We start from the raw sequence: 121896 nt of genomic DNA on the forward strand, positions 1-121896 counted from the left end.
GCATTTGTACATTTATACACCTATATTTTCATATACTTATAAATATGTATGTATACATATGTTTATACTTTGTATTTTGCCAAAGTATTCAAACCAAACCATATGCTTATATATATACACATGTATGTTTACACACATCAATACTGAACTTTATAGATATTAAATGCATTTTAATATATATACACAAGCACATGCACAGAGCAGATACTGTGGGGCATTTTGATTTAGTGTTCGTATTAAGCACAAAATTTTGTTAATTAAATTCTCTTTACTAAGTTCCATGCCTATAAGACATCTGGGGAAAATGAAACCAGTAAACAGCTTAATAATAAGTAAAAGCAAATTCCTGAATGTTAAGACTTTACCTAAAACACATTTCAAAGATTTGCTGAATGAGTTAAAGAGCAATTAGGATTAGGCCCTAAGCTTCTTTAGAGACTGTTTTGTATAGCTAAAGTTATTGCATATTTACCAACTATTTTAAGCCTTATCAAAATATACTGGAAGAGACCTACTATTTTTTTCTATCAGTTCATAATATACAAATCACATACCTTCATTTTGTGAAAACTTATCAAATGTCTAAGAACAAGTTCAGCTCCCTTATTGAAACTGCCAACACCGGTGATATCCCCTTTAAGACAACAGGTGGCAGAAAGTTCATTATCTACAGTAATTTCTCTTGTACGAATTTACTTGCACAGTCGGAGTTTGGGTTAGTGTTAGGCTTAGGGTATTTGATTTTGAAAATAAGTTTGTGTGAATGGTTCTCTTTGGGATTGTCCAACTTCCTTCCACTTCCTTCTCAATTGCCCCCCTTGCAGCAGCAGGACATCCTGTATTTTAGGAATTCCAGTTTGTTATCTCAGCAGCTTTAAAAGCATTGTCTGAGTCAGGAGTTTTCTTTCATGTCTTAAGTGTCTGGAATGTAGCTGGCATCTAACCTTACACATGTGTGTACTCTCAGATCTGTCTTTCTCAAGTTGATGTTACTCAACATAAAAGTAGTAGGCATGAAAAAGCCAAATAGGACACTGCCCCTGACAAGCAGAGTGTCCAAAATACTCTGAGTTATTCTTTTTCCTGGTAGTAGCTCTAGAGTATATTTTCTCTCACTTCTCAAAATTCTCTAATGTAGATCCTCATTTTGCTAAAACCAAAGCCGAAAAAACTGTTTCAAGTATCCTGTGCATAGACATAGGCATGTGTATGAAAATATATTTACATAGAGGATTTTAATTTCATGTTTTTCCTCTTACTTCATAATTTGTTCTCCAGGGTTGGCTCTGTCAACAGTAACACTATGGGCTTCATTGCCTTGTTGTGGTCTTTTATCCTAAAGTCTGAAGACCTGTCTTAGATGTTATTTAAAGGCTGGCTCCAGATTTCTGACAGAGCTCACATACCACACAAAGGTTTGTCAATCCAGTGCTATTATATTCAGTTTGGTCCAGAAGTATTGCCCCCAGATTGCATGCTGGGGAATCACAGCACTTCCACCTCAGGCACCATTTCCTCACACTAAATTGCTCTGGATATACAAGATTGTCCCTGTCTGAAAAGTTTGCCCCAGATACCCACAGTGGGCTAACTGCTATCAGTATAGGCTGACAGGCTTGTGCCGAAATGAACTTGGAACTGAGGCTAAAAGTGGAAATAGGAGAGACACTGCTTGGCAATGCCAATTTTTTTTGTCTTTAAATATGTTTTCAGAGGACCATACATCTTCCATGTTTCATAAAGGCATTATATTTGTGTATTGAGACTACAGCAGGAATGTTTCCAGGAATAGGTCACTGGACCAGGAACCAGTACTTGAGGGACTTTTGGCTCTGCTATAGGGTCACTTTACCATCTTAGGCAAGTTGCTGAAACACTTCATGCCCTATTACACTACTATGTGGCATGACAGTGTATTGAAACATACATTATATTGCACTTCTGTCAATCAAGAACTTCTGAAAAATAGTTACTGTTGTGTAAGTTGGCACCTTACCTGACTCCTCATAAACCATTCTGTTGAAACAAAACCCTAAGAAAAAGGTTAATAGGGATGGTATTTGCACACACACCTCAATAAAGATGGAGATTACTTAAACAAAAAAACCCACATACTTCATAGTACACCAAGTAGAGTGTATTATACTAATAATTTTTCATGTCCTTTGACATCATATGGTTCGCTATGGTGTTAATCACGCCATAAAGTCAGGTTGACAAAAAAGTACATGGCTCAGAGTTCACAATAAAAAGTAAATTTTAGGATGCCAAGAAATTCCTGCTAATGTTATTTTTGGAAGTGGTGAGCCCTGCTTGAGCTCAGTGGGTGCTTGTGTGTCAAGATACATTTTCGGTTCATTTGGTTTGCCACAGTCCATCATGGTCTTGCTTTGCAAGATAGCCCAAAAGTCATGTAAAACTGAAAAACATCAGATAATCACAAAGACATTTCTGCTTGTGTCCTCTCAAATCAGAGATGAGGTATGACAGCCAAAACAAACCACAAACTACAGACTTCCACTGAAGCACACTGAGCCCCATGAACCATCAACGTTCACAGCTAAACAGATTCAAGATGACACAGTCATTTGAATAATGAAAGCGGAGCCTTCAGCAACAATACCACGTGCTAGGGCGCAAGATTAGAATCATACCTGTTCTTGAAAACTGATCCCTAAACTAGATACCTGGAGTCTACCTCCTGTAAAGGTACTAAAATACTTGTTCTGGGATATAACCTTCTGTGGATACACTTATTCTGGAATAAGAGAGCTCAGAATCTGTGGGAAGGGCACAGGAAGACAGGCAGGACAAAGGTTCTACTGAGATAAAAAGTAATATAGGATATAAAATATTGACATGTGTTGTCTTTGACAAATTTTAGGCATTACTGAACTCTATCCATGACTTTTGGAAGTACTGGATATCTGTGATCCCCATACACCAATCCACTGAAAATCAGATTCCATTTAGGGATCCTAGATACATTACAAGGCACCAATTAGTGATCATTCCCATGAGAAAACAGATTAGAGATGGAACTATGCTCTTTTCTGCATTTCATTTCACTTGCAAAGAGTCATCTATAGTGATATGTATCACACTAGGATGGGTGTTTTAGTCCCTGCATTTTTGTCTTCATACCTATGTTTGTAACAGTTTAGGGATTTCCTCGAGTGGGGAGATGGGTTTCTTTCCTCTTTACAGGGTGCTTTGTTTGAGGCATTTGTGGGAAATTAAACCATGATAGTAGTTCCAGTTATTGGCTCTCCTCCGTAGTTCCCCACACTATTCAGTTGAAACTCTGCTGCCACCCTGAACAGGCACATCTCCCCATACCAATGATCCACACAGCAGACCCCACACCCTTCCCATGACTGCTATATCTGTGTCACATCCAAATGCAGAGCTGCTGAAATTCAGGTAATAATTGCCAGCAATTTTCCTTGCAGTTCTTTATTTTGGAGTAAATATTGCATTTACTTACATAGCCCCAAAATGCAACTGCTCTAGTTACTTTCTGCATAATCTCCCATCCATGTAGCACAATGAAAAAATGAGAGGAAAATAGAAGATTAGAGCAAGCATTTTTACAACACAAAACTGCCTTATTTAGAGAGGTCTATCCTAATATAGCTCTGGTGCTTTGGAGTCGTAAGCATGGGGATATGCAGTCTGAGACAGCAGGAGGAAATAAGAGTTCATGTGTTAAAATGCAAAGGTTTTGAAAAGGAAACATGTGGCATTCGTGATAGACTTGCCTATGAGGAACAAAGATGTTGTCCCTCTCCACTGCCCTGACAGACCAAATGCTGCTGCAAGTGTGTTTGATCACAGCCATGTAAACCAGGCACTGTAAGGTTGCAATCTATCTTGCTGAATATTATCAGTCTTTCCTAATAAATTATCAAAATATGTTGGCTTTTAATAAGAATGTCTGGTTAGGAGGGATGCTTTGGAACTGAATCAAGCACTAGTACATGGGGATCAGAGTGACTAAAGCAAACAGAAGGGCAGCAGAATAGTTTGTCCACTAGTACATTAAAGACAAAACACTAGTTTACAAACAGTGAGATAAGATTTGTTCATTGTGATGCCTCCTGTGCATAGCATTGAGGAACATGCAGTTCTCTACAATTTACATAGTAGTTTTCCTCAAGGATACAGCTAAAGTGGCATTTAGTTTTGACTCTAAGCTACAAGCTAAGTCTCCACTGCTTTACTTGTAATGTCTTGGGTTTATGTTATCAGTGTAGTCAAGTCTCAGCGTATTTAAAAGAAACCAGATCACATTTTCCTTGTGCTCACATGCACTATGCCCTGATCACCTACCTAAAACTGTAATTTTCTACAGATTTTGCCAGCTTTGACTGCAACTGCCTCACTGGTGATTCAATGTTCTCCACTGCCATCAAATGGCAGAGTACTTCCTTGCTCTGGGTGTATTTCATCGAGTTCACTAAAAACACTAAAACCTTTCAGATAAATGACTCTAAAGGGTAAGAACAGAATCCCAAGGGCACAGCCCTCTGTACCCATTTGCCTCCAGAACAACAGCCCAATTAGGCTCCAGACCCTTGTGCATGCATCCAAAAACTCTCCTGGAGGATCCAGACTTTCTGGGCCATTCCAAAAATCTCAACACATAATTTTGTCAGGAAAAAATGAAGCACAAATCATTTCTTCTGTTATCAGAGCATCTCTGTCCAACCTCCTATTCAAAGCAGCTTCAGCACTGAATTCAGACAAAGTTTCTCAGGCCTTTTCAAGTTTCAGGAAACCTACAAGACTGACTGCACTTATTCCACTGCATCACTATGCTCACAGTGACTTCTTTTCTCACACCAAACTCCAAATTCAATTTACATCCAGTCTTTTGTTTTCTTCCCATGTACCTCAATAGAAGTCTGAGTCTATTTTCTGCTGTTGGGTTTTCCCCTGCTCCCATCTTCCCTTCTCTCCAGGCCAAGCCAGTCCTGGATGCTCAGACTTTCTCTACAGGGTCACTATTCCAACCCCCAAGGAGCTTGACAGCCTCTGATATAATTCATTCTTTCCTGTACTGGGGGGACCCAAAACTAGATTAGTAATAAGGTGCTTAACAGCATAGTAATATCTGCTATCATACTCAAACATGGCAAACACTATAACTGCTTACAAGCAAGAATATCACCAAGAATGTCTCGTTACATCATCATCAGGTCTGCATTTCTTTTTATTTCATCTTCACAACTTCTTTTTTAAATTTAATTTCATTGCAACTGAGTTATATTAAAGATTTTAAACACTTCACCATCAATGAAAAAGGGTCAAAATTGAAGTGTCTTACCTGGATATTTCTTGATACTTAATGGAGGATGGCTCAAGACTCCATTGTGCTTCAGTTTATGCAGAGTTTTAGATCAACATAAGGGGACTACAGGCTGCCTGTTAAATGTTATCATTTTTGACCTAGTTGTATTTTCACATCTTCCTGTTCTAAGTGACTCTAAAAGGTGATGGTCGACAGCAATTCAGGCCAAGTACCACTATTGTTTTAGAAGCATCTTCTGTTCATTGCACTTGATGGAATCCAGTCTGTGAATGCTCTCAAAATATGTACAAATTTAATCAAACTGTTGATCAACAGCTTTAAAAGAAATATTGGCTTTGTGTTTGTGACTTGGTCATAAAAACATTGTTCAGTGACAAATATTCTAAAAGTCCCATAAAGAACAATCCCCCAGTGTAAATCAAAGAGGGTAAACCTTGCAAAGCAATATCACTGATGTCTATTACCCCGAGATGACTGATTAGCTGCTTACCCCAACCCCATCTAAGTGCCAATCTATGGTATCCAATACAAGAACATTTGTTTCTAAAAATAGCAAGAAAATAAGCTGGCCAGACAAAACCTGACACAATTGTCCTAATAACATATCACATCTGAATTAGAAATTTCTTTAAAAATAATAGATAAAAAGGAACTCATTAGCAACATCCGTGGCTCCTATTAGGCAAAAAAAAATGCAAGGAACATGCATCACAATTCAGAATTTGATTGGTAAGTAGGAGCAAAACAACAGTGGGTGTTGCAGACATTAAATGTTGTCTGTACTAACATGACATTAAAAATCAGAATGCTTAGCATTGTCAGGTTAAGACTCTGACAGGTAGTTCTATAGATAGTTCATAGTATTAACCTATACATGTTGGGAAGGAAGGACTATGGAAGCATTTGAGAATAGTTTAATGTCCAAATAATTTTGATCCTGGATTATATATCATAGTTGTGCATATTGTCATTTCCCCTCTGTTCTATCACAACAGGACCTTGTAAATATATGCTTAATGGAAGCAAAAAACCCAAACCAAAATATATAATATAGCAATTGAAAATAATAGGCAAAAAGCTTTTTTTGGAAATTTGAACTCGGTCAATAACTTATTACTAGGCATATGTTTCTATTTCTGAGGCTGAGTCTCAGATGGAAAAAAAGTTACTTCACTTTGTCACTGAAAGCAAATCTGACATGGAGAGTAATCTCTTTCATTTTATGGGTATGTATCAAACGCAATAAAAATGTTTCTGAGCACACACTCCCAAAATTTTGTACTAAATTTTTAAGCCAAAATTGAACCAAAAAGATTTGAGACATACTGGTGATATAAATTTCTCACTTATTTTTTTTAAATTAGAAGCAGGGGTAGAAATCATATCATCAGGATAAAAATCACTTTCAACATTTTCAGGAAAGAGTGAGATGAAAATGTTGCCATCTAATGACAAGCTTAGGATACCTGTTTTTCAGATTAATTTTGTTGACTTCTCAAAGTGAAGGAATTGCTGAAAAAGAGAATAATCTTTTTAGAGCATGAAATCTTCAGTCATGAAGTTGTGAAAACTTCAGTTAGGTGCTTTCAGCCCAGGCTGGTCCTTCACAATGATAAGATCTGACAGGGCAATTTAGTGTAGAAATACACCAGTTCGGTGCTACCATATAGTCAACTGTGAATAAATCACTGGAATTTATATTTATGCTTAAAATTATACTAAAGTAATTTCCTTAGTAAAACCACAATAAAAACAGTATTAGCAGTGAGCACGAAAAAAGCAGTTCCCCTTTTAAATTTTTATTTTGCCTTCGACAGGATTTTTATCTAAATGCCTTTATCATTCATTCAGAGTGTACAGCACTTTACCAGCTCCAGATGTTAAAATGCTCTCATAGATTTTATTAAAATAACTTTGTTAAGCATTCCTAATACAGTATAACGCTAGTAATGCCTAATCATAGGTGATAGCTTGAATCATAAATGCTTTCCTAAACATGTTAGAATTGGTTTTTAGCATTGGATGTTCTGGTCTGATAAGACACTCCTGCACCAAGGCCATCAGTGAAAATTAGCAATTGGCAAGAAAATTACTGTACAAGAAATTGCACTGGGTTTTTCTCCCCACACTGTCATTATGCCTTTGTGAACTCTACAAAAACAGATTGCAGTGAAAATTCACAAGTAGGAGAGACTGAACAGCAGGAAAATATTTTCCAGAATTAACTGGAAGTATTTTAAATGCTGAGAAATTTGATACTTAAGAGTAATGGCCTAAAAAGAACTCTTCTTGTCAATCTTGTATTTCAAAACATGTTCAGCTGATATTCCATGCAAGCCACACTTGAAATCATTGAACGTATCCTTTGCAAGGGATGCAATCCCTGCCAACCTGAGCTGTGGCACTCAACTTGCCCCACTTTGTTTTTATTAATAAGATACATGTAAAACTATTTAAATATAGGATAAAGGAGAACAAATGCTGGTGGGCTAAGAATGAAAGTTTGGAGGATTGCTTCTTTTTTTAACCAAAACCACTTCGGGTCTGTTACTTTCAAACAATGAAACCCAATATCCCAGAAGAGTTCTGAGACATTCTGCATGTGCCTCATGGAGCACTAGAAAGTGATGCCAACCCCACCTTGAAGAGATTTATGGTGTTGCTTATTTATTTTTTTCAACCTTCTTGGGAGTTCGGTTTCATACCCATTTTCTGTCTCACTGTACAAGACATACTGGCTGCTCAGGACATCTGTACTAAGATACAGTTTTGAATTAAACTAGTGATACAAAATATAAAACATCTTTAATTTTAAATGGCCAAAATAAACCCTTTCTTCCTTGTTTTCTTTCTTAGAAGGGATGCACAGTGTACTTACTTTGCGTGCTGACAGGTTTTTGGCTGCTTGTAAATCCTGAAAATATTGATCAGTTAAAAATATTCGGATGCTTGCATCCCTCAATTCTGCTTACTCCAGCCTTTCTTCCTGGTCAGCTAAGAGAGCACCAGCAATTTTGTTATAATGATAAATGACCCTCCTAGACAGGTCACTCTTTTTTACCTAAAGCCACAATTTGCTCCTTCCTTTAGGTCACAACCTGATTTTTCAGGGTGACAGATTTATTACTTTCTTTGTGTGCTAAAAAACAAATCACCAACAATTGCTCAAAATACAGTCCTGTCACAATAACTTTGAGCACTTCCCAGGCAGAATGATGCAACAGAAGAGGATTTTTTCCTGTTTTCAGAGCATCAAAATCACTTGTACGTTTACCGCAGCTGCTGTGAAGAGCCATTTGGCTCATTTCATTATACACAACATGTCCAGGCTACTCCCCAAAGAATAAAATATTAAAATCATTATTAAAAACATTATTTCATAATATGATATGTCACTTATTTTAATAAGTGAGGGTGATGAAAGAGTAGTTGGTCTGACTGTGAAGAAGAGACTTTTGGGTGGAAGTAGTAAAACAATATTTGCCAGAAAACAAGGGAACTTTATGGGCACCTCTATCACATTCCAAATATCTAGGCCACTGGGGGAATTCAGGACTACTCCCCAGTAAAATCTGTATTTTTGGTTTTCTCATGTGTCTCCAGGAATACTCTTTTCCAACAGCTTTGGATAATACAGTGGTCTTAGGCTGCTGGTTCCATGCAATGTCAAAGAAACCAAGACCTCTTTTGGATATGAGTAAAACCCAAATCCTCAGTTCCCAAAGCCTTGGTCCATGAAAATCTCAATTTGACTAAAATAAGGCAGGAGAGAAGTACTAAAGCAGAACCACACGAGCTTTGGTGCCTGCTTCCCACATCCCACGCTAAGGGACACCACACTGACCTTCCATGGGCACAGCTGGCAACTCAAGGACACAGTCATGAGCAGCCCAAGTCCAGAGATGCCAGACTAGGGTCAATATCTGCCAACATGTAAGATAGAGACATTCAGAATTCAACCCAGTCAAGTGTAAAATTGACCACTGTTCTCTGTGTACAGTGTATCCAACACAAGTAACAGCTTTTAATTTCTTATCTTCACCCTCAAAGTATTAAGTTTTGCAATGTTAACTATTAGGGTGGGGATGTATTTTGTAGGAATAGAGGTGCTTGCTTTGTGAAAAAAAAAGGCATTAAAACATTCTGCAAATATCAACAGTTATAAAAATATTCAAGTCATTTAAAAATACATAATTTGGCACAGCTGAAATTCTATAGTGCTGCAGCTGAGCTTCTGCCCTATAACCCTCACACTGGTAAAACTCCTACTGAGCTCAAGGTGTTTTCCCACATAAAGATGAGGGATGACAATCTGCACAGGCACATTTTATAGTCTGTAAACTCCCAAGGCTGGTCTATTCAAACTTCTTGTTTTACACAGAGTTTCAGATCCTGATTAGTTCAGGTTTTTACCTCATAACAATATACTTTTTACTGAGCTATTGTCCTTACACTATGCAATGCCTGTAATATTCTGCCATTAAACATACACAGGGTAAACATATACTGCTGGTTAATGCATAATTTAATAGACCAACTTTTGATAACCTATGTGCGGTACTGTAGAGTTCATAAGGCAGCAGACACAAGCACAAGGAAATGAATGAAGCAGAACTATTTCATTTAGAAACCAGCACATCCATTTGAGTAACTGCCAAATAAGGTCATTGGAGTGAATAGCACAGCTAAAACTTGTATAAAAAGGTACTCTGATGGAACAAGTAATAAAAGGAGGAAAGCAAGCACTGAGAAGTCCAGAGCTAAAGCAATTAAGCAAGACTGAGAAACAAAAGCTTCTTGGACTAAAAGACCTGCTTCTGTGTGTCAATTCAAAGTCATTAGGAGTCCAAATAGACCAAGCTAGAGAAAGCCCCGATTTTCAGTGGATAACTAACATTGTCTCAGTCTTTTGGGTACGAATTGAGACTTTCTGATTCTGTACAGTTTTTTCTATCTCCCTTTGTTTGACACACACATGGGGATCCCAAGGTGTCTCAAGAGATCTCAATATAATGCTCACTTTGTTTTACTACTTACTTTAAATGTAGATGTTTGCAAACATGATCCTTTCCTTGCCACTCAGCAACACATTGGTGTTTCCGTCCTCCTGAGCTTTACCTTACACATAGTTTGCAATAAATACAAGCACCATGTAGCTGCTTCTAAGGAATTTCAATTGCCCTCCAGCTGCAAACTTGTACATGCATATGGCTGCCTCCAGCTGGCAACCCTCCATTGCAGAAGAGCCACATAATCAACACAAGTTATTTCCCTTTCTCCCTGATTGGCCTAATGAGTTTCTTATCTCTGAGGTGTCATATATATATATATATGCATATATATACATACATATATAAATACACACATACATAAAGTCAAACAATCCTAAAACAGACAAAACTTCTGCTAACTTTCAGTGTGGGTTCTGTGTAGAATGATCATGGGCTTCAGATACAAATTCTCCAAAACGGATCTCCCCATCAAGCTGGCAACACACACAGACTTGTACTCTTTATGGGAAAATGCAGCCTGAAAAAGGCTGCTTATCTTTACTGATATGTAATGAAGACTATTTTCTCTATGATGCTTTCTGCATTGTCAAAAGAAATTACTACCTTTTCAAGCCTATCCTCTTAAAGGGTTGGTGATCATTAGCCAACTTTATTCTGTTTACTGAGATAAGGTTTACAGCTGTGATACAAGACAAAATTCTGTCAAGACAGCTCACACTAACCTTTCAGCACAGAAAGTATCAAGATACTAAAAGATGCTGTCCTATCCTGATAGCTGCTGCAGAATAAAGACTGACTTAAGGCAGGGTTGAGAGACTGACTAAACAAACAAAAAGTGACAGAATTGTGCTCTGTTGTGTCAGTTCTTTTACACTGGGTCACAGAATACTCTTCTTGGCAGACAACTATTTTGCAAGCTATAGCAAGACATGAAATTAAAACTGCTGCTCTAGTTTAACCTGTCTTGCCCATATTTGTACAGGTCACATTCTGTGACTAAATTTCTTTTAATTTCTTCTCACATGTCTGAAAACCATCAAAAAATGGTCAGTTTACTAAACTTCAGATTTTTCCCTTCATTCCCATCAAGCCAACACTTGAACACCTATACAAAGTGCTTTAAACTGCTAAGTAAGCAAACCTTCCCACCTAGAGTCACCAGAAGGAGTAAAATCTGAGGATTTGCAAGCTAGTTTGAACACACAACTGAAGGGAGCTACTCACCAGAGTTGTTCACAAGCATCTCAATAGCTCATCTGCCAGGCCCTCTCATGATTATGAGCCGGAACGTGCCCATTAAACTCAGAGCAAAATAAAAATCATACTGTTGTACCAATACAGTGGGAAATGGTAAATTTCCTCGCACGGGTGCCAGCCAGCACAGCTGCTAGAACAAAAGTTAATGTTCAGAACAAAATCACCGTGCTCTGACCTCATTCGGAACAAAGCTGTTTCCGAGTCAAAGGGATAGACAGAAAAATAGAAGAGTAGCCATGGGGGCCTGCCCTGCTCCTACCTTTGCTCTGGGTGAAGCAAAACTGTGCCTGCCAATCCATATGAAAGAAATTAATGCCACTAAACATATGAGTGAACTTGAAAATGCATTTTTCTCAGCTAAACTCATTTCTGTAGAATTTCAGGAGTAACTATTGTAAGCAGAAATAACCTCTAGGAATTGCCTCTACACTGGGGCTTTCACCAGTTTAACGAGCTTAAATGGAAACTTTGGGAAACACAGGCATGGAGAAAGGTGCAACTACAGAAACTTAGAGGAAAAAAACATTCCCTTGACATTTTTTGCATTTTTGTTTTCTCACAATAAGCTTTCCCCAATATTTCTGGGGTTTCACTTTGACTCTAATTGAGGCCAGTTCCTTGTAAGGATGACTTTGTGACTCTTTGCCTTTAGGAATCCAAGAAGGACAAGGAAGTCTCTTGTTAAAGAAGTCTGGCAATTAAAACCATGGGCTTCCCTCCCTAATTTGTCTTGTGCATCAGTAAATTGTTGACAGTCTTGTTCATTGCTTCCCTTCCTAGCATAAAGTTTTTAGTAATTTAATTAAATGTTTACCGAGCTGGTTGCAATCTTCAAATCAAGGACCAAAGATCTCAGCTAACAACTCTTGAGCTCAGGGTTGACGAGGATTTGTCTCAGTTTACATGTTTCAACCAAAAATCAGCATTAGTGACAAGACAGGTACAGTTCTACTTACCTCATCTGGACTACATTGAAATAAGGACCATATACACAAATACCATACACTTCTAGAGCATGTTTATAACTGCATGTTTTGGTGCACCTTAAGTACAGCAAGCAGTCTTGCATTTCTGAAACAGTGTCTCAAATCAATATGAGGGATTTTCACTCAGGTTCTGGTTTGATTGTATGCACAGGGTTACCCAATGCTTATTTCACAGCTGTAATTATACCTTACAACAGCTCAGGTGCAGCCAGTGAGCCACAGACAAGTGCACCTCTGAATATCAGCTGCTACTTTCAGCTAAAGCCACGTATTTCTGGCCCTGTCAATCACCAGCACCCAGCAGGACACACACTGATTGCACAAGACACCTGCACATGCCCTGTGGAGCCAGAATGGTGAAATCCCAGCAGAGAGAAAAAGAGATAACCACCAAATGGAAACAGTAGCAGATTTAAATGCCTGCCTGCATAGGATGAGGCAGTTTATCAGGGAAGACAGAGATTTTGGCAGCACATCCCAGAACATACCGCTTCCCACCCCCGCATTCCCCCAGTTTAACTTTTCATGCCTACCTTTTAAGGACCTCAGTCAAAGATCACTGATGTCAATAAACTTAGAAACACAGAATCCCTTTTCCATGAAGGATCAAATCACACCGGATATTGAACCATCACATGTTTGCTATTGCCTTTGTGCACACATGAGGCACTTACCATGGAACAGCCCTTACAGTTGCTTATTCCTGAGGTGATGTAGTCATGTATATCAGAAATCAGAGTTTTGATTTTTATTAAATGGTCTAAAATTCAAGCTCTGCACACAGAACTCAAGTTCCTGAGATGCAGCCCAACTAAATAAAGCTAAACCACACAGCTCTTTCTCTATTTAAAGCATTATTCTGGCAGTGGGTCCTTTCACTTGGACTCATTCTAGCTGTCACTGTCTCCTCACAAGTTATTTGAGAGCTGGTTTCCCTTCTCCCAGGCAGCATTAGCAGCCAATATTTACCCCTCTTCAGTGTAACCCTCTTAGCCTGTTCTTGCTGCAGCGTCTATGGACGTACATAATACAGCAAACAAGCCTCATTGAAATAACTAAACAGATAAAACTCAAGTTATTTACAGAACAAAACTGCTAAGAAAGGCTTTTCTATACCTTGAATGTTGTTTAGACCGTAATATGATGTTAGCTTTTATTCCTGGGCCTTTGAACTCCTTCCCACCCTGCACATCAGATCAATAAGCACTAAAAAACTTCATATTGGGTATCCCCCTTTTTCATTTTTACCTTCTTAAATCTCCGGTTCTCATCTCTTGGCAAAATCCATTTAAACAGGGCTCAAAAGTTAATGGTTAAACTTGTTGTTTGTAGTCCCATTAATATAGGTCAAGCAGCACAATAGTTACAACTGCTGAGGGGGAAGGTACATAAAGACACAGTAAGCAGTTCAGGACCTTATTACAACATGTCTATCAAATGCAGAGTTACAAACAATGTGCCTGATTCATCAAAAAGATAACTTCTGCTGACAGTACACGCTGTTCCCTGGAGTGTCTTACACATGGTTCAAAAATTAAAATTGAAAATGTAAACTACACAGACACATTCTTGCAAATGTGAGTATGTTTCAGCACAGTGAGCACTTCTATGCAAAACAGCAGATATAGGTGGTGGGAGGAATTCAGCCCTCATTTGCATCATCCAGTACTATAGAAATCAGCAAAAGCTACGACTTTACTCTGCATTTTCTTTCATGTAACCAAGGGAAGAATTTGTCCCACAAGGCCCAAGGACACACATTTTTCAATGGGATGCACATGCATAATGCCTACAAGAGGGATTACTTTATGCTTTATTCAAGAATATTCAAAAGGACAGACCTCTACTTCTCAAAAAGTTAGTATTTCAGGAATACTGACAGGAACTACTTTTTAAAAACTAATGGCACCTTAAAGTTTCACAACATGGATTACTTATCCTCAGCATCAGTCATTCACTGTCTGCCAGTTCAAACAGACATCACTCCTGATTTGGCTCCCAAGATTCCTGGCCAAAGTTCCCAAACTAAATTCCCGGATACTCTGGTGGAGCAAAAGCAGAAAGAATAACTAGGTCTAAAGACTGACAGATTTTACCGTGTGTCACTGAGACACCTTCCTCTTCTCAGTGATTTGTATCACAACAGCATGTAGAGGTATCAATCTAGTTTGCAACAGGAAGTTCGTTGCTCCCAGCAAAACCAAGCATGATTAAGTTGATTTTCTGGTCAAGCATTCAGAAAGTACAAACAGCATTTCAAACAGTTTCTTATTTTTAAACTGAAATATTTCTAATGAACAGAGTGAGGGAAAAGGATTTTAAAAAATTCTGTTCATGCCCAAAATCTAGCAACTGTAATTCCAAGAGGACCAGTTTGACTATTGTTAATCTGGAGTGGAGCAATGAAATTAAATTTAAGCAGGATAATTTACTACATATAAAACATAGAGAACTGATACAAGACAAGCAGAAGTCATTGCATATTAAAGTTATGATGTGCCTTATATTTTCTTTCAGACTTTTGTGTTTTCCATTGGTAAAAATTGAAGACAGTTTTCTTCCATTTATCTCAATGACAGAATACTTTGCATTTCTGTGGTACCTGTTATCTCTTATTTCAATGTGCTTTATGAACCTTGGACTAGATCTTCAAGTGTGAATCACCATAGCACAGTAGTGACTTCAACAAAACTCTTTTGAATCCTGCTACTTGAGCACTGACTAACTGATATTGCACAGCCCTATACACAAAGAAGGGATGTGTAACAATAACATAACATTAAAACAGGAGATCTCAGGCCTAATGCTACCAGTATTGTATGAGATAAAAACATCCACTGGAATTGTAATTTTTAAATGCTGCTTAAAGATCAGCAAAAGTATTCTAACAACTTTGTGTATATTATACACTGTTATACATAACTCATCTTGCGCATTTTCCAGTAAAATAAATCAAGTCACAGTTAAAAATGAACTTCTGGCACTTTTCAAATTAGCTCCAGGGCATTTATGTATACTATATAATAAAGACAGATCAACCAACTACTCTGTCTTCTCATTATACTTATGCTGGTAGGGCAGCCCAGGTCATAAGATGGTTTTCTTTAACACAAATACCAGTATGATAAAGGGATTTTTATACATTCACCTGGACATCTTTTCTATTCTGTATTATTGGTTATCTCTAATACACTGCACTTCCCCCTGGGATGGGATGTGCTCCACTTTAGCACAGATGTGTAGGAAACCCTGCTACAGAATAGTTCCTCCCTATTAACAGGTCCAAATTCTTTTAGTATAGAAGTTGCTTATATTGATGAAAACACAACTGCCTTGCACTATTGTTTTTCCAGAACATCAATAAAGACTTGATTGAATTCATTTGGTAACTATAAAACAGGAGAAATAAAGTAATGCAAGGCAAAGAAAAAAGTCCACAGAAAAGTTAAAAATAAGAAACATGAGAGTCCAGAGAATATGATGTAATTGCCTGTAAAGACCCACATGACATGGCAGGAGTAAGGCTGCTTCCTTACGTACTCAAGGGATCTCTCTCCCCACTCCTCCAGGAAGCACAAGGCAATTGTGCCCTACTGATGTTCATATTTCCTACAGAAGAAGGAAGGAGCGTTGTCTTCTCTCACCCACCACCTCTTCACCATAAGTAGATATCTGCTGAATTTCAGCTAATATTATTTCATTCCATTTAAAATGGGGAAATAAGAAACTTATCAATTCAGAAGAAACTAAGCTAAACCAAGGCTATTAGCCTCTCTAAAATGTTGCTCTGATTACAAAAATCTGTATTAGATTTCAGTGAATTTCCCCTTCAGTTATAATAACTCTCCTGTTTAAATGCCGGTTTAGGATGGATACAACTAAAGCTGGTGATGTTATAGCAACATCAGGTTGGTAAATGTTGATAAATCAGTACAATTCCACATCCAGATTCCATTATGTTAGCTGAGATAACAATTCACTGCAGCCCTAATTTAACACTACATCCTTTTAAAACTGGTGCAAAATTCTTAAAAGCAGTAAGCTCTAATAAAACACAGTTCCTCATTAGTGAATACATGTACCCACTTATACAGTTGGATGGTCCTGGAAATATGACACTTGCTGTGAAGAAATGCAGACTGTACTAGTGGGGCCTTATCCAAAGCATGTACACACTGTGTAGGAAGGGTACCAGGCAGGGTCCATCTCTAAGTTATACACTTAATTAAGCTTATTGCTTTTGGGTGGCATGCTTGAAACTTGATAAACTATTTCAAAGCTACAAATAGCAAGCTCTCCTTTACAACACTTCAGTAACATGGTAGGACAATAGTGCCTTTGTGCTTTGGAGTGACTTTAGGACTGAATCATATCATCCCAGTGATTCAAAATTTTCTAAATGGCTTCTCAGAACAATGGTATTAAAGCAATTGAGGCTTAAGAAGTACAAAGTGCCATACACTGCAGACAGCTTTCAACATTGTGAGCAATGAAATCAAACAAGATAAAGTAAGAATCACCTCCTTCACTTCAGTTTGTCTGCTTTAAAGATGGCTCTTTTTGCCTTCCAGAAGCAGAAAGCTGCAGGCTTTCAGTTTCATCCCATGAAATTCTGCCAGATCTCCATTTCCCTGTGCATGCTGAGGTCTTTCATGGAAGACTGCATTTTCCTGGAGGTTCCATTTTAACACATTTAACTGATATTTTCTAGTCAGCTCATCTCAAAAATGGTTTGGTAGGATTAAAAAAAAATTAGCAGTGGTAATTCTGGGATGGTTAGATTTTGCTCAGGTTGGTCAAACTGCAATATACTGAGGTGGGATGATAGTTGGTTTTTATGGAACTCAGCCCAATAGACCACTTCCAGATATGATAAGTGTGTGTTCACTTTTGAAGTTATCAACAGAGTTACCTCCCATGTATGAGGCAGCTACACATACTGACATGGTTGTTTGAGTGTGAAGCCTTTCTCAACAATCTTTTGAAACAGGGTCAGGATTAGTTTCAAATCTCTTAAGAATCCATTATATAGCCCCAGAGCCAAAGCTTTCTAGCATTTGCTATTGTGTTTGGGGGGTTTGGTTGGTGTTTTCGTTTGTGGTTGCTGGGTCCTTTTAAACAGGACAGGACTTCTTTGCAAAATCCCTGAGGCTGCAGCTTCACAAACTGCTCTGCTCAAAGAAAGCTCCCTGCTTTCACATAGGCCAGAGCAGAAATGGGATCCCAACAGCCCTCAGCACCCAGAGTAGTCAGAGGGACTTGAGAACTGAAACAACGTTGTGGATTCCAACTTTCCAGGAGAACAAAACCACCGGGAATGAAATTCCATACTGCAATTGAGGCAAACGCCATCAAAGGAGGTGGGAAAATACAGTATAAATTCAAAGATTGAAAGCAATCTTTGTTTTTCCAAAGACTACAGTGCAAGAGCATAGCCTTAGGCTACCAGTGCTGCCTGCTATCTTAGTTTTGCATTTACAGAATATTTACTGTATTATTTTTATATATAATCATTTCTAGTAACAGCAGCAGTGCTATTACTGCAAGCAGCAAAAAAAGTCCAACCTAGGAACATCTTCGACATCTGTATTTCAGAAAGTTCTAATTGCAAGTGCCAAGATAAGATTTCAGACATATGTGGGAAGCAGCAAGTGGAAATCTGTCCACAATGAGAGACAGGGAAAGACCAGGCAAGGAGAAAAAAAATGAGATCTAAAGCCAAAAGGGAGGGGGAATAAAATCAGACAGCAATGGAATGAGAAACAAAAGATTAAAATGTTTGTGTTTGAAGTAACAACGTGTGCTTTTATTCATATTGTGGAAACATTGTAAGCTAAATCAATTTCAGTTGAATTCTGCTGTTTTTTTCAGTCTGCTGATACTACAGGACAAACGATACAACCATTTAGCTTGACTTCCAGCCAAAATCCTGAGTCTGTTGCAAAACTAAAAAAATTTTCCAAACTTTTAAAATTTTATAGTGCCAGTGACTTGCCTAAAACAGTTCTGATCAAGATAAATTATAAAAGGATTCCAGTTCATTATTTCTTTTATAAAGAAAATTATAGAGCTGGTTGAAATCTCCACCAAATGAAGTCAGTGTCTCTCTTTTTTGCCTGAACACTGATCCTGAGTCAGAAAGAACTTCCACTCCATTCTATCATTATTCTGTCACTCAGTGTTTACCATCTCTCTCAGTGTGCTTTGGGTAAATAATTGATAAACATTTATTTATTTTAAGCTTAACAGATATTTGCTCCAAGACGGAAAACCATCACAAACATGTATATATCTTATATTTTGTGAAATTTTGATGCCTTAATGAGAGAATCCTTTACAACTTCTTGAGATACCAGGTAAGGGTCCAGGGAAGGCAAGTGGACTTCTTTCACAGCCAAACAGGACTTTCTACATTAGCATCCTACCCCCACTATCAGATTCAGAACTTGCCACACTGTTAATATGAAATGAAAAATCAATAGCTATTGTTCAGCCACGACCTCCCATCAACTGATGCACAAGTGTCAAACATGGCAGCGAGTTAATGGTAAAACAAAGCACAGTCTTTCAAAAGCATACTTGAGCTGCACCTTACACATGGCCTGGCCCTCACTTGTACTTACCTGATCAGGTGCTCTGTCCTCTCTTGAGACACTGGCAAGCAGAAAGGGCTATGCATCCACAGAGAAACTTTTCATAAGATTTCATAAGCAGGATCTTGTGCAGTCAGGAGTGCCCCATCCAAGCTTGGCCAATTAGAAAGAGCACAGTCTTCTTAACTGCCCTTCACTGTAAGAACACAGGCTGGGTGGGGAACTCGCTGGCAGAGCACAGTCCTACAGCAGAGGAGCCAGCCAAGCAGAGTAGTGCCAAATCCTACCCATGCTCTAGTGGTCTTTAGGTGAAAGCAATAAAATCATCCAAGGTTTGAAATCAAGCCAAAAAATCCAAAGAATAATTTGAGAACAGGTCCCCATCCAGCAAAGTCCAAGGAAGGGGCCTGTTACCAGCTGGAGCTTTAATGAGCAAATGGCCAGTGGGCTGGGGCATGAAGGGGCTCAGGTGAAACTGGTTAGGGTCATTAAGGCCTGTTAGTGGCCTGGGGCCCTGACAAGGGTTCTCTTTTTCATCATCCTACTCTCCTTTATTAAATGTCCTACTGGGTATTTGTATGTTTGTAATACAGCATTGTCCAGAGGTCATGATGAGGTCTCCATCTTAACTGTTGTCTGGACTGCTGAAAAGCATTTCAGTCTAATGGGAGGGGCAGAAGTACCCAGATGCCTTAGTCTAAGACAAAGAACTTGGTCCAAGCATTATACAAACAGAATATCTGAACAGGAGTTAAAGATTTGCATGCCATTGCAAACACATTAAGTGTCTAATTTAAAGCTGGTCCCTAAAAGTCAGGACTCCTCAGAAGTCCCAGGTGCTATTGCTTTTCCCAGAAATACAAGTACTCTTGTAATCCACATTTTTCACTATGATCTAACCACATGAAATAAGTATACTGTCTAACAAACTGTGGCACATGGTACAAAAGGATATCAAAATATTAATTAATGTTATACTAATCTATTATTGATATAACTGCACTAGGGAGACCATGTTCTTGAAGGAATTAAGTATTTCTCACATCTTAAGTATTTCTCAGATCTTAAGCCTACTTAGTCTGTTTTTTAAGGACTGCAATATTTAGCAAGAGTGGTGCTGGTGCATACAGTACTTGGAAGACAATGAAAACACTGCGTTTCTTCAGTGCTATATATGCTCCTGAAATATATCCATTTAACTGAATATATACAGCCTTTTATTCATAGTGGGTTTTGTTGTTCAGATTTTGGCATATGCCTCCAGAAACCAACCACCTTAAATTTTAAATTGCCAAGAGAAAGACTAGTGTTCTGTTTAATTATTAGTGCCATAAACCAGAACAATATTTACCTGCCTTTCACAGAACTTAGGAAAATCTACTTATCTCTCCTGTCAGGTGCTACATTTCTCACAGTTATTAATAAAATTATCAGAAATCCTTATTTCTGAATGACCTTTACCCCACTTTTGTCTTCTGTTCAGTGTCCCTTCCAACGAAGTCAGCTTGGAATTTGGAACAAATTCTTCACTTCCTCAGAAAGAAGGAGGAGCACTCTTCTGCACCAGATGTGACCCACCACTTGAACACTAAGCCTTGATTTCTCCTCCCTCCAGCTCGAATGTGGCCATCGGGTGTGTGTTACCTGAGGTTCTGCTGTTCAGCAGCCTTGACATCCTTCTATTCCTGGTTCAATAAATGAGTTTCAGTAGGGAGACCCACTCTACTTGGACCTGAAATGCCCCTCTGAACTGCTTTCTTTTGCCAGTCTTTCCCCTTCAATCAGCAGTCACCTCGCACTTGCTTCATGGTCTCAAGCAAAGCTGCTCCACGTGCGCAGCTTCCTTCTGGAGTAGAAAGTAATCAGAAACTCAAGAGAACTCAGAGGACCCTTCAGAATTTAGGTTCCCAAGGTGAGACTTGGTATTTCCATCCTGTCTCATGCTAAGGTTTTGGGAGGGTTTGGGGTTGGGAGAATGGGGATGGGAACAGTCATCCCTGCACATACATGCATATCTTGAAAAAAACCCAGATCGTCCAGATACTAAGTTCAGAAGGCTTTAAGGTCCACTTAAAATCCAAATTAAACCTGTTTCTCACCTCTTCCTTCTCTCCTCCTTACAAAGTAACAAGTTCCTGATATTTTATAAGTCTCGTTCTATGAAGAAACAGTTGTCTGCTCCAGAGTGCTGTGTGAGATGATGGATGAGTTCACAACACCTGTTACTGATATATACATGGAATTAATTTCCCTCTGCCTGTTTCACAGAAATCTGTTCTTTTCTCACAAAGTCAAACACTCCGCTCCTATTTCTAGAAAATATCTCCTAGATAAGCTTTGGAAAGGTCCATAAGTATTTAATAACATTTCTCTTTGTATGCCAGTAAGTTAGATTAGGGAAGAAAAGAAGTCAAACAAGAAACTAAAATTGAAGCTACTTACACAGTAGACAGGCAGGCAGATAAAACTCTGCTAGACTGCTGTCCTCACACCATGCAAGACTTTTATTTCTTTGATGGAGAGGGCTAGCACTAAGTCTGGGTCCCATCAAAGCTCAAGCTATTCCTTCAGTTATGGTTAAAAGAGGACTTTTGTGATCCATAACTGTATGTTTCCATCGGCACAGAACTCAGTTTTCCCGGAGGTTACCTGAGTGCTCATTTAATCTAAAATAATGTGTTACAAATGTCTGCCATTGCCTCCTTGTATAGACATTAATTTATTAACAGAAATATTCACTGAAATAATTTTTGTAAGTAATTATTAAGGAAAAGTCATAGAAAGCAATTTTGTAATTCCTACAATACATTACTCATCTCCAAATATGGTTTATATTAAATTGTATTCATCCAAACAGAGAAGAGAAACATGAGAGACTAATATATTTTGATTAATGTAATCAAGGAAAACAGTCCATATTTTGACACCCGCAAAGAAGGCGCCAGAGTTCCTCACCAGAGTTCTGCTCACCAGAGTTCCATTTCAATATGCTGAAAACCCCAAGTAAAGGGGTAGTGTATGCTGAAATGTATTTTAACAACATTCCATTTACTGAGGTGATAAATAGAATTTGTAAAATATATACAAATAAGAAAACAAAACTAACAAGACATTTAATAGTGGAGTCATACCAGAAGGCCAAACAGAAATTGAGAATCAACTAAAGAAAATAATACATGAGACCTTCAATTTCAGTACTGTGATAATGAATTCATCAAAAAACCCCAAAGTTAAAGATTACCAGATAGATCAGATTCTCATTATTTCCTTTACCAAGCTGTGGGAAAAAAGACATAAAACTGTATTTTAATGCTTTGGTTTTGCACCTTTGAAATAATACAAAATTCATGAAGGTGGAGAAAATACACTGAAGCATTCAAAAGAATTTTAAATGTCCGTGATAGATCAGGAGGAATATTGGAATGACTGAAATGAAGAAAAGTTTTAAAAGAGTGATTTCTAGATCAAAGAACAGAGTTAAACCAACTACCTTCAGGACCATGCCAGGATTGATGCCACTTTTGGCCAGAACTTTCAGCAGAATGAGGATCACTTCCCTCATTTGATGTGTGCTGTGCTGAACACAAACCTTTTCTGAGATGTGTGGCTAATAAAAACAACAATAGGTTGAGATAGCATAGAAAGACAACAAGTAACCTACTGAACACAGATAAGCAATATCAAAAAAGTTACAGGAACATTACAAAATTGTAACTGACATCACTAAACTTACACCGAGATATACGAGCTAGGGTTTAAAATCCTTTGAAAAGGTCACCATTAATTCATCAGTCTATTTGCAGAGCTTGTTTGTTAACATACTTACAGTCCCAAAGGAAATGCCACTTGTGGAAATGCCCACAAGAGAAGAAACTTCTTCTAACTCCGTTATTGTGGTAAATGGTTGCAAAATAATTTGATGTGCAAGAGTGAAAGGAGGGATTGTTGCCAAGGTTTTGAAATCAGGTACAGTTTCTTTGAGGGACAAACAAGGGACAATTTCATCATGCAAGAACTGGCTAAACAAAAAAGTCACTAAAAGTTTATCAATTATCTTCCTGAAAGACCTGAGACAGAAAAGCAGGTTTGAAATAACAAAATTATCTTTCAAAAGCCTTGTTTCACCTGGTCAGGATGAAAACAAGGGAAGGGGGAAAAAAAAAGGGGGCGCGGGGGGGGCGGGGGGGGGGGGGGTGGAGGAGGAGGTAATGTGGGGAGAAGTACCAAAAAACACAGATACCAGATGAGTCTATGATGCTGCAGCCACAGGAAAAGCTGATCCCAGTGAGGTCAGTGGCTGCCTTACCAGGGACTTACACATGAAAAGCTACAGTTCAAAATTCCTGATCAAGCAAAGTATTTAGCCATAAACTCAGGTACTGAGTTTCAGTGGTACAACTCACATGCCTCGTTATTCACAGCCCTATGCATTTGTTTCAGTTGGGGTCCTAATGTATCACTGCTACACACATGGAGCTGCTGGGTTATAGGCTGATATGGGTTGTCCTGGAGTTTCCCTGGGAGTTTCTTTTCCCCTGCTGGACTAGGTATAAAGAAAGGCAAAGAAAGTCTGTCTGGCTGTGCACCTGGCATACATTCCTTTAGACATGGAGACAAAGTATCAGAAAGGAGAAAAATAGAATATTTTTCAGTGACCCTGACATCTGATACTGATGCAAAAAAAAGAAAGGAATTCCAGTGTTAGAAGCCAAAAGCATGAAGTTTCTTTATATTTCCAATGATTTAATATCTCTCTCCCCCACATATGGCAGACTCCTTTGTAGAGGCTCTTGAAGAAGGGCCAACAGTGCTCCAGCAATGTCTCTGATGACACAGTGGAAAGTTTCTAACCACAGTATCATTTGCAGCATTTCTCATTTATTTTATCCCCAGTCCCCAAAGACATACCTTTTCTGATGGAATAACTGTTTCTTTTCCTTTTTTATGAATAGGATTGAAAATCTATTTAGTGACCAAATTAATTAAAATACACACTGAGTCCAATTATTTAGGTTTATATTAAATCTGTTGTAAAAGCTGGCTTTCAGCTTTCACTCAGTCTAAACAGATAAAATATATCAGTGACACTGAAAAAACACTCTTAGCACGTGTTTAACCAGATCTGTAAATTAATATTTTCCTGTAATAAATATGAAGATGAGAATTTGGGAAACCAGGCCTTCCCTCTACAGCCTGTCATCCTTAGTAGCAGGGACTCGAGTAGGGCAGTACTGTGCAGACCAAGTGATAATTTAGGGTTTCTCGCTGTAAGGCCCAATCACTGCATATCAACCCCATTTTCATACCAGCTCTCGAGCTCTCACCCCAGCTGAGAGAAGCAGGACAGTTTGAGCATGAACTAACCTGTCTGCCACTGTATCACCAAAGTCTAACCATCATGCCAAAGTATATAAAAAAGCATGTGCTGCTTTACAGCCCTCTGCAAATTTAAAGAGAAAAAAACTCCCACTGACTTCAAGAGGCTTCAGATCTAGCCCACAGTGGAATAGCTTCACTCTGGTTTTCAAGACTTGAAATATCAAATATCATCTGATTATTCAGGCTTGAGTCTGATCTCACAAAGTGCACACGGACTTAATCTGTTGGGCCAGAGCTGCGAAGGCTGTCGGTGGCACAGTGCACTCAGGCTGCTGTAAATGCAGCACAGCGTCACCCTGGGACCTGGCACGTCCCTGCCTTTCCTCTGCTGGGGGTGAAAGCAGAACCCGATCCACTCCCAGCTGAGCAGTTATCTGCACAGCTGCCTACCTTTGTAAAAATTATTTAAAGGAAAACACTTGACAGCTATTTGACATGCTGTGAATAGGTGTTGTACCTTGCAGCCTCAGAGGTGAGCGCAATATTGTCCACACATCATAATCCTGGGATATCAATGTTTAACCATGCTGTAGGGCTCTTTACTGAGAAGGCAGTGTATGCTTTCAACTAAATGGCTACAGCCTGGAGCTGGTCTCTCGCCTGAGAACTGGGGCAATAAAACGGTTTTGTCTGACAAACCATTAGCAGAGATTTGCTAGTGCTGTTAGTCAAAACGTAGAATCCCCCATGCATTCAGAAGCCTCCCTTAAGGAATTAACGCTCGATTGTTTTGCCATCCAAAGAATGTTTACAGAAGCCAAAACAACCATGCTTGCTGTCCACTGTGCAAAGAGGTGATGACATCAAGAAGACAGGTCACAAGTCTGAGTTTATAGTCATTACACTTGTGTTGGTATGGCTTCTCATCCACTCAGTATGATCTTATGACCCTACAACTTTACAACCCTCCACTCTCTGGGCTTCATAGCACCTCTCCACTCCAGGTTAATCATTTCTCTGCCATTATCTGCCAACAGTTCTTATCTCTTTTGCTGTCACTTTATAACAGGGTCTCTTATCAAGCTGTACAAAATCACGTGATGATGCCAAACCTATCACAAGTTCCAATTCTTCTGATTAGACACTATCATGAAATGGGATACATGGTTTACAGCAGGTCACTAATGCTGGAAAAAGTACAGAGTCCACTGAAAGACATGCTTGTTACTTTCTGAATTCTTGGATATTTTTTTTGTTGTTGTTCATCACGCTGACTTTCACTGAAGGCTATTATAGCCTGGGTCTCAAGGCCAGAAAAGTTTACAGGCTGCACCTCTTCTGCACTCAATGCTGTACACCTTGCACCCAAGGGTACAGTATATTTACACCTAATAATGTCTTCTGGTTCCCACACAGCCATCATACAGGAATCTATAAAGCATGGACTTACATCAGTTGGTAAGTAACAGTTTTCTAACTGTTTTGAAGACTCTGCATAAATATATTAGACTTGTGGCTGTCCAAATCATAAAAATCACTACAATTGGACAAGTCAAAACTGATTAATTTGCACATGTATTTAGGTGAGATAGAGTTTTTACAATACAATGTAAAAATGCAAGAAAATAGACGATGATTCATTGAATAACAATTTTCACTAGAGACAGCACCATTAGCAAATATATAATTGGATAATTAACAGTATCTTTATCTATTACAATTGATAATAACTGTGAAATTGTGTGTGTGCATGTATAAACCTTTTTTAAAATTAGATTTAAATAGCTTCTGGTCCGATTATTCTTGTTGAAGAAAACCTCGGGAATTTTTTGTGTCTTTTTCTGTAATGCTGTAGTTTCTGTCAAATTCAGATTCTTTATTATAGCTAAAAATGAAGATATACCATCACTCAGTGTAGGTGGGCTGGATAATAAAAGTCAATTGAGACGTCAGGGCAGCAAAGGAGGGAATACTTTTAGTAACATATGGAAACAGCACCCACTTCCCCTCTGAAAGTCATTGCTGGTTTGCAGGCACAAGGGGCATCGCACAGCCAGCTGTCCTGGGCTGTCCTGGGTTGTCCTGGACTGTGGGGGATGTGCCCAAGCCCCAGCAGGTGCACCTCCCCACCACCTTCCTGCCCTTCTCTTCACATTCCCTATCTCAGGCCATTCTGTCTCTCATCACACACCTGAAGTGAGGTGTCTTTCACTTGCAGGGGTAAGAGCATCCCCTGCACCTCAGCCTGTGTCCAGGCTGGGACTGGGATCAAGTAGGACTGGAGAAGGCTTACCAATGGAAACCTCTCCTTCATGGAGCAAAAGTACTGCAAATTGAACAGCTGGAGTTTTGCAAGGTTCCTGGCAAGGATGAAAGAAGAGATCTTTGGCCCTCATGCAGAACCAGGGCATGCTCTCTTCCTCTTGCCCCAAAGTGCGTCATCACATGGAAGGCAAGGAGCTCGCCCTCATACTGGGTGTGATATGGGCACCTTGCCATCAAAGGAGGCTTTGGGACCGTGGGGAAGGAGAGTGCAGCAACAGCTGCAGGAAATAACCTCAAACATAGCTGATCTTTATCTTTTGGGTGGAGCTTCTGCTTCTCCCGGGAAAGGGCTCCCACCTCACCTTGGATTCATCTGCGTTCCAGGCAGCTGCCCAGACAGCCTGTTCAACTGCTCTAAACCTCCCACACAATAACCGTGCCCAACACTCTAGCAAGATTCACTGGGCTGCAAATGTATGACTGGAGAACTAATGTCCCATGGACCACACCACCAGGCCCATAACCACTTCCCTGCTGGACAACTGTGCCTGGTGGGAGTCCCACTCTGGGATGGGCTACTAGTGTCTCTTCTCAGAGGGAGTCTTGTGGTCCCTCTGGCAGTGTTGTCAGGGTATCCCATCCACAAAAAACAAGGGCACAGGACTGTCCAGGGCTGTTGGATATGACTGTGATCAGAGTCAGATCGTGCTTGGGCAAGGAGGGAAGATCCTAGTAAAGCTACAGACAATTCAAAGCCAAAGCCCCTCTGATGCTTCTCTACAGGTGCTCCTCTGCACAGCTCTACCCTCAGAAACATATGGAAAAGGTGTCAAGTCCAGCTTCCCTGCCAGCCTTGGCTCTCCTGGGCCTTGCTTTAACTGTTGCTCTTTCTGGCTGCCTGGGAGGGACTCTCTGGTTCCCACTCCTCAGCCTTCAGTATGGGATAGCAAAATAATGATCCATCTCATGTATCTGAAGAGTGGTCACTAAGGCAAGGTTACAACCCAAGGGAAAGGGAAAACAAGACATTTATCTGTGATATTTGGACCAACGAGTTGTCATTTTCATGGTTCCAGAGGCAGATTTGTGTTTCCTGAATCATGTTGATGTGGAGTAGCAGAGACTCTTGTCACCATACCTCCAATGTGCACTGGTACGTGTGTTGTGACACAAATATACTAGGACAGATCACAATGCATGGCCCAGAAAAAGCAGGTCCAAATCTTGTGAAACTCTCCAAAGTCCTGTGTGGTCTGAGTCAGGGCGAGGATTCTGCTCAGCCAGAGCCCATGACGTCATCCCTAAAAAGCACATCTAACCCAGCCTTCTAAACTGATCACCATGTACCTGTAAGGGTTAAATATAATCAGCGGCATCCTGCAGGCCTCTGCTTGGAGGTGGGAAACCAAATAGCAAGAAGGGATTCTGTTCTTATTTGCACTGGAGAGTAATTCTTTAGGAGAAAAAGCTGTCCTTCTGGGATATAAGTACAATCAGCAGCAGAGTGCTCTTAAGAGTAAATCGCGTTCCTGGCTCTTCAATTTTGTCCAGTCCCTCTGAGCATCTCCTTCAGTTTTCCCTTTCTAACCAAGGCAGAGCAGGTGGGCTTGTGAGGGACTATTACAGCCTCTACAGTCCTCACCCCAGCAGCCCCTCTGGCCAGGTACACTTGCTGCTTCCCACCACAGAAGCTGATAGTTGCTCTTGTCAGGGAGCACTTGCTTTGCAGGATGCACCCAGTGCATTCACTCATCTTGGGATAAGTTAGTTTTTGTTATAAATCAGTGACATGTCACAAAAAGTGACCTTACTTCCTCCTTTCAAGGAGAGCCTCACCCAGCTCCCATGAGTGCAAATCAGACTTCATTGACAGAAATAGCAGTGATTCTCTCCCTTGGAGAGCAAACACAACCAGCCTGGGGCTGGAGTGTGAGTGGGCACTACCAGTTGCTGACACCTACTTTTAGGTTTACAGTCATATGGTCAAAGAGGCAGCGAGAATTCACAAAATCTTAGTAGTACATCCTATCGTTCAGATGGTGTACATCATAGGGACTTGTAAACATTTTTATGGAAGTGATAGGATTTTTTTCTTCTTCTACCAGATTCTGAGGCAATACAAAGATGCTTGACTGGTTTTATTTTTCCTCTAATTAGCCCCTTGTCTTAGTGTCAGCAGGGACACTATGCAATTTTTATAAGCATTAGCTATGATTATTTAACAGAAATAACTCTTTCATTAACCAGGAAAAAAATGTCATATGAGAGGAAAAATAATCTACTTGTAGTTTCCAACTGTGAAATTTTTCAGCTTGTAGAATACTTAGTGCTATCTTAATTCTAATGTATATCCTTAGGCAGTTAACAGTATTATAATTAGGGCTCATAAGTTTGGCAAAGTTTGGTTTTATGTTTAGTAGTAGTAGTATTTTCATATGATTAACAAAGACATCAAATACCATCCTTAAACGTCTGGATTAGGATTTATGGCAGCAATTTTGCAGGCAAAGTTTCCACAGAAGTGAACAGTTTGGGCTGTGGGAGCACTACATGATATAGTGTAGGTTATATATATATAGAGAGAGAGATATAGATATATTTATAGATATAGATATAGATATATATCAGTTAACTTTTGCTGTTAGTCTTTACTTTTACACATTGTGTTCCCACTTTTCCTGTGATTATACTGCAAACTACCTACAAAAGGAATAGTATTTACATATACATCAGATTTTTTCCAGCTAGTCTGATTTTAAATACCAAAATACATGAGGCAAAGTAACAATGATGATGCCTCTAATCTCCAGAGGGAAACCTCCAATACCGACAAAATGCCTCCAGCCACTTGTCCATGTGTGTGGAAAATTTAAAGGTCAGCTCTCTCTTATATAGGGTGAAAGGCAAGAATTGCAGCAGGAGTTGTGTTAGGCTGTACTGTAGAGCAATCCGCTAAAACATCTCATGCCAGTTATTAATGTCTAGAGTTTACTCAAATATTACAGGAGTGCATTATATACATTACATAGATATGCAATATATATATAGTAATATATATTAATACATTCTTACGTACAATGAACAGACATGCATATGTACACAATCCTTACCAAGATTTCTCAGTGCAAACTATGTCTGATTTATCTTCTGGTGGCTTGTTTTATGATTTTACACTTTTGTTTGGACAAATCTTATGAGGTATATACATATACATATGTATATATATACATATATATATATATATATATATATATATTCGCTCAAACTATTTTCATTATAAAGATCAGCTATTAAATTATTTTTAAATTAAGTTATCCAAGCTTCGAAACATGGTGGGAGAGAGGGAAGGTGGGGGGAAGATGCAGACCTAAAACATCTTTTTTTTCTACCAGCAGATCAAGGTCAGTTGCCTCAGCAAAAGAAATTTCATTTTTAAGGTGTCTGTGCAGGATAGAAATCAATTATCTCTTATGATACAGAGACTGGCACTCAGTCCTGACAGGAGCCTTGCCGTATATACAAATATATTTGGAGTTCTATTTCCAGTCCAAGCTCCAGCTTTTTTAGCTAGAGGTTCCAAAGTCGGCTCCCAAAAGGGCAGCACAGGCAGAAACAAAAGAACCTCGTCAGAAAAGTAATTATCAGTGCTGGGAAGGGACGGTGGGATTGCGACGGCGGAGGGGAGCGTCGGGATGGCCCGCGGCATCCCTCGGCCTGGCCCCGCGGCCGCCCCCGCCGGCAGCGCTGCCGCCCGCGGGGCACCGCACGGGCAGCGGCTCCGCTTCAGAGAGAGGGGGCCCTGCTGATGGATTCACCTCCTCGCCTGCGGTTAGCGGGGAAGCCGCCAGAACAGCAGGCTGGAGCGATGAGGGCGAGCGCCTTCCCCCGTCGCACCGTTAGCGGCAACAGGTCCAGGCAATGCGGGAGTAGAAGGCGTTTTCCCTCGAGAACTCATGTAATTTATGGCGGGAGGGGGGGCGGGAGGAAGGAATTTCTAGCAGAGCTCCTGCTTGCAAAACGAGATGTTTAAGTGTCGAGTGGAACAGACCACAGTTCGCTGCTGTTGGTATCGGTCGCGGGAAGCCCTCCTGACAGCTCTGGCCATGGCTCACCGGCTTCCCAAGGGCACCCGGGGAAGCCTTAGCCCTTCCACGCCCTGCAGTTTGTTCAGCGGGATCTCCGCCGGAAAGCTGCCTCTCAGCAGGCAGTGCGGCCGCCCCTGCCCACTCGCGTGCCGTCCTCGGGCGGGAGCGCACCCGCGCCGGGCGATGCGGCGGGGACGCGGCGCGGCCCCGCGCCCCGAGCCGGGCGGGACGGAGCAGACGGCGGCGGGAAGTGTTACGACACCTCACTGATGACTCACTTAGCAATAAAAGAAAGGCAATCACAGCGATGCTTTACCACCCACTTGGCCCTGCTCTCTCCTCGCTCCCGAGTCTCCTGTCATTCCACATCACGCTGCTGCCAGGTGTTCATAAGGCAGCAGTGCATTCCGGCGGGCACCGGGAGCTTGGCCGGGCTTGAAAAATAGCTTCTCGGTCAATAATTGACTGTTTGGAAATTACTCTTTATTGTCGGACTAGAGAGGAACGACATCCCCATAAGGCAACAGTGAATGATTAGCTGCAGAAAAGAGGCAACAGGCTTTGGAAATGATCCTCTGTGGCGTGCGTTTTACTACAAAAGTATTTCAGCCCAAAGCACTCACTTTGTTTCGCTGACGGTGGAACAAAAAGAAAGGAAATTAAAATTAAAAAAAACAAGGGAGGAAAGTATTTTTGTGTTTGTAGTGGGCTGAGTTTGTGAGGTAGGGATTTTTGTTCAGGTTTCTTTGGTTGGGGGAGGGTGGGGGGGATATTTTGTGGTTTGTTTTTTGTTTGGGGTTTGGGGGGTTTTTTTTCAGTTCTCTGGACGGGACAGTTTGTTTTCTAAAACCTTGAGTTGGAGGCACTAGCAGCCCCTATTCAATAAATCCCTAGGAATTAAATGCAATAGCGCCTCAGCAAAGTGATCAGAGGCAACCGCTGGCTACAGGGTTTGGAAAGTTTCGAGGTTCTCTCCCATCCGCACTGTAGGGGTGATCTGAGTGAGATAAGGAGCAGAGCGGGGAAGGCATGAGATGAAAAGGAGAAGAAAGGGAGAAGAGAGGGAAGAGGGAAAAGGAAGAGGGAGGAGGAGAGCAAAGCAGAGTAGAACAGAACCCGTATTGGACACACTCTTCCTGGTAAAAACAGTCTCGTAACGTTGGGCATGAGACGTGTGTGAAGTGAAGCAGCAAACTGGAATTATGAACTTTCCCAGCTGCAGACAGATTCCATGCCTGCCGCACGTTGCCTTCTCCGGGGCACTTCCCGGGGCCGCGCCCGCATGAGCCGTGGCCGCGCCGCTGAGTGCCCGTAGCTGTGCCAGTCTGTGCCCGAGGCTATGTCGCTGCGTCGGGAACAGGCTGCGCGGCGCTGACTCCCTCCCCGACCCTGGCTAAAGTCACTGTTTCCACTGAGGGATAGCTCAGAGCAGCTCTGGCCTGGCGGGCAAACGGGAATACTCAGCAGGAGAGAAAGGGGGACAGGATGCGGGTTTCTCTTCTTAAATACTTCCATTTAGGACTTTTTGATCGGTTTTGGATTCAGACTTCTGAGTAGAAGAGTTTCAGTCCTCTCTGTATTTAGTTATTTTATTTACTTCTGCGAAGTTTGTCTTGAACATTTACCACCCCTCATTCCCACACCCCTAAGGTTCACTTTCGCTAGTTTGCTGGGAAGATATACCAAACCTTCTCCGGGTCACTTCCCGACGTAAAGTGCGAAGGGAGCCTCCTATTTGTTTCTCATCGAGCAGACCCTCCAAGTTAGAAATGCCTCTGCTTAGGGAAAAAGACTTTGAAAACAAAGAGGTGGAAGAAGCTTTAGATTATTTAAAATTAGACTGTGGGGTTTTTTAATGTAAATGTACATACATTTAAATAAGGAAATATAAAATATTCCAGGTCTTGCTCCTTGTACTAATCAAGGCTGCTGGAGGCTCCCCGAGCCATCATCTTTTATAATTATAATTACACACGTCAATCAAGACCTTCAGGCAAAGTCAGAACAAGGCAGGCAAACTCAGGAGAGAAATAGCATTAAAAAAAAAGTTTGGAGAACTTAGTAAGGAATGGAGAAGAGATTAGAAGAAAGGGTAATTAAGGTTGCTCAAGGCAATCGTGAGAGCTAGAACTCCATGTTAAATTAAATGTAGCCACAAGAGACCAGGTATCATTTTTAATATATACTGCCCTAAACTGTTACTTCGGAGAAATGTGTATGTGTAATAACCACTCCAAAGTATTTTCATCCATAGCGGCAGCTCGCAGAGTGACTTTGCCATGTCCAGTTTGAACTCACTCCAAACCCCTCCCTGGCGGAATGACATTAAACCTACGATTAGGAGCGAAAAACCCGGAGACCGGTGTTAGGGCTGTGCCTTCGGGGGAGTTTTGTCCGAGGAGAGCAGCTCGGCCCGGGTCACCCGCCGGCGGAGGCAGTTGGCCGCACTGCCCACGGGGGCCGCAGCGCGCCTGGCCTCGGCTGCCCTCGGGCTGGTTTCTCCTGCCCTGTTCGAAAGCGAGGTTTCCTTCCCCTTTCCTTCCAAACGGGGATGCCTTCCCCGGAGCAGCACTAACGAGAGCAGCATCACAGAGCGCCCCGTCGGGGCGTCGCCAAGCGGCGTGACCCAGCCGGCGGCGAGCGGGAGGGAGGGAACTGGCTTCCCCGACGGAGCCCAGCAGGTCCGGAGTGTCCTGACAATCCGCTGTAAATGTGCCCATAGCTGTGCTCTGACAACGCTTCTGCGGGCAAGGGCTTCGAGGAGGCGTCGCTCCTCTGCGAGCCGCCTCCGGAGCGCTCTGGCCGCCCCTCGGGCCCAGACGGCCCGGCTGCAGGTTTGGAAGCCCGGAGGGCCTCGGCCCACCCGCGCCGCGGAGACCCCCGACCCCCGACCCCGCACGGCGAGGGCCCAGGGGAGCGCAGCGGAGCCGGAGCTATGCTGTGGACGCCGCCAGTGTTGAGCCGCCCGGGCTCAGCGCAAGGCGATGCTACACGGCGACACCTGCGAGAGGGATTGTTTGCGACTGATGTACCTGTGCCGAAAGAGGGTCTGAGCCCGAGGTACTTCTGCCTAAAACGGGGGCATTCGAGATGGTTTTCAGCCATTCCGTGCGAGCCATAGAGCTGTTCGCTCCCGCAGCTCATCATACTGATGTCCCTAAACTTATTCCCAGACCCCTGTTAGTGAAGGTATAACATGAGGTATAAGGTGTTGATACTGTTCACCCGCTCGCGCTCCTGCCCAAAGGGGAATGGGTAAAGGTGAGAATGGAAGGAGCCCGAGAGGTCCAAGCCTCTCTGCGCGTTGGGCTCTCCTCCGGTGATGCTGGTATTGTGTTGGCTCGGGATCTGCGCTGAATTAGCAAAGGTCTCGCAGCTACTGGATGCAAAAAGTTAAGAGCACAGCCGAATCCGCTCTTTGCGTGTGGTGCCCTTGTCCCACCGCGGGTTCACTCTGAAATCATCAACACTATTTAATAAGTTACAACAACGACTACTTTTTACAATCTCTCTCCCAGCCGATGGGAAATGGCATTTTCTGTTCTGGAGTCAGTTCCACGCCCCACTTTCCATCGGAAGCAATTCTCACCGTCAAATATTTTCAGCTCTTAATATACACAACGGAGATTAAAGTGCCAGTAGAGTACAGGCAGCCGAGGGCTCGGATGTGAGGTTCGGATGCTTTCCAAGGTGCAAATATCGCTCATCCCACACCGCCAAACCTATGCGCCGCAGTGGCAACGGCGCGGAGCCACCTGGACTCTCCCGGGCGAGGGAGAGGCGGGAAGGGCAACGGGGACGGGCAGACTCAGGGCCCGGCGAGCCGGGCGGTCGGTATCCCGTCGCCGTCGGGCTCTCACGCCGCGCCGCGCCGCGGAGCCGCTCGGCTTTTGCCTCTGAGGCACCCGCTTGCGAGAAACGAGTTCTTTGGGACAACTTGGAAATGAGTGCCGCTTGCTGCACTGTGAGCCGGGGAAGGGAGGCTCAAGCGATGGCTTTGCCAGAGCATTGGCTTTTGTGCAAACGATGCTATTGGCACTGACAGAATTCGCAAGAAGCTTAGGCGAGAGATACCCACAAAGGCTAAATAGGTAGAGCGAGCTCCAACGCTGCTCCTTCCCCCTTGTGTCAGATTCCAGGGCTGCGCGGCGGCAACGTGGCCGTAAGGGCGAGTGTTTCCACTGTGTCCCCCCACCTGCCCAGAGGGAAGGAGAGGGCCGGGGTATCCGCAGTCGCCGCTGGCCGGGCGGGGGCACTGCCCCGACGGCCCCATGGGAGCTTGAGTGTGGCTGCCCGCCGGCAGGGAGGCATGGCCGCGGAAGGGAGTGTAGGCGTAGTCCAGCTCAGCGGGGCTGGTGGCCCGTCGGGCTCCACTAAGGCGAGGAGGAGCGGTAGCAGCCCAGATCCTCACGCCGCAGCCTTGTTTAACCACCGGGCAGGGGTGACTGCACTGGGCCAGTGTGTGTGCGGTGCGTGTGTGTGCGCGAGGGGTGTTGCACATCCCGTCTCTGCCTTATTGGCTGCAGGGGCGGTGTCGGGGCCCCCCTTCACCGGAGACCCCGCGCCCTGCAGGCCCGGGGCTCCGGGAGCGCCTCCCCGCGGGCCCGGGGCTAGAGGTCCCGACTCGGCACCTCCGCACTTGTACCGGGGGGAAGAGGGGGAGGAGGAGGAGGAGAAGGAGGGAGGAAGGGAGGAGGGGGACGGGGGTGGGAACCCTGTCCAGCAGCACCAGCAGCGGCAGAGCGCTCCTGTGCAGTGCCGCTCCGCATGGATCGGGGCGCCGGGCTGCCGCCGTGCTGAGCCCCAGGCGGAGCTGCTGCCAGCTCCCGGGGTGCCTCCTTCTTTCACGGCACCCCCCAGTCTTCCTCCTCCTCCTCCCTTCTCCGCCTCCCGCCGCCTGCAGCCCGACTACCGCTCCGTGGCTCCCCGAAGCGCGGGCACCCGGCGGCGCTTCCCGGCGGCCGGGGCCGCTCGGTGCTCCCGCTGCAGCTGAGCAAGGACTGGCGTGGAGCAGAGGAAGGGAAGAGGAGGAAGAGGGGGAAGAAGCAGCGGCCGCCGAGCGCCTCTTACTCCAGCTATATCTGTGCTGCCGTGTCCAGGTGCTGTTGTCGCGGACGGACACGGAACTCCCAGCCCGGCCCGCAGCCGGTTTGTCATGCTGCCCAAAGTGGAAACGGAGGCCCTGGGACTCGCCCGGTCGAATGGGGAACAGGGGCAGATGCCAGAAAACATGCAAGGTAAGGGGATACAGGCACGGCACTACCCCTCCGCGCACGCTCGGCTTTCCTCGGCAAAGCGCCCCTTCGTCCTGCCAAAAAAGTTTGTGGCTGTTGCTTGCGAGTTCCCCCGCAGTCGTCGGCTTTGCGCCCCACAGAGCCCCTGCTTGCATAGGTCAGCTTTCAGGGTTACTCGAGCGGGCACCGGCGGTCGAGGCACCAGGGCCGAGACGACGGAAAGGCCCTGGTTAGAAGGTGCAACCGCTGCCAGGGAACCGTCAAGCATCTGGCCGGCGGTAGCCTTCCTTGGGGTGCAGACGTCCCGTCGGACACTTCCTGGCCCCGCTGCAGATGCAGGACTCTCGGTGTAATCCCCAGTCCGCGCAAAACTGCCTCGAAGTTTATGGCAAGGGGAATTACGCCGGGAAGTCGTGCCGAGCACCCCGAGTACCCCACACCGCTCTGGAGCGGGACCCTAGGGCTCTGTCCCGCGCGTGCGGCGCCCGCAGGTACAGCGCAGGTGGCAGTGGCGGTGTCGAGAAACTTCGCAACAGAGAGCCGCAACTCCGCGGAGGATTTGTGCCCTTAAGGAGTACCCAGGAAGGCAGATGCATGCCTGGGTTGGGATGGCGCTGGAAATGTCTCCCGGGGGGTGGCGGGCCGGGGCTGTTCCCGGTGCCCTGCGCCGGACCGGAGCGCTGTGCGGAGGGACGCGGCGCGGACGCCGCCGAGGGTCGGCTCCCTGTCTTGGAGCCGGCAGCCCGGTACGGGGTCAGTGCCCACTCCGCCCCGCGCGCCTCTCCCGGGGCACAGGCTCCCGTCCTGGCTGCTCTATGGACATGATCTCCTCCCGGGAGCCTGCTGGGAAGTAGGGGCGGGGTGTGCCAGGGACGAGGTGCTGGGGGCGACCAGCCCGGCTTTTTCCTCACCCGCGGACGAGACTCTGTGCAAAGGCACGGCGCTCGGAAAACCCCTGGTTTCCCACTTGGTGTTTCCTATTAGGAGGAGAACTTAGCCCCGGCGCCGGACCCTGGAGCCACGACAGCGGGAGCGGGGCGGGGGGAAGTGGGGGCCGGGCCCTCCTCCTCTGCTTGCGGCCGCCCCGTGTCCGGACCACGCCGCTGGCAGGCGGCGATTCCCGGCCATGCCGAGGTCGCTCAGTAAAGGTTTCTCCGGCAGTGCTCTGTCGGGATAACGCCCCCGCGCTTCCCCGAGCTCCCCTGAGCGCCGGAGCGCAGCTCCTTGCTTTGGCAAGGGGGCGCGCAGCGCCCAAACCCCCATCCGGGCGGCCGGTCCAGTGGCTTCGGACGGAGTCTGACCGCTCCGGTGCTCCCGAACTGTGGCAGCCGCAGGGTTAAAGACGAAGAGGGGACATCATAAGCAGTGCGGCGGCGATGCCCAGTGCCTCTCGCCTCACTCAGGAGCCTTCCGCTGCCGCGGTGCTTGCCGAGCGGGTCGGAGGTTTAGCAGCAGGGAAGGGAAAGGAAACCGGTCCCGCACTGAGCGGAAGGGTTTCATTTTGGGAATAACCAGAGCGGCTGACCGGGGCTCCTTGTTGGGGGCACCCCGGCTCCAGTGACCGCGCTCCGTGCCTTCATTCAGCGTGTTTTAGTCCCTCGTCCCCTCTTGACGGCTTCTCCCCTCCTTTTGCCCGAGCGGCATAAACTTCTGGCGGCCCCGGCGCGGAGGTTTCACGCCAGCCCCCGGGAGCGAGGCACTGCGGGTCTGCTGGTCCGGCAGACCTCGACCGCATACCCCGTCCCCATCCCTCGAGGACGGCGGTCGTGGTACGCTGTCTCTTTGCTGACACGTGGAAGGCTATAAAGCATTTCTCCCGTCGCCGCGGACCTGGGGGCGGAGGGCACAGAGCGCTGACCCAGCGGCGCGGGCAGGGTGGGCAGGAGAGCTGGCTCGGAGGGGTGGCAGTCGCCCTGAGACGACGGGTTTGGGTGGCGCGGAGCCAGTTTTAAGCTAGTTTTGCAAGTAACTCACTTGGATTTCACGCGGTGCAGAAGTGCTGGGTCTGTGAGATACAGGTTTAGTATAGGTAAATGCTTGCAGACTGATGTTGAAAGAAAACTTTAAAAAGAAACTAATTACTTTGAATATGCAAGCGACAACCTTTTCGTTCTGCTTTTTTAAAGCTTGCCTCTGATAATTTTGGGGTTTAAATTAATTCTTTCAATTTGTGATTCCATAAAGTAAGGACTAGGAATATTTACAAATATAAATATTTAGAACATAAAACTTAGAATTGATGGTTTCTGCTACACTTGCTAAGTACCATGCAGATTTGATGATGATGAAAAGTTGCATGTCTCCATGTATTTTTAAAAATAAAAGTTTTTATCCCGCTTTGTTAGTGGTGTGCTTAAGTGAGTTTTCTTTCCATCTGAGAACGGTTGCAAAAAATTTGATCTAGTAGTGTAAATTCTAATTGAATGTGCTATTTCTCCTTTCCCCAGTGTCTCAGTTTAAAATGGTGAATTACTCTTATGATGAAGACCTTGAGGAACTATGTCCAGTCTGTGGAGACAAAGTGTCTGGGTACCATTATGGACTTCTCACCTGTGAAAGCTGCAAGGTTCTGTACTAATTACTCCATACAAACATAAGTACAGCAAAAAATGTTTTAAATATAAGCAGAAAAATATAATTAAAGAAAACAGATGTGTAATAATTTGGGTTATTTCTGATATGTTTCTTATTACATTCACATAAAAGAATTAACCACCAAAAAGCTTCAGGATTTAGAAGTCTCTTTGAGAGAGACATCTGCACAAATGGAAACAACTTGGACTGGTTTGCATTGTAGTCTTGTCATGGTTTTGAGTATTTTGCTGTTGTCATGTAGTTCTAGATGAACTTTCATTCCTAACTGTCTTAAGTATTGGGTTTGGTTCATTTATATAAATTCAGAGTATTTCTTTTCCTAGAGGATAAAGTAAGAAAATTATCCTCAATACAGATCAGCTGTGCAAAATCTAATGCAGGCTTCTTAAAAAGTTTTTTTAATCCTTCAATATTGCAATGTATATTTCTGTGACTATAATGACTATGCACTTTTTTCATGCAAACTGTAACTGTCAGAGCTCACTTGACACACAAAGTCAAGTAACCAATTATTTGGTCAGATAGTTCATTAATTTTGAAAATAAAATATTAGTAAATGCAACTTATCATATGGAAAGATTAATATACCTGCATGGGTTTATTATACTATAAAGTCAAATTCATTATTAATTTATGGCATCAGATTTTCTATGTAATTTTTTTAAAAGTTTTTTACAGTTATTTAACTAGTGCACTGTAAAGGAAACTCCTTTGCCAGAACAATGCAATTTAAAACATTTAGTTGCATGGGGAAATTAACTTAGCCCATTATATTTTCACTAAAAAATAATCAATGAGAAGTGAACGATGAGCACTTATTATGCATCTAGTGTGCTCCACTGGGATGTACAGTAGCCAGAGGTACTCTGCGCTTCTGTTGTCTTTGCAACTGTGTCCCTATTTATTTCATGTAAAACTACTTTAAAAGAAAGGCTTTAATAATTCTGCTATGATTAAAGAATACAAAACCTGGTCAGTGTCACTATTTTGCCACCACTGTCAGAGGCACAGCCTCTTTGAAGCCTTACCAATCTTTGGCATAAGTCTATAAAACATACCACTAATACAAGAAACCTCCTCTGGAGTCTGGTGGTTTTCTCCTGGGTTCAGCTCACTAATTTAAAATAAATTATGTAACTTTATAAGTGTTTGAGTGGCATCTGAAAATTATGTTACAATGGTTTCCATAAAATGAAATGCTGAAACACACTATTCAAGCAAAGCAGGCTAATTTTTGTATCTATCACACAGGGATTCTTTAAGCGAACAGTCCAGAATAACAAAAGGTACACATGTATAGAAAATCAGAACTGCCAGATTGACAAAACACAACGAAAACGATGCCCTTACTGTCGATTTCAAAAGTGTCTAAGTGTTGGAATGAAACTGGAAGGTAAGAGCTATAGTCTTGCTGATATGTTCAACTATACTATAAAATCATAGGATCAGATGTTATTACATTCTATTTTATATTTTAAAAGTTACATATTAAACGTTTTGAAATTATAATAAAAAGTTACTTTGTATGCTCAGTGAAGCTGTTGCTTTATAAAAAACCTAATGAGTAAATGGTAAATCACTAGGAACCAGTCAAAACCATAATCCATTTTTTCATATACATTTCATATAGTTTAGTATTTCAGCATTTTAAAGTTTGTGAATTAATGGATCTAGATACAATATTTTTTGCAGCTTTTAAAAAATATTTACTTTAAACATAAAATATGTAAGAAGTGCCCAGATTATAAAAATATGATTCATTACTATGGTGATATGATTTTATTTGTATTTTATCTAGAGTTGGTGTTGTTTTTTAACATATATTCTTCTGAAAATCAGGCAGAAAACAAAGAAACAGATAAAATAAGGGTTTTTCTCACTCTGACTTGCCTTTGAGATTAAGGAACTAAATAATCTCTAATGTTGTGTCCTACATTTTTGTGATGCTACACCTGCAAGGCTATTCCAATTGAAAGAGAATAAGGCATTTTGAAGTACACTTTTTGACTTCATTTCACTTTCTCATCTACAGAGAACAATGAAAAGTGTACAATACCCTTTGAGATAACCAAATGCAAAAATATCAACTTCAATTTGTGAATCATGCATAGTTCATTCTAACTTTGATATATATAAAATATTAAAATTCAGTTTTCACAGCAGATGACATTTTCCCTTGACCAAGGACAAGCTCCTAAATTCCTTATTGTTACAACTGTACTGAAATGACATTCACCCTAGATGCCTAACCAGGAAAGAAATCAGACCAAGGAGGGAAACTGTAAACCATGAAGGGAACCATTGGCAAAGGAAAGCTGTTGATATAACTGGAGATAAACAGAAAAAACAGCCTCCTGCAGTTTAGTTGATTCAATAATGTTCTATTTACCCACAAGACTGAGCTAGCACGGACACACTGCACTAAACATCCTGAACCACTGCATATGCTTCCAAATTCAAATAGTACAATAATAGGAGATATTGAATCCTTTTGTCATTGTTAACATTAAGAATAAGGATAAAATACATTTATCTGATCCTGCTTTTAACTCCTCTCACTTGCTGACAATGATACAAGACCAAACTTTGTCTTGTGTGATTACATGCAGTTCACCTTAAATTTAAGTAGGGGTTATACAAAAGTACTTGCTAATGCAATTTAGCTCAGTTTTTCATTGTAGACTACCTGGGAGGATACTGGGTACACAGATTTAAAGGAATTAAATTTTAACAGGGATGTAATTAATTTCCTGCATTTTGTTCAAAGTCAAAATTCAACAGCAGTATTAGAAGCATCATTTTTCCCTGTAGTTTTAAAGACACTGTAAAAAATGTACTTTAGCTTCCTTATCCACACATCTGTACAACTTCTTTTCCCTTGCTTAGAAAATTGGAAGAGCACATGCTTCCATAATAAAAAATACTTGACACTTAAACTTCTATTTCCCTGATAGTGGTATACATAGCCGTAAAAGTCTAGTTCATAAACTATCGTGGACAAAAAAAAATCATTAAATGTTCAAGTCCTTATGATAAGGTACAGTATTATGCGTATCTAGCATTCATAATAAATTTTTAATGTCCTACTAATCCCTAAGATAAAAAGCTCAAGAACTTAACCTCCAGCAATCTCAGCAGTCTCAACATGTCACCAGGCTGTCAAACGTTCCTCTTTCAATGTAACTGCCGTTGGGCAAGGTGGGCTTGGTGAAAGCTCCTCACTAGTCCAGTACATATATAACATGGTGACAGACACTGCTGTGGCAGAGACCACCAGTATGACTCCCAAGGCAGCTGTTGAGTAGGATTTGTTTTAATTATTTCTAATTCCAGAGATATTATAAGCGAGAACAGTGTCAATAGTTTCTGTTTCACTTCCACCTTCCACGTGGAAGGCAGAAAGCTGACAGCTTTCTCTCTGTGCATTCCAACTGCAGCTAAATATTTCTGTAAAGCTGTTCAGCTAATGAAAAATCTCAGAGTTTTACGTCAACTTGAACAGAATTATCAGAAGGAAATATTTCCTTTTTGCCAAGAGAAATGTATGCCTTTTCATGGCTACTGAACATTTCACAATTTACGTTTCAGATGTTTTGCTGCAGTGGAAGGCAGTAATGGAATGATTATAATGAGACAATGTGGTTTGCTAGATATGTCTCAGACAGATTCTGGACATCAGCCCTTGGTCCTTAATGACAGAGTAGCTTGACCTAAAACAAATTCTACATTGAGATTTCTACATGATCCCAGAGCAGGTGTGAAATTCCTGTAGCCATCCACTGTGTTTGTGCCTGCTTCCTACTCAATGTACAGAGAAGTCCTTCTGTATTAGTAACATGTGCATGTGACATTTAAATTAATAGAAAAAAAGTGACATTTGTTAAGTTAAAATAAGTCTTTCTCTTTAGGAATAGAAGTGCAGCTTTGAATTTGGAAAAAGAAAAAAAAGGAGTTATATTTTTACTTTTCTGCTCTTTCCTAGTGTATGTTTCATTAAAGAATGTTTATTCTAAGATTTAATTATGATGTACTTGCTCCTCTCCCCTGGCAGCTGTGCGAGCGGATCGGATGCGTGGCGGTCGAAACAAGTTTGGACCAATGTACAAGAGAGACAGGGCACTGAAGCAGCAGAAGAAAGCTCTTATCCGAGCAAATGGACTCAAATTGGAAGCCATGACTCAGGTGATCCAAGCAATGCCAACTGACCTGACAATATCCTCTGCAATCCAGAACATCCATTCAGCCTCCAAAGGCCTACCTCTGAACCACACTGCCTTGCCTCCCACAGACTATGACAGAAGTCCATTTGTAACCTCTCCAATTAGTATGACAATGCCGCCCCACGGCAGTTTGCAAGGCTACCAAACCTATGGCCATTTTCCAAGCCGTGCTATCAAGTCCGAGTACCCTGACCCTTACACTAGTTCACCAGAGTCGATAATGGGCTACTCATACATGGATGGTTATCAAACAAGCTCACCAGCAAGTATTCCACATCTGATACTGGAACTCCTGAAATGTGAGCCAGATGAGCCACAAGTCCAAGCTAAAATCATGGCATATCTGCAGCAAGAGCAAGCCAACAGAAGCAAACACGAGAAGCTCAACACATTTGGGCTTATGTGTAAAATGGCTGACCAAACCCTCTTCTCCATTGTTGAGTGGGCTAGGAGTAGCATCTTTTTTAGAGAACTTAAGGTAGGTAACAGTCTTACATTATATTATCTTTCAGTCAAGAAAATACTATTTCTTACAATGTTGTTCTTCAAGCAGGAGAGCATGGTTAACATTTTCTCCCTCCCAAGCATCTCATTCTTTATTTATTTGGCTTGAAGTAGTCAGACTGTTAAAAGGAGAAACTTGTAGTTGTCTTCTACCTGAGTCTGTGATTAGCTATAGCAAAGAAATTCAATATTCATTTTGGCTTTTCTGTATTTCAGTATTTATCGTAACTGTTGTTAACATCCATAGGGCCTCACATAAATTTTCCTCCTTCCCTGCCAGCATCACTCATTGTATTCAGAGTTGTAAGCACACCTGTTACACCATTCCATGTTCATTTAGGTCATTATTCATTGCCTTATTTAACATATGGGGAAATGCCAGTTCGGTTCATCTCTGTTCACTTTATGTAAGTCCGTATTTGGAATATTCACTTTCTCAATGGGATACTATTTTATGCATTTCCATGTGTCTAATTAACCATGAAGGCTGAATCCTAAGCAGGATGTACACAGAGCAGGAAGCAAGGAGGAAAACATACCTTAAGGATTCCTTTTGGTTCTCCTCACCACTGATACATGGGGGATTCCTTTAGTCTAGGCTGTTACAATGATCTTTAGGCTCTTAGTTTTGTTGGAGCACCCAGTAAATCCTCATGCACAGCTTTCTGGTGACAGAAATCCCCCCCATTTACATTTCTCAGACTTACTGTTAAAGTAATTATGCGCTCTGTTGTGGTCAGGTCTGAAATTTTAAGGCAGACATCAAACAATAGATATGAACTACAATTTCTAACCACTTTCTTGATACATAAACTAGCTCTGGAAATAATAATCTTCTGTCTCAAAAAAAAACCCCTGAGAATGACGGTCTGAATTTCCTTATTATATTTCCAGTTACCATAACTCTGTCTACTACAGAGAGATGTTTCTGCCACAAGTATTTGCTGATGAAATCTGTAAAGTTTTGTGTCCACCCATAATTTCTGACTGCTGTTAAAATAACTCAGTATCCAAATACAACAATTACTGTAGAAGTTTGTGAGAACTGAATCTACACGAATCAAGAACGTGAAAGGGAGATCCCATTAAAGAGCTTGAGTCAGAAATCTTGCCACAGCATTTCTGTCATAACCATGGATGTGGACACATGAAATAAAGCCTGATTACATGAAAAGCAAGCTGTATAAGTTGTATAAGTTCCAGCTTCTCTCCAATTTTTTATGAGAATGGTTGCAGGAATCATTGAAAATGCAGTGTATATGATGAGAAAGAACATAGGAAATTCACTCAAGAGAGGAAAACCAAAATGCATTAAAGAGGAAAAGGCTGTCACGTATTTGCTATCTAAGCTGAACACAATTTTATAATAAGCTATAAGCCACGCTACCCATTTTAAACAATTCAAAAATTGAAATTGCAAACATAGTATTTTTCCAATACACTGTGTTCTAAATATCTGAGACCAGATCTTTCTATCCATACACTGGGTAGCACTTCAGTCCAGCGTAACAATGTTAAAAAATACTAAATCTTGCATATACCTTTCAGTATAAAAATTGGTAAGTTATGATCTACCCTAAAGTCCCATTTATGATTGAAGTAAGAACATGAAAATATATTCAAGCAATATTTATCTCTTATGGTTCCATAGCTTAATCTAGAGGTAGATTCTATAAGCATTCAAGATGCTGTGAATAGTTTACCAGCCCCATCCTGGAGGATAGTCTTCAACCAACATACGTTCACCAGTATGGACACAAAAGATGCAGAAATTGGTTTCATGAAAATGCTGACCAACTTCTCCTGGCTCTGGATGTCTACGTGCACTGCCATTTGCAGACAGACTTTTGGAAATACATATATTCTAAAAAGTTGTTACACAGATCCTTTGATTAGTGACTTTCACACATTTTCAGAAAGCATTGGTTTCATCTTAGTCTTTGTACCCTTTACATCTTAAAAGCACAGAGGTCAGACAGTTTCATACCTTCTAGCATATCCAGATTTTTTTTTTTTACTGGACAATATCAACAAAATTTCACAGTATTCCAGGACAATACCAACTCTCTTGGAAATTCATCCACATCCAAAATTCAGGAACCAGATTATACACAATGCTAAGAACCTCAAGCTTTACCATTTCAAAAAAAATGAGATGCTTAAAACATGTTTAGATCAGACTCTACATTTTTAACAGCACTGGGTAACACCATCTGTCTTTTCAGTCAAGAGGACAAGATCAGTATGAAACTAAGGGTTTCCAAACCTTTCCTGAAGGCAGCTCTCTTCTATCCATCTATGGTTTCAGGTCCTTCTGATTAAGGTAGCAAAAGCAGCTATTTCAAGTTGCTCCACAGAACATGAATACCTGTGAGAGAGGGTTAAAAAAAACCATGAAAAAGCACCTAAGAATATGACACAGAGATGTTAAATGCAGAAGGAAGAGGAGGCAATTGTGATGAAGGTGCAACTAGATTTACAGAACAGCTTTGTTCCCTGCCTATACGTAGCTGAGGAGCATTTGCTCAAAAAGATATTTTACTATTAGTTGTACCTGTCTAAACTTAGTATTGAGATATCTTTCAGATAACACAGGTCCATATCTCTTGGACTAAAATTTTAAATTGCTCAAATAATTAAACAATAGGAAAGTACTAATGTGGTTGGTATGAAATTCATCTTGACTTTGTCATGATGAGTAATGCCTTGCACAACTGGTTGTGAGTTACTAGACAGCATGTTTGCAATTATTTAGTGTATCTTTTCACTTCATTCTAAATTTTGTCTTACACACTAGCCTTCAATTAATATAAAAGAGCAATCATTTTCCTTTCTGCTAAATTTAGAGATTTGTAGTTGGAAGAATTCAGGAGGAGGATATGATAAAAAATGCTGTCTGAGCCTATCAGTGGTTTAGGCCAGAGATAATAACAAAAAACCTCAGCACTGAGCTACAGCTTTTAAGTTTTCTCTCCTTCTTCCCATTTGACTGACGATTTGATTTTTTTAAAGAGATCTCAAGGGAAAACAAATATGTTTTAAAACTGTATTTCCTGAAACTTCTGTCACTTTATGCTTATCATAATCTTCTCCCTTGTTGCTCTACAAATTGCCATCCCCTCTTTTGGCATATGTTCAACATTTAAGGATGTAAAAGGTAAAAATATTTACTGGATAGAACAACCTACAGCAGGCACTGCATTTGCATATAACCTGTGTATGTATTTAAGTATGTAATTTAAGGCTAAAAGTCATACTTGCTGAGAAGCAGATCCTCTCATCTTCACGTACAATATCAGAAATTAATGGAAAAATTAAAGAAGTAAACTAGTCTGGAATAATAATAATACCAGATTGAGATCCAAAGCAGCCAATTGTAATTCAGTAACTTGGAATTTAACACCTGCTAAAATTTCAAACATCCCTATCTTGCCAGTGAAGTCAGAATACTTTGTAAGTAGTAATTACATCATAAAATATGGGAGTTGACATCACATAATACTGTTTTACTTGTAATGAAAAATGTTTCTGTATGGTTCTTTATACACACATGAAATAAGAATACAGGGATAACCTCCCAATAGACTCATGATGATACCAATAGTAATAGTAAAGAAGGCCTTTGTTTGCTATTCTGCAGTTGTTGAAAGCTCAGTAAATATAAAAGTAAGATATATCCATCTTATCCTCAGCTAAGAAAACTCAGGAATGCCCTGGGGATGCTAGATTTGTAGCCAGCTGTCTTAGCCAGGTGAAAGGTCTTTGTACAAAGCTAAAAAGAAAATATTGCAAGAGTTCCTGGAGTCCAAAGGTTGCCTGGCCCCAAGAAAGGATGCAGACAGCTCCACTGGACTGGTCTTTCCTCATCAGTCCACATCAGGGAAAATTCAAAAACTGCTTCCAGAGCTAAGTATTCCTGAACCCATGAGAGAAATCAGGGCAGGAAAAATACAGGACCTGCATTGTAGGACAGTCCTCAGGACACTTTCTTCTGACTGAGGATCAGAATCCACTAAATGTTAATAGTTATAAAAAAGGCACTAAAAGACCAGTGACTCACAAAAAATACTGCCTTGACTTATTTGGCTATTTTAGTGAGGATGTCATAGGTCAAAGTACTACAGGAGCACAAACCCATTTAGTGAATGATTGCAGGAAGAGACGGAGTACTTCATGTTAAAGAAGCTCATCCTAGAACTATGCACTTAGTTTGCAAATTTAGGCCATTCATTGATGTCAGACTGTATCTGTCCCAGGTCAGATTTCTTGCTCCAAGTATAAATTTGCCCATGCTCACATTAGCTGTGGCCTTCAAAGAAATCATGGTTTAAGCACATACCTCAAAAGGACCCTGCCTATAGAACTTGTACTGTACGTGACAACACAGTGCAGCTCACAAATTAACAAAGGCCTAACTTTGTCTTACATATGTTCCCCATAAGCACAACTATATTATCAGAGTTTCAAATTATTTCTCAAAGAATTGCATATAGTGTGAATAGGATTAACAGAACACCTGGGTCTCTTAGTTTTTTCTGTAAAATCTATTCAGATAGATGTAGTAATGTAATACTTGATACGCCAACTTTAAATTCAAATTTAAGTCTCTATGTAGTTAAGTATCAAATGCATAGAAAACAAGGAATTACAGTACAGACATCCAGTTGTTACACAGAACTAGCACAGAATAGTTTTGGGGTTTGCTGAATTTTTGTTTTTTGAGAAAAAAAATCAGCACTGAAATACCTTAAAAGAGCTTCTTCGGGGTGATGAAATGTTGATATATTATTTAGACTTAAGTAATCAAGTGCAATTTGATAACTTTAAGTGCTTTTGGACTTTGTAATACGTGTTTATCAGGACAGGAAATGTAAGTTACATAGCTGATGAAATAAAATTTCTTCAGTGTTCTTTCAGTCTCAGGGAGCTGCCAGAAACTGAGGTTCAGGACTAGCCTTGATATTAGTAATCAGATTAGTTAATATGTTGTCATGCGTAGCTGTTGAGTTTTAGTCTGGATTCACTGTATCTGGATCTGAGAAAAGTATTTCTCAAACATTCAAATATGTAGAGGAATACACTTAGAAGAAAACTTCATTATGATCTGGGTTTTCTGTGAACAAAGGATATGACTAAATGCTGTATGCCATTGTAGGCCTGTCATTTTGTAGCCTTTTTAAATCGTTTGGTCAATGCTAAGCCTCTGGCACATTTTTTAGGCATAAAAAGAGAGATAACATTCTCCTATGCCCTTCTGTGTCCTATGTGGATACTTTAGTTTGACGCTGCCATGTGATTACTATCACCCCTGATAGCAGGAGATAGAGTTCAGTCACTCTGGGTTTAGTGATTTTTCTGTCTAATACACTGTTAAGCATCATGCTGAGATTAAGAACCATATTCCTTGTAGGTGTTCAGGTTTCCATGAATAGCCATGATGCAGTAACAAAGTTTTGTTATTTATTAGAGAAAATTTGAGCAAGTAACAATTCTAAAACCTGTCCAGTCCATAAGCAGAGATATAATAGGCTGTAGTATGGACGTGATTACACAGCTACAGCCACTCCTGCTACATGTACTGAAACAGACACTGAATTAATCAGAGTTTGAGGTATTTGTTACAGAAAACAGAAGTTTAACATTACACTTAATTGTTTTCATTCAAAGTGTAAGTTTCCAATTTGTTTGACAATTGCCAGCAGTGACATAGAAAGATTACTCAGGTGCATTAGCAAATGTGTATCACATTGCTGTGGGGCAAGATGAAAACACAGAGCTCTTTAGATCTTGCACGCTGTGAGTAGTCCAAAGTGATGTTAAATTAACTCCAACAATAACAGCTGTACCAGCTAAGAAACTAAACAGTGAAAGCTCAGCCATGTTAAGTCTGTTGTATTTTCAGACAATTTTAAACTGCTATTTTCTGCTACAGAGATCTGAACTTGTTCCCAAATGATGGAGAGCTTTGCACATTAAAAATTAAAAAATTCCAGTCTCTTGAAAAAATAATATATTTCACCTGATTTCACTTAGTAAAGTCACATTTTTATTGTCAGAATGACAGATCTTCACTTGCAAAGGCCTCCATTTTTTCCAAGCTTCTGCCACAAACCAAACCAACCAACCAAACAAAAAAACCCAAACAATAAAAAGGCAAGCCATTTTTCCATCTGCAAATTATGACATTTTGTACAACCAGGCAGTAAATCTTACTACAGGAAGAGAACTTGTTTCATTCAAATCCAGAGTTTTTGCATGATACCTGTATCATTCAGATCCAGCACTTGTGTAGATACTTGTATCATATTTCTGTTCTACGGAATGGTTTCCAGTTACAGTGAGAGTTTGCATCTGTAAATCTATCAAGGCTGTTCAGATTTAAGGATGTTCTTCTGTTAACCTGTAGCCCTCAGGATCACCTACAATAAGGATGAAATCCCAGCCATACTGAAGTCTCTTACAGACTTCCTACTAGCCCTGCTGAAGCCCTAGAATATAAATGATGTTCTTTGATATGTAGAGGCAAGCTACTCCAGATCAAGATCCAGATCATCTTTGTACACAGATCAGTGTGGAGGCAATAGCTCCAAAGTAATCTAGTCAGGAAGAGGGCTAAAAAATGCTGACAAATGACAAGAAAAGGAGAAGAAATTGTGATTAAAAATCTGAATATTCATAGCTTGATGAAGCACCAAACACATCCATATGAAAGCCCTGTAGAAGCACAACATTTGAACAAAATTAAGACCTTGGAGAGTGAGGAACTGTGTAGTTCCTCACCAGTGTTACTGGTGCTACCTGTAGTAGCACTGAAAATATGTTTTTCACAACACTCAGTCATCAGACTCATTATTGAGGAGAAGGCCTAAAACTGAGAGCTTCAAATTGTGCTGCAAATCGTTAAGATCACTCAGAACAGGTTGGACACACTATACAGCTATATAGGCACAAAAACATACTAAATGACTTAAATATTTTCCATTTCCAATTTTAAAGTTATTATAAAATGGAGTTTCAAATAGAGGCAATAAAATCAAGAGGCAGACTGCTCTTAAACATCTGTCTGGTATATCTCTGTACTTCCAATTGTTGGCCAGTATGCACTAACAAGTAGATTTTCATTCTAAAATAGAATAACCCACCTATTGCCAAGGAAGCATGTCATTTTATGCTATCCAAAAACCTAGTGCAAGAGGAAATAATATTTCAAAAATTAATTTAAACCTGAGCACAATTCAAGAAAAACCCAAATCAATTATAAACATTTGATTTGAACTCCATTATAGGCAATGTGAAGCCAGGGACCATTTCCAAAATCTGGCACTCAAATAAATGAGTGCAGTGCAGATCTTTTAGTAAAGTAACATATAACATAGCTCTGGGATCCTTCCCACTTCTACCACACTTGGCTGGAAAGAACAGTTAAAAGCAAGCTGGAGCACAACCACTATTTTGGGGGCAGCCTTTAACCATTCCCCGATTTATTTTTTTCTTCCTAAAAGAAGTCTCCTAATTATCAAGTCTGCAATTATTTCAGCTCTGAATAAAAAGCACAGTTTTTTTCACAGTTAATGTCAGCTAAATCAGAACACACCATCTTAACACATTACAAACTTGATTTGAAGCTTTTGGTCTCCCTGTGCCACAGAAACCACTGAGCACCACAACCAACCACCTCAGTCCCGCGGAGAGCCGGGGGCTGCCCCTCCACCCAAAGCAGGGCCAGCGCAGGGTGCCCCCAGGACTATCTCACCCCACCACCCTCACAGACCCTCGAGAGCCTGAAGGACAAGACAGGATTTGAAGGGATGAGGCAAGGGACGCACAGGCAGTAAGGGAGACTCGGAGAACTGGTTCTTGGTTAGAGCTTGGCTGGTGTCGTGGGTGGGGCCCGGGTGGGGCTGTGAGGGCTCGCAGGTGAGGGAGGGGTTGTGCACGGGGCACGAGCACACAACATGGGACAAACCCCGAAAAAAGTGTCACAGTCAGGGAACATGGCTCTGCTCTTCTCACACGTGCCTTCTCCAGACCCGAGGCTGAGTCTTGGCCGTGTGAAAGCGATCCGGGCTGGCAGCCCGACATGCCGTGCCAGGAGCTGCTCTGCCGCCCGCGGGTCCGCGCTCGAGCCCCTTCGGCGCGGGGCGGGCAGAGCAGGGCAGGGCGGGGCGGGGTGGGACGGGGCTGAGCTGGGCAGGGCAGGGCAGGGCAGGGCAGGGCAGGGCAGGGCAGGGCTGGGCAGGGCTGGGCAGGGCTGGGCTGGGCTGGGCTGAGCTCGGCAGGGCTGGGCAGGACAGGACAGGACAGGGTTGGGGTGTGTCGGGGTCCATACCCAGCCCTGGGCTCCAGACTTGCAGAGCTGACGGGCTCCAGCGGGCCTTCCTGGAAAGGGGCTGCTCCCTTCCCCGTGAGGAGTGGGCTCCCATGCCCTCCCATGCCCAGCCAGGCACTGCTCCCGTGGGAATGAAGTCTCTGCTCCGAGGTGCAGCCCTTACCTCAGCCCGTCCAGGTCTCAGTGGGTGGGAAGGGGAAAGTATTTCTGCTAAAGGCAAACCACAAGTTTTGCTTTAGCAGCTTCCCAAATCCAACAGCTTTCAGTAGAGCTGAAAGATATGCATCAAATTTTTCCCTAAAATGTTATTTGCCATTTTGAAATAGGAACCGAAAGTTGCAATTGGCATTACTACAGGCGTGTTTGTAGTACAACTATAGAAGAAATAAAAGGGCATATATAAGAAAGAATTAAGGAAAACTAAGAAAGATATAAAACAGTGCAGGTGGGAAATTGAAAATAAAATTTTGTCTAGACATCCTCAGTGTCTCTTTTTCACTTCTGTAGCTGATGTAAGTTCAGGTATAGGTAGTTAGGAAAACATCGGGGCAAACAAACACTTAGCACTGTGTCTTGGAAACAAAAAAAAAGGGATAGGATAAATTCATAAAATAAAATACAGAATAATCATATTATGGTGAAAAAAAGAAATTTCATTTTGTTTAATTCTGAAATTGTCTGTCATACCCATCACTTGGAGAGGGAAAGAAACTAAAATCTGTTTTCGGAAATTCAGAAATAGAAAAAACGCTTTTTACATCTAAATACAGCTCTTGCATTTGTTGAAAGAAAAGATACTTTGATATTTGTTGCTAAATAAAATCTTGGATCAAGTAAATTTAATTAAAAAATTAGTTAAGGCAACAATAAACACAGGAAATATACATGAATAAAGTGTTCCAAAAGTCAGGCAACTCTTTTAAGACTATAAATATCACCTAAGCAAGGCCACTATAATTAGCAAAGGTTGAACAAAAGAAGACATCCAGAAATAGATGGGGAGGGGGGGAGGTTGGGAGGGTGAAATGTCTTGGTTAACCTTATTTGAGTGTTCTTTCCATAGCATAGGAAATGGTTCCAGCTAGCTCATGAGTTCTGTTGGTATTAACTGACTTTTAAAAGGACATTTCCATGTTGTCTGTATGCCAAGGAAATTCTTTTACTGGCTTGTTTGATGAATACAGGAAACATCACCCTGACTAAGTGACACTGAATGTGACGAAGAATTGTATCTTTATTCTGGTGTTACAGTCAACACTGTCTGTTTGTTTCATCTGGATACCTTTTGGTATTTATTGGGGTATACTTATTGCAGTCTCACAGTTAGTCCTGAGTAATGAGCAAACACAAGGACTGGTGGTGCTGAGTCATAATCCCTCACCACTCAAGAAGCATCTTGCTGCATCCCTTGGGCAGCAGCTGATTAGTCTGAGGGATGATCCAGCACTTCAGGGGAGGTACAGCCAAAGCTCTCCAGTCACACACTAATCTACTTCATCCCTCTTCACGGTATGGGCAGAAAAGACTATCAATGCTGGCAATCTTCCTGGTCTCCAGGCTATGGCCAGAATTCCTTGTGAATGGAAATAAATGTATGCCTACAACTACTTACTCTTCTAAATAAAGAGATGAAGGAGTCAGTCTTTTTATAGTGAGAATTTTTTCTAAGTGAAGATCTTGAATACTGTTATTTCCATTTTCACTCACAGCATTTGCCAGTTTCCTCTTTGCTTCCATAAAGCTACCTATGTCAAGCATTGAAGTTTCATTCACTACATGTTATTTCTAAATGCGCTTTTTATTATCTGTTTTCTCCTTTCTCTTTCTTGAGACTTGTGCTGGTGCCATAGCTGCTACACAGGCAGCAGTAACTGCAATTATGTGGGGGTTTGAGCTCCACTGACCTACACCACAGAGATCTTCAGCAGTCAGTGGTGACAAGCCCTCAAGCTCCTTGTGTACCCTTTTCAGAAAAGGTGGAAATACCTTAGAAAATGTTCAGAGTGGATGGGTCACTTGCTATGTCTGCAGCTCAGTGAAAATCACAATAAAACCACAAAGATATTTAATCCTAAGTATTAACTTTCCCTCACGTAACAGCAAAAACATATAGAAAGAATAACAGGTAAATCACCCTAAGTTTCTGTTTATGCTCCCATTTGTTTGTGCAATGATTTTAGGGCAGTTAGAACTGTGGCAGAAGGTAGGGATGTAATAGAGGCTGCTGAGGGGCATGAGACCAAATTAGGTCGTGGTGTAAATCATCTCGTGTGCAAGTGGAAGCTAAAACTAATGTGTAGTTCACACCCAGGTCACCATGGTAGAAAATAGCTTTAGATTCCTCAATAAATACTGCTTTTTTGAATATTGGCTGTATTGCTAAGATTTTACCTAGACTTTCTGGGGTTTGAGCTAAATTGCTATAAGGAGTAGCACTGTCTTTCTGCTGCAGGTCATGGAAAACAATGGTCCTGGCTTATAAAACAGCAAATACACAACAACAATATTAGCAACAGTAGCAATAGTAATAACATCTTTAAGTAGAAATAAACACATGGCAATTACTTTACACTGTTTTGGACCCATCATTCAGAAGATAGGTGCAGGTGTGGTCAAGGACCATGCTATGTAGCTTCTGCTATCTCCTGAACTTTCATGAAGAGCATCCCAGTAGGAAGGTTTAGACCTCAAAGCAAGTGTTTACGTGACTAGCTCATTTGGTAATGTTGAACAGCATTTATTTTTAATTTGCATGCCGCTCCTTTAAGTCATACCCTTCTACTCTTCACTTCAGTGGGAGCTCCACATGTTTTGCCTTTGATTCCACTGCATGCTGACAACTCTAATTAGTGTTAACAAGAGGAGTTTCCATGGAGTTTCTTGTTCTCCCTGTTTCTCCATAGAAGAGTGCACAGATCAGGGGTTGGAGCTTTATCAAACTGGTACATGGTATCTATCAAGAATGTATCCTCGTTTCTTTTCTGTCCCTGCCAAAGTGGAACTTAACCTTTTTCTTCAGGAACAATGGTGGCATAACTATGAGAAAAATTACATTGATCATACTAATTAACTTCCCTCAGTTTTGAAAATATTGCTTAGTGTTGTCTTTGGTTTTTTAACAGGAATAATTTCAGCTAGTTAACACAGTCTTTCTCTATAATTTGCTATCGTAATAACTCAGTGCAATAAATGCAGGTTAGAACAGCTCAGTTTCTAGGGTTAGAACCTGCAGTTCATATGGAACCTGTCTGCTCTGTCTTATCAAAACCACTTTGATTTTCAGAGCTATTTTGTAGAGGGACACTACTACATATTGAGCAACACTGGTTCGTTTTTTGTAGTGCTGCTGGTTTTATTAAAATTAAACACCACTCCCTGCCAAACCCTCACCATCAAACCTTACATTTTGAGAAGAGAAATACTGTTCCATTTTGATATTTTAATCTCAGACCTTCATGCTTATATGTACAGACAGACACAATGAATGGGAGCCACTTTTCTCCTGCTTCATAAGAACTATTGCATTTGGCTTTCTGTGCTCACACAACCCTCCCTCCAATATTTCAAAAGACGCAGAACTTCCCAGCATGATGATAAAGTTTTCCTGTGTTCCAATAATAAAAGCTGAACGTACCAGTAATTTCCAGTTCCTCTGTGTCGGGCAGCCTGTGAAGACTAAATCAGAAGTACCCAACCTGCAATATCAGTGTGGGAGTCGGAAACAGATGTTCACTGGACAATACAATTTGTTGTCACTGTCGATACTATATGGCACTTTTCCCAACAGAAATTGTCTGTAGCTGAGAAGGAATGTAAGGAATGATTCATGCCCCAAATTATTATTATTTGTTAAATTACTGTTAAATGCTCTTTGTTTTGTTTTAAATATCTGAATCAGGGAGGCACAAGCACTCAAAAATACGATTAGCTGGGCTTGTAGCATCTGTGTACTATGTCAACCAATTAATTTAAGGCTTTTTCCCCCAAGGCAAGAAATTATGTTGTATTAAAACCAAGAGTCAAATTCTCTTCTTTAGAACCAGGATACTTTAATTTTATAAAATATTTGCTCAGTAGTTATTTAGACAAAAAGCACATGCCAGAAGGTAAATTAAATAATTTTGTGCATATCTGAGTGTGTATCTATGAAAATGAAAAATTATGATATTCATATAATAGTATTTTTATACATATAATAACATCTTACAGTAGTTTATGTCTTGGACATTCTAATAGGCCATTTGGGCATTCAGAACTGATCAAACACTCAAATGAGCAAAGTCTTCTATTAGCATATGATAGCAGCATATGATGCCTAGCCTTGATTTCCAAATTTCATGAATATTACAAAAGCAGAAGCAGTAGATCATGCTTACTGTAAAGGCAATGGATTGGGTTAGGTGCTTTTCAAATTAAATATTATTTTTTTCAAATATACATTAAAAATATATATGTGTATGTGTGTATATATATATATATATGTATGTGTGTATATATATGTATGTATGTATGAATATGAATGTATGTGTGTGTGTGTATAAAGGATGCATAAAGCCTATATGAAATCCAGCCTAAATACAAATTAATGTATTCAGTAGAAGTGTCAAAGAGAGCTCAAGATCTGACTGCCAGAAACGTTGGATATAGCACCTATATTTTACATGAAAAAGTAACACTGGGTATTTTCAAAAATGAAGACATTTGGGATTTGAGTAGGAGTTCACTGAAACCAGTGACAATCTCACATGTAGCTGCTGGCTGTTGTATCTCTGGCAGACTTTCTTCAGAGATATTAAAAAGAGGAAAAGGTGTTTAATCATATAGGCCAAAAAAAGAGCAAATTATTTTAGCACTGTAAAATCAAATACTTGTGTTATTTTTACAAATGTATGTGGTAACACTTCACACTAGTTTTTGTAATACATATTTTGCATTTACTATGTTTACTATTGAAGCATTCTGCAACAGAGTCGTTTACTGCTCTAGGTCAGGTTTAGGCAATGGGAAACATGAAATGATTTTCAGCTATGTTTTTCTTTCTAACTACTGGATGATTTAGCCCCAAGTCCTATCCATTGTTCAAGTTTTTTATGCTTTTCCATTTAGTGAATTTACATGTATTTCCGTAGTGGAACACTAAATGATTTTGGATAAGAACTTGAACACTGCAAAATTTTCCAAGTCAGCGTGTTACGAGAGGGAATGAAATAGTTGATGAGGTAACATTTAGCACACTTGTAAGCAGTGGGCTGAATTTGTATGTGTGTGTCTGTATATGTGCATTTTTATATACCTTCAAACTGAGTTTTCATCAACAAGGTGTGGGCAAGTGCCAAAGTGATTTAGGATTAGAATGGGATTTAGGGTGATGTAGCTACAGTTGTATTTTTCATTTCATCATCGTGCCAGGGATACTGTGACAGTTGTGGGTTTTCTTTAATTTATGAAATAGACAAAATTACATGTCCATACCAGACATACTGTTACGTCATGGGGAGTGAAAGAGAAGCACTGCATTAGGTCTTATTCTTTTGTCTGCACTCAGCAGAGAGTCTTGGATGTACAAAACAGCTGGGGAACTTCCTATGTAGCAAACAGCTTGAAAAATGAATTAAAGATTTTTTTAAAAAATCAGTCTGATTAGGCTTATTTCAAGTGACTGCTATTCTGGTTTCGTAGTATATCTCTCTGTAAAATATGAATCAATACAGAAGTGTGTTCTGGGTGCCTTACATCATTTGTAATACTGACTCTACTCTCATTTTTACCATCACGACAGAAGAATCCCAATAAATGTTTTAGACTTTGAAGACTTCTCATTGCAATACCAGAGACAGCGTGTGCTCATACAAAGTTTTAGTACTACTTATAATTTCAAAAATTACTGGATTAAAACAGACCCATTTGCAAAAGTGATTAATCCACTATTTTCAATCATGTTGCTTCTTATTTGTTAATTTTGATCTGCTGAACGGCATTTTACTGTCTCCCCTTGTCAAACTAATTACCTTTTCTGAAAAAGAGAGGCTTCAGAAGGAGGCAAATTTTGATGTTCAGGTTACATGAAAGATTTCCAAAGAGACGAGAGAAAACCAGATTTCTGAAATTGGCTGGAGCGTGTCCCGCCTGCCAGCGAGGAACGGGCAGCGCTCAGGAGAGAGGACAGCCCTGGGCAGGGCAGAGCACGGCTGTGTACACCAGAGTTAGTTTGAGCGCTCTGAATCTCATCTTTTGATCTTGGGCGATATTTTTCTCTGTTATGTCACAGAGGTCACCTGGCTCATGTGTGACAAACTGCCTGCATAAGTCACAGTGCCAGTGGCAGAGATTTGTAACCATGTCCCTGGTCCATTGCCTTTGAATTATTTCGCAGGCCCTCTGCTTTACATTTACACTCTGTTGGAAGATGAACAGGGGAAGGGAGTAAAATCAAGGGCAGGGTCTCATCCTGAAGGACAAGGGGAAACAGGTGGAAGGTTAATGGCCCTGGAGCGTATCCACAAGCCTCTCAGGCTTGATATATGGGCCTCAGGCCTAAAACGGGCATTGGCTTTCAAAGATATATTATTTCATTTGAGGAGAGACATTCTGGAGTTCCTGCATTTGTCTGCTGATAGATGATCCTCTGTCCACAATTGGTTATGGCGTGTGAGTTTTCCTTGGGCCTGCTCCCGTACATAAAAATTTTGCTGAGCTCTCCAACCTTTTGCATGCCTGTGAGAATGGGACGTGTGCGGGCCTTTTGGCAGGCGGCTGCATTTTTGTTACTGCTATTTTCGTAGTTCCTTTTGAAGCGCCAAGCAAGTGGGGGATGAAAGGCACTGCTGTTCATTCATACACGGCTGGGAAGGAGCAGCGTCGCGGGGGCGAGAATGGGGCAGAGGGAGATGTCAGGGAGCCACTGTGCATATGTGTGCCTGCAGCCCGGGCAGAAGTCATTCCTCAGCCTGCATGTTACACCAGCACACACCCACAGGGAGATAAAAACTGGGAAATTATTTGCATCATTTTTATGACCTCCCTTCTTTTATTATAATATAGTTCTGTTAGGGGTTTTACATGTGCTCCAGCTCATGGGAAAAAAATAATGATAGTAACTCCATATCTTAAATTTGCATTTACTGGGGCCCTCTCCAGACCATTTACTTCAAGCACCTCATGAGAATAAGATGCTACTGCCCACGTCTCAGGAAAGCACAAGGACCCAGAGCTGGTTGTGGTGAGGGCGATAGGTCTGCGATAGGACCTCACTGTGGGCAGCGCCCTGGTAGGACCCAGCCCCGCTCCATCTGTTGCGCCTGATGAGAAGAGGCACCTACATGCGCAGAGAAGCCTGGTGCAAGGGCCTCAGTTCAGAGGGAGAGCAAGTCCTGGACTCCCATGATACCTTCTGTCATTGCATAACTCTTGCAAATTGTGGGAAAATCTGTTTAAAAAGCAGAGTTGAACAAAAAACCCCAAACCTCTTAACATATGTTGTGGTGTAGCATAGCCTACATAACAGATTTTGTTATCTTGATTTTTACCTGATTGTAGTTACTGCTATAGGATTGTGTTTCTAAGACCTATTACTCCGTGACAGCATGATTTAAGGAAAGTAGGATGTGTATTATTACTATATAAAAAATATAAAGTATATTAATTTATATTTATTTCAGTTACAAATAACTATTCTGTTTCAGTAGATTGATTTTGCTTGAAAGAATTTGCATTTATTATACTTAAATATCTCCTAGTTCTATCTTTTTTAATTTTTCCTGTGCTTCTAAAAAGCAAAGTGCCATATACATGTCATAAGGGTCAACGCAGTATTTTCTGCTTGGGTTTTGCTACAATAACATTTGTACTTACATAAGCTTTAAAAGTATCATATTGGTACCATGTTGTTTGGGTAATTAGGAACTGCTTTTGCTGTTGCTGAACTCAGGCGGTAAACTTTCAGCACTCCACTGTGAGCAGGATCAGGCGTATTCTGCATTTCAGTCCGTTTCTGTAGAAAATGGGCTGGTGCAATGCAATTGTTCTTTCTTCGTTTAGTGTTCTGCAGAGTTTTAGTTAGACAAGCGAGTTAAAAACTTAGAGATATTTAGCATTTCCTGTAGCAGTAGGAAGGAAATCTGAGGACTTGTTAAAAGGAAAGATTTAGAAGCAGCAATTCTACAGAGAGAACTGAACAGAGTGTTAGCAGGCAGGAGGATCTGCTTTTCCACTTGTTGCTTTGATAACGGATAAAAGGCTGTCATGAACTGCAGGCTACCAGCTGGGAGCAGATAGAGTAATCCCAGCAGAGGGCTGGCCCCAAACTACACAGACATTCTTTTAAATCTTCGAGACCGTAGGAAAGTTGTTTTTCCCCTACGATTGTCATCATTACTTATGATGATGTTTTCCACTCCAGTTTAAAATGATCTAGTAAATCAACTTTACAATACTTTTCTGTTTGAAACATAAGCAAATATAAGCAAATATCACGTAGACAGAGATATTTCAGCTATTTCACTCAACTGTCTGAAGATTCCCAAAATAAATTCCAGAGAACTGGATCTGCCATCAAATACCACTGCTGTAAGAAATCTCTGTCATTTGATTGTAAAGGTATATTGTGCCCAACGTGCAGATAATCATCTGAACAATTTGTAACCTATGTCTTCCTTGCAATCAACACACTTGATAAATGAAATCTAGAGGCTGTGTTACTTGAAAGAGAATAGCAACAGAATGTCATGTGTTCAAAAACAAGCCCCAGTGACCCCTGCCCAGTACCAGCACAGGCAAACACAATGATCGACAGAGCCCCACAAACCCCTCTATGCACAGCCAGACCAATGTGCATCGTGCCACCAAGGTCGTGTTACCAACATGCTTAGACACAGGCAGGACTGGGCCAATAGCATTTCTTAGCATGTGTACAGATGCTTCACAAGCTGCGGCGTCTCAACCTGCATTATTGCAGAAAAAGAACAAAAACTACTTGAAGCCCTGATTGTCATTCTATACTGTTCATTTTATTGATATATGTAGGGGTCTAGCTTACTTTGTATTCTTACATGTAATTACCCATATGAAAAAACACCACTCATTAGTGTTCTGTTCCACTGACTTAATTATACCCCTTAATTAAATCTTGACTAACTGGGGGTCACTGCAGTGTCAGTGGGATTTGTCACTGTTTGTCAGCAGGTGTCTGGTCACATCTATTTCTGGTTTCCCTGTTGCTGTATGCTGTTTAAGAGCATGGTCTTTCCTAAATGCAATGGACAATTATGCATTACCTTACTGTGTTTTATTCCTTAAAGAAACATCAGTGAAGCTGTTCTGTAATACTAGCACTCTCCCAATCTTTATGTGCAGGAGGTGGGGAATGTAGCAAATATAAACCTTTTCAAAACGCAGTTCATTACCTCACTCATGCTCCTTTTCAAAGGCTTATTATTTCTGCACTCAAAAGACATGGTCTTATTAATTTATCAGATAATCTTTGTGTTCAACCAGCATAAAAATATCTTGCAAATATCAGTCCAGGGATACTCCTCCTTTTCCCTATCTCCTAAACATGAAATGAATTTGAAACACAACCAGCAAGAATCAGCTAAATCAATATTACATGCATAACCAATACTACCTGGCATGTGCTGCTATTGCTGTGCTGCTCTGAGTCAGAAGAGCGAGGCTCCCGATTCACTGTTCCCTGAATAATTCAGCTGGAGTTCTGCATGTGCAATAAGTGCATAATAGTGCCATTTCTGGCTATTTCAAATTTGCATCTTTGGGGTTTGTTATTTTTGAAAGTTACTTAGGGGAAATATAATTCCCCTGTTTACGCATATAATAGGCATCTAATGTTCATCTGAATAATTGATTAGGCAAGTCAGGCTTTCATAATTAGCTATTGGCTTTCCAGTATAAGCCCACAAAACACTTGTCAATCTACAGACATTTTTAATTTATTAATATATATGTTATCAAATGAACAGCTGTAGTTACCTAGAAAGCATTTATTATTTATTCTGCCGAGGCTGAGGAAGCATTTAGATTCCAGACATGTATTTTGAATCTATCGTAACTTTCCCAGAAGATTATTTTTTTGTTCTGAAAGTTTTCATAAATGTTCTCTGCCTGTAAGCACTTGCTTACAGTGGAAATTGGAAAGAGGGATTTTAAAAAAAAATAATCCATTCCTGGGTTACAGAGAAGTTAGTGACATATTTTGCTGACTATACAGTAATCTGTATTACTCATTTATACTGAGATACCTAAAAACCATCTAAATAGATGCCACTAGGAGATATCCCTAAGGCAGCCACAGACTCTGTGACCACAAAGATATATCTGTTGATAGTACACGTGTGACAGTGATATTGCAATCGAGTTTTGTAGCTATACAGTAAATTGAAGATAAATTGTACATATCATGAACTTCAGGAGCCACCTGAACTCTACCACTATTCCACTTTTGCTTCTGCATATTCCTGAGCAGTTTTCAAGTGGTTGTTTTTAAAGGGAAAAGACATCCTCCGTACTTCAGAAGTGCATTTTGAGCCCAATGGTATGAAGTTTATAAACCAAAATGTATGATTGTGAAATCCAGAGATTGTTCGATTCTTACTAGAATTATGCTAAAGACTGAACATCTGATAAAACAATAGGACTGGAATTTTTTTCATTTATTTTATTGGGAAACAAACTTTATGTTTCCATTGGGAGGCAGCATTTACTTCTAGCACTTCTTAATGTGAGACACTGAATTTTGAAAAGATAGCATTACTATTATTTATAGAAAAAGTGATATAGTGCTGTATATGCAATGTTTACTTTTCCTTGCCCCTGTTCAGAAGAATTACCTTCATTTTAGTGAAAACATACAAGCATCAGCCTCCCATCATTGAGATCAGGACAAGTGCTTTCTTGAATCAAAGTCCTTCTGATACCTGTATTGTTCAGTGTGTACTAAGTTCTGTGCTTTGTAAGTGGAAAGATACAAATATAATACTACAACTCTAAAACCCTTTAAGATCTAAACCACTTCTATTATAGAATAGCTTTTTAGGTGTTTTTTTTTTGAAAGAACATGATGTAAAAACCACAACATAGTGGTAGGAAAAAAGTATGCCCATTTTGGTGGCGTGATTTATTTAATTGTGGTTCACCACTACAAATTACGTGGTTTCACAGAATTCACACAAGTCCTTGAGCAATACTACAGCATCTTTTGTACCACAAGTATTATGTATATACTCCCAGTTTCTAATGGAAGGTAGAAAAAATACTAGAACCTTTCTCTTCAACAAGTTTGGTAACATACCTCCCTTTGAAAAATGTATCTCTAAGGATGTCACTATAAAGTCGCTCCTCCACAATGGATGTATCTTGTACTAATATAACATTCTGTTATCTATTTTTTAAATCCATTGCAAAATAATAAAAATTAAATGCTACATTGCAAAGAACACAACAGTGTCTGTGTAAGACTCAGAGCCATGTTTGCAACTGCTGGTTTAGTTTTCTATACAACATTTGTACAGTGTTAACATTTCAATCAATGTTATACTAATTTAAGGATTTTCTATTGGGATATTTTTAAGTATAGTTGTTTCTACCTGGAAAGCATTGATAATTCAGGCTGGTGTGCTAATTAAGGATTTGAACTGTGCGAGCATTGAAACATCCACATTCTCACTATTAACGTGCAAAGTTCTCAGTGGTTCCCGTGTCTGTTACTCTGAGTTCAGAATCATTTCCCAGTGGTATTGTATGGCTAGCTCAGTCCTTCCATTTAGATTTTGAAAGAGCATTGTTTTCAGAAAGTGTTTTACAACTACAAATGGATGTGTCTGCTAAACAGATTCATATTTGCATCATTAGACAGGTGATCTGATCACAAGGCGGAAGAGAGATCATATACATAAACAATGAATTAAAGCCCTGAATGGGATTGCTAAGGCTGTTTTTCTAGGTTACAGCTAAATGAGGGCCATTATGTGGGGTTTCAGATAAACGCACAAAGCTCTTATCTGTATAAACCTGATAGATCTGCCATTATTCTTAGTGACTAACAGAAGTTATATCATTCAGTTTCATTAAAAATGCATTAATCCTTTTTTAGTAAACTTTTCCTAATTCATTGATTCAATTATACAATGAACAATAAAAATGTTTGGAATAATAAAAATACAGTATTAAAAGTGTGTTATATACATAAATATTTCATTGCAATGAAATTCTTCAGGGTTAAAAATATTAACAATATTAATATCATGCTCTGAGACAAGAAAGTGTACTTTTTTCAGCATCTCTGAAATTATATATCAAAAGGATGAGTGTCTAAAATGAGAGGCCCAAAGTGGTTGCTTACAGTATTACTTGTGGTCACTTTATGTACAGTCTTCCTGTACAGTTGGTGACACTTACCAGCACAGGGTGATTGAGGGACAGGAGAGTATTATAGAGTGTATGCACGTATTGCTCGTAAATATTGTGAAGCCACTCTCCTCTGAGCGGATCGATTCTCCCCAAAGTCACTATCCTCCGAAACATCCTAAATGAAAACAGACTGACTCTCAGGGTTGAACCTTGAATTAATGCAAGTATTGGGAACATTTTGTTTGGTGTAGGCACGCTCAGAGCATGGCAGCACTCTGAGCAACTTTCACAGCAGTGGCAGCTCCCACTTCAGCCAGCTAAATAATTCAGACCATCAGGACTCCAATACAGGTCTCGACCTGGCAGTTCACCCAAGACTTTAATTGACTTTGACACAGCTAGTACTTTTTATCATTTTGTATTTGGTTTTATCTATTAATTTTTGTGTCAGGAGAGCAAACTATCATTTGGTTGTAGTGTCCTGTTCTCTCAAACGCCACCAACCAGGCATGGCTGAGCAGGTGTCAGTGCAACACGATTGACATTGTTGGCTCCTGTGAAAGTCTGGTGTGATTTCTGCAAGCATGCCAAGGCTAGAGGAGCGGAAAGCTCTTCATATTTTCATTAGTCATCCCTTCACAGATTTACTTTTAATTCTTTCAGCAAAGCAGATTATTAAAAGCAATGACCTGAGGTCTTCATTCAGATATCAGACTTGCAATCCTGTATAATGTGCGCCGCAGGGCAGAGGTCACACTGACGAGTCTGTTAATGTAGTCACTCTGGGATAAGATCAATCTCCATACTTCACCATATTGATCTAATAGCTCATTGGCACTTCCCTCTTTGAATTGATTAGCTCATGTGTGAAAAGAGATTGATGGGTTTGTGACCCTGAGGAGTCTGTTAGGGGCACACCCATGGCAGGGGAAGTGCATGTTTTCACTGCTTCATTTGGGTGGCTCATTATCTGGACGCCTCATGGGGAATAAGGGTCATAACGTTGTTTGATGAATTATTTACAAGAAAATATCAGGTTTTTGCTTCATTTGATGCTCAACCTGTACTGAGTCCATTTTAAACAGAGGATGAAATAATACACATAAATGGCTAAGTGTACCAAATATTTGTGTAAAGGGAAATACGACATATAAGTGACCTTAAAAAGCAATTTTACTAATATAAGGTGATCATAATAGATATGAGGGTAGGAATAGACTTCATGGGTCAACTAGTCCATTCCCCTTATGCAATGACAGAATATTGATGATATCTAGAAATTAATTACATTTTAATTGCATATTCTGGATAAGTACTTACAGTGAATCTAGTTCAGACATCTCAGGGAACTTCATATGCACATTGCACTGTGGAAAGAGGCAATTTGCACGCAACATGTGAGCTAAAAAATAAACTATGCACATTCCTCAATTGTTAAAAGTAACCAAAAACCCCCAAGATTCAACTCCATTTGTCAAATAGTCATATATTTGCAAAATGCATATATTTGATACAGTAGATGGGATTTTGGTGCAGTGTGTGCTCATGCAAGAGAAAATATAAAAGGAGCTGTCGCAAGAAGCTGAATTTAGAAGTTGGCTTATGTTAGAGCATACTTAAAAAATGTTTGTGTTATCAGAGCCTTTACAGATATAAAGCAATAAAGCTAAGAACAGGCTCCTTGAAGCCTTTTGTTGAAACTCAGGCATTTTTGTATTTCTGTCTGCATATGAATTGTAGAATCAGTCTGAAAGACATTCATAATGAGAGTATTGTATACCTCCAAGCTTAGGATACTGTATAACACCGTACCTAGGATGGTGTTACTTATGAAGTCAGGTTATATGATTATGCCATAGTGTAAAAAATATTGAGAAAATATTCTCATGGTGTTGCTAAGCTGATGCATATATTTATGTAAGGAGACAGTGAGCTTCTCTAATATCTTGTTGTATTATTTAACTGGACATTCAGGGTTTATTTTGCAGCCTGGCAGTTTAAATTGAAAGACTGATAATTTTATTTATGGAGAAGTGTCCATGTATGCTCCATGCAGTCAAGCAACCCTTTCCTACTGTTTGATTTATGGTAACATAAACAGATACTGCTTAAGACAGTAATAGTCAGTCCCTTCCCTAAAGACCTTATACTCTAAAAGAAACAGACCCTCAGGCAGATTACTTTAAAAAAAAAAGAGTCTAAGAGATAATTCAATCCATTACCTGTCGTGACATGATGCTGAATATTTGTATAATCTTGCATTCATTTATACTTTTAAATCATCCAGGCTGTTATATGTACAAGGAAAACTGTCCTGATACAGACTTATGTAGCCATATTTTAAACAGAAAAACTTATTAGAGGCAGAGTCATGATGCACTTTCCTTTGGTAGGACTGGGATAAATCTGGGATTAATCAGTAAATCTTCTTACATTTGGGTGTCAAAGTAATCTTTTAGTCATATTAAATCTTCAATAATAAAATTCATAATAAACTTAATTACAAACCAAAGTAACTAGTACTTAGACATAGATTAATAGTAGGTTGCCAGACACTAACATAAGCAATGTTAAAAATGGATTTTTTTTAAGCAAACGTTGCCATTTTATTGCAAGCTCTTGCCCACTGACCAAGCCTCTGCCAGTCTGATTGAAACAGCTCCTACAGCTGTGGTCTGTGGTGCACTCCTGGGTGAATGGGAAGTAATTAGAGCAACCTGATTTTGTTGTTCATCATCCCTGCTGTCATTCAGAAATGAGCTAAGAAAAACCAAATTAATTAGATGTACATACTCTCTTAATTTTTCCTGAACACACAGCCAATCTTCTATTGCATACAGACATGTAGGAACCCAGTGTAGACACTCATGATTTGATACCTGTGCCCAGCTGTGACAGAAGAGAAAGTCAGAGCCTGGCTGATCTATGTCGCAGTCCATGGACATTTTTGCCTATAAGGTTCTTACTCATACTGTGTTCTGTACTGCAAAAGTTCCTGTCAACAACATAACAAACAGCCCAAATAAAACCAGTACCACTAAAGATGTTTTTAAACATTAAAATTAATCCTCACTGCAGTGCTAATGACAATATGAGGGCAGAGTTGTGACAATCTTATTTTAATGATACTTCAGAGATTTCCAAATTAGAGTACAGGAAACAGGAAGTAGGAATAAATGAAACAAAGCCCAATTAAAGGATGAATGGAAAAAAAAATTAATACATACTGGTCTGTTCCTTAACCATTCATTCAATCAACACTTCCTGTGATTTTTAATAGCATGGCTCTGTCTGCTCTTTTTACACTTGACTCTGTCAGGAAAGGAGCTAATGTTTTTGAAGATGATGTTCACAGTTGAAAGGATTTAGCTGGATGGTAGTAGCTGCATGCCGAGTAATGCTTTTAGGATATAAAGAGAAGTACTAAGTCTTTAGGATCATCCCCATGTTCCTTGTTGGATCATGCATCACTACACCTCCACAACCTCCTTGTATGACTTCAGCTTCCTTTGGTGGTGTTTTTAAGCAATTTTTTCTATCAAGTCAGATGGATACTGGTTTAATACACGACAACCTCCATTTATAATGCTGATTTTTCTTTCACTTTCACCGTTAGCACTGGGTCTTCTTTCTCATTTAATCTCTGCCCCAGTGACTTAGTGTTACTGCTGCAGCCCTCGGGATGTAAGACAACATTTCTGTACTTTTTCTTCATCAGTATACCATCTCCTTTCACAGCTTGACTGAAGATACTGTTTCTCATGATTTCTTACTGCATTTGCTGTGGCTTTTTGTGGCTGTTCTGTTACAAATCAAAGGAAAACAGAGTGGAATACATTTGTATGGCAAGTGCAGTGTTCTACAGTAACTCCGGTCTCTGTTGCCAAAGTTGTATTAGAGGTGACTGTCCTGTTTAGCACACTATAACTCCCAGTCCTGAGACTTTAGATCCTTAATTTTCACTGATTCAGGTATGGGCAGAAGGAAATACCTGCCTCTGCATGGGTGGAGGTTCGTTTTAACAGGACTATGAAAGTAAAATATAAACTAATATATTTTAATTCCTGAAAAATATTGCAGTGCTGTGTAATCAAAGACTAAAGACCATTTGAAATAAAAAAAAAACAAACCTACTGATTGGATGATAAGTACAAATGGTATGAAACATCCAAAGTATTACATTCTTTGTGTGGTTTGGCACTGCCCAACCCTGGGTGTCACTAATACTCACTTGGAAAATTATTCTTCTCCCATTTAAACTGCTGCAATGCTAACGTGACTTCTTGTTAGTCGTGACTTCACAAGACTATTTGCATATTGCCATCTGTATCACTGTGAATGCAGCCCCACACCAGGTCTTGTCTTGGGGCTTGCCCTTTGCATGTAGTCCACACCTGCTTGAATAGCTGTACTGGAAATAAACACTAAGCCCATTAAACAGAAGAGTAAACACACAGTATAATTTAAGAGAGAGATGATTTACATAACTCTTGTGTTAATGCATGCAAAACCCAGTGTTCTGGGGCATGCAGCACCTGAAAGAATGGGACCCTAAGTGTGTTGAGAGATTACTCTGCCTGCCTGTTACCATATTAAAGAGCCTTTCTGACATTAGCATATCTCTTCTGTCATAAGTTAAAAACATTTTCCATATAATGCTCACTTGATTGAGTTTTAATAGAATATTTATTTTGTCAAACATTAATGTAGTTCTTACAAGGACTTTAATATTAATAATCTACCCTGTATGATGTATTGATCTCTGTCAAGAGTTCATTGCTGATTTCCAAGAAATTTTACAAATAAAAGCTAATGTAGCAGATGAAGTTTACCTGTAGACTCTTAGAATAAGTGTCAGCCAGAAAAATGCAGTAGCTGTAAGAAAAATGAAATCATAATTCATCCAGTGAATCAACAAACAGGAAAGGAACATTATATATATTAGAAATCTTTGCATATAATGCTAAAATATGGGTGACTTGGAGAAGACCAAAAAGATTTTAATCACAGGCTGCTCTACGTTGGACTAAAACTGCTCATTCAATGTATTGAGAATAAATTCACTAGTGGTACCATCACATTTACTAGACTCAGTTTTGTCTTCTGATTCCCTGGAGGACATCACTGTGCATCCTAAAAAGCAGATCAGACCTGCAAGGCTAACAGTGAATCGGGTGGGCCTAATTCTGATTTTGTCTTATAAGACAAAAGACTTAGGTTCATGCAAGTTGAGAGTTAAGAATATGGTACAGCACAATTTTGCAGTTAGTTTGTTGACATCAGAAAAAACATATGTTTTTCCGTAGAAATTAAAGGGAACAAAACAGCTTTAGTACCAAAATTGCTACATAAACTACATAATGTTATCTAATTCTTTTAAAATTCTAGACCCAACTACACATAAATTTAGGCTGTACTAACATCAGATGAGATACTCACAGGAGTAGGACTTTGAAGGTTAATTCTATGGATCCAGTCCTAAAGAAGGCATCTCCTTCACTCTGTGAAAAAGATACTGAGAATAATTAATTTTCCTCCTTCTCTATCTTTGCATTCACTTTGAGAGGCAAGAAACACTGCATTGTAAGCAAAATTTTCAGTTGTGACTAAAAAAAAACCTTTTTCTTATTTTCAGTTAAAATAAAGAAAACCCACCCAGAAAAGAACCTAAGAAAAACACATTTATAATTCATCAGAAATAATGCTGACTGTGAAATACTAAGTTATTTTCATGCAGTTTGCATAGAGATAAATGTAACAACCCTCTCATCTAACACTTGTAGAACTGAGATTTGTCATTTACCTTTTCTTAAATAGAGGGGAATACTCTCTAAATACTATTTTTAGCAGGATCACCATCTGCTGCCTGTGCTTTCTCCTTCAGCAACCTGAGGTCCCCAGACTCACCCACCTTGCATTTTATTCCTGCAAGAAAACAGGATGAGTATGAACTGATGATCAGGGCTGACTTTTATTAACGTACTTTGACTCACTGGAAGATGAGCACTGAAACTGGGAAATAGCTGGTCAGTGCTGTTCTGATCACCTTTCTCACAGTGCTGTTGCCCGTGGGTGGCCAGGGCCATGTGAGGGGAGAGGCTGTGGCAAAGCCACCACTGTCCCCACATGCATTTGCTAACCAGGAACTATCACACGACTTTCAGAGCATGGACACCACACCTTCACAGTTTGGAAGAGTAGAAGTGTGGGGAATTTCAAAGGTATAATGTTGCTCTGTGCTATAAATTCCTTATCTATATACTTTAAAAAAATCAAAAGTGGCTTGATACTCCCAATACTAATGGTTCCGTAAGCAGGGAGTTAACAAAGTGTTTTAGTTCTTCTCTTCCTCTTTCTCAGTTCCCTGCTGTTTGATAAGGGTGAGCATATTAGCCTTTCTTTCCGCATGGTATCCAGCAGCTACTCTCCTCTGTCTGGACAGTGATTCCCAAAAAGCACATAGGAACTTAGTATCTTGGATAGATGACCTTCCTGTTGAAATAATCTGACTCTGACTAATGGATCCAGAAGTTGCTGAAGGAAAAGGTACACCCACTCACAGGCACACTCCAAGTATAATTACACCTTTTTAACAGCCACTTTGCATTCTGTGAAGGAGAAGGCACACACTGAAGTATTTCTGTATTTCCTTGCATTTTTAAACCAAGAAAAATGTAAAATGTTACCAAACTTGGAGAGAATTTACATTAGTTTCACACTAGAGCTAGATGGCAACGGGACAACCATTTAACCCAACACAGGCTTAAAAAGATCACTTCCTGCCTTAACCTAGAAATGTTATATATCACACAAGTTTCTAGTAAAGAGCTGGAACAATCATAGTTAATATTAAATCATTTCTTCTTGAACTTTGTAGCATTTTATTACTGAGGTTATAGGTAGTAATCAGATTTTATTAGGGCATTCACTGATTCTGAAAGTTATGTTCATTCACTTCTAAAACCACATTGGCTGTTCTGTGCTGCTTTTTGACAGCAACCTTGCACAGGAGGTTTCCCCCTGTTAGCAGCAACCCAACTGGAGAGTGCAAAACCTTCCCTATCTGTATAATGATTTAGAAACCATGCACACATTCACGAGCAAAAAATAGCCTGTGGAGTGTGCTTATCTTATAAAACTTCGGTTTGGGGTGATTTGCATCACTTATAGCATAAGAAAATGGAGTAACAACTCAAACTATATGTCTGCAATGACTTGTGAGTGATCTCCTAAGTGCATTTTTAGGAAAGTTCATCCATTGCTTGAACCTGTATGCTTCAGGCTGAGCAGTTCAGACAGATGTTTAATCACTTCATATTCACAAGGAAATGGCTATTCAATGGCCGTAGAATTCAGAAGTGGCACTATGAGATGAATGCTTCATGTTATTCTATATTTGCATTCCCTTTTGAAAGCATAAGTAAAAACAATTCAGCTGAATCCAGTACATTTTTATCACATAAATTTCTATTACCGTATTTTTTATAAATCATTAGATACCCTTTTAAACTTTTAGTAGCAAAAAAGCCCAAAGCTATAGTGGCAAGTTGATGCAAATGAACAGAGACGAAAAAGGATTCTTCAGCTTCTGAGAAAGGGAGGTATAGACTGGGTAAAAGGTGATCACATTGTTTAACTGAATCTGCAGCAATAATTATAAGGAAAATATTTAACTTAGAGCAACACAAAAAAAGAACATGACCCTGAAATTTTTAACAGGTAATTCATCAAGCGTCAGGCTGAAAATACCTCTTCAGAAGAAAAATTGTAATAAATCTGCAGTTGTTGGTTACAGTATGCTAAATATTGTGAAACATTTTCTTAAAAGAAAGACACAGTGTGGTTTTGATAAGAGTAAGGTGCATTTCAGCAAAGTATACACATTTTTCTTCATTTTACTGTTTGGCAATTTCAGTGTTGTTCTTCAGAAAAAACAAAAGTTTATAATGATTAACGTTCTGTGCTGTGGGAAGCATACATTCTACAACAATACTACTCTTGTGTTATACTCGCCTTCCTCATCTATATCATTGGCACAAATAGTTTTTCAGATGAGTAACCAGCATTTCTGAGATAAGTCTTTCCTTTAACTACAATTGATAAGGTGTGATTGTGTATTTCAGTGTCAACAGAGGCCTCAGTGAAACTTGACAAACTTTCACAGAGTCCTGTACCAAAAGCTCAGGGCCCAGATGAGTGGGAATCCAACGTTTAGCAGACAAATATGACACCCCTATTCCCAGCCCCAGACCATCTTTTTGTCCTGCCAGGAGATAATGTGCCACCACAGTGCTCAGGATTAGATTGAAATTGAGAGTCCATTTCCTCCACTCTTGGAAATACTCTATGTGGCCTGCACTACAGTGGCAAGATAAATTATGTAAACTAATAGGTGTGCCTAAATGTATTCCTATGCATGCCCGTTTCCTAATCCTTGTTAGAGGAGAGCTCAGAAAAAAGTGATTTAAAGTCATCTTATAATTCCAGCTGGCAGTGAAGGCACTCAGGGATGCCACCATGGAATTCTGTGTTCAAACCTGTATTCAGATGTTTAACAGAATCAAGCTCACTGTGCCAGCCATCAACCTCTGCTTCTGTAACACAAAGCACATGCTTCTGCTCTGCCCCAGCAGCATCACCTACTGTCACACAAACCCTTAGAGTGCATGTCATCATCCTCACATTCAAGGTTCTACACCCAGTTCCCCTTGGGTCTTCTCACACCGCAGTGCCTCCCCATTCCCCTCATTTAAGGCTTCCTCCTAAGCACTCACGCTGCTTCCCGTGTCACTTAACAGCAGTGATGCATACATCTGGGATGTCTTTCCCACTTCATACTCACAGCATTATTACTCTTTCATGGCACCCTGTGTGCTGGAAATGATCTCCTCTTCTTTTGAGTCACACATCCTCCTTTACCTTCATCTACATCTTTCTTTAAAAGACATTTCTTCAGCAACGATTTCCAGTTACGTTGTCCCCACTGGTGTGTCTTCATCTGAATGCTAATGGCCAGAAAGGATATAAATTTAACCATCTAGGCACAGTATTCACTCACACTTTTCCTTGAGGCCGGGTAGCTGTCAAATGGGTGTCTTGTTTGACAATGTGCTTTGGTAAGACATGGCTTACCTTATTCTTGTGTCAGTGTTCTGTTATGGCAGGGAGCAGCTGCAGATTTGGGGAGAGTTCTTGGAGCAGGTGATTCTTGGCCATATGATGCTTAATTTTCATTTACAAGCATTCTCAGTAGTTGGGACAACAGGTGCTTTTTTCTTGTTGGTGTTAAAGTATTGATCTCTACAAACCGAAAACCCTCAAAATTTAGCCAGTAGTACAAGTTTGTGAGTTTGTTCTAATTCGGTGTATACCATAATTGAAAAATTTGTTGATCATGGATAGTCCCAGTCTGGAGCTAAGTTATTTTGGTGACATAATCTTTCCTTTTCTCCTCCTTACCCTGTTAATGGTGGAGCAGCACACTCTGGCTTTGGAGTCAGATGCCTGAAGTCCAGAAGAGGCTTTTTCTGCAGAGGACCTTCCTCTTCAGAACTGAACTTAAACTTGTTTGCCTTCAGGATCAGTGTAAAGCACGTTCAGTTTAAGGCACATAGTTGTTCTGTTGAAAGGCTGATTTTCCAGAGAATGTGCTTTCTGCAAGTCATTTATCAACGTGCCACAGAAACACAAATGTGTTTGTGTACTGGCTGAAGTTACACACATCATAAACTTTACCAGCTCATTCTAACATACAGAGTGATATGTTACCATTTTTGTTCAATGTGGTCTATGTTGTTTTGTATTGTTCGTTTTGCAAGCATTATCGGGGATAAAGGATGTGTTTTTTCACATCTACATGTCTGTCAGAAGTGGGCTGGAGCTGGTCACTTGCCCAATGTTTCAGTAATCTGTGATCCTTCTTAGTGTCCTGTCTCTTTCTGGTGCAAACTGGGAGCATTCTCCTGCCCCAGAGCTTTCTGGGAATGGCAGAAACAGCTGGATCTAATAGTCTTCTGAGGCAACACTGTGTTTGGGATGTGAGCTGTGCTTTTTAAGCTATGCATTCTATAGGCTTTCGCTGGTTAAATTGCAGCGAATATGAAGGAGCAGATTTTGAGAACCACTACCAGATGTTCACTGTGCGAGTTTTATGAGTCCTATAGAGCAGCAGGAACAGACTATGTGCAAAACAATTTTTCTGTGATTTTGCCATCTCACACTGTTCTCACAGCACTGGCTTGGTAATGATATGATAAAGCTTGGGAGGGAGGGAAGCTTTGATTGCAGACTAGCTGCTGTTGGGATCTTTGGAAAGCCAGACCTTTAAAGGGTAGTTTGTTTTCAAAAGCCTGTGGCTGAAACAAATGGGTTAGCTGGAAATATTTCATTTATAGTAGAGACAAATGCTTGACCTCTTTTTCAGGTATTAGTTGTTATGACATGGATGCTGAATGTTTAAACTACCTCACCATTTGTCTCCTTCAGATGTAAGCTGTGATAGCTTTGTGTGAAATGTTAATTTTGGATGACTGTCATTTTAGCCTGATTTATTTCATTTTTGTGATTTTTCCAACACCTTTTTGGAGGTGAAAATGAACACAGAACAGTTTCATGTAAAAAGCAAGAGTAATAGAATCTGTACACTTCAATATATTTTTCAAATAATTAATTTAAACCTGGCCCAAGTGTATCAATGTGGCAATTTATATTCCTCTCTTGAGCTAACAAATCACTTGGTTTAAATGTTTTTTTAGTCAAATACACATTTAGGAAGAGGAAGAGATCTGTAATAGGGAATCAGCCTTGCTCTGTGATCTCTGTGGGAGAATGTGTTTGGCTGCACATGGCCCTTCTGCATTTGAAAAGTAAAGAGACAGTTAAAACGAATGACGGAGGCAAACAGAGATTTCAGTGTTTCAGATGTTGAAGTCCAAGCTATATGGCAAGTGACTGGAAGGAGTGCGACAATACTAGGTAACTTTCCCAGATGATGCTACAAAAATCTGTTAGTAACAAATGTTACTTCCTTCTCTACCACACAACCAGAAAACAAGCATGAAATAATAGTTCAAAAATTCTTTAGGTCATATCGGATAAAACTTGAAAACATCTACTGAATTATCTAGTTCAGCTCATGCAGGATTACCCCTTCTACTGTGGTTTCCTGTGTACTAAAAAATCTACCTCTAAAGCAATTGAAACTAGAACCCATGAAAAGCCATTTCAATAGTTCCATGTGTCAGAAATTCTAGATATTTCTCCACTTCAAATAAGTTAATTTATTTTTTTACCTCTCCTAATTTTCAGCATTTTTAATCTTTTCAGCAATTACTACCTATGCAGGTTCTTAGAATCCTGTCAACAAATAGACATGTTATTATCACACTTAATATTAGCAAGGCTAATGTATGAATCTCTCAGCTCTTTCAGGGCACACACCTGAAGTGAAAGTTTGATTTCAAAAAGAAGTCAGTAAGCTCAGTAAGAACAGGTCCAGAAGATATTGATGCTAACCATGACTTAATTTCATAGTCTGCCTTCCACTAATTTGTGATTTTTTCCTCCCTTTTCTGTGGAAATCCTATTTATTTTTCAGTCTGTAAGTGAATAAAACTGAATGCAATCCTGTTAAGGGATATATTTCATACGTACATCCCAAATAACTTCACAAAATCTTAATGTAGGTGCCTTGGGCTGAGTGCCCAGTGTGTTCCTTCTGTTCCCAAATACAATCAGCAATAAGTCTCACTGCTCACCACTGACTTGTGCACTGCCCTCTCTTGCTCTACCAGTGACACTTGAAGCTGCTCAGCTTCTGTTCATGAAGGAGTGTTCTTCTCTTTTCATAACACCAAAGCCATTTTTAGAGATAGTGTTTACCTCTCTCCATTTTTTCCTTTGCCAGGGATGTATCTCTGACTTGCAGTAATAATGCTCATGATTCTACAGACTCCTTACTATTTCCAGAAGCTGATATTTCCCAAAGATGGGGAATATGAGAAAGTTCACATCAGCATTGTTTCTGCACTTTTCTTGTTTGGGGTAAAAGTAATAACACATTGCCATGAGCATTTCATAAATATACAATTATATGACTTTGCATAACAATGCCATACTTCTGCTTCCCATGAATCTAATCAGGAATAAATATGCTGTACATTTTATGGATAAAGATTTCAGCAGTGTCCTGTTAATTAAGCCGAGAACAGCAATTTTGTGGGTGAATAATTTTAGGTAGCATTTCTGTTCTCATGGTTTTAGCTACATGCTTGAAGGAGGACTGTCTCCCTCGTGTGATGTAGACTTACTCCCAGAGTGAATACCACCAACATTTGTGTTTGTTTTACAGGTTGATGACCAAATGAAGTTGCTTCAGAACTGCTGGAGTGAACTCTTAATTCTAGATCACATTTACCGACAAGTGGTACACGGGAAAGAAGGCTCCATCCTTCTGGTTACCGGGCAACAAGTGAGTGTGTGGTCTGAGAGAAATATTGATGTAAATTTTTTATAACAATTCTCAAAATAGCAGGAGTTTAACTATGTCAGAAGCACTTCTGTGTTCTCAGAGATTCTCCACAAATAATGTAGATAAAATGACTTGTGCACTCTGTTTCTAGTCTCCTGATTACAGTTAAACTTATAAAAGCAGATATAATCATAAGCACTTTGCTTTTCAAATATATTTGTATACTTCAGTCATTGAAAAATAACAGATGAGAAGTGTTTCTCAAGAAGTTGTGTTTCCTTGGGGCTAAATTGGTTTCTGACAACATCAACACTCCCAAACCTCATGCTTTAGGTTTAAGCAAGTATAGCTTATTTTCCTTCAGAATTGTGATTCATAGAAAAGAATCACTAACTGGCTCAGAAATATAGAGAACCTGCATGTTGCTGCCTCAGAAATATCTTGCTTTTAGAGACATACATTCCTGTGTGAGAAACCGGGCAGCTGAGACACCTAATCATAGGGAAATTATTCAGTCCATAGGCTATAAAAGCAGGTATTGTCTCAGGAGCCATCTCAGGGTATGCACCCTGCAGTTTGGGCACAGCTTTCAAAGGGTTAATTTTCTTCAGGTCTCAGATACATAAATCTCCTAAAATGCAAGAGCTATAATCTGGGAAAGATTAGGAAAACAGTGGGGAAAACCCCAAAAGAAATAGAAAGTTTTGTCTTCCTCATACTTTCCAAAGCACAAAGAACTTGACAGTAAAACAAGAATATTATTCATAAGATTATTATTCTGTTTTTAACAGAAAAAAAGTAAATCACAGTATCAAAGAGAAGCGAACTGTGCCTGGATATTATGTTTCTGACTCAAAATGAAAACAAATGATGGCTTATTGGTATTTAAGTAGCTGCAAAATGAACTGCCTCAATTTATACACACTTGGGAAAGAGCTCCTTTTTTTGTGCCACACCATTTGTTTCTGCATGTTGTGGAATCTGCTTACAGCTTCGGTTACAACTTTAAAACTGAAGCCGTTTCTTAACCCTAAGAACAAATGTTCACAAGAATCAGAAGGAGAAATAACTGATTGCATTTATGATTAAAAGGCCTACAGGAGAAGGAAGAAATTATTGACTTGTCCAAGAAAGGAAGGGTGAAAATTAAAATTCTAGCTATGGAACTGACCCCTTCACCTTCATGGAAAGTCACTGGCCTATCTCAGATAGCAGTGTACTCCCTAATTATATTAGCAAAAATTAGTTGCATTGCTCTTGATTTATATTGGTGCTTTTGAGAAAACGACTGATCTCCTTTTTGTTTCTTCACCTGCAAAAGACAGACAATTTGGCCAGCAATTATTTCATTTACCACATAGGGTGCTTGCTTATTCCTGTGCTTATAAAGCTATAGTATACTGACAGTTTTCTGTTCCTGAGAGAACTGCAAAATTAGTGTGTCATTTGTTATGTGATTAGCTAGTTTTTAAAGGTATTGAGTGCCCAGGTCCCACTGAAATCATTAGAGACATCTAAAGATCCTTAAATTCTAGTCATTGTCCCCATTTCCCGACAGTAATAATATTTACCTTATTAGCCACTCTTTTCATGGGAAAAAAAGCCCCATCTGTACATAATCTCAAGGCAAAGCAGAGCATTTCTTCACTGTTGGACAACAGATAGCAGCATGTTTATTAAATGTACTGCTTGCAAATCAGAAGCTGGATTTGGAAGCTGTTTGTTTCCAGCCAGTCTCCTAACTAAACTAAAAGCTGCATAAATTGGACTGATTTCATCCATTTTTGTCCCAGGTTTGTAAAACAGGTTTAATACATTCTTCTTTATACCCAATTTCACTTTTGCATGCCGAAGTTTGTAATTTGAAGTAGGTGAAAGGCCCCCAGAGTCTCCCATCATCTTCTGTACTTTCCTCTTTTCACTTGGGCTGCTTGGAGAGCAAGGAAACCATATTATAGATCAGCAACATGAACTCTAAGCCCAGTACTTTTCCTTATGGATGGTCTCCTTCCCATTTCACGCTTGCTAACAGCTGCAGAACATGTCCCATGGATCTGCCACGGATTCTTTAAGAACAGGGATGCACTAGACCTGAAGTAAATAGGCAGTCTTGGGTGCTGTTTCTGAAACTTGAATGGCTCTGAAATCTACACATAATGCCACTGTCTTGTGCTGATTTCTTTCGGCTCTGGTCGCCGTCATCCCAGGGGAAAGGCCAGATTGGTTACAGAGCAGGCACAGCTCTGGCTGGGCTGTGTGTGCCACACATGCTCACAGAAAGGCCACTGGAAGCTGAGGTATTGCAGAAATGCCAGCACTATGCCAGTACCTGAGTTGTATGCAATTTATCATTCTAAAATATTTACTTTAAAACATCACCTATTTAAATTATTTTCAGGGGTAGAAATCATTTCTTTGAAGAACCTCTTTTATTTAGATGGACAAAGCTGGGTTAGCTAAGCAGAAGTTATAAAATATCTAGAATTGCCAGAGCCACAGATCTTAAAATCAAAGAATAATCCAGGCTGGAAGGTATTTTAAGAAGTCATTAGTCTAACCCTCAGCACAAATCAGGTTTCACAGAACTTTGTCCAGTTGGGCTTTCAAAACATCTGATGAAAACTGCAAAACCTCCATGCACAGCCAAAGTCAGTGCCTGACCATTTTCATGGGGAGAAAGTCTGGTCTGGACTCTTTTTTTTATAATTTACCACTGGTACTGGTCACTCTCCTCCTCCTTGAGCTCTGATGCTAAGCACAGAGCCTTGGAGAATCTGTTATTAAAGACTGAGGCAAAGGCAGCACTGAGAACCTCAGCCTGGTCTGTGCTTGCTACCACTAGATCATCATCTGAGTCCCGCAGCCATCCCACATTTTGCTTGTTCATTCCCTAACTAGCAATATGACATCCCTTGCAAGTTTCAGCTATAGCTGAACACTTGGTGACATCATCTCCACATACCAGTAAACATGGACAGTGCATCTACATTGCTTGCCCTGAGCCATTCCTGGCTTCAGCTGCTGTACAGCCTTTTACATCCTAGCTCAGTTGTGAGTTTCTGTTTGACACAAGTTGACCCAATACAACTGTTTCTTTTCTTAAGTGTCACAATGGACTGTCTTTGCAGCATGACCTCAGACTGTTGCATTCTAAGATACACCACCAGTTCAAATATACTTATGAAGGGACATTTATGACTGTGTCTGTATCCTCTGTAACAACTGTAAGATAGTCCTAGAAAGCCACACTTCTAGACCTGGGCACTGTGAGTCTTTCCTACTGCACCAAATGCTGCATACTTTCTGGTTACTGTCCTGATCCCTTCTGTTTCTGCAGTAGAGACAGAAAACCCATGCCACTATTTCATAAAAATTAATTGATTAAGATGTGGAAAGCACTCTGACACTTCTGATGAAAAGTGCTGTGGATGTTTTTATTTCTGCTACCAACAAAGCACTATGAGCAAAATTACAGTCAATCATCTGGCTTTCAAAGATAATAACTTTAATCTGAGGACCTGAGCTAGATTGCCAAGTTTATTACCTGAGAGATCAAGATTATTCTCACAAGTTAGTAAATTTAAGACCTCAGAAGCCTCGCTCCCCACTTTCCTTAATATATCCCTCCATAAAAGCTACTCATAAACACAGTCCTTTTTACAATCACAATCACGGTGGAAGCTGTGAGGGGGGAACTTACCACCACTTAATTAGAACATACCTGCTCTCTCTACTTAGACTGCACAGCCTCTGTTCCTCAGACACAAAAGCCAAACTTCATCCACCTCCCCAGGGCCATATCACAGTCAGTTCTATACTAGGTATCTAAAATGGGCTAGTAGTTAGAAGCACATTTGATAATTTTCAAACACATTGGCTCAAACCCCATTACCTTAGGGCACTCCTATCACATTTCCATACATCTGCATTTCCATCAAGCCACTGGTTTATGAGTTTTACCCAGTGTCTATCCACTATTCCCACTTTGATCGGCAAAAAGTGCAGTCAGCAACAAAGTAGCAAGCTTTGGCCCTTGCACAAAAAGAGACTGTTTTATTTTATTTTGTTATTTATTTGGTTGGGGTTTCATAAATGAAGCTCTTTCGTGTGTGTGTTTCAAGAAAGCACTTTTTCAGATCATTACAATTCCTCAGCAGTTCCTCAGAAACAAGTTTCTCCCTATGCTGCACACTTCATTTTCTGCACTAAGTACTGCCCCTCAGCAGTAGCAATTACCATTTCAAAAGGAAATAAAGTAGCACAAATGCATTTTACAACTCTCAAAATTTCATAATAGAAAACAGCTAAGGAGTGATTTGCAATGTAGTGGTTAATTGTAAATCATTGCCAATATGCTCTCCACACTCCGAGTTTTGTAGGCTTGCCATGTGGCATGTAATTTTAACAGACCATTTCTAATTATAGAACTTTATTTCCTCTAACTTGAGCACTTTCCCTTTGTAACTTCTATACCAGCAATACACTGCCAGCTTCCAAAGCCCAGCACTCAGAGGGTAGATGCTAAAGCTCTGCACAGAATAATATTGTTCATGCTTTTTCATGGAACAGTCAATGCACACCATGTGAATTGTAGCCTCACCTGGGCAGACAAAAGCTGCTGCTTTGGTTCACACCTACACTCTACTCATTGTTGCCAAATATTCTTTCTGCTGATCTTGGGCAAAGCCCTTCAGATTAAAAAGGCCATCCAAAACCATGCCTAAATCTCAGATTTTTTTTGAGATTGTTGAAACAACTGATCAAGCAGAAGTCATCACACAAATACATCTTTCAACCTGGATTTGTATTCTAAAACACCAGAGAAGATCATAAGTTGTAACAAAGATCTTGATGGTGCTGTCAAGAAAGATCACCCTTCCATAAGTATCACTGAAGTACAGAAAGTAAAAGAGTGTTAGAGGAAGGAGTGACTGCAAAGGACAAGAGAAAGGAGCAGGAAAAATAGTAGATAAGGAACCATGTAAAATCCCATATTTGATTTTAAGTTTGCCCAGCATGAGAGACAAGTTATTCAGAGACCCAACTCAAAGAAGAAAGCACCACATGAGTCTGCCTTGACTGCCTGTTTGAACAGTGATACTGATGGGATTCAAATCTAGCACATTCAGTCTTTCATTGGTGGGAAAAGATTTAAAGTAGTAGAAGAGTAGAAATGTGCATAAAATCAGAGGCTAATAAGGCGGTTAAACATGGTTAAAAGCTCCTGAAGAAATAGTCTGAATTAGCATGGCCTTTGAGATGCCACCCAAACATTCACAAAGAATTTCCAGTGATGCTCTGTCTTCAGATGAAGTTTATTGAATATTCAGACTCAGCAGTGATTTCATATCATCTCATCTCTACATAAAAAACACAAAAGTGCATTACAACACTTCGGTAGAGGAATGGATTCCATTGTACTCTGGGCTTAGCTATGTTCAGCACATTACTTCAGCATCTTCATACTAATCAGAAGAACTCAATAGTCACCATTGCTAGAGTGGCAAATGTAGTGGCACTGAGGAAAATAGCTCTCTTAAAAAAATGTAACAATACTTTCATTATTATGTGTTTTATAACAAATATATCTACTGTGAATGAATCTATAGGTGGTCAACTACAGGGCATAGAATTTTTCCAGTCCCTATATATATTACTCTGAAACTCAGCTAGAAAAACTAAATGCAGCACTTTGGAGTGTTACAATTTGCATATTATAGCTAATTATCAAGCACAATAACATCATCCTAGGGGAAAGGTGCACTGGCAATTCATTATCATCTATTACTGTGTATCATGTTAAAATGACAAGCATCTTATGCTGCATAAGTCAACACAATTTTAATTGATATATCCAAACCTGAAAACCAGTAGATACAAGCATATCTGCTGATTTTGTCTGTTGAGTCCTCCTCAATTTTTGTTTGTAGAGGCTTCTTTGATGTGTTTTCCACATTTACCTAGAAATGTAACAAAAATGATTTTTTAATGAAATTATTAATTATATGGAAAGCTCAAAATTAATTTAATAACCAATAGTTGCTACTGAAATATATAATTCCGGAAACAGTGGGAAGGATATTATGGCCGTGATAGGAAATATACTTGTTTGCTATATACTGTGCTGAAAGCATCCTTTTGAGAGTAAGATTCATCCACCCACATCCCATACACTCAAGCAGCTAACAGGCTCTCTGCAGGGACAGCACTTCCAAACCTGGCCTGGTCAGTGTGGGAAACTGTCCAGGCTTTCAGTGCAGTTTGTGGCTGAGGAGGGAGTGGTAGGGGAGCAGCCCACCAGCAGCAGCCAGATGTGCTGGCCAGGTAGAGCAGGGAGGAGTGGGGTGATCCCTTTGCTGCATCCAGGCACCCACTGCCTCCTTTGTCCTCATGCCCAAACACACAATAGTCTAATTTACTAAATTAAATATGAAACCAATCTTTCACTAACTTGAACTGCCTTAGTCTGCTAGAACATTCATTCATTATACAGGTGCTGTACTGAGCTGCAGCAGGGGCTTTATTCCTTAGGTGTACAATTCCTGCCTGGCTGAAAGGAATGGCATTCAGGGACAGTCAGTAGCTGGTAACAGCCATCAACAAGTAAAATATAATCTTATAATCTTGAGACTATTTCAAGCTTCCTGAAGCATTGAAAGGGATGGTAGAGTTCCACACAATATTTCCATGTGATGCCACAATTATAATCTAGAAATGAAACACTGCTTAATTTTGGAATTTTAATTCCACGATTGTTAGACTCCATTTTGTGAGCATAGAGAGGGGATAATACCAGAGGCCACCACCTGATTCCACCAGGAAAGTTACCATCTGAGCCCACTGAAACCAGGGATTTGTCTTCAAGAATCATTCATTACCATGATAAATCATTTGCACAACAATAAAGCGCAGGTGCTCTCTGCCTTTTTGGTCTTCAGCCACAGCATTTATTTAGCCCAGGGTGATGGGTTAAATAGGAGGAATTCACACTTCTATTCATCTGTGCAGCTGTAAGTTTACACCTGTCATTTTCCTTCCAAATTAGGTTATGTGGAAGTTTCACCAAAGCTTCTGTTCTCAAAAATGCCAATCAATGTACCATCTTCAACATCAGAATCAACTGTGAAATGCAATAGTGTTAATTGGGAAGCAGGAAGAATTTATTTCAGTTGTGGATCTTATTTTACCAAATGAAATCAATTACACAATATAAAGTAAATGCTAAGACTTCAGTATGCAATTAAGCATTTTGCACAAGATCCAAACTGGTTTAATCTTTGTATTTTGAAAGTGCTTTTAATAATAAATTGGAAGGTATAATACACCTTTTAGTATCAATCTCTGCATACAGGACCAAGCAAGCAGGACAGCATACTCTTTAGTGTGACCACTTTTTCAGAATAGACATTAACTGAAGCTTTTTCATGCACAGTTGCTTTTGTATAAACTGATTGACACCTTTGGGGGTCGTCTTTCCACTGACTCATAATTTTGCTCACTCTTGAAAAAAGCCCTTCTGCACACCTAGTATTCTCTAGTTAAAGCTGAAAATTCAACTCATCATATTTACACAATTAAAAAAAAAATCCATTCTGCGTTGTTTTTAATTGCAAATCCTACTCAAGGGACCAATTCTCCTGCTTAGGAGGCAGCCCTGTGCCTTCTACTAGAGAACCAACTGCAGTCAATTATGGTAATGAAATGTCAATAAATATAAAAATTTAATACAGCCTGTTCCTGGTGAGTGGCAGATGAGGACTTGCCTCCCAGACAAATTTGCTGGTGCTGCAAATATTAAATGCACCTGAAAGAGTAGCAGGTTGCCTGAGAGCTCTCCAGTAGAGGGATGGTGGGAAATTCAGGCATCTACTGGGTTTTTCCATTATGGCATAATCGCTGCACTAAGGTCACTGATATTCATGACATTCAGACATCTCAACCTCTTATTATGAAGTGAGTAGCATATTTTCCTCACAAACTGGAACCTCAGTGAGGGATTTTGAGCTTTCCTTTTCCCTCTTAACAATTAAAAAAGGGAAATTAAGTTGTGAAATTTGATCTCTGTATGTGACCAGTTTCTCGATATGAAGTAGTTGAATCATTAAACTGCTCTTTGAGTAAAAAGTACTTCAGGTATGTTACTTTATTTTTTCTTATTATTTATATAAATATATATATGCCTAAGAAATATGTATAAATGTATCTATAGAAGGAGAGATAAATAAGAGATTAACCAGAAAGTAGTTTTTGAAAGACAGTTTGGCCAGACTTTCCAAAGATCAGGTCCTAATTTTGCCACAGATTTCTTTGGCCCTGAGTAAGTGATTTAACATCACTATTTCAAGTTTCCCCAGGTGTAAAAGACAGCAATAAAACCTACCTCACAGGATACTTAAGCATAATCCACTGGCTTAATTGAAACATAAGCACAACTTTAACTACTTCAACTCTACAACATATGAGTATTCTTAACCTCCATACAAAAAGGGTAACTTCATTTTTCTTGTGCAGTTGCCTTCAGTCAGTTTCTTGGGAGCAGTAAGACTACATATAAATGAAATGTCTTATTAAAAGTCAGTAACCTATTGATTATATTAAAGTCATTACTAGGAAAAGTTATTTTTGGTTTCCTTTAGTCATCTTTCTGCCTTTCCTGGCTGAAACTTTGTCAGGTTAATAGTATTTCAGGGGATTTTTTTATTGTTTTACTGCTGTTTATACTTGAGCAAAATCAATTCAATAGTTTCAAAATTTTTTTAAAAAAATCAAAATACATGTTTCTTAAGAGTTTTGGATTTGGATTTTTGTTGTTGGTTTTTTGGTTTGGGGTGGGTTATTTTAATAGATTTTAAGGGACCAGAGCTTGGAAAAGCAAAACTTTGTGGTATCAGTCTGTCTCCTTCAGTGATACTTCTCCATTCTTTATTAACTACTTTATTATGGGAGACCCTAAAGATGCGAGAAGAGCATTGATACAGTTAAACAAATCACTAACCCAAAGTGTACGCTGTGCTTTTTTTTAATTTACAGCTAAACTTCACTTACATGTGCTTTCATGAAGTAGGATGAGCAATTTCTCTGTTGTTCTGGAGGCTCCTAAAAGAGAAAGCTGCTGGTAATGTTAGAAAACCAGGCAAGAAAAAGGCATTTTGAAAAAGTGTCACTGACCCATTTATGTCCCAGCCATTTGGCCAGGATGGTTCCTCATGGGAGCAAGCGGCACATCAGGCCATTTCCATGGGACAGTGGCACTGGTCGGGGGTATGTGGCACTCTGGTGAAACGTGGTCTGAGCATTCAAGCTGAAGCAGCTGCTCAGTCCCCCCAGTTCCGATATCCCAGTCACATCCTGCTCCATCTCGAGCCGCTGCCGGGGCTCCCAGTCACCAGCCCTGCCTCAGAGCCAGCTCAGCCCAGCCCTACATGGCACCTTCACATCACGGCATTCCCGTGGGCTATGGCACCTTCTCCACTGGTCACCATCTCACGACAGAGCGTGCACATTTCAGAGTGGCAGGGGCTGGTACAGCCATCTGCATGGAAACATCCCCTTATGGGACTGCTGTTAGCCAAGGAAGTTTCAGCATGTCAGCCTTGGGGAGTGTGCCCGAGATTCAAGTGTCACCCAGGGATGCATCAGCTATGCCAGGCTTTAAGTATATTGTGCTTGTGAGTATTAACTTTTTTAACATGGTGCAATAATTCCAGCTTTCCATTGAATCTCTGCATCCAAGTGTCACTCAGAAAGCTCACAGACAGGTCAGCCTGCCCTAAAAACAAATGGGCAGCATGACAAGGGCAGCCCCTCTCATTTTTCTCCCTCAGGGAAAGCAGCTTTGTGTGCTGCAGTTGCTGCCTGGGACAATGTGATTGCAGCTGGCCTGTGTCACACACCTGCCAGCTCCTCCTGCCCCTTAGCAGGGCAGGACTTGCCAGAATAAGTGCATTCAAATCAACTCCAGCAAATACCAGGATTTTGTGTACCAAGGAGAACAGAAACCACTCAAACAATACCTCTGTTTCCTGTGGGAATACACAGACATTTCCGGGCTTGAATAGATGTTTCTGGCCAAGTTATGGACACTGGACCATTTCCCACAAATATCATTATGTCCCTCTGGACTAATACACCCGGTGTAGGCACAAAGCTCACTTCATCAGTCTTTCTTCACCAGATCTTACAACTACAATGAGAACAAGAGACACCAACTGAGTAAAACAAACTGAGATGGGGACAGCTACCAGTGTCATAAACAGTTCTCATATAACCAGCTTCTAAAACAAGGTAATATAGGCAAACCAGCTCTTACGGTAATGTGGCATACCATTAAGATACACAATTTAATATTATTTTAAATTTATACCATTGTGCTAAAATTGTTGTATATATAAAATCATCTTGACTTCATAACATCATTAAATTGAGAATGATTTCTTTATCCAGGAGTATCCCAGTTGTACACAATTGCTTGAAACATCCTAAAGTGGTTCTCTGGGCATGACAACCAGACAGGAATACAATTCTCTTTTACAGGTGGATTATTCCATAATAACATCCCAAGCTGGAGCCACCCTCAACAATCTTATGAGCCATGCACAAGAACTGGTAGCAAAGCTTCGTTCCCTGCAGTTTGATCTACGAGAATTTGTATGTCTCAAATTCCTGGTGCTGTTTAGTTTAGGTAGGTACATTCTAATCTTCATATTTAATGGTGTTATTGTTTGAGCCTTTTTTAAACATTGAAAATACTTTGCTTTTCCTGATTTTTTCATGAAATGTATTTTGAAATACATTTAATGAGGTTCACAGCAATCTGAGGATTATTTTTTAATTACTGATTGCAGGGAAATTATGTATAAGGATTAAAAGTGTGGTTCTATAGAAGTGACCCCTAAAACCTATGGAATTTAATGGAGTATTACAAACCTTCTGTATTTCTGTATGTGATTACTGAATTTTCCAGAACTAGGATAAAATTCTAGTAGACATTCTAGAGAACAGTGGAAAACACAGATTGCCATGTTCTTCTACAATATTGAATACAGTTATATAAAGCAGATGGAGTGGGGATATGGTTGAAATTTCCCTCTGTTTCAAAGGCATCTGTGGTAAGTATAAACAATCTTCTTTACATATGATGGCTGTCACATTTTAACCCATAAATTAGGAATGTATCTCATAGTTTTTTTTTAAAAAGTGAAAGGAACTCCTAAAGTGCAAACTATTGATAATAGCTTTATGACAGATCTGGCTAGGAAATAACCTTTAAAGGGAAGATTGTTTTGTACTAGTGGAGAAGACAGAATGGGAAAGATACCTATGCAAGACAAATTAGTTAAACCAGTGCCCTCCAATAAATCAGTCAAGAAAAATCATTGGTGCCAGGAATAAAAAAGGGCTTAGGGAGATGGATTCCTATTGACTTCATAGGAGGAGATTTTTCTGTCCTCTGTTTCAGGTTTGCACTTTGTTAACTTAATAAAGGTGGTCTAAATGAACTTTGCCTAAGTGAATTTCTGTTTACTGGCAGACACTTAAAAGAAGAGACTTAAAAACATAAATAAGGTCAGACCCAACCATACTTCTACAGCAAAAACTCTAATAGCAAAAACTGTTTTACTGAAAAGGTGTGTTTGTCTGCAAAGAAAGTGAACAGGTAAGCCAAGCACAAAAATTAAAAGATATCAGCAGTGGTAATGCTTTTCTTTAATTTTCAATTTAAAATGAAAATCTTCTGTAAAGGAATAAAATTCTAAAAAGAAATTGTTATAATACAATTGCAAGTAAATTAAAAGGAACAGTTTAGGTCACACTGCAGACTATCAGTTACAGTCTCAAATATATCCCTCTGTGGCATTACAGAATTTGAACCTGCTTGACAAAATTTTAGATTGAGCTTTCCATAAATGCAGAGAGCATAAAAGGCCAATACTTCAGAGGTGCAGGATACAGAACACATAGAAAATAAAAAAGAAGTATTTTACAAATTAGAATGAATTGAGAACAATGGAAACAGAATTGACCATTATGAAGTGAGTCCATTTTGAATCCTAGGAAGAGATGATGGATTTCCCTGGTAACTATTAACATTTTGTACTTAGGGCTTCATTGCTTTCCATATCTTAGATTCTGAGAGGCAAAAGCAAACCATCTGTTGCAGGAATTATGTTTTATGAGTTAATCTGATCAATGACAAGATATCATATTTCCTAATAAGTAGGTTTTTCAGTCATTATACAGTGGCACAGAAATACCTATAGCTTTCTTCTGATAAAATATTTAGAGAATTCATCTCAGTTCAGCAATATTTTAAAGTAGCTGAGTAAGTGAAGTGCATTAGGAAAATTCTCATATTTAGGTGGCCTTTTTGTTTGATCATTTTTGTCAGCTGTTCTAGTACTTTGCATTGATTTAGAAATCATTCTCACACCTTTAGCTCTTCTCATTCTGCCAGGTACTGTGCACAGCTTCTGAAGCAGCTGGGCAGGAATACCCTGCAAGCCTGTACCAAGCCAGGTCATCCAGTTTTTCTCTATGCTACTATAAAAAGAGCTTATTTTGCTGGTAAGAGGAACCTTGTAGTCACATCACTTGCATATTAAAGTGATGTAGCTAAGAAAGGTTCAACACCTTTGAAACTGATTAGTTCATTATTTAGCAGACTGCAGAATTCCATTTGCCAATAGTCAGAGCTGGATGTTATTCTGGAAAAAAGTAAAACGTAAAGATGTTACCATTTAACCCACAGGACAGAAGCAAATACTTAGTGAAAATGGTGACAAAAATGAAATGAAAACCACAGATGCCCTTTCCAGCTAAGTACTTAAGTTTATGCCCAAAAGAATGAATGAATCACCTAACTGAAATTAATAAGATGCCTCACATCCTAAGAGTCAGATTTTAGAATACATTGCAATGTCTAACAACACTGGCAGACATTCAACAGGGCTGTCAAAACTAGCTAAGCATCAATTCCTACATAAATCACTGGGAAAAATTATTGTACCTAAGTATCTAGGTGCATTAGGCAGTTATCTACCTCTCTCAGGTGTCTCAACAGAAAACTGGTCTTAATGCCAAAAATATACCCGTGAATCAAAAAAATATTTCAAAAACCTCAGCTCTTTCTTACTGAAAATCTGGCCCTGTAATGTTTAATGGAATAAAAAGTGCTTGAAGATATACCAGTCTTTTTACATTTCTAAGGATGTGCACACCAGTGTTAACCAAACCAATAAAACTTTACACTAATTTTCTGTAGTACAGGACTTGATTGAAAAATAAACTTTTAATATAAAGCCTCTCAAAAGCAATATGAAGTCAATAATCCACAAAATTAATTTATTGAGAAGAAGCTGTTTGTTTTTTTATAACCATATAAATATGAGGTCCCCTTGTAAAGCTATTTGTTATTTATGGCTGTGCTGTGTTGTCTGTCTCTTTACAGGACAGCAAACTCCTTTAGGGCAAAGAGCCTGATCTCTGCCTGTGTTTTTAACATTTCAGAAGTTATCATCTTAGCTAACTAATGGTAAAATAATGTTAAAAATCCAAAGTACTCAGAATAACTTTTTGAAATAGAATTAAATCATATCAGGTTTGCTTGCTAGATTTTAAATGAGAGAGAGAATTATTCTTTATTTTCTTCTGAGAAGTTCCAAAGGGTTTCTACAGGAAAATCCTTTTGAGGCATATTTATTGTAGCCTTTGTGGACAGCAGTGTCCAACTCTGCCTGAGTTAAACTGCACGTACCCACTTCAGTGAGAACCCTCAAGGCACAGGAGGCTCCTTTCTCCAGTGGCCATTCAGTGTGTCTGGGCCCATCTCACTAACACTGCCAAGCAGATAATGGTACAGTTGACTCAGCAATTATTCAATAAGCCAAAACAGTTTCCTAACTAGTCTCTTAAGTGTGATATCTCTTTGGTTAATGCTATGGAGTATTTATATATCTAGAGCTACGTAACCTTTACATTCCCTCTCTCTGTTGTAAAAAGCAAACATCTTTACAGCTAGGTAGTTCTTACCTTTCTTTACATAGAAGTCTTTCATGTCCATGGATCCTCATGCTTCAGTGACTGTCTATCCTCAGTGGTTCCTGATGCCATCTTTTAGTTCAGTCACTGCCAGTATCTGGAGAGGAGCAAGTTCCTCACACCTGGACTACTGTTCTCAGCAGATAACCAGTCCAGTTGCATCAGACCTTCAGCTCTTGTGCTCCTGCAAGTTGAAAAGTCAGATAACAAACCAGTCCTTACAACCAGCACAATCATCATGATCACTTGTGCATGGTTTGGACTCATCTGTATTTCATTTTAACAAGACCTGACTGGACTTTTAACATTAAAGCACCAGCAGAGACCTCTTTTTTCCCAGCTTCACTGCACCATCAGTGGTCAGTCAATTATTGTCAAGACATAGGAAGTTTGGACTAAATTTCAATTCCATCACAGTACCCTGATTCACTTGCATGCCCTACCTTTCTGCTACACTAGTCCACCAGGGTTCCCTAAAAGAATCACAGTCTTTTGTGGGTTGTGCCTCTGTGGCAATTCCCTCTCTGGGTACCTCCTCACCACACATAAACAAGCATATCTTGTTTTCCTCTCTCACTGTACATCAGGACAGAATTACACAAATCAACCAGTCTGCAGCATCTGTCTTTGCTGCAAATGATACACTAAATGCTGGTTGAATGTTTTATTTGAAGATGAGCTGGACTACTTAAGCCAAAACATTTCATTGCAAAGGAGCTATCCATCTACCAGCATGATTAATTTGAAAGAAGTTTTTTGTTTGGGTGGCCTAGAAATAGCATTTTCTGTTACCAATCTCCATTTCAATTATGTATGTATATGTATGGCCAAACTTCGCGAACGAAGATTTGGGCAGGGCTGTCCCCACGTGGGTGTGCCCTTCCAGCCTGCGCAGTGGATTTTAGGTGAGGCTCAGCGTGCGCAGAACTGGCCCCACCGTTTTAAGTCCTGAGGTTCATCTGCCACAGCCGAGCGAGCTTGGACAGTGCCAGTGAAGTCCTCAGGACTAGAACCTACAGCACCCGGCATTTCCCAGGAGGTCTCCCATCCAAGTACCAATCCGGGGCTGACCCTGCTTAGCTTCTGAGATCTGACGGGATCGGATTTCAGGGAGGCATTTAACTGCCCATATTTCAATTATACTGAGCTATGAAGTGAAGTAAATCAGAACATGAGTTCTGATTGCAGTTATCCTTGCCAACCCTTCTTTGCCTGACATTTGACTGAATTTCTGTGAGTTTACATATAGAGGTATTCTCCCCTTAATTCCAACTATGGGAATGAAGATAATCAACATATCAAACCACAATTTAATTCAGGTGTGTCAACCAATTCTTTTCAAATTTGAAGATAGTTGGGTAAAAAATATCAGTAGCTCAGGAGATATGCAAATGTGGATTTCTACACTACTTGGTTCACTTGACAGGTTTCTTCCAAACAAAATGAACCAAAATGAAGTCACAATAACTCAGCAACTGTAACAACAAAGTCAATGGAAAGTTAGTGGCCAGGCACGAGTTGCAAAACTGGGAAAGAATAAAGAAGTCTTTGACAGACTTCAGTGTTAAACTCACTTTTAACACTACTCAATGAACTCATGTCTAACACATGGAAGGAGAACCTCTGAGGAAGATGCTGGCCACATAGTTGTGGAACAGTTTTGACAGATTTACCACCAAATGACAATAAACATTTCTAGCTTTCTGAAAGTAGACCAAATTGAGGATAGTGGGATTTCTTTACCCTAATCTCAGGGTAATAATAAACCTAATTTTTCTATGGTATATAACCAGTATAGCCCACAGTACACATTATCAAAAAGCAGGCCAAAAACTAAAATACAAATGATTTCTTTATCTTTAATAACAGCTGGTTTGAATCAAAAACCATTAAAAATATAAAAAGCAAATGTGAGAGTTTATCAACATCTTTGAATTTTCTTTACCACATTTGACATTAGTTTGGAAATTCTCTTCTTTCTTTGTCATACATCAGAACTAGAAATAAAACAAATAAATAAATAAAAACAACAAACTCACCCCACATGCAGTGTAGAATTCTCTAATTCTGGGGCTGAAATAGATTCAGGTGTTCTACCAGGTTAAAATTTTGACTTCACTCAAGTGAATTTGACACTGTTTTTCCTGGAGGCAAAATTTGCTTTCTATCAGCAAATAAAGTTCAGATCAAATTTTCGGTAACTAAATTTGATAAAGAGCTATATTTAAATGATACTTGAAGAACCAAATGAGTGCCTTAAATGGGATATTTTCTGTCATCTTCATTTTACAATCCAGTAGCTTTACAGACTGGTCACTTAACCAGAAATCAGCCATTGTTTTCTTTTTATCAAAACTTCCCATTTGTCCTGCTAGTTTTTATTATCTGAACTCAGCAAGGATGATTTGTCAAACCTCCCATCAGTGCAGTTTGTAAAGTGAAATGCCAATAGGAAGAAAGTTAGACATCATTTGACCCATGTCCAGGCACTTATCCAGCTGTGGAGCTGAATGCTAGTCTAGGCAGCAGCTGACTGGTACTGCTCCCTTATCACTGTCAGGACACAGATAAATGTACTTCATTTAAGAAATGAAGGGTTTATCAATGGACAAATAATTGCAGAGCCACTATAGATCTCATATCTCACTTAACGTGAGTAAAGAGCATCCAGTAAAAATAGTAAATATTTAACTGTGGTGGACATCAAACAATGGGCTCTTGCTTAAACAAACAAACAAACAAAAACCCTAAAATAAAAGAGCTCATTTTTCAAACAAACCACAGCCTTACTTAGGGGCTCAGCAGAAATCCATCTGGATGAGCAACACTCCGTTCTCATTTCTGTTAAAATGGGAATATTAGCAAATTAATCTTTCCCTGCCCTTAATCTCCCTAAATTGTCAGAGTTGAGATGGAAGGAAGTATTTGAGGTTCTGGCCTCCACTATTTGCACTTTTGGAAAGGAAATGTGCTAAGATCTTCTTAGAGATGAACCAGGCTGAAATTAAGCATTTTCAAGGCAGACTCTCCCTCCGCCACTCACAGGACTAGAAGGAGCTTCCCCCAAACATGCACTCAAGGGGCAGCAGCACAAAGCCTGCCTGTGCTGCATTTCAGCTGGTTCCAGTAACCCACATCAATGCAGGGTACACAACAGTCTGGAGCTGAAAAAATCCCCCTCCAAAACATTTAAATTAGCTATTGCACTTTTTAATGTACTTTATGTGAGGACATCGGTGCATTCATTGTTAGATTTTCAGATGAGCAGAATCTCTGACTCAGTAAGATTGCAATCTTAATACACAGAAAAGATAAGGTGCAGCAGAAAACCATGATGAAACATGAGGCTGTAAATATTTTCACTTTCATAGTTTTTGCTGAGTGCTTAATTTGGGATATCATGTATGCAGATAGGAAAATAAGAGTATAAGTATCAATAAGAAGTAATATAACAGGGAATATTGACAAAATTTTTGCAGTACCTACAATACTTAAGAGCATGCAAACAAAAATAAAAGGAGAATAAAATGAAGGAACTAGTGGGGCAGGAGGTTTTTTGTCAGACCAAAAGGAAAACAAGAAACAAGAATGGAAAATTAGAAAATAACCATTTCATCCAGATTTATAGATAACAAAGTGTAATACGGATATAAAGGTATATCCTAGCAAGTTTTGCATGTAGAGCTTCATTGCAGATAAAGATTAGGTAGGTGCTGTGAATTTAAAGTGAAAAGTATTGCATGACAGTCTTCCTTGGCAGCCAACACAAGTCAGTAATGAAACACTTATCCAGGGATGGACTTGTCATCACAAATGTGTCCCCTTCTCACTCACACTGACAAACAGTACTCAAGGATTAATGCAGTCTTCTCAAAGTGGTCACTCTAGCTATTTTTACTTTGGGTAGTTTGTAAATATAACAACTATTTTCACACCTCTTTTAGTATGTTATTTGTAATACATATATATAATTAGGCTGTTATTACAAGTTGGTTTTATTAAATCCACTGGCAGTTTTCCTGTATTCATCCATTCTGCTACCAAAGTGTACCTGTAAAATTGCACCTGGTAAACACGGGTAAACAAGTAGTCGAGGGGTTCTGTACCATCAGTATTCCAGCAGGGCTTTCAGGCTTCCCCACATTACATCTGAATTTAGAAACATTCTCACTGCACACTCATCAGATCCAGGCTCTTATCACAACCCTGATGGCCAGCCACAGTAAGCACTGAAGGGTAATACTGGCAAAGAAACACTTCCTAAACTTCATGTAATCATTTGGAACTCAGAAAGGATCGATTAGTATTCAGGAGATGTGACTGCTCAATATTTATACCACAGAGACTTGGCAGAAGCAAATAATGGTACATAAAGCTGATGCTTGTCTTAATTAAATGCAGTATAATAGGTGTTGGGGATATTTTTTTAGTGAAGAGCAGTTTAGCAATGACCAGATATAACTCATTCTGAACTTCAGAGTTTAAAACTAATCAATATGTATTTACAACAAGGGAGGAACTAAATATCATTTATTATTACCTGACAGCTGACTAATAGATAAAAACAAGATTTATTTAAGTACTTCTTCCACACACTAATTTCTGACAAAAAAAATTGCTCCCTTGGATCCTTGATATTTTTTTTGCTGTACTAACAGTATTTCAAATAGACTTTTTGAAATGGCTGTCTCATCCCCAGAGTGCCTGGAAATGAAACCAAAGAACATAGAATGAGACACCTAGCTACGGTGATCCTTTCACTGGGACAAACTTAGTAACAGGAACATTTCCTAATTTTATGATACAGAATCCTTAATGGCAAGTGACATTTTTAATTGCTCCTTTAAAGTATCCAGTCTACATATGTATGATGAATAAGTTGACTGGCAGAAAATGTAAGGATGACAGGCACAGTCCCAGCACACCAACAGCCCAGGCTTGTCTGAGATGTCACAGTGAAGTTTTGAAAGGGAATATGAAGAAGGTGGATAAATAGATCTGGCATATTAAGCATGAGAGGCAGAGGGGAGAAAGCAGAAAAGTACTTGGTCTGGAAAGGTGGTGGGTGGGAAATGGAGGTGGCATCGCAGGCAAGACAGAGGCAGGAGATGACCTCGTGATGCTGGATGACTGATGATAGGGAAGGAAGGAACACCTAAAAGACCTTAAAAGTTAACACAATTCATGGCTGATGTAGCAAGGGAAAGGAAAGATGTCAAAAGACAGGGAAGCAATGAGATTGGAAGGGTACGTTGGCAGCACCATTTGCCAAGGCTGAAGGGTGAAATGCTGTGGTCACTGAGATGTAATATGATGAAAGAAATGTATTTGTTAAAAATGTAATCAAGTAAATAATGTCCCCTGAGCACATTCCATGGAAGGCAATGAGAACACATTTGCAGGATTAGCTGGGTAATATTAATTTGAGATAAATTATATTAGAAATATAAACATTTAAGGGTGAAGATCACAATCTTTTGGATGATCCCACCTCTGGGTATAGTGGAGGCTCTGCTTCTTGAAATCTGAATTCAAGATGATGCCTCTCTGAATTATGATGATACAGCTGAGTCAAAAGCTGCAGACTTGATGCCCAGCTGCTGGAGGGAAACTGATGGCTTGCATTGAGCAGAAGGCTGAAAGAGGTAACAGTGATGATTACGGGGGTCCTTTCTTGTCTCCAAAAATATTTTATAGTCAAGAATTTGAAATGTATCATAAGTCTCATGATTGCAGACTTTACTAATATTTCTCCATTAGACAAGTGTGAATTTGATAACTTAATGTGAACAGTTGTCAACAGTCTTACAAACTCCCTCACTGTTGCACGTTCCACATTGAATATGGTTACATCTCTGAGTAGAGATGATGAGGGCCAGTAGAACAGCTAAATAGCCAGGATGCTCCGGGAACATTGAGCTCTTCCCTGGATCTCAAGCAAAGCAGCCAGGCTCCTCCACTCTGCCACTAGAAGAGCTATTTCACTTTTATACTTTAACACCCTGGGAAAGTAAAGCAAATTAATATGGACAAACCCTCATTTCAGAATAATCTCATGAGGGACATTCTCCTTTCATGGAGGCAGCATTGCCCAATAGAGAAATCAACCCTTTTGTTTCTGCCTCCATTACTTTGAAGTCTCTTAAATGATATCTCAGCCATGAAATCTGGTAAACAAAAGCAGTAGATATCTGTCATTGTAAATAGTGGTGAAATCCAGAGTATTAAGGATATTATGTAAGGTAGAGACAGATAGAAACAACACTGTTTGAAATATCTACAGATACCATAACAAAGAACATTGTTAATAGGAATTTGATTTAAAATATCTTAAATAAATCTTGAGTAAACTTGATCCCTTCCTTTATAAATCACTCAATATGAAAGTAGTTCCTTGCTGTATTTTCATATTAGCTTACAGTCTAAAACTTTGCAAAAAATTTGAAAATTTATCTTTTGAGGGACTATTTTTAGAAGTGAATTTTAGCATTTTAGCACATGCAGAACAAAGGGGATTTTCTTTTGCCTTGTTCTTTTATTTCTTTCCTTTTTCTGACTTCTTTATAGAGAAACAAAAGCAAAGACACATTCCTTTCACTTTATCTGTCAAAACCTACAGAAAAGCCAAACAATTAAAAATCAGTTCTTAAATTTCTTTTAGATGATAAATTATGATGTATGGAGTGATGCCTTTGATCAACAATGTTCTGCTCCTGAGAACACTTTTTCAGTGAAGTGACAGGTTTTAGTCCAGCCTCCCATGCAGTTTCCACATATATACAAGCAGTATTAAATAAAGTAGGACAGTGTCTATCTTACAGGAATCTATCTTAATGAAATCTCCAATCAATTATTTTTTGTCAAAAAAGCACATAATATTAAAGGAATAAAATACAAATGCCGAGGTTGTAAGATACAGATCAGAATTAAACCAATATTTTTTAATAAATAAAATTTTATTCATCTCAGCCTTGGGTGTAGGAGTAGTGAATGTTACAATTCTTGAAGGAATTCCAAAGATAACCTTCTGTTTCATGGCTGATGGAGTTTTTAAAATAAACTACACTAAATAATAGAGGAGAGTTAATAATCACTGTTGATTGGTCTTGATTTTATTTCAATAAATGCAATGAATGTTGCAAATTCATACCTCATGTAACTGCTGAGTACAATGGCATTATTTGAGGCATGAATTTGATTCATCTAATCATTACTGAGTTATGTTGTCTGCTTGTTTGACAGCTGCCAGCCATGGAAATAAGATCTTCAGCAAGTACTTTTCTTTTCATGTTGTTTTTTTTCCAAAATGCATATTTAACAAGGTTTTGAAATAACAATAGGATTAGATGCTTGAGAGAAAATTAGGTCATATATTTGTTAGATACAAATCTCGCAAGTAATTAGAAACATGGGTATCAAGCAATATTTGTATTCTGTACTGTTGCCTTTATGTGGAGACAGTGGGGATTTCAGAATAACCCAATCAGTGTGCTCTGCACTTTTTCCCTCTCTAACATGTTTATAGAATACTAGTAAGCATGGCTGTTAAACAGCTCTTGAAAAGGGGGGAAATTACCTGCATATAACCCACATTTCCTGGTGTTTCTACTTTTGGAATACTTCTACAGTTTCTGTCCTGCTCTTTTTTTTTCATAGACATTTTAGATATTTAAGGCACAAGTTTAAATGTATTATATGTGTAACAGAGGAAATACGGAGTCTTTTAGCTGCTGTTGGCGGAAAAGTTTAAAATCAGCGACTACTTTTGTTAATCAAGTTTCCCAGCATAACATGGGAATAAATGGCTTTGTATAAAAGACAGGTAAGTGAAAGAGTATCCTTAATCTTGAAGCCAGTAATACTCTACAGTCTTAATCTGAACATGTACTTACATGTTTCACTGAATGAGGAACTTGCTAAAGGATTAGAATGACTAAATTCACTTTGCAGTAGTAACAGATAACTTATTAAATACTTTTAAATCAAGAATATATAGACTAAAAGCCACCTTTCGTGTATTTCTAGTTACAAACACACACTGCAAAAGCTCTTACCTGAAAGTTTATATATGGGTGAGTGCCGGCCATTTACTGCAGATGCACTGTAAACTATACCAAATTCCTGCTTTTTTCTCATCCTTTTGCTGCTTGTGCAAAGTTGAACACTGGAAGAGAAACATAAGCAATGACTGTCTCTGAGGGCATTAAAAGAGAGTGTTAAATACTGTAAAGCAACAATGACAAGAAGTCACAGGAGAATTAAACAGGAGGTCAGGTGGAAAAAAAAAAAGGATCTGCAAGAGTGATGGGAGAAAAGGCTATCTGGGCAGAGCAGGAACCAGGAGCAGTGGATGAAAACAAGGGACAGCCATGGTGTGGATCAGAGGAACAGAGAGAGACTGGAGGGCTTGAGATGGGAGTCAAGAAAACAGGGGGGAAAGGCCAGGAAGGAAAGAGAAACCATGGAACTATGATCAAAGCCATGGCAGAGGTGGAAAGGGAGGAAACAGAAGCAACCAGGAAAGAAACAACGTAGGAAAATTCAGAAACAAAACTTCATAGCTCAGCCTTGAATGCAAGAATCATGAACTGGGAGACAGAAGGGGACAGTGCAGAAACACTCTTTCCCAAGCTCATGGCTTGGAATGTGTCCCAGTGATTTCTGCCAGCAGGAAAGGGGAGGTGGGTGAAAATTGCAATTCCTCAGGCTCTGGCAAAGCTGCTACTAAGATTGAATGAGCTTCTCAGAGAAGGAGTTCCCAGTATTGCTCTGGTCCTGTGCAGAGCTATTGAGCATGTGACAAACAAAGAGTAAGGCTCAAAGTAGTCCATGTGACTTACAAAAATTTAATTTATACATGGCCATCATATTAAGGATGTTTTAAGTTTTCTTCTTGATAACATTATTCAAAGATTAATAAGGAAAATCCTACATTTAATATCATCCTCAGTACTGGGGGCGTTTGATGTGTATTAGGAATGTATTGCACAACACCTCTGCTTGCAGAGTGAAGGAAAGTCTCATCTCAGGAAAGAGAAAGATTTCAACATCAGAATGGGGAATGACACCACAACAGCATTTTTCCTCCCCAACACCAAAAAATGTAACAGAGATTGGTGAACTGATCAGGACAAGATAGACGATGCTATCCAGTCTTTCACCAGGAGAAAACCCATTGCCCAAGGAGAATAAATACACTGTTCTTCAAGCACAGTCTGAGGCAGGCTGGGTGGGTGGCAGCTTGAAAAAGTCCTTTTCTCTTATCTAAGACATCTGTTCTGATGCAGATTTGTCTTTAAGGAATGGAGTCACCAGCAAGGTTAAAACAGACAGGTATCAGACTTACATGCCCTATATTAGCTGGGGAAAACAACTCGCACACTGGAAACATCTTACAGAGAGGAACATTGCTAAGAGGTTACTGTGGGAGCAGTGCCATCTAGACTGCACACTGTGCTCCAGATTACCTGAGTTTCTTCCTCCCTTTCTATTTTGAGACAGGAAAATCAGACCCTCACAATTAATTAAAACCACAGATAAAGCTACCAGAGATGAGCCAGGGAGTAAAGAGGGAACAAAGCAATTAAGAACTTTCCTGTTAAGGCATACTGTAAAATTCAGAGATCATTGTGCCCCTCAAAAAGGCAGCAGAGAAGCAGACACTAAAACAAGCTTTCAATTACTTACGTGCCTTTGGGTCCCTTTCAGGATGCCGTGGAACTGGAAACAGCTATGGTAAATGTATTTTCTCTACATTTGCCTTTCTTGACAAAACAGCTCCAATATTTTGATCTTAAGAATAATCAGCTCTTTTGCATTTCCTTTTCAACTAACTGAAGACTTTTGCAAGTTAAAAATTAATGACAACTCCTCTGGTTTTTTCTTTTTTAAACAAAACTCTTCTATGCTCTTTACTGAAAAAGAAATTCTTTTTCCTACTATCTCTACGTATTAGTCTAAACAGCTTTCCAATCACTCTTTCTGTATCCTTTCCAGTAACGCACAACACGAACTGCATTCCAACAACCTAGTTCGTGGAAACCATTATTCTGGAGATGAAACATTGTGTTGTGTCCTTTACCACTATTATGGGCAGTCAGTCTGTTAGAACATATTGGGCGATTATAGGTCAGTCTTTTCAGGGAAAGACATGGGTTTCAAGTTAGCAGTAACCATCTATCAATTCTTGAGATTATGCCATGATTTACTGTCAGGGCATCATGTATTCTCTGATTTTCTGCCTCCTGTGAAACATTGTGCTTTCCTTTTCTATTGATGTATCAACTATAATAGTTACAAGCAGCTACAGAAAAATCAATAGTGAACTTTCATTACTGTGCACATGGAGTACCATGCCGTGAGAGCACCTTGCTGTTAAATAGTCACCAGCAATAAGGTACACTGTAGATGTCTGTTATTTCAGTCTAAGTGAAGAATGTGTAAATTTGAAAGAACAAATATCTAGGATTTTTGACACCACTGGATTCTGTGTCAAGTTTTTCTGGTATGTGATTTTTTTCCCAAGTGTCAGGCTTGATTTGTACTTTCTGTACTGTGATCTATGTATTTTTTTTTTAACCTAAGGCTGACATAGGAAATTAATATCAAAACAAACTGCTGGACTGTGCTTAGCTGAAAACTTATTAGGCTTGGTCGGACAGAAGCGGTAAGAATTCTGTTAATCTTTGTTGAACTAGTCTATCTTACTAGTCAAAGTAAGCTGACTTTTAAGTGAACAGACCAATAATCTCTGTGTTAAACACACAAGTGGGGTAGAGTTGAAAGAGACACTACAGTGTTACCACACACTCAGCGGTGCTCCTAGAACTGTGCACTAGGAGAAGCACTGAGTTGCTTTTCAACACATGGTTTGGAAAAAGTAGTACAATTTTTGGTTTAAATATATTTATTTACCTCTGGGAACAAATTAACTTTCAATTAGCGAATGCAAATGAAGAAAGACAAGAACAGTAAGCACAAGAGTGCATTGCCTTGAACAAGTTCATGCCATTTAGCATTTCAGGTTGTTTTCCCACAGCGGGTGGGCAGCTGTGCTGCAGGAGTTGATGGTTGCTTTGGCATTTTGAGATCATGGTGATTTACAACCATAAATAAAGTATTTGGTACCAATACCAGATTTGAAAGCCTGTGGAATTTCATGGAACTAAAGCATGAGGATGCACAGGTGTATCCTGCCAAATGCATATCCCACTGTTTGCCATCGGCACAAGGCTACAGGAAAGCACTATTTCTTGGCTAATGGGGGTCTGGAGCACCTTAATTCATGCTCCTCATGTTAAACCTATGGTTGTATCATTTATGGAAGTATTTCATCTGTATCTGACCAAACATTTCAGTCTGACCTCAAGTTTACCTGACTTACTTCTGCTGTTACTTACTGAGCAACTTAAATGTCTAAAATGTGCTGAGGCACAACCTTACTTGAGAGTGTGATTAGAACTTCCTGTCAAGAAATCCAAGGTAGCTGAGAAGTAAAGCTCTGTCCTAAGAACCTCATATTTGAAAGGCAGGTGTAAGAGTATTTGCTCTATTCCACACTTCTCTCCCCTGTTTAACTGATTAGTAACTGTGTTGCCAGAGAGACTTTCAGGTGGGCTTTTCTTTAGCTTTTCTATCTGTATGTTTAAAAGTGTAAGCAGTAAGGATGAAGAACACATTCAAGTCTTTGGGAAAAGAGTCCAAAGGCTCATACACACCTGGGTGCCCCTCCGGTGTTTCCTGTAGGCAGCACTGACACTTGCAGAGTTACCGTGTAATTGTAGATGTCCCATTTGGGTTTCTGTCACTCTCATTTGCCAAACCACTTCCACAACTAAGCTCAGACATCTGTTACAATAAAAAGTGACATTCACAACTTCCACTCAGATCAATACACAATGTCAGAAACAATAAGCTTTTAAACAGTTCAGCAGAAAATTATGTACCTTAGTTGTGTTTACTGTCCATGAAAGTAAGACTGCAAGTACAAGAGGACAAAAGGTTTCTTTTTGCCACCAGATGGCAAGAGGCCCAGCAGCCTGGGCCAGCCAGGGGGTCAGGACAGGAGCTCTGTCTCAGGGCCACCAGCTCTGCCACCACTCAGTAAGGAGCACAGGGCAGGGAGCACTGCATTAAAGCAAATTCACAGACTGCTGCAGTAAGGGTAAACCAGCAGGAGAGGTGAACCCAGCACAAAAGAAATTATAAGTCAGAGTTACAATTTAATGAAAATACTACAATAAATGCATGATACAAAGAGAAATTGGTTTTGACCCACAAGCCCCAGAAGTATGACCCAGCACTCCGGGGAACAAAGAGAATGGTGTTTGTTGGCCCCTGTGCTGAGACCCCCTCTTGTGGTTCCCTTGAGTCCAAAGTAAAAGGAAGGGGAAAAACCTGTTGGTGCAGATGACAGGTTGAATGGTGGTCACAGTCCTGTCAAGGTTCTAGTCCTCCTCTGGATCTGGCAAGTGGTCCAGAAGTCCCAAAACCCCAAGATTATATCCCCTCAGTTCAGGTGGGAATGCCCAGTACCTCCCCCAGGGCAGGGAGTTCCACAGTGGGTGATCAGATTTGTGCCTTTATATCTATACCAGCAAGTTTTTTTGCCAATGCTAATTTGATAGGGAATTAAAACAGCCTCAGCTTCATGTACCACTAATGGTCTCAAGACCTGTCTGCAGTTACATTTACATAGAAAATAGCAGTAACTGCCCAAAATATTTACTAATAATAGTAAAATTCAAATGTTGGCATACTAGGAGTAACATATTTTTTTCTACTCTACTGCTTTCACCCCTGAGCAATTAAATGAGTGCATTTTGCTTTATGTTATTTCAACACAACTATATCAGAAAATACTTTGTTACTGATTTTCGCTTGTCACCTCACGCAGGCCGAGGTGATTAGAATCAGCTTCCACTGACACAAATTAGTTCAGGAAAATAAAAAAACCATCAGCTCAAATATTTGCATGTCTTGAAAGTCTCAGAAAAGAGGGAAAAGAGCTTTTTGAAATCAATGTCTAAAAGAGTATTAGTTGTCTCACACTAAGTTTTGTCTGAAAATAGTACAAAGGCTTAAAACTCTGCATTATTCGTCAATTATGTTGACAGAAAATCATAGTAAACTATTGTACCTCTTAGATTATCACATCACTGAAACACCTTTGCTTAACTATCTCTCCTTCTTTCAGGGAGAATATATTATAATAATTTGTGCTCCTGGGGGACTTTGGATCTAAGCAAAAGAATAAAACCAAAAAAAATTCACCAAGTAATAAAAAAGCGATATGAAGCTCTACCCTTGTCTGGAAACCACTCTAAGGATAAAACTGGCTAGTCTAATATTTTTAACCAAGTTCAAAAAAGTTTGAAATATAATAATTAAATGCAAATGCAGTCCTGATCCCAAAGACCAGAAGAATGCCTTTAAGCTAGTATTTATAACAAGAGCTATTCGACTGAGCTCTCTTGTAAATTTTATCATACCTGAGGCAGTTTTCCTCAGTCGATTAGCTGGAAAGCTGAATATATCCTCAGGCAAACCAGACATCTAGTACAGGCTAAATTCAACTACTGGAGCTTAAATTTGGCTTAATATATCCCCACTTGGATCTGCCTGTTTAATTCTCTTTCATATGATAACGTTGGTTTATTCATAGTCTGGACTTGCCACCTGAACAAACTGTACTTCATATCTTATTCTAATGGAATAAGAAAACTTTGCAAAAACCACAAAAGTTCCTGACTGAAAATCAAATGCAAATTTGGGATTAAAAACTGTTTTGTAAAGTGACTACAAGATTAGTACAGAGAGACTTTCTCCCTAAGGAGTACTGCTTTTTATGGTCATGCATTTTTTATACTCTGCAGAGACAGATGGGCTTTATAAAAGGATACAGCCTGCTACTCAAAAGGGTTTCAGTGGCAGCTGCATTTCTGTGTTTTAACCTCAATAGAAATTTATATTCTATATTTTCCCAGAAAATATTTATATTTCTTCTTTTCAGACTGTATCACCCCTCGGTGTAGTTTCAGTAGCAGCAGTAGAAATACCTCTGAGATTAATCTGGTCCATTATTCCTATTTTAAACAGTACTTGAGTAGCAGGAAAGGGATAGAAAGGGAAAGGACAGAAAATGTGCAAGCTTCTCAATGAGAGCAACAAATCCAAACATTCAGAAAAGTTACAAATGTCTGAGCAAAAGCAGACCAATTTTTTTCTAGGTAAAAGCAAATCTCTATTAAATTTCCATTCCTTATTTTCTAAATATTCAGCTTATTCTCAGCTAAATAATAGCTTGTTTCTTGTTCCTCTTAACATTATACCATACTGTCTGTTATTGCAAGTTTCTGCTTCAGTTCATAACTTCAAGGACTTTGTATGATGTCCCTATCATCACTCCCAGGAAATTCATAAATATTTATGACATCTTAAACTGTTCACACCCTACAAATTGTAGGCATAGAGAATCAGTTCCCTTAGAACACCAACAATCCTGATTGCTACTGAAGATTAAAATGATATTTCAGAAATTTACTGGGGAAACCCTTTAGTTCAATAAATTTATTATTTCTTTTATTTTTTTAACTCTTATCAGAAGCCTAATTTCTGCATTTATCAAATGTGATGCTAGTGCTCTGGCTAGTAGATTTGCCTGCATTTAAGCATAAATATATATCAGCTTGCTGATGGCATGATAATTAGCATACTAACTTTCTTGCTATGCTTATTCTAACGGAATATTCAAAGACAAGCATTTCTAGCCCAGACATATAATATGACCCTGGGATTAGGTGAGGAGTTCAGAAAAAATGAGTTTTGACTCACTTTCTTTCCCAGTTTATCTGTGAGACCTTCACTAAATCACTTCTGCCCAAGTTTATCAATGTGTGCTGGCATACAAATATGACCAAGGCTCCATAGAATAGTGGTTACACAATTTTTTTTCTGGAAAAGAGATACTTAGATTGAGACATTTTTTTCTAGGATTGATCTATCATTTACCTGAAGCAGTCACTAGGTCAAACATAAAAACTAGTCTGGAAGCAGGAATCAGAAAGCCTCATCAGCCCTGGCAGGTCCCTTTACCACCAGCCTACAAAGGCAGGCTATAAATTTGGGCTTAATCATCTAGAGTTAATTGTTTTGGTGCACCAGCAGAGCTTCAAACCAAAGACTGGAGCACACCTTCACTGAAAACAGCCTGTAGCAAGCAATAGCTAAAACCACCCACTGGCATGGTAGGAAACTCCAATTGTTTGGGGAATTTCCTTTAAGACACAACAGAGCAACTACTTTAAATTCCTGTTCCTCTGCCATGTCTTCAAAAAAAAGGAGCAGCTACCATCTTATATGGAATAGTAATCCTATCAATGAACACTTAAGCATGGATTAAAATACCTACAGAATAAAACTTTGAGCAACAGATGGGCTGCTCTCAGTCCCCAAGGAGCAAGAGACAAGCAACATGTTTCATTGCTGACCCAAAGCAGGAACCTGGCTTGGACATCAGTAGGAGACAAACTCCAGGCATGGAGGAAGCTTGAGAAAGTGAAAGAAAGGGAGGTGGTACTGGAGTTGAGGCATGGCCAAGGTGAAGTGCCAGCAGTGGAACCACTGCCTGGGACTGTGGTCTGTGGATGGGCATCTTCTGGGCTGGGCCACATTTTGACCCCAAGTGTCTCTTCACACCCCTGACTGTGTGGCTTTTCCTGGTCATGCTTTTCCCTCAGGAGTTTCAGTGAGAAACACTGGACTTTGTATTTGAGGGTGTAGCTGGATGTGGACTTTGGGCCAGGACCTGTGAGCAACTCTTCCGTCAAAGAGGCCTGGCAGGCTCTTGGTTTATTGTGTTTTAATGACCATCATATCACTTATCCTCATTTGCAAGTAATAAGGATGTTGGTTCCTGGGGTGTCAGGACAAGAAGTAAGTACAGATTTTGTTTGTTTGTTTAACTTTGAAGACAGTAAATTCAGCCTGAGCTGTTGAAAGTCAATCTGTTGTATTTTCCTGAGTGATGACTCAGTGATTATACCAGTCATAAAGATTCAAGAAATCAAATTAAGCTTTGCCCTTTGTCTTTACCAGGACTGTAAGAAAAGAAACAGATTAAATGTAGTAACAATTCAACAATGCTGCAAGGAGAGGAATCCACCTGATTTCCCCAAGTCTACCTTTCCACTGCAGAGATAACAGCAGCAAACTCAGTAATAATATTACTCACAGAAGTCAATAGGCACAGTTCCTAATAGACATCAGGAGCTTCTCAGGAAGAATCTATTTTTTTGTAATTTTTGTAACAGAAAAAGAGGCTTTAACACTTGAAATAGCATTAGAAAGAAGCCTATTGCTATAAAACAATACCAAAATGTTTTAGTTGAGTCTGAATTGTTCTGAAAGAAATCAAAGGTCCATCAGGGTTGAAAACTGAGGGGATGAAATAGAATTCAGGCTAAGAATTACAGCTTGTTCTCTCATAAGCATCTTATTTTCACTTTAAAAACATACACAGTTTTGCCCAGTATTTAGGCATGAATGAAATACTTTGCTATAGCAGGATTCAATTAAGATTTTCAAAACTATGTGCCCATTATCAGATATTTTGTTCAACTGAAAACGAAAATTACTTTATGACACTAATAAACAGAGATCGACTGTTGCACTGTTAGAGATAGCTTAACCCCTGCCAAAAAGACAGGAAAAGCTTCTTGCACATTCAGTTTGGACTTGGGAGTCTTAAGAAAAGTGGTTTCTGTTGTTCTAACGTTAGGGTTTCTCAAGGTTTGAAAAGTGCTAAATACAGTAACTTATCACTGATTAACAAACATCTATCAAGAATTGTTTCCTATGACTTCTAAGTGAATAATATTCAACACAATCCCACTGTAATGAAATTGAGGGGAATTTTGCAGTAAGGAGCTTATCTTTACCATAAATCTTCCTTCATTACAGCATTTTGTCTGTCAGGAGGGCTTAGCTATAGAATGACATGCACCTGCCTCCATGACAGATGCGCTCTATGGAACCGCTGGTGTTGCCATTAGTTTCGATGAAGGAGAATTGTGGGTAATTTTCAGAGATTGGCACTTTATCAAGCATTACTACTTTTGCCTTCAAAATATTTTAGCCCATGTCAAAAATCTGCCTGTGTTTGAAGTTCTGTAACTCAGAGATTTTGCAGGGCTAGCAGAAAGTAGGAAAAAATAGTAAAAACTGTGTTTCAGTAGAGGAAGGTTTGGTAATGTTACCTCAGTCCTGGTTAATTCCCCTTTCTTGAACTACTCTGAGGTAAAAACCTTCATCAAAATCAACGTATTCCAACTTCAAGGTCAGATTGGAATTGGTCTCACACTAAAGCACCTCTGAGGGAACCTGACTGCATGAGGAGGGATGTTGTCTCTGTCCCTGCAAGAGCAGCAATTGCCAGGCAGAGGCCACGGAGCATGGCTGGAAAGAAAAGGCAAACCTGAGGGCCTTCCCGACCAAACCACCCTCACCAGAGTTTGCAAGACATCCTGTATTATCTACAAGCTAATCAACCATTCCAAAGTCCTTAAATGATGGGGCTCATCAGCCCATTCAGGGCAAGGAAGCTCCAGCCTGGGCTGGTATTAAGTCCTACTGCCTGGAGTATTCGTAAGACTTCAGCCTTGTGAAAGTGAGAAATCCCTCTGCCCATGGAGAGGCCTAAACACAACCTTATTTCGTCCTTGCAATTTCAGGACTTGCTGTCTGTGTTTGCATCTCTTCATTGCTTCATGTGGAAACATATCCAATAAAAGGCACAAGCAGTAAAATTTAGCCGTCTGTTTCAGGGAAATATTTATGCTGTTCCTAAGGAGTTTCTATTTTTCAAATTTAAATCTCTCATTCTGTTTCATTTTCCTTTTCAAAATTCCCAGACCAAGAGAAACTCTCTATAGATTAGTACACCACCAAATTTTAAGTATTTCATGTTTGCAATATGAGAGGGAGAAAATCTCTCTGAAACCTAAACATTTTCCCCCTCTAAAGACCAGACCCATTTTGGGGGAAAATATGCAAAAGTGTTCTCCTTGGGCTGAATGTTGTATGCAGTTTCAGCTTAATGCACAGCTTTATGGCAGATGTAGAAAATAATCAGAATGGGAGGATATCTGGGAATACTGGCAGATCTTTACTGTGACTGCAGAGCAGATCCTGACATGCTATAATACTGTTTTTGTCTTAATCGTCAAAAGTAAGCTATAGAGAACAAAAATTCTTTGTTTGACAGAAAAGCGATTGCTATTTCTTGTAAAACATATAATATATTCCAGAAGACCTAAGGGTTTACTTTTCAATAAGGATAGAAAAAGATGCGCGCCCCACTGTGAGCTCTCAGTAAGGCTGTTTCATGTAAAAAGTTGGTAATTAGTCCCTGAGTGAATAAAGTAGAAGAGCTAAGAGACTGATACTTACTGTAGCAACACAAAACACTTTTTCTAGCTGCTAGGATTTAAAGGGTGTGTGGGTGGGAGGGGGGGACCTACTCCTACTCATTTAATTTACAAGCATCTAAACCTCAGAAAATTATTTCTTGCATTAAGGTTAAACATATGTACTTTAAATTGTTACTAACCAGTGTAAAGATTGATAAGAGACATTCCAATTTTAAAAAGCAGACATGAATGATGAATGATATGAAAGCATAAAAGACTGTTGTGCTGTACACATCAGTAGCAGATTTCATGCTCATTGTACACCACTGCCTTCAGCAGAGTTCCACCAGCATTGCTTGATATCACACCAAGTTAACTCATTAGTAGTCAAAGGAAATACTCAAGAAACTAAATCATGCTTGTTTAGACAGAGTTACATAAAAATACCAATAAAAAAATAAAAACCAAAACACAGGAAACCCATCTACTTAAAAACCAAACTTATTATTTAATCTCATTTGTATCACTACTAGCTAGTACTAAGTACCAGAAGTGAAAACTGTGTACTGTTTCTTGTTCTACCTGCATAATTTGAAGTTACTGGAAATAATATCCACGTTTTCCTTTGTTCATACTCATCTTTACTAGAGCTAGAGTCTGTCATTCTCAAAAAGAAGGACATGATTTTTATTGCAACTGTGTGCTCAGCAAACCTATTTTTGGCAATATACAAAGTATCGTTGGGGAGGCTGACAGAGGACAGTGGAGCTGCACACAGAGCTCTCAGCACATCCCTTCAACTTCTCCCCCTGTTCAGATTGTCTCATTTGCTTTACTGCAGTATTTATTGCTCATGTGCATGAGATATCAAAAGTCTCGTCCGGAGATCTTGGTCACTGCATGAAGTTTCACTCCAAAATGCATAACTGGTCATCAGGTTGCATCTACACCCCCACTATTATAATTGCAGTTCTGGAGGGATCTACACACAGATGAATTGTGTAACAATGTCCTAAGCTGTAGTCACTCAGACTGGGAGTATCCGATTCAGTACAGAAAGTCAGGAAAACTCTGTGTGTTTTCACTGGTTAAATAGTAACATCTTGTTTAGAAGCACTGAGCCTCAGCACAAATTTGTTTAGAAGAAAGACAAAAGTATTTCCTCAGGCTGATTGTGGTATAGAAGCCCCAGAACTACTTTTTGTTTACTTTTAGTATCAGTTGGATTTGTTTTTACATCTGACTTCAGTGTGTATGTTGCCACATACGAGTATTTAAAAAACTGTCCACTGAGATGAGAAAACAACACAGACTTTCCCCTACAGTTCTGCTCCTTCCATGGAACTCAGCCAGGCCAAGGAGCTGACAGGTGTGCAGGAACACCTGCACAGCACACAGGTACACCCACTGCCAGGAGCCACCCATCCTGTTTGGGGGTAATAACACATAAAATATTATGCCTCCTTTTGACTTGGACTATGGTATAAGTACAGCTGAAAACAGAATACAGCTCTAAAACATAGATTAAATTCACAACTTCTATAGAAAAATATGGGAAATTTGCAATTCTCAGATTTTGTTTCTTCTTAATCTCTGTAAAAATTTATTTTGTGATTATTTCAATAACCATATAATTCATGCAATAACATTTAACAGAGGGCAAAAATAATAATGAACCCAGTTTTCCAAGAAGCCAGCACAATTTAATACACCATAGGGCTCAAAACAGGCAGACAGCAACAGAAAGATGCCTTTTGAATTTAAAAGGGGTTGAATCAGCTAACAATTTCTAAAACTTCCTGATATTTAAAGTTATTTTTAACTGAGGAAAAAGAAGTTCAAAATACTGATACTGAAATCATCATACATGGTTTTTTATCTTGCCATTTAACACAAGTTAATTTCCAGCACGGTTCCTGTTTTCTGTGGGAATTTCTTGTGTTTTAACAATTCATTCATGATTGCATTTTGCATCTGAAACAACCTATTTAAATTATTTGTTCTTAACATTATAAAAATATGCTTAGAACACCCAATTTTTAAACCAGGTTACACTAGCTACAAAATACCTTGGGAGTTTTCTGTAGGTACATAAAATAATAAACAGCTATAGTTTGTGTGAGAAAATGTCCGGCATAATACATGAAAACATGATTTTCAAAAAATCTCCAGAGACACTGGCAAAAAGACTTTGGATAAATGAGTTTGAATAGCAAAGGGACCAGGCATAGCAGCTTTGAAGTTTCCAGTTCTCTTCACTTGGGATAATGCAAAGTTCAGACAACTCTTGTTGGACAGCCATCATAATTTAAATATTACTAGTGAGTTCCTTAAGCCATCTAGCAAAATTTAGGTGGATGTCATGTCCACAGCTCCCAAACCAGCAGCACAAATCAGGGAGCCACTTGCTTTATTTCCACAGTGAAACTGGGACAGGAAAGAGGCAGGCAGGAACAACCACAGCAGGAAACACTCGCCCCTGCTCGTGCAAGAGGGGACCTGAAGTGCAGCTGGCAGCCAGCACATTCCAAAGGGGCTCCTGCTCAAAGCCTGTAACTCCGGCTCTGAAGGTTGTGTGTGCTGCCACTGCCATCCTTGGCGTCTTTCCTATCCTCTTGTCTTGAAGACAATGTTTGCCTCCTCCAACCATTTTCCTTGTGTTCCAGCACACAGTTATGTACAGGAACCAATATTTGCTCTCTTTAGAGCACTTCTAGGAAAAGGTGCAGTGCAACCCAATTTCCACAGCCTCCCATGCTCCCGATGGATTGGGGGACCAATGTGTGTTCCTGTTTTGCAAAGGAAAACACTCACTTCCCCTACAATCAAAGGCTGGCATTTACAATGAACCAAATTCCGCCAAATTCCCCACCTCCTGCTCCAGGAACATCCATAGAACAGATTTGTCTTTACTCAAAGCGAATTAGCATAGTTACACTCAGTAGCACCACACTTTAGCATTACAAGAAACTGTTGCAGTACTCTACTGATGGTAAAAGTGATCAAACACCAACCAAAATAAGTTCTCTCAGCAAGTGCACTTCAACCAGTTCACCCTTTTGGAATTACAGCAGCACTCTAATTTGCAAGCTTTAGAATAACTTCTGCACTCGCCTTACATGTTAAAAATAATGTCAGTGAGTGATTTTTACACAGAGAGGCAAACAATGAGGAGATAATATACTGTCATTATCTCTGACCAGCATTCCCAAGCTTGAACTTGCTGCATAGGAACAGAAGATAATCAAACAGAGGCAGAGTGAACAAACTGTACTTGCTGTGCTGATGCAAATGTCCCGTTGTCCAATACAAAAAAAAAAAAAAAAATCAGTGTTGGACTTCAGAAGCCATATTCAGGTTAAAGGGCACCATTCTTATCTGGTATTCCACCCAAAGGACAATGATTTCATTTTATAAAGATCATTAGTCAGTGAAATATATATTTTAGAGAGTTTCTAGTAGGGCAGATTATTTTGGCAGCCACTGGAGTGTACCAGATGGTTCATTAACATAGGCTAGACAAGTCAAAGGCTTTCAGAATCATTTAGAAAATGTCAAACAGAAACAAGAACGCTGTCACTTTTTATTAGAATTAACTACATCATACCCTGGACACAGATTTCACCTTGGGTCAGAAAAATTAATACAGAATTATATGAAATGTGTAACATACTAGGTTAAAGATGGGGCTTCCTCTTGGGACTCATTTGCTAGCAATATATTATGGTCTTCTACTTTAGGAATCCTCAACCTTTCTTTTTGTAAGCTATGAAAAGAGCTGACCTTGCTCAGACTCCATTGGTGTCTAATTGATTTGAGGTATATGCAGAATTTCAACAAGACACTCTGCTAAAGCTCTTTTGTGATCATTTTCCCAGGAAAGTTGGCAAAAGGGTTCACTGAATATTCAGCAGCTTGTAAAGTATGCTTTTGTCAGGAGGCAGAAAAAATACACCCATTTAGTGAAACACTGCCTTCATAAACAGGAATTAAAATGCAACTGAATTGTTACTTTTTTTGTTATCATTCAGATGTCAAAAATCTTGAGAACTTCCAGCTTGTGGAAGGTGTTCAGGAACAAGTGAATGCTGCTCTGCTGGACTACACTATGTGTAATTACCCACAGCAAACAGACAAATTTGGGCAGCTCCTCCTGCGACTCCCAGAAATCCGGGCCATCAGCATGCAGGCCGAAGAATACCTCTACTACAAACACCTGAACGGGGATGTGCCATGCAATAACCTTCTCATTGAAATGCTGCATGCAAAGAGAGCATAAATTATACCCATTAGAGCTTCTGCTTTCAAGGAAAAAAAAACATATTCTAAACTGCTCTGAGCAACACTAATTAAAACACGGTTTTAAGACTTTGCAAAATGGTATAATAATCAAATACTAATAGTAAATAAGTGATGTATCAGGGTATTTGTATTGCAAACTGTGAATCATATGCTACACATCCCCAAAGGAATCCATATAGGACTTTATACTGGAGTGAAGTGAACTTACCAAGAGGATACTATCACTAATGTCAACATGAAAAAGGACAGAAGGATCCATGTATATTTAACTCTGCTGATTGCCAATTTGAAGAAATCTAGGTGAAAAAACTGATCCATGTCATCAAGCTAAGACAGTGGGGAATTTGAGTGCACTGAATTCCTTCACTATATCAGGACTTCTCAAACAGTTACAGTAGATGCAAAACTGCATCTGTAGCATCTTCTGTCATCCTTCCAAGGACCCAACACTTACTTCTGTGATAAATGATGTGGCATCCACTCAACAGTCTGTAAGAGAGAGCTGGCCCAGGCCATGTGCTGTGTGGTGTCACCACCAAAGCCTGAAGGGCTGGGTTTGACTGTCGCTCTCTCAGACCTGCAAAGTGCTACTATGAAAAGTCTGTTATCCACTTAGCTTGGCATTCCTACTGTGTTCTGAGGTTTGTTTTGTCACATGTTCATGTTGTTCTACCAGGCAGTATCCCTCTTCTACTCCTGTTATTGGACAGCTATTAAATAGCTAAGGAAATATTCCAAAATAAATTAGTCAATTCAACTACACACTTAACCAGGGGCAGTGGCTAAAATACGGCTCTGCTACATATTCATGGCTGTTTCCAAATAAAGGAAAGGGAGATATTTTAGCCATCCCAAACAACAGGGTTTTTCACAAGAAAATAAAAATTATGATGCCAAATACTGATGTTAAAAAGCTAAAGATAAATTTCTTTAAAATGCATTTTGTGATGCAAGAAGTGACAAATGAATTGTACAACTTCATGATGCCATGCAGCTTATGAAGAAATGATCTTCAAAATTGCCAGTAATTAGGAAATCAAATTTCACCTCAAACAACCAATATCTAATGAAACTTTCTGTTTTTCAAGTTAGGTAAAACACATATTTTACGCAAAGAAAGAAGAGTGATACTGCTGTGTCTACGTAGGCCAAAGTCTGCTGCAGAACAAATATTAGAAAAGAACAAACACTTCTCTCTCTGTCCAGATGAAGGTATCAGTATTAACATGTAGTGCCACAGTTATAAGTCTTGCCTTATTTCATTACTCTTAAAGGTAACTGTGCAGGTGTAGATCAACATATGCTTCAAAATAAAGTATTAATCTCTAACATTAACAAAAACATAGTGTTTACATTCTTTAGGTCCTGTGGGGAAAAAACTGTGATAAAATTGCAGAGCAGTGATTTCCTTATTATTTCTTTTAAATTGGTAATTATTTTACCAGTACTTAATTACTGTATGTCGTGAGACACTAAAATCAATAGGGATATTTCATTTTTACTTTAATTTTTGAGATTATCGGCTGCACAATCACTTGTAGAAACTGTATAAAATCCTAATACTTTAATTTTTTTCATGAAGATTGCTGGCTTTTGAATAGTTTATTTATATTGTATATGATAGTTTTCACTGTAGACAATTATGATGCTAATTTATTGTTCTTTGGTTTCATCTTTATATAAGATATAGCCAGAATGAAGAAGCCAAATATATGTGTTTACTGTAGCATGTCTTCAACTTAGTGGAACATAGTTCAGGGATGCAGAAGGGTCTTTACAAATTAAAATCATTCACTTGATTAAATGTCTGTAAATCTTCATAATCCTACATGCAGTTTATTTAAATTTATTGTAAATTATGTGAGTTATATCTTTTTCTGTTTCATGTGCATTTGAAAAGGTGCATCTCTCACACTTTTGTCCAAACATTCATACATTGTATACCAAAGACATCAGCTACTACATCTGCATTACTATGAAGCACACTAATTTAATTGGCTGTATTAATCAGCTCTAAAATTCTGTCCATGCATAGGGTACCCACACAGCAAAGCCTTGTGTCTGCAACTCCTGCGTGCCTGTCTTGTGTCACAGCACGACTGTACTTTGTACAGACCATGAGCAAACCAATCCCAGCTCCCTCAGTCATCCCACAGGGCAGATGGAAGTGTTATTTAAATAACAGTGTTCCCCCTCAGACAAACTAAATTAACAGGAAAATGCGGGTGGCTATTGGTGGCTGTGAAATACGTGTACAAGATAAGTGTGGTCGTTCTTTCCTTTTTGAAAGAAAAGCAAAGCATCATTTCAAGTGTTTGCATTCTGTATTTTCTCTTTTTTTTCCTGTTGAAATGCTACAGTGAATCTCACTGAATACTAAGAAAAAAGCTTAAAAAAATATTGCTAACTCTATTCACAGCACCTTTACCTATATGCAAGACAGAAGAAATAAAATAAGGATGTAGAAGAAAACAATTCAGTTTAATGGAAACTAACATATATTTGCCTGTATCTCTGGTTCCAAGAATCCCATCAGATTGCCCAAAGTACACAAACAAAACAAAACAGATCACAAAAAAAACCCCTGCTTATGTTAATTGTTAACTGCTTTGTAACCAGGCATTTTCTTCTGACTGCCTTATTGATTACAGGATCTATTACTAAAAGCAGACTAAAATTCAAAGGGTTTGGCTTTGGCTGGTTTATTATAGTTGTTCTGTGTTTGTAAACAGACAATCTGTGAAGTCTGACTATTTGTATTACAGATGTTCTGCAGCTGCCTTGGATTTAAATCCATGCAACTCTTAGAATGTGCAGTGAGTTACTTGTTAAAGTTGAAGTTCTCTTACTGTATCAGTGAAATACATATTGTCATGTCAGTTCTTGCCAGGAGTTTCTCATCACCAATGGAATTTTTTTCAGTATTTCAATAAATATTGATATGCCCATGCTGATTACTTTATAATTGTCTTTATAATTGTCTTTATAATAACATTATTCCACCAAAATGAAGCACCAGTCAAAAATCAGTTACTCAGAAGAGGAGAGTAAAATGCAGGAGAAATATGAGCACCAAAGAGAATTTGATGCAAGTAGAAGACACAGGTGTAGAGAATGGCACCTTCAAAAGCTCAGGCAGCCCGGGTGAAATTGCCTAGGCTGAAGCCAAATAAATAGAATTAAAACACCTCAAAAACCTCAACCTCTAATTAAAAAAAAATTCACCACTTACTACTTTGAAATTAATACCTTTGGTCTCATAGTGCACACGTAATTTTCACTTTACATCTACCCATAAGGAGTTAAGCAGTCAAAGCATCAGAAAGGAAAAATGACAGAACAAAAGAAAATCAGGTAACAGGATCCAGTGGAGCTCAGGATAACCTCTCAGCAATGTAAATACATGGCAGGGCCAGGGGCAAACCCACGGCTTCCAACACAACTGCCAGCAGAGGCTGCCAAGGAGACAGATGTTACTGCTACTGGAGAAAAATATTTTCCTAAAGTTGCCCTCTGGCTCATCTGATTGCTGTTCTGAGAGCAGGAGGTGAAGTGGTCCAAGGGAGCTTGTCAGCAGAACCCTATTGTTTTGAGACCGAGCCCACTGCTTCTCCTGAACTGTCTGGTAGTTTAAAAGGGGCTGTTCTCTGAGGTGCCAAATGTTAATGCTTCAAGGGGAAAAAACAGGGCTATAATTAGTTATTTACAAATCCTGCTCTTGAACCAAACAAATCTGGCTCAGTGTTGCAATAAAAACAGAGTAAAACACAGAGGATTAGGTGAATCACAAGTGAGGAAGGATTATTTTAACTTTCAGGAATCATAACTGAAAACCATAATTTTGCAGAAGACCCGGGGGAGATTTCAGGGTTGATAAATTTTAGACAGTTTTTGCAAAAAGACATATATTTTGGAGCAATATATTTAGTATGTACACTGCATGTTTAAATTATGAAGGGATTTATTTTTAACTGAGTTTGACACTGATTCTGGAACAATCTGCTGTATGTTTTTATTGGAAACATGGAAAGAGTGAGTTCAATGTAACACAGGTCAAGTCAGTACAATACTTGGTGATCTTGACAATTTCCTGTAATACTGAATAACACTTTATATTAACCCCTCATTTGAAGCCCAAAGTCTAGATACATCCCAGTTTTCAAACAACATTTCTATCTTCTCTGATATGGTTGTTGGTTTTTTTCAGGGAAATTCGGTATAGGTGCATCTGCCAGAATTTGGAATGGCAGATGAAGAGCATTAAACTAACAGCAAACAAAGAAGGCTGCAGATAAACTTCTAGAGGTATTAGATCCTAGACCTCTCTTACCCTGTGATGCTGACATGAGACCAGATACTTCTGTGCCAGTCAAGCAAATTCAATTGCACTTGAGTATCTTAAAAAAAAAAATTAATTTTCTCAGGGTAGCTTGTCAACAGAACAACCTTTGCTAAAAGATGAAGGCAAAAGGTGACCTGACCCTCAGATGGAGTACAGCTGTGCCTACCCTGTTGCTAGTGGATCTCAGCTAAGGGGAGCAGCACTAGAAGCTATTTCATAGATACAGTCTGGTCTGGCTCTCATCAGTGGGACCAGGCAAAGGTTCTGTGTCAAACATGCTTTGCAAACCTGTTTTCCTCCTCTACATAACAAAGTCCTCTCCACATTACTGACAATCTTGAAGTCTGGGATGCAAGCTTGGACTTGGAATACTAGGTCAGTTTTCACTGTTGCCCCAAGAAGGTCCTGACCCCTGTTTCCTATTCACTGTAATTTCTTTAAGTCTTACATTAACTATGAGGCTTATGGCTGTTTCTGTTATGTGTCCTGTTCATGCCCCAGTGGATAACCCAGACACAAGGTAAAGCAAGATAGTTGTGCACAAGCTCCTGATGCTGCCTGGATTCACAGAAGCTCAGACCACTGCAGCCTTGCCTCAGTAAGGACTACAGGTGTTGCCATTAGTTACTACTAAAAGACCAGCCAAAACGAACAGCATTGGAGTCACAAATTTGTCCATTAACATCTTGCTCTCCCTGTGTTTCAGGATCACATGTAAAAGGGTGAAATGCCTCTCAGTCTGAGATCAGCATGTCAGAATTCCTCCCATAACACCAATTGCTCATCATGCTGCTGCAAACCAAAACCTTCACAAAGCAAGAGCCTCCCTGTGCAGCATTCACGTCAATCATCCTACGACTGATGCTGCTGAGCATTTGCTGGATGCTACCAATCCAGGCTGTCAGTTGCAATTATATAGTAAAACAGGGACTCTGCAGCAGAGGGAATAGAGCATGTCTGTGGGAAGGACCCCAAGCAAGCTCCTGTTTGTACAACAGAAACTGCTGACGGCCATTCTGCAGCCACTGCCACACCCACAGACGTGTGTACACAAGCCACGTGCCACCTATGGGAATCCTAAAGCATGCTGGAACATCTAGTACTGTTCCTACAGCAGATATTTTATGAGGCACTGCTCCTGGGGGACACCGAGCTTCAGCCATTCACGTGGCTCGATCCCTGTTTCACAGTGGTCTCCTCCCACCAGTACAAGCAGAAGAGCATTGGTGCAGAATTACAGAAAAGCAAGGCAGGCCTTTGGAATCAGTACCACAGTGTTTATACATTGCACCACATCACAACAGCTCTCCTGCTCTTTACAACTTGATCTGGACCAACACATATTAAAGAAGGGAAGTTCTGTAAAGCACTCTGCTTCCTATACCAAAGCAGCACACTACAACTGTACATTAAGAGCAGGTCTGTAGCACTGCCTGTGTTTGGATTCCACAGTAAGAAATACAGGGTACTGTAAATGTCTGTCATGATCAGTCCATAAACTACAGTAGAAAGCAAAAGAGATAATGGGGGAGGAACAGCTCCAAAAGAAAGTAAAATAAAAAGGAAGCACATGGACACAGAGGAGACACAAGGATATTTATGTTTCATAAATATTTAATCTTGGTTCACTTTTAATCTAAAGGGAATAAAAACTAAATAAAATATGCTGGATTATTATCATTGCTTTGAAGTATTAACAAGGCCTGAATAAATTATCATGTATGTATTGTAGGGACCTGCCACAGTAAGTTAAATTTGGGTTAATATTCATTTAATAAATATAGCTTTACTTTACAATGTATATAAATTTCAGATAAAAAACATGACATGGAAGAATTGATTGAATATATTTAATCAATGCATTCAAATCATGCTGTGAAAACAGAAGACTATTATTGGAGTATGCTTTTATTTAAAATCAAACACTACAGCTGCCTCACAAACTGTGTCAAATTGGTTTTTTCACTTTGCAAATTCAGTTGAAATATTCCACAACAATGTTCTACTCTTCCACTTTCCTATGATACCCACAATACCTGGATTTGGAGTTGCAGCCTTCCCCCAAAGACCTGCATGCCTTTGCACACAGAACCTGAGATGCTGAAGAGAAGGGAGGTGCTGACACCAAGAAGGTAGGGCTGGGTACACATCTCACCATTTTTGTTTCTTTCTTTATGTCTTTTTTCCCCTCCTCTGCTCACTTGCATTACTGAAAACCCAGTTGATGTTCCACACAGTGTCCCAGTGAGAGCCCTTGTTCTTCACATGAGCCTCCTGCTGCCTTTCCACTCTTTTGGTACCACTCAGGTTCCCTCCACCCCCATTCATGTTACTCATTTCTATTTTAATATTCCTTTCCTTTGTATCAAAACCAAAACTCTCAAATCAACTTTACCAACATTCCAATGTATCAGGATTTTCAGGAGAGTTTCTTATATGTTGGGGGAGCAGGAAAAGCCAAGGACATATTACTGTCCACATGTCTGAAGCAGCAAAGTGACCACAAATGTCAAAACAGGAAAGTGGCTGCTGGACCTGGTCACACCAGGCTGGAGAAACCCCAGCCAAAAGCAAGACAAGGTCACCAGTCACTTTGCTGTGACTTGGCTTACACTGACCAGCTCCACAGTCTTACCAAACATTGTTTTCAGAGAGAATTTTAGTTCAACAACAGCACAGAATTATTAATAGTAGAATCTAAACAGAGGAGTGGCATCAGAGCTAGGACTAAACTATTTTAAGACGGACTTCTTTTTACCAACAACACACTTAGCACTATTCAACATTAGCAAGAAAACGGCCTCTGCTAAAAAGAGCAAAGAGGAAAATAATTTCTTTTTCTTTGGGAGGAGGGGGGAGGAGGGTTTTGGTGGGGGTTTTATTTATGTATCAAACTTTGACCCAACTTTATCCTTTGGGCACCCTGCAGGAAAAATTAAAAAAAAAAGAAAAAAAAAAAGAAAGAAAGGAAACCCACTGTACTTTCTGCAGTGACACATTTAAGACAACTTTCCTTGCTGTTAGAAAAACTGGCTGGGACCTCACCTGGTGTGCCAGAGTCCTGACAAAGTCCAGTGGAGCAGTAATGTTTTGTTCAGGATGGAGCAACAACTCCAAGGAGGCAACAGGAGCACTGGCTGCAAGTGAGCACTGCACAGCCTGGCTGCTCCTGGTGTGAGGGCACAGCACATGCTGTCAGCATCTGCCAGCCTGGAAATGGAGATAGGAGGGAGACACAGAGATTATCGGCTGCTCTAGAACTGTGTTCCCCCATTTATGTACTTGAAAGTAATTAATAACACAGAATCATTGCCCATTTATTGACTATGAGAGTTGTGAAGAAAATAACAATTTTAATAAGTTATTTTCAGATACTTAGACTATAATTGATTTACTAAAGGATCTCTACTGATGCTATTAGCTTCACTCCAACTTACCTCTCACCCAATTTTTTCTAATTTACATTTTGGTGCTCTTAGAAGGTTGATCTCATATGAACAACTACACACAGCAATAATATACACAAAACAAGGGAAAAAAAAATCCAGAAAGGAAGTGATCACTTCAGGGTGATAATATCGATGCCAAGGACACTAGAAAACCCTTGTTTTCTTCCTGGTAGTTACTTTGTAGTTGTTCTGCTTTGTTTTAATGCCTTCTCATGAAAGCTGTAAGTAACACAATACGAACTATTGTAGCCAGGAAAAAACAGTTACTTTGTTTGCAGTTTAAAGCACTAGTTTAGAAAAAAGCACATATACAGATATATTTGACATGTCCCAGAAGATAGATAAAAGAGCAAAAATTCTCTCCCTTTTTCTTTATTAGACAGATAGATGATAGACAGATGATAAATACATACATACATAGATACATACATACATACATACATAGACGCATATACAAAGTTCTGTTCTATTTCAATAGGTCTGCCAGTCATGAGGTCTGTAGTTAAGCTTGTATGAGAAATGCTTCCTGGAGACCTGAAGCAGACAACTCGGGAATCCCCAATTCTCTTCAGTCACAAACTGCCCTGTAATCTCTGAAAAACCCCAGGATGTGCTGCCTTGATCTTCCCACCTGTATCACACAGCCAAGGCTGACCTACATCCTGTGCTATTCCAGAAATATGACTGCCACAGTAACATTTAAAATCTGTAACAAACACAAAAACATCTGATAAGCAGTGACAGAACCTGACGTGTTCTGGTGTATCCACCCTGGAGGGAGACTGGCTGGCGTGAGAGCACTCAGGCTGCTCTGGAA

The 121896-nt window shown here is 39.8% G+C and overlaps 1 protein-coding gene across 5 annotated transcripts; it reads left to right on the forward strand.

Annotated features, from left to right (window-relative positions):
- The first annotated feature begins 25599 nt into the window (after nt 1–25599).
- NR5A2 (nuclear receptor subfamily 5 group A member 2) lies at nt 25600–116242 on the forward strand. 5 transcript variants are annotated; one of them, XM_071565225.1, is made up of 8 exons: nt 25600–25939; nt 35931–36068; nt 38513–38631; nt 39912–40053; nt 42712–43358; nt 76423–76542; nt 87076–87223; nt 113018–116242. In XM_071565225.1, the coding sequence occupies exons 1-8, from the start codon at nt 25876–25878 to the stop codon at nt 113263–113265; spliced, it is 1626 nt and encodes a 541-aa protein (XP_071421326.1). In that variant the 5' UTR covers nt 25600–25875; the 3' UTR covers nt 113266–116242. The 5 variants fall into 5 exon arrangements, with proteins under 5 accessions (XP_071421326.1, XP_071421330.1, XP_071421327.1 ...); XM_071565226.1 differs by lacking the exon at nt 25600–25939 and adding an exon at nt 27585–27899; XM_071565228.1 differs by lacking the exon at nt 25600–25939 and adding an exon at nt 35249–35300.
- The last annotated feature ends 5654 nt before the right edge of the window (nt 116243–121896 follow it).

Source organism: Pithys albifrons, chromosome 10, assembly GCF_047495875.1.
Source record: "Pithys albifrons albifrons isolate INPA30051 chromosome 10, PitAlb_v1, whole genome shotgun sequence".
Taxonomy (NCBI): Eukaryota; Metazoa; Chordata; class Aves; order Passeriformes; family Thamnophilidae; genus Pithys; species Pithys albifrons.

Bases quoted from the DNA above. Each gene is read 5' to 3' on its own strand.
- NR5A2 (XM_071565225.1), top strand. From the start codon at position 25,876: ATGTCTTCTGGTTCCCACACAGCCATCATACAGGAATCTATAAAGCAT. The intron at 38,632-39,911 runs GTTCTGTACTAA...TCTATCACACAG, and splicing joins TCACCTGTGAAAGCTGCAAG to GGATTCTTTAAGCGAACAGT. The intron at 40,054-42,711 runs GTAAGAGCTATA...CTCCCCTGGCAG, and splicing joins TGTTGGAATGAAACTGGAAG to CTGTGCGAGCGGATCGGATG.